The following is a 133,550-nucleotide window of genomic DNA, read 5'->3' as shown; positions in this document are numbered from 1 at the left end:
CAGGTTCTCTCTGCATACTAAATCCACAAATAAAAGAGGTTACACGGTTTTGTGATTCCCTGAAATCCTCTCAATTGCTATTTTTTGGGTTAGAAACAAACAAACGAACAGAGACGTTTAGCAGAAAGATAAAGCTTTGATTCTTTAAACACTTTGAAGTATCAAACACCACCACCAATTTCAGATTACTTACAGTAGGTAACACCTCGCTAACTCAGAAAATGGAAACACGTAGAATGATTCGTTTTTGTCTTTCGCATTGTTCTTTTTTTTTATCTGTAGATGTTCCCACAAAAGCAATAAACTTTTCATAACACATCAACCATGGCATTATTTTGATTTAAAAGTACAGTGTATGTCTTAGAATGCAAGACTTTTTTTTCTCACTTAAAATCCATTTTTTCCAAATCCAATGAATCATGAGATACAAAATCTGTCCTAGCACAGAGCTGAATGTTACCTCTCTTAAGCCTCAGGCCAATGTAATCTTCGGAAGAAATTTTACTTTTTTAGAAATAAGACACAAATACCATTCTGACAGGTTTTATTTTGTCCCATGACAGCTGTTTGGAGCAATACATGCTTTAGAAATATTAGAAGCATCACAGTAGTCTTACTGATGGGCAGGAGTCCTGATGAGATGAGAATGTTAAACATACAACATATATCATGCATACCACTGTCACTACTGAGTCACTGTCACAAAGGTGTCGTGTATGGTTATCTACATCTGTGTAGCTATGAATGTGACTGCATGTGGAGACAGACAAAGAAAAGCAAAACATGACAGTTCTGCAGTTGCCAGCAACCTAAAGTTGTTCCCCATTAAGCCCCCAATAGTACACTTTTACAATCTGAATTTGAAACTCCTACATCAGAAATCTTTCTCCTCTCATCCTAGATGACAGTCTCCCAGTGTAATAACCATACTGTGAGACTGACTTCTTGGGAAGTATCTGATGAATTCTCCTTTTTCTTTTATGTCCCATTCACCCTAGTTCATACTTAATACATTCCCTCAATACCTTCCGTATTGTCTCAGCATTTAAAGCCTTTGCATAGTTGCAGGCTATTGTTATCATCTCTCTGCGTCTCTTTCTCTCACTCACTTGTGCACTGCTGCACATCTATAATTAACCTAAAACATCTCAAGTGTGCTCTGAAATGACAGAGTAATGAGGTGGGCACTGGGAGTGGAAGATGTAGCTAAACCATCATGTTAGGAAGCAGAGAGAAGTAGGCACAGGCAACATCAATGGAGGTGAAAGGAATGTATGCTTGTGAGTTTGACCTTCCATAGTCATTATTTGCCACATGTCACTTGCAAAGAACAGCCAAGTCTCTCACTCCCATTAAATACCCTCTGCAGCAGAAAGAGGGCTCAAGGAGAGCCTAGCGACTCTACAGACGCAAGGCCAGCACAGGAGGAATTTCTCGCTTCCAGAAGTGCTGTTTTTCTCCCACAAGCCGCAGCATAGCAGGCATGACAGGGGTAGGATGCCAGATTCTTGTGCTGCAGAGGAAGGCTGCTTGGAAGTTAAATGCAGCTTAGGAAAGCTTCTACAGCATGGGCTCCTCAGGCTGTCATTGGCACTAAGGGACACAGAGCAGTTTAGGAGGACAGAAATATGTCTGGAACACTTCAGCAGTTTCCAGCATCTCTCTATCTTGGTTGCTGATCCTGCGTAGTGTCTCTGAGAGATTACCTGCCTTCCACAAGAATGCTGACAGGCAGTTTCTCTAGCAGGCTCCATGTCTCATTTCAGCTGTTTGGCTTTTTAGTTAGAAAAATATCAGACCTTAACACCAGGAAAGATGGGACATGAAGAACATCTGTGTGTCTGTTTGTTCAGTGTCACCCCATCATCATCAGTGAGTGTCTGGCTGTTAGCACAGCACCAACAAATAACAATTCCAAGGGCAATGGGTAATTGCTAGATGTATCAAAGCTGGTTTGAAGATCTTTTATAACAGGTATAATTTAAAAAATAAAAAAACAATGTTCAAGGCTATATTCTACCTAGATAATTTAATTATGTGGTTGTTTTCATTTAAACTACATTCCCTCGTCATATGTGACTAGAACCTCAAATTTGCAGAAAATCCAGCAAGCAGGTGTTTCACTTACAATATCAGTTATGTAGATTAATGCCTACATACTTAAAGAGGTCAGAGAAGATCAGTTAAAGACAGAAAAAGAGAGAAAGGAAGAAGAGAGAGACTCCAGAAATGGCAGCCAAGTACACTTCACTCTGATTTATGTCTTACTCCACCTTCAGTCTCCTCCACAAGTATACTGTGCTCTTGTTTCTTCGCCATAGATTCTGCACCTGTCCTGGTCTAAAGAAAGTCATCAGAACTTCATAGTCTATCTGTGTATTGCTTTTCAAATTTAGCATCACAACTGCTACCAGACCAGTGCCACGAGCAGAGGCAAATGACCCCTGATATCAATGAGCCCATCTGGTGGAATTTCTAGCACACTACTATTGCCTTTAAATATAATCTGTTTTTCTGCTGTGAGCCACTCGTGAGTCACAATCGCCTATAATGATTTGAGTCAGTCAGTTGTTAAGAACTACTCAGACTGTTGCATACTAGGAATTGGATCTTTTCCCTTCTTTATTGCTTCCCACATTCTCCTTCTTCACGTAGTTCCCTTATTTTACTTATGGTTTACATACATCTCATTTTCTATTTCATCACTCTCCTCATGCAATTCCCATTCTTGTGTACTATTTGTAAGTCTAATTCAAAAGAAACAGCCTTGTTTCCTTCCCCAGATAACATGTAGTTCTAAGAAGATAAAACCTAATGCATCTTTATTGTCTTCACTGGTATATCACCTAGGACTCTCCTTGTTTATAAGCCACCCCTTTTCTTTGATGTCACCAGTCTTCATGAGCTCTCATTTGAAATCCACTGCAGTGAGTTCAGTAACCTGAAAGAACCTGAATCTGCCAGCTGCTGCAAAGCCTCATGTGCTTTTCCAGATTGTTTCTCAGCTGACTTCTGTTTTTCGGAATCAGAGACAGATGTCTCAGAATTATAGGAAAAGGAGCAATTAAGCAGTCTATTCTAATTGCATTCTAGCAAAGAAATCAACTTTTAATGAATTTGTTCTCAAATATGAATACGTAGGTCTCTCTGAATCTGTTGTGTACACAGAAACACTTGGTCACAATATATCCTAAGAAGTATCATTTTACAAGACTGGCAGATTCTACTGTTTTTGGTAGGCATACTAAGATACTTGATGAATATGACAAAAATGTAATGAACCCAATCTACAGTTTTGCAAACTTGTAAAACAATTCATATAAAAACATGAATTATTCACAAAAGATAGCTGGACCATACTATGCAGAAAACACCACAGTAGTCAGGGAACTAAAAAGCAGGAGTGGAGTATGTGAGACTGGCTCAGAAGTATTTGGCAAAATTATTTTTCTCCATTAAAAAACAAACAAACAAACCAACCAACCGACCCAGATATTTCTTTTTAACACAGAAACATTTCACTCAGTTTTTTGAAGAATGTTTTTAAATCAGCTCATCCCATTTTCCTGTGGGCTAAAAGAAGCAGCAAGGAAGGAAAGAAAGAAGGAAGGAAGGAAGGAAAACTATATATTTAGTTTTCAGAAAAACTGTATCTGAATTATGAACAAAACATTTTAATTGACAGAAATGACACTTTTTTTCCCCAAACTCTTTGAGTACTTTTAGCAAAATTTATTAGAAAACTGTTTTTATCTAACCTTTTAAAGAATGAAGAAATTCCCTCACACATAGCAGTTTATTAATCAAAGCTAAAACCTTGTCATCAAAATGAAATTTCTCTGCAATCACGCTGGCCACTAGAATCCCTTGACTGTAAAGAGCTAGACAGAAGTTTGCAGGGGTGGAAAAAGAAACTATATATTTTTTTTTCGTCAACAAATCAGCTTTAAAACAGACTTTATGCAATATAAAACACACACGCAAGGGTAAACATATATATTTTGACTACATATCATGTTGCAGAAGTAAATTTTATCTACTTTTAACAATTTATTTCTTATGTCCAATTGGAATTGAGAGTGCGAAAGCTTCACTGAAAAATCTAGACTTCCCAGTGAAGACAACAGGTGCATATATTGATTAAATGTTCCAGATTTTCATCAGATATTGGACCAAACCCTGTAATGGTGCCTTCATAGTATAAATAACGTTTCTGTAAATGTAATGGCTGGGATAGTTTTCGTCTACAAGTTTTTGTGAATGGTTAGTTGTATTTATTTTGTGTTTATAAAGAACGTACAAATCTTTCCAGAAACAGTTTCCTACAACGTGTTAAATATCAGTAATATCTTCATTTCAGTCCAACACTCTCGCAATACATTCCCCACAGTTAAAAGGAGTTCATAACAGACTGACATTTGCCATTTTAGCAATAAAATATGTGACACAATTACAGTACTAGCATGTGCATAACATACTTTCCAGATCTCTGAGAGTGTTTACTGAGCTAGTTCTAATGCATACACACAAGGTAAAAAAAAATACCATACAGACAAAACAGAGTCGAACCAAAATGAAAATAACAAAAAAACATTTTGAACCATTCTGAAATGCCTGGTGATGGAAAACATTTGAAGGCTTTAGAAGGGAATTACTTCTAGAGTTTAATAGTTCTCCAAATAGTATTCTAGAGTAACATTGGAGAATATTATTTAATAGTATTATTTTAGCTACTGAAGAAAACAAAGCCAGGGTCTACTTTATTTATTTATTTGTTTGTAAAGAAGCTCTGTTTTGACAAGGCTAAGCACTTACCAAGGCATTACTAAGAAGTTTTCACTGTCTCTTACATACATTTCCTGTAAGCAATCAACATATTTCATTCTTTGCTTAACATGCTTCATTAAAATAACAGAAATATTTTGTAGCTGCATTTCTGGAATGCTTGATTTCAAGTCTATTAAAATACTTCATTTCAGTTACTGCCATCCTTAAGATAGGATGTTAATACATAGTAAATACTTATGCTTGATACCAGGGTGAGATCTGGGCTTATTTTGTCTTGCACTCAAGTCCCTTTAGCTTTTCATACTGTCTTACTTATAATAGAATGACAATTTTCCCTGCCATTCAGCTGACTTTGACAAAGATGCAGTGATGCCAATCAAAAATGTGGACTATGTTCTTTGTGTAACTTGTGAAACATATTCCTTCACAGAACATTTTGAGAGAAAATATTTGAAAGATGCTATAAAACAAGAGCACTGTGAGATATTACCAATGTGACAAGAGATACTGAAGAAGATACTGAAGAGATATTGAAACACTGAAACAATGAATCACATTTTCAAGTAATACTCTTGTATGCTTCTCCTGAACAAAATTTCTCAGCTAACATTTTTTTTCAATTTATTTACAGACTTATCCCAACTTACTTTTTTTCTGAATTTGACTAGAAAAACATTCAGTGGATCAGCAGGTCAGATTCGTAATTTTTCATACTAATTTCTTGATGTTGAAAACAAATTACACAGAATATTTGAATTTCTTCATCCTGACTAATTATACATTTTATTTTAGCATCACATTGTTTGTCTAGTAAATTATTCTTGAGCTATAAATAGACTAGGTAGTTGTTAAGATTGAGTAGGACCTGACATTCAATAAAAAGAAAATAATCCTAAATTGTTTAAAAGTCAAACATAAATTAGCATTTCATATAAAGATGCTCATTGTGTCCCAAAGATAAAATTGGAGTTGTAGATAGCAGCAACATGCTCTTGCATTTACCTTTCAGGCATAGCTATAATTTGTGTTTATTGCCATTCTTCCTATAAAGAATGTTCCCGACAGAAACTGTCCTGAATTTGGGAACAAAGATCAACTGTAGGTGTGCGGCCAAAATATTAAAAAACCTGAAAGGACTTCTAAAAAGGAAGGTTAGAATTAGAAAGTTAAATGCATATTTAAATGACAGGTCATCTACCTAAAATCTCAGCGATCCAACATCAGAGAAATTCCAGATGGCATCAGTGAAATTCTCATAAGCAAAATTTCACCATTTAAGTCAGTTGGGGAGAATGTTGCTGAAAATACAGTTTTAGTCTGTTGTCTGAGGCACAGTAGGTGTTCAGAAGAACAAGTTCATTATGGTGCTTAGGATGCTAACGTAACAGATGAAAAGAGCAGTGAACTTTTATAGAACATCTCAGGAGACTATTCAAGCCTCAGAATTGTAACAAAGGGGGGAAAACAGTTGTTTCCTCTCTACCTCCACCTCCTCTTCCTTATCCCGGTGCACCTAAAAAGACAATCCAACAGAAACAATAAGGAATAAGTCCTTTTTAGATTCTCAGGAGGAAATGATACAGATAATCTCTTCAAGAATTCCAGGTGCTGACTCCCAAATGAGCAGACTATAAATGCTAGCTGCACCAATTGATGCAAACTAGCTCCAGAAAAGAATGAGGTTTCAGACGTGTCCCAGGACTTAGTGCTAAAGGTCTAGTCATTACTTCAGCTTTTCTCTGGCATGTTCCAGTACTTAAATCATTTTATGTATTGATGACTGCTATAAGAATTACCTGCACTATTTACCTTACTGCTGTACCCAGCTTAGTGAAGTTTCTAAGTATCCAAACAGAGGAAAGATTGGCATTAACTATAGAAGTTCAGAAAGATTATTGAAAGAAAGAAAGAACTGAGAAGAAAACAAGTATACAAAGGTTACACAGTAACATTTGTAGTTGTTTTCAAAAAGCTTATTTCTATGCAGGAAAAAAAATACATGTCCATAGACAGATATGTCAGTGTTTTCAACAAAAATTTTGATTTTTATCTCAAGTTTATTTCAATACTTTTTGATTATGTGGAATGATAAAGAGAAAAAATATTCAAGCAATTCTGCTTGTGCTGAGTCAAACACAAAAGTATTCTTTTGTCCTACCACTTTGAAGGCTCCTGGAGTCCTACATATAGTTTTAGGGTTTGAGTTTGCATTTTTTTCTCCTTCACTCTCCATATTCAGAACACATATCATGGTCAGTCTGAATCACATATTTCCAGCTTTTACCTTAAAATGCACATTAGATGTTAAAACTAATTCATACATATCAGCTATGTATTGTGCCATAGCAGAACTCACAACTTTTGTATTCAATGATGATGCACAGCGGGAGTTAAATGTTTCAGAGAACAAAGTTAGGGGAAAAAAAAAAAAAAAAAAAAAAAAAAAATAAAAACTCCTTTAACAGCATTGTTTTTACTCTGATCTTGTCCTCTAACAAAAGAAGTTCTATATATCATCACCTAATTTAGCATAAGATGATGCTAGATATTTGAGGCCAATTGAGGACAAGGGTCTTTATGAAACACTATTCCTGTTCAAACCACAGGTCTTCTTGTTTACTAGCTAAGATTCATACCCTGAAACCATCTTCCAAGGGCTCAAGCCTCTTGCAATTCTGATTGAAAGAAACAAATAAAAAAGACTTCAGTTATTGCAAACTTTACAACGTCTTTTTTTTTCTTTTTCTTCTTTTTTTTTTCCTTTTTTTTTTTTTCCTTGCAGTAGCTTACTGGTAAACATTATATGTAATCCTCTTCTGTTCTGAAAATAGCAAAAGAAATTATCCATCATAATTACATGTCCCTACGTCAAATTGCAAATGTGTAAATAATGGAAAGATTGGAACTTCTCAACAAATCAGCTGTAATTACATACCCTTACAGCATACATTCCTTTTTTTCTGATTTCATTTTCAAAAATAGCTATATAATTTTGGGACTTTCCAAAATATCCAACCTCAGATATCTCAATTTACATTTTACATGAAAAGTCTCTGACCAAATGGTTACAGTTTTGGCAAAATTCTCTTTTACTGACAAGGCCACTTTCCAGATGCCACAGAAATCCATGTCATCAATCAAAACTCTTTAAGCTGCCTTCTAGGTTCTATCACCTTATAACACTTCTAGAAATACATAGAAAAATGTAAAAATCACTGTCACGCTGTCAGCTGGTCACTATAGTTTATATAATACCTTTTGAAGGAAGAAAGGATACTACCTATGATAAAAGGATAATAACTGGCAAAAAAGAAAAAAAAGAAAAGAATAAAGTAGGAGATGCTTCAGTAAGTGTGTTTACAGAATTTCTTTATTTATCTAATGTACTTGAAAATCAGTGCAGTGAACATAGATCAGCAAAGTTGTTCCACTGAAAAACTGCTGTTCACAGATTAATACAAAGTAAGATCATAGAACAAAAAATCACTAAGGTCTTTTTTAAAGGAAAGATAGTAAGAAAGAATGGAAACAGGTAAAAATGAAAAGATATATAGAGACACCAGAATTTCACATCTCTTACTATCGAATAATGTGCACTGTAGAATAAAATATTCACAAAAATAAATTTCCAGTTCAGAATCCATTCTTTTCAAATGTTATAGCCAGACCCATTAAGTGCCTTCCACCCCTTGGCAGTATTTTCAACCATTTAAGCAGGTTTTGACACTCAGCTCAAAACTTGCAATAGATACTTAGCCACCTTCTCCATGTGCAGTGCCATTACCCATCTTCAAAACAACAGCTGCAACTTGTATTGTAAATTCTCAGTGACAAACTTTTGAATTGTTAAAGTTTCCAGACATCCACAAGAGAAATATACATACTGAAAAACTTTAAAAAAATAATAAATTATTTAGAACTGCAAAAAATGTAAGATTCACAGAGTAAATTTTGAAATCTTGTAGCATACAGCTAAATGCTTGTTTTAGGCAGGGCTGTCTTCAGTGCTTAAAAGAGGGGCTTGCCATTACGCACATTCTGAGCACACTGCCTCCCCAGACATGCGCCCTTCAGTAGTACTTCACTTAATTCATCCAGTCCTATTAAAGTAGCAAGAGGAGAAAGGAATCCATGGAGGGCACACAAGGCTATGCTTATGGGCCAGCCAAGAAACAGCAGCACAATGAGCCAAAAGGATCCCCATATTATGCAATTGCAGTTCATCATCTGAAACCTAGTGACATAAAAAAAAAAATATATATATATATATATAAAAAAAAAAGGTAAACTTTGATTGATTGCAAATGTATATAAAAATATCTAGATAGAAATCAACTACTCTATTTTGTTCGGGAGATCTTATTTTGAGGGAGGAAAACAGATATTTCCAGCCATTTCTTACATTTAACAGAAGTGTAACATATCAAAAACCAGGTCATGTACACCTCCTGGGACACATCCTAATGAGGTAAGGAAAATATCAGATTCCTTTCAATAAGTAGTCTTCTATGTAAGAATGACTTGGATGCAAATAAATAGCTCTACAAGCTGCAATGTTTTTTTTTAATAGAAAATGTGGCTATCAATTAAAAAACTCAATTGAAGTTGAGAACATAATATATTAGATAATCATTAAGTCTAGAAAATGGCTAACCTATAAAGTTGTTGAACTTTGCAGGCTGTTGAAAGGCAACCAAGGGAGTACACTTCCTACTGCTAATTCTATGGCTTAATATGAAACAGGTTGCACACCAATGAAACCAGCTTAATTTTTTCATATCATCTGGTCCTGTTCATTTTTATTTGATAAGCTCTAAGACTATCTGTTTGGTTTTTTTTTTGTTTGTTTGTTTGTTTTTTTTTGTTTGTTTTTTTTGTTTGTTTGTTTTTTATTATTTTTTTAGTGGATTCATCAAACCTGTTATCCAACAAGATTATTAATAATTATCTCCCCCAACATCTGAGAAGTGTTGTGAGCTGTCAGAGCACTTTGTCTTTGCATTGTTCAGTTTTTCAGCTGTCTGGGAAAATACAGGTTTAGTTATACATTTAAAAATGCAGTGCAGTCCATAATACAACTTAGCATTTCCAGCTAGCCTTGTGAGATGTGAAGAAGCTGGATAAATCAAGAACAAAAAAAAAGGCAATGAAAAAGATAAATTGACTATAACTAAAACATTGGGCCATTTCTCCTGGTTTTACTTGTAATCATTTTTAAAAATATAAACTGTTTATATACTATGTAAAATCTTTTACAATAAGCATTTACTACCTGTGCTTATAAGAGGATTCCTAACCACCCATATATATGTAGGCGTTAAAGTGAATATAACCACAAGTTAGGGTAGTGAAAAGTGTTATTATCTGCCTAGTGAGCGATCACTCTGCAGGGGTAGAGTATTACTGAGTTGGAAAGCTTGCTCTAATTCAGATGCTTATAAAATAAATGAGTACAGCAACAAGCAGTGCTTTCAAACTGTGAAAGAGTAAGGAATGTCATGAGAAGTAACCAAAACAATTTACTTAGCAATGTTTTGTTTCAAAAACATTAAAATATAATCAGAAAGGATAAAATAGGACCAGAAATAATGTGCTCTTGAATAAGATAACCGTAGGTAGACAGAGCTGCTCATCGACTAATTTCATACTAATATTTCATGCTTACTGTGACAACAGCAAGACACAGGACAGGATGGCATATGTTTAGTTGCTGAATTTATGTTGCTTCATGATATTGTACTGAAAAGCATAGTATTAATTAACAGCAAAACCAGAAAAATACAGATAACAGCCTTACCTTTAAATCATAACTATGGTTCATTGAATGATCACATTTTCTCTTCCAGGCATTCACTAAAGCAGAAAATCAATACGAGCACATTGTTTGACAAAAGCCCTTTTCCCCGCTTGAACTTGACCAGCCTCTGGTAACTGACACGGCTTCGACCAGTGTCTTCTATCTTACATGGAATACAGTGGAGAACAATGCTAAAAATGAAAAAACATCTTCCACAAATTCAGGTACTCCTACCAATGTCCTTCCCTCTCACTTCTTACACTGCTTGCCACTTGGGTGAATTTGCTGTGCAAAACCCATAGAGGAGCAGGGCAGGTCCTCAGGGCTGCACATCAGCCACCTCCTCAAAGCAGACAATTCTGCTTCACCAAGGCCAACCCGGCTGCCTCCTCACCTGGTGTAGATCCTCTGCTCACAGAGATGGAAACGTGCACACTTTTTCTGCTTAGTCTCTTAACCTCTGCTCCCTTCAGCACCACCTGCTGCCAGCACCGCTATGACCGTTGGAAATGTAACTGAAAAAGGTTAAATATGTAACTGTACCAGTGCCCTGTAGTTCCCAGTTTTAACACGCAGGTAGGCCAGCTGAAGCTTTAAACAGCCAGAGAACTTAAACTGAAGAGCAAATTCAAGTAAAGAAATTGCCCAGGACATAGCCAAACACTAGTATTACCATCTTCAATCTCATCTTTGATACACAAGTGCTTAATTTTGCCGTAAAGCTTTATTTCTCTCCCAGTAGAAAACTTAACAGGCAAATCTTCACTGTGACCATGTAATCACTGAAATAATCTTGAGAATTAGTGCTCAATGTCCTATCATCTTTCATAAACCAACTAGGTAAACAGCTAATTAAAACTGTCTCCAGACATCTCAGGTGCTAATGTATCCAAGCCGTCCTAAATCTGGCTTCAAGCCAGACAAAGAAAGGAAAATACAGTCTGTGTTGTTCTATTGAATGACTTTCCTATTCTGAGCAGATTTTAGTATCTAAGTAGCCCACAAAATTTAATAGAAACACTATGAATATATTCAAGATTTTTCTTAGAGTTACCAAAAAATCATTCTAGTTGTTTATGTCTCCAAGATAGCTGATTTGAAAAGGGTGCTGCATCATACACTGCATTTTCTTAGTCTGTTCTTATCTATGCAGTGTAGAGCTGGACCTGGGGGGGAAGAAAAGAAAAAAAAAAAGGCTTTTGAGACTTTGCTCCCACCTAACCCTGTCAGGTTTTATGGAAGACGTTGATGTATGTGGCCTAAATTCAGAACTGGGCAGCAACAATAGGTTACCAGCAGCTTGGCAGTTTAGGCAGATTATCTTAATACGTATTTCTACTTACATGGACAGTGACTTTCATATTACATCTTTCACAGGCATACTGTATTGGGATGTGTCTTTCCCTTCAACTCTAAACAGCTAAAAGTTACTGAGTAGAAAGAAAAAGGTCCAGTGATCAGTAGGCTGTGATCATGTACTCATGCCAGATGATGAAGAGCAGAGGGAAGATTCCTGCTTAATACTTAACTGGCTGACTTGAGAAAGCCAGCTTTTTTCTTGAATGAGCATAAGAAGTTATGAGCAGTAGTTTGTTCTCTACCTTCTTATAGGAGAAAGCCTGAAGGGGAGACAGGTGCCACAAGGGAAGTTATTTGGTGAAAGCCTAAGGGTATCAATAACAAATGAATGCACTAATGGAGATCCCAGGATTCTTGCTGTGTTTTTAGCATTGAGTCCCTCCAGTACTCTCATGGAATTACTGTAGTCTTGTAATTCTTTTGAAGCAGATGAAATAGCTACAGACTGGACCCTGAAATCAGCATTTGAGACATCCCATACCCAGATAAAGTTATATTTGTATACAAATAACCTGAGCGCTTCTAGCTATGGCCTAGGAATAGTAATACGAAAATTCTTGACTCGGTTCCTCATGAGTTTGGATGCAACATGCTCTCCTCTAGTACTTACCTCTGTTGGTGGAATTCAGACAGGTTGCTCTCTTAAACCTTCTCCAACACTGTACAGGATCATCAACAATAACTTACATTGGCTTTTCATTCCATTATACTTATCTTGGAACACTGTAAGACATCATTACTAAATACAGTAAAACAAATCCAAATAGAGGTGGTTTTTTTTTTTTTTAATTTGAATTTTGAATTTGCAGGACAAACCTATACACAAGATCTCATGTGTATTCCACTGAATTCATCTGGAGCATTTAAACCCACGTTTGCTAAGTTCTTCTGTCCAGTTAATAAGGATATGTATTACAGCTTGGTATTGCAGGAGGCGACTGTGCATAGGATCAAGAACCAAGTAAAATGAGTCAGAACCAGCAGCAGTCCTTTGTGTCTCATTTCATTGCAGAGATCAAAATCATAAAGCTGGGAGGTGAACACCACAGGAGCAAGGAGCAATCCAGGACAACAGCCCCATCACTGAAGTATCTATGTATGTAGGAACAACATTTATTCATAGTATGTTAGAGATCAAGAGAGTTGAAAAACAGTCTATGAAAACAGAAGTAGAAAAGTCCTTGACTGTGTAAGCACTGCTTTCCAACAACTAAAATCACCGGTGTGTTATCACCACTCTTTTCAACACAGATACTTAACACAGCTTCATATGAACATCTAGAGAGAAAACTAACCCTATCCCAGCACAAGCCATGACAAACAGTAAGACAACTCCTCTACTCTTGGGCTTTTCTTTTTCCTAAGTCTTGTTTCAGTGCTCTCACATGAGCCCTCAAGCTAAAGAGGATTACTGGTAAGGCGCTTTCTCCCCTCTGACTCAGCATGCAAAATGCAGAATTTCTCATTTTAGAAAACATGGTATTTCCCAATTGAACATGATTGCTGCTGCCAAAAATCACTCCCAAAAATAGGGCAAGTCTGTACTGCTGTGGATTAAGGTCAGAAACGGAATCTTAGTGACTTTGTACTGAGCTTCTCTCAATCCGCTTCTGCTGCCCCTAGACTACTTCCTCTACAGTAGTTACAATACATTATGTCCCTAATGACTGTCCCATCTAAAAATAAGTGCTCTTGACATGCAAGAGATGTCAGACTAGCACAGCAGGATGCTGAAGCGTCTCTGGATGTGTAGCAGGGCTTCTCATACACTGGACTGTGGCAATTTAGGAATTCACAGTTGATAAATGCAATAAAGGCGGCTTCTTTTTATCTCTTACAAACAGAGCCAAGACTGATATATTCCTGACCCTTATTTGGATCACTAGCTTATTCTTTTATGGTATTCACTGGAATGGCAAAATTCTAATGTTTCATTAGGCAAACATACACTGTAGCTATATATATAGCCTATATATCTCTCTCTCTCTATATATATATATCTATGTATATGTATATACTTCTTCAGTGACATTACAGATGAACTATATAATTGACAACAGTCAGCTCAACGTTTTGCTTACATCTACATTTTCCTAAAAGTTAATTATACATGCATACAGAAGCATACTCTGTTTGTTCTGATACTGTTTTTCAAGCAAAGAGATAATGCCTGAACTCTGGAAAGTTTCTTACTCATAGCTAAAGTAACTCTTATTTACTTTTATCTTTTTTTTTTTTTCCAGACATTAACAGTAAAGCAATGGGCTTCTCTGCATTACATTGATGTTATTACTTGATTCAAAGATCCTTGTCATTTTTCTTTTTTCAAGGTGAATGAAAATCATGATGGAAGCTAAATTAAATGCAACTGTTTTTCTCAATAGCACTATATTACGTGACCTCTGATATGGGCTAGATTAAGCTGATTAAAGCCCTTCCAGAGCAAGGCCTGGAGAAATAATCTGCCCTTGTTATCTACTATGGGAGGGAGGAAAAGATCATTTTCTCATTCCAATACTGGCATTTAGTTTTCTGAAACAACTACTTACAGAGAGCACAAGTAGCATTACAGGTATTGATTCTTCCTCTTGCATCCATTTTAGGTAATGATTGTGTAGATACGTCTATGAGTAAGGAAGAATTTAATTTCTGAGAGCTGAGAATTGTACTTTTTCAGAATCTACATAAAATTAGGCAAATAAATGGATTTAACAGAGGATGCTGAGTTGAAATCATTTAAGTTATTTTTAAATTCACAATTTTAATAGCTTTATTTTAAAATGCATTAGTACTACAGCACAGAGATTTTCTTTTGTCAGGTACTTAACCAATCAATCCTGAGACTCTAAGAAAACTACACAGAAAAGCCATGTAACAGGAAACACATAAACAGCCTCTAAAACTCCCCTGAACTCCTCCTTTTCTATTGATTGATTCTGCAAGGCAGACTACCATGTTTGGCAAAGGAAACTACACTGCCATATGTCTTAATGGCATTCAAAGATTCTTGACTGCTGTGGGTCGTGATTCATTTGTTGGCTAAGACATTTACTTATGTCAGCTTGCTCTATGACTTTCCGAGTGTTATCTAATCCTTGTTTCAATAGAATTTTATGTCTTGTTTATCCAGTAAAGTGAACAACATCAACTGCATTTTTTTATTTTTTTTTTTTTAATGTCTGATCTCAAAGAATAAAATGACTCTTCCGTCAGCAAAATCATTCTGTCAGCAATCTTAACTTCTAGTCCTCATCAGGATACCTTCCTTGAGGACTGATATCCTTTTATGTCTGATGAAACAGCAAAGACCCTTTCTCAGGAGGTGAAGTGGCAGGATGCTTTTTTACCTTTTGGAAAAAGTTAGAACCTTATCCAACACATACTGCGGAATTAATGCAAATTCTGAACAGGCTAGGAGAAAAAAAATATATATTATTATTTTTTTTAAATGAAGTTTATGGATGTCACCATAGTGTAAACTGCTCGTGAAGACCTCTGGCTTGCATTGTCTTTCCCCCCTTGACAAACTTGTAGGTTTTTTAGGCTGTTTCACTTCTCCCACCAATTCTTTCTTGTAAAGAAGAGTCAATAAAACACCAAAACTAAACATATTTCAGTGTGAAAGACAATTCATCCTTTACCAAAAATTAAATGCAGAACATCTACAAATAAAAAAAAGCCACATCACTTTACCAATCTTGTATTCCACAAGTACAAATAACTTTCTAACCACTGCTACATGGTAAACACGACTTCCCACATTCGAAAACGCTTTCCATCACTGAAAAGTGTGAAGTTCAGTACATGGAAAGTAGCAGCAATGACCTGCTCAGCTTAAGTCAACTCAGCAAAACTTTCCATCTCTAGTATAGGCAATGCTTGGTCCTTCAGAAAAGTATGTATTAAAGCTGTAATGTTTTTGCAATTGCTTTTGATTTAGTTGCTTCTGCTTTCATGCTAGTCAGCAAAGAGCTCCTTTACAACACCGCTCACCATGTTAGGGCAACACATTTGATGACTAACTTGGCTGCTCTAAGAGGATCCCATGAGTCAGAAGGGAACAGATACATAGGCTTGCACATGGAACACAGTATTAAACAGGCTAGGTGTGCTCATACACCAGCAGAAAGATTACACTGCAAGCCATATACAAATCTACATCTTTACAGTCTCTTCTAGATTTGGTTGCTTTTTCCCTGTAGTATTGATGGAATCCCTGTCAATTAAACCATCCATTTTAGATTTAAAAAAAACCCTCCAGAATCCTTTACTAATTTTTTTCCCCAGAATTCTGAAGTATAATAAATGATTGCCTGGCTCAAATATTTGTAAAAATGGTTTGGAAAACAGAGATGACAGACATCAGCTGAGCTTGTTGCATGTTGCTTGAAGGCCCAGTATTATTCTGCCCTGCTTGAACACATGAATGTTACCACATAAAGCTTACCATCCTAATATTAAACACATTGCTGTTTGTTCTCCAATGGCAAAGAATTTACATCATCTTCCACTCAGAACAAGTAATGAAATAACACAGTTTCAGTCAAAAGAGTAGTTTTTCTTTTTTGTGTGAATAAGAAGTTAAAAAAAATATTCAAGATCCCTCTAGGTCTGCGCAACCTATTGTAGGGTATCTGCTTTAGCAGGGGAGTTACACTCAATCTTGAGATCCCTTTCAAACCCTGCAATTCTGAGATAAAGATCTTCAAACATGGTAATAAAAGCTTGTAAGCTAATGCATTTCTGATCAATTTAGTGAAGAAATTCTTCTGGAATCTTCAGAACTGCAACATTTGAAAACTAAGTATTTTCCCTTTGTCAGGAAAGATGTTCCTGTTTTGTTTGAAAATTAAATTTGGGAATTCATAAACCTTCCTGAACCACTGGATAATTTGCAGTTCACAGATATTCTTAATAAGCTAGGGAAAAAGCTTTCACTAATCAGTTTATGAAAGATGTATGTTTAGAAATCACTCCAGAAAACATACTCACCCATTACATCTCTAATACTGATATTACATGTTTCGTGAATCCTGCCTTCACCGAATTACTTTTATTTGCTTTCCTGATGGGACTTTATCCTGTTGCTCTCTTAAAAATGAAATAGATCTTATTTCAAGATTCTAACTTAAAAAAATAATGCTGTTTAGAAGTTGCATCCTTACTTCTTGTGTACGGGACAATCAAGTAGCAACAGCAGTGGCAGTCAACAATGGAACAGTTGCTACAAGTACCTGTACCTTATTCTGAGAGCTTGTTAAACTCCCAATTCAATAAAACTCTTTCAAAATTTCAAAGTGCCATGGTAATTCCCATTTCTCAAACTTGCAATTAAATAGCTTACTAAACTCGAGCCAAAACCTACAATATCATCTCAGTGTATATAAACACTGTTCCGTGTAAAAAATTCTCCACTGCAAAATATTAAAGAAACTACAGTGTCTGATCAATACTAAATATAGGTAATCAGTGAAGCTTAAAAGTTAACTCATTAACTGAATTAAAGGCATAAGAAAAAAATTCCAAATTTGTGTAAAAGTATCTTTACTAAAAAACTTATGTATATCATTTGAGTTGAATAAGCAAATTACATTACTGATACTGACAAGAACTCAGTGAAATGACTACCAATTATCTTTTTTGCCCAGAAAGCATTCAGTGAAAACAAGGAAACAAGGTTACATCACACATGGAATCATTTAAGAAAAGTCAATGTAAAAATAGCAATCATATTTCTAACTGCATTTTCCCATTTGTTTTCCAGAATAAGTAAGAGTACAAAGATCACTTGGATCACTTTTCATTCTCATCCTCAGGTTCACTGTCTTCACTATCACTGTCTCTTCCAGGGTGTTCTGGCATTGTTCGATGTTCATCCACTTCTGACACCTTCAATTCTTCCTTTACCATTTCTTCTTCTACCTTATTTTCTTCTGCATCTTCCTGAATACCCTGCACTTCAACTTCTGCTTCAGACTCTTGAGTTTGAGTAGTTTCAGGCTCTTCAATCATGGCAGGTGGGGGTAATAAACGCTGGATGATTAAAAAAAAAAAAAAGTTTTCAGATTTTACAACAAATATATCATTCTGGCATTTATTTCTATTTTAGCTCAAGCTGTTTGTTCACTTTAGATTTAGGGCTTTGCATCAGGTAAGTTTAAGAACTTAAAATTTAGAAGACTTAATCATTTGTAGGCATTTTTCTCCTATACACATAAAATGAACCATTTTGGCTCACACACGAGTCTTATTCTTTTTGCCTGAAAAGCAAGTGTTAAAACACAGTACTTTCAGTTGAAGGATATCAAACACATTTCATTATCCGAACAGCCACTCAAGTAATGGGACTACAGGGCTGCTGAAGCAACAAGCTCATTTCTACCATAACCTCACCTATTACCATTACAAACTCCTAGATTAGCTGGACTTATCTTTTTTATGAGTGTCTTTAATAACTTATTCCAGTAATTTCCCCTTGAAATATCTTATAAAGTCTTATATGTACATTATCTGTATTTATACAAGTTTCACCCACAGCTCTAAGTGTAGAAAAATGAGAACTCCAGTAATAGATTAGGTAATGCTTAGATATTTTTCACATAATACTTCTGTAGAAGTATTTTAGTGCAAAGTGCACAACCAAGAACCTGGTTTGCTAGCAGAAAGCATTACAAATAGCAGTGGCAACTACTTTAGACCTGGAAAAAAAAAACCCAACCAAGTATACAGTATGCAGAAGATTATGATGAAGCTATTCAACCTCAGACTGTATAGAAATGCTTATACTTCTGCCAGACATCATCTAATGACATGACAGATATTTCCTTAAAATATTTTAATGAAATAGAAGCTTGATAAATCTGCAAGGATGGTTGTTTAGTTACATTTTGCTTAAAGGCAACTTGGTTTCACTTGACAAATTAAGTGTTTAATTACAGTAAAGTCTTATCTTCAATTAGATGACATTAATATTACAAGTTTCTGACAAGCATTGGGCCAATCTATGCAAAAATTGTGACTACCAGCAAAGAAAAGCATTTTTTTCACAGACTTTGAAGTTATCACACTAATCTCCATAATCCATTTACTCATGGAAAAAAAGAATAATTAAAAGAGCTCTGATTTTGAAACAACAAATATATATATAAAGTATAGAAAAGTATAAAAAGTGAGAAAGTCATCTACCACCACCTCTTACATATATATACACCTCATATATAGGTGTGTATATATATATATATATATATATATATATATATATATATAACCTCAAAGTATGAGATTAACTCAGATTTTCTGTAATGCAGCTAGATTCATGCTGTGCTTTGTGACTACTGTTAAGACCAATGGAAAAAAAAATACAATGATGTAAAAATATCAGAAAGGAGAAGGAAAACTTCATTTTTTGCCTTCTGCTGCAGTAGTATGATTCATTGCCACAGCAGGGAACCAGTTTTTTTTCTTTTGTTTCTTTTTTTAAACTAATTTTAGCTAGCAACATAAGACTAGGATGCTAAAAAGAACAGCTGTTTATAAGCCGAAGGTTCAGGTGCACATTCAGTTAAGGAGTCAAATAAACCTTGCATTAGAGAACAGAAACTAGATCTCTCAGACAAGTGGAATCATGCTGATGCTCTCTGCACAATCAGATGGCATTACTTTTACATCAGTATTTTCCGCCTTGAGAAATTCTTCAGAAGAGTAAAAACCAACAAGGGAATAAATACTAAGTAAGAGTACATTATAAGTAACATGATATACCCAGACATTAAATGGAAGGTGTTCCAGTTCAGGAATAGCATTAAAGATCTCTCTGGTTATGCTAACTGTCAACTATCTCTAGCCATCTGCAGATCCAAATACACTGACTAAAAGCAGATCTCTATATACTACTTAAACTGTTCTAAAGCTCTGCTTACATACACAATAAGGACTCAAGATCCATAATGGGTTTTGAATTCTGCTCCAGGGATTAAGCAGTGATACAGTTAAGTATAAAAAGTGAGAAAGTCATCTACCACTACCTCTTACACTGTACTATTAAGTGACGTGCTAAACCAGTGCTGAAAAAAAATATTCTTCCAGACTTGCACACACAAGTACTACAGCTGCTAACCAGACTGAATAATGCAGTGAGCTAACTTGATTAAAATGGTTTGAAGGCAAGGAAACTCTAAAACTCTGCAGGCTGCAGCCATGTCAAGAAAGTATCTATTACAAAATACTATTCCACCAGGCAGCACTTACTGAAATGTAACGCACAAGTTTACTTCAATTAAACACTGGGCAAGCTAGTTCCCTGGCATTAACAAAGAACTTTTGCACCCAGACAGAATCACGTCTAGCATTTTTAACATCTATTTAGGGGGTCTTAAATTGCATCCTGAGTTACTTGCTACTGCAAGATTTTAGAGATTTCAATATTCTCCCTCTCAGCTTTAAAGCCTTCTTGAATTTTAAATGTAACAGTAACAGTCTCAAACCACAACAGCACTTCCTGTTACCAAAATAAGGCTTATTTTGTATGCATATCTTTGAATAGTTAGAAGGTCCTTACCTGTTGGTAGTGGCGTGTACTCTGTATCATGTGCATATACATGTTGTAAACAAAGTTAGCCATTTGAGGCATATTCTTGATAACATGTATTTGGTGAGTTGGTGGTTCCCCATTCTAAAGAAGTACAAAATGTAGAAATTCAGCAAGCAAACACAACCATTATTCAAAAAATTATTTTACTGTATTAGGAAACACACTGAAGAAATTTTAAAAAATGCTTTCTAAGAAAGAGCTAGCAAAATTCTTTCTAAATTCTTTCTAAAGGCAAGAAATACAGGTCTTGCACTTTTTGACAACTGTTATTTATGATCCTGAAGTCCAATGAAGAAATTCAATTTCAAAAGGACAGGCTGGGTTCCAACACTTAATCTGTAAAGTATATTTTGGATTCAAGGATGATTTAACTAAAACTTAACTAGTTTCAGCTCAGATTAGTGTCAATGACTACCAAAGCTCAGCTTCTCCTTGCCTACACTCACACTGTTCTTTGCTGTAGAATGCAGCAGTTTCAAACAAAGGGCTTTCTTCCAAACTTGTTAACAGCACTTTAGACCAGGTAAAGATTTCTAATGGAGTTTTGGATTCATGCAAGTACCCCTCTCCCAAACTCCAGGTAGCAAAGCAGGTATGCTCCGTCCATTTCTTGTTTGTTTAGCATCCTATTCATTGCGAGTCTTATGATTAAGTGCTAAAGATCTAGTGCAGTATTAAATTTTTTTTACTTAGGCATCTAGTTCAGCAACACTTCTGTTATACTGAATTGCTCAGCTGAATGCTATTTAACCTTTAATAAAAAGAAACTAGCTTTGTACTTTCTTTTTAAGAAATGACATTTTGTTCTATAATAAGAAAAAACACATAACACACTGCAAAACCTTACTTATTTATCCTGAAATAAAAATACAGCATCACTTTCACAGGCAGAACTTACAAATAAGTAGACAAAACTGACCAGTTACAGTGGTAAATTAGTTTTGTTGAAAAATCAGTTAAAAGCAGCTAGTGTAAAACGATCTAAGTCAACTCTAGGGATATAATTATCCAAGAAGCAGTGGTTTAAAAGCAAAGACACTGCAGTTCCATGTCTTGTAGCCCCACTCAAAAAAGACAGGCAAAAAGCACACCACTGACATTCATAGCAGTCATTCCTACCTGTCTTGCTGCTGGAAAACATTCTGTGGGAATTATATGGAGGTGAAGTGGTCTAGCTGTGAGTTGGCTGAAAGCTGGAGTTAGCTCAAAACAGTTCTGAAAGAGCGATACTCTAGCAAAGATATAAAGCCCAAGCCTGGCTCTTGACATGGCAACGACTAGTCGTCGGACATCTCTTAAAGAAAAAAGAAAAAAGAAAGAAAAAATTAAAAACAAAACAGCCAAATTAATCATACACTTTTTCACCGATTCCATTGTTTCAATAAAACATGAATTAAGACTTCAGCATGCTTCTTTTAAGAAAACATGAAGTAATCTTAAACACTCTTGTCTTAAATTTTTCTTCTACATACTGCTACAATAACTACTAAAATCCTAGAACCTTCATATAAAAAGGCTTACTATATTGTTAATTATATTAAAATTACCCTTTATCTCTGAAGCCCAGAAAAACAGTTATATTTTACATTGGGAACAAATCACAATAGCCTTTCTGTATCCCTGAATAAGAAAACATAGGTTCTGATATCACCTTACTACTCCTAAATAGACAAGTCTTACTCTACCTTACTCCAAAGCTGAAGTGCAAACATTTTAGACTACAAATAACACAACTTACAAAGTGTCCAAACACTTCTGATACAAAACAAATAAAGCTCACTTATAGAAAAGTTCATTTATAGAAAGTTTAAGCCTGCATTTATTCAACAAGCATTAATTACATTCCTCTTAATCTACTAAATTGAAATTCAAATTCAGGAGTAACTATCCAAGACTACCTATTCAATTACCTTCTATTCAAGACTACCTGCAATAACATAAACTTCTTATAGAGTACTAGTATAGTATGTAAAATATAGTATAGTAATATAGAGTAAAGGATAAAGTGGTTGCGAAGAGAGAAGCAGAGTGTTGTAAAAATAAACCAGGTTTAAACTTCCTCCAATGCACAGCATTAAACTTCAGTTCCGCTATGTACTGAAAGAGTTGAAACTTTGTGCAACATATCAAACATCTTTCTGATGTGGAAAACGTACACTTTAGCAGCTATGCAAGAGTTCTTTTCTACATACCTAAGGTGGCCTACAGCTTTGGTACGCACTAACGAAAGGAGAATATAATCATTTTGTTGACCTTGAAATCTGTCCACAGTTGTTACCTAGAGAACAAAAAACAAAACAAAAACCACCATAGGTTAAATCTTTGCCATTTTAACTACAGCCTGACATCAAAATTTTAGCACAAACTTCTGATTCAGATTGTAGTAAATGGGAAGACAGACGAAAATATTTGATTCTGATTTAATTCACCTTTAACTAAAAAAAAAAAAAAAAAAAAAAAAAAAAAAAAAAAAATCAACCTACTCTTCCTGGGAGAAGCTGGGACTCTACGTACCACTTCTTATTTTTACTTAATTCAGACATAACTCTGGCAAGATAATACCAAAAGTTTGTGGAAAACGATCAAATTCTGTAACACCATATTTTAACCTGTAGACACCAGACTTATGTAAATACATTTCTGTATGTTTTATAATATTCTTCATTATGCATTTTACCAAATCCAAACCATATCCACTCTAGGTGAATATATTTATTTTTTAAAAGGAGGACAAAATATATGACAAAGAAAAGAATTTTTCTGTCTCATATAGTCCATGACATATCAAACTTGACTGATTTCACAGTTTCTTTGTACGACTAGTTTCAAACACGCAAACAAGATGATATGACTCTGTGAAATAGAATGTATGTTGATAAATACATGCTATACGTATACATTAGTCAATGAATACTTGCATAAAAAGTAGGGAATGTATTTAATCACTTCTATAATATGATAATCATGAAAAAACAGAACCACTTCAATGCCCAATATATTTTTTAAGTCACCTTGTTTGGCCGTCCAATCAATGGATTATTTCCACAACGCTGGTTAATGACATCTCGGATCAGATGTTTCTGTCCGTTGTACGTTGTCAGGATACTTATCCTGTCTGCAGGATAACCAAGCAGGCACATATACATGAAAAGTGCCACAACATATTCTGCTTCACCAAGATTCTGAAAGGAAAGAGAAAAAGAAAGTTATTTACTTGTAAGTTTGATAGGCATTCACTGATGCTTTCTAGTATCTACAAGAAGTACTGTTTTACTTGTTAAAATCTAAATATTCATTAGCCATAAAATATAATAATATTTGTTTGCAAAATTTAAAATTTTCAGTGTCTGAAATATTCACACCTGAATGTATTTCTATACCTAGAGCTGTCTGCCCAAAGGAATGTCATCTTATTACAGCATTACAGAACTCAACAAGTGCCAATACACACAAAACCTCATCTCTTATGTAAAACTGTGGAACCATAATTTGTTAAGTATTAAAAATTGACAGAATAGAGATTAAAATTGAAGGATTTAAAAACAGAGAAATGAGAAATGAGCACTTGCTTAGCGCTAATTCAATAAGGCTCAAAAAAAAAAAAAGTTGCAATTAATCACTCTCCAGTATGCTAATAGCAAGAATTGAACTAAAATAATTAAAACTTCTTTCAACTCTTTTTTTTTTTTTTTTTTTTTTTTTCTTCTTCTTCTCTCTACAATTAAAATAATAGTCCCAGATCATTCTTCTGGCTGTTGGAAGGTTTCATTATTTTATGAATGCAGTTTTCTGCATTCTTATATACAGATTAAATCAAAACACTGACTCCTCAAACTCAAGTATGCACCACAGAGCAAACCTTGATATTCTATACAGTAGAATTCTACCATTTATTTCACTGTTATGACAATACAGCAGAACTAAACATCTTTGCCATAGGTCAAAATGTTTCATAATTAATTACATACCAAATCTCTCTCCCCCAATGACTTTGAGCAAATGGAGATAGCAAGAAGAATCATTCACTTGGAGCAAAAGGGCATAACAAATTATCATCCTTTTCAACATTCAAATTGATTACAAGGAGAAAAAAAAAATCATGTATATACAGAACCAAAAATCTGAGAACATAACTATCAGCTTACAGAATTTTGATTCATTGCAGATTCAAAAAAACATATCTAGATAAAATATACATTCAGTATTTCTCTTACCTGATAGAAATAAGGATTGGGTTCAGACTCTCCCACACCATTGAAGTCTTCTACATTTATAAGTTGGAAGTCGTATAAAAACCCAGCATTGGCTGTTCTGAACTCTGGCATAAGCTGCACGTGAGGTAGATTACCCAGATTTTTATAACGCCAGTTGTAGAGGTTACATAAACTGCCCGAAAAACACACAAGCAGTTAACATGGGTTTTTGAACTCAACACTCAACATTTTATTATTATTGCTATTACTATTTTAGTTTTTGATTTTTGTCTAGTTCGTAGAAAACTCAAAAAACTGCTGAAAGAACCACAGTATACTCCATTTTTCAAATTGAGAACAAAGACACGAACATTTTAATTGTAAAGCTTTCAGAAAGGATTTCGGCAGCGTTCTTCAAATGATGCAGCTACCACAAACTTTGTTTGTGTTAACTTGCCTCCTAGTCTAAGCTGAAATCAATGGCACAAAACAGCTAAATCTTCACTTTGCATAGACTCCTGTCTTAACAACCCAAAGTTTCCAATACTGTAAGTTTGCTTTTCCAATTCTTAACCTGGCACTAGACAGACAATGCAGTTTTATTTCACTCACCTTGCTCTTGCTCTTCCTTGTGCATCCAAATCAACAGTTGGCACTCCAACACGAACAAACCGTGTGAAGAGGGACTGCTCCATGTTGGAGTATTTTTGAAAAGCCATGTTCTTAATGACTGGTGGCAACTGGTGATGGTCACCAATCATAATCCACCGCTTCAAACGACTGAATCCATCCTGAGGGTTCTAAAATCAATTAAAACAACTGTAAGTACTACAATATAATCAAGGCATTCAATTAAAACACATGAACAGTCAAATGGTTGTCTCATAGGGCAAAGGCTATTTCAGCATTTGCTCTTAAACTACACTGAGTTGAAACTGTTTAAAGACAACTACTACATTCTTTCCAGTTTCTATTTCCTACTTTTCAAGTGTTTTTGAGTTTGCACGTTTCTCCAATTTACCTATGGAATCCTCTATCTTCTGAAAACTCTTCAATATGTTAAATATATCTTTCCCAGTTATTCTTGGTCCTTTGCACGCCTGTATTACGTACTGATAGAATGAATGAAGGATCATTTTAACCGATAAACATAAAATAAACAGGCATGTGGGAAGCACTACCCAAGAATTAGAATCCTGAAGATTTCTGCCTGCCAGCTCTACAGTTCATATCTAATACTTTCCCACAGGAGAACTACTTGAGAGAGCCTGAAGTTCTTGACACTTGAAGAGCTCTGAAGCCCTCTCTAACGAGGGTGCAAGAAAGGAAAACTGAACTCTGTCCACCTCATCACGACAAAAGATACCCTAGTAAGAAAGTAAAAGGATGAAAATTATTTTCAATTGCTGATAGAAACATTTTTATTTTTTTTTTTTGAGAAAAAGAAAAAAAAGTTACTGGTTTGGAGAAGTTCAAGTAACAGGAATAATTTGCTCTTATCAGTAGTTTCAAGCTCAGAGAGCAAAGAGCTCTCCAAATAATTTTGTGTCCTTCTATGATGGAGTGATGGCATTGATGGACAAAACGAATGCAACTGATGACACCTACTTGGACTTCTGCAAGGCCATTGACATGGTCCCCCACCACATTTTCATCTCTGGATGAAGACTGGAGAGATACGGATTTGAAGGGTGGACTATTAAGCGGATAAGGAATTGGTTATAAGGACACAGCCAGAGGGGTATGGTCAATGGTTTTATGTCCAGGTGGACGTCACTCATGAATACTGTCCCCCACAGGGGCCTGTTCTGGGACTAGTACTCTTTAACATGTTTATCAGTGACAAAGAACACGAGACATCAATCTGAGTGGTGCAGCAGATACAGCAGAAGGAAGGGATGTCATCTAGAGAGACCTTGATAAACTTGAAAGCTGGGCCCATGTGAACCTAACAAGGTTCAACAAAGCAAGCGCACTTTGGTTGCATTTGCTGAGATGCAATTAGTGGTCCTGGTAGATAAAAAACTTAACATGAGCCAGCAGCATGTGACTGCAGCCCAGAAAGCCAACTATATTCCAGTCTGCATCAGAAAAGGGATGGCCAGCTGGGTCAGGAAGGTGATATCCCCTCTCTGCCCTTGTAAGGCCCCATCTGTAGTACTGTAACCAGTTTTGAGGCCCCAACACAGGGAAGAGGGTTCAGATTAGGGCTACAAAGATGATTAGAGGCCTGGAGCACCCTTCTTACAAAGACAGCCTGAAGGAGCTTCTCAGCTACAGAAGAGAAGGCTACAAGGTGATCTCATTGCAGCATTCCAGTACCTAAAGCAAGCCTACAAACAGGAGGAGAATCAACTCATTACAAGAGTAGATAATGGCAGGACAAGAAGAAAAAGTTCTAAAGCTGAAGGAGGAAAGATTTAGGCTGGATATCAGGGGGAAGTTCTTTACCAAAGGTAAGTGAGGTGCTGGAATGGGAGGCTGTGGGTGCCCCATCCCTGGAGGTGTTCAAGGCCAAGTTGGATGGGGCCTTGGCCAGCCTGGTCTAGTGTTAGATATGGAGGTTGGCTGCCCTGCCTGTGGCAGGGGGGTTAGAGCTTGATGATCCTTGAGGTCCCTTCCAACATAAGCCACTTAATGATTCTATGATCTACAAAAACCACAGTAAGAGCCATGCAGGATTTAATAATTTGTTACACAGCACCTTAGCAGCATTCAATTCAGGACTGAGAAAAGGCAAAAACAACATCCTAGAGTAACTGTTACACTGGTCTTCAGACAGATTTAAGTAGCCTAAATATCTAAAGACCAGATTCCATTAGAAGTCACCTAAACTATAACTTATGCCTATATTCCCTTCAGGCAGTTAGAAGCACCTAAGCAAAAAAAAAAAAAAAAAAAAAAATCTCCTTGTATTTGCAAGAAGCCTCATTGAATTTGTTTTCTCTCCAGACACTCCCAAAATAACAGAAATCTATGATCCTGCTCAGAGTTCAGGCCATTTAAAATCTATGCGTTAATTAATTAGTTGCCTATTTGCTCTGAGTTATCAAAACGTGGTAGCCTTTACCACAACAAAAAGGTGATAAAATGCAACACTGATGTTTCCCAAACTGAAGATATCAACTGAGCTGGGAAAGCATGGGCTTTACCAGCAGCATGATTCTTGGACACGTACATTGTCTTGTGCACTAGGCGTATAATTAACTCTTTCTAACTGTATTTGATACTCTATTGTTAAGGAGCTATGTGAAAAATTATGAGCTGTAATTAAAATATAGAAATCTTTCATGGAGATTCTGTTAAAATTCTTTGGATATGGCTTTCTAGAAGAATTTAGATTGTTCCTTTTCAATGAAAACCACCACCTTCAAACAAAACTTCCAGAAAGGAAAGTCATTTTTAGAAAATGAGCAAACACAGACTCTGTATTTTTCAGAATCCACTAGAGTAAGAATCAAATGAACAACATAGGCTCTTAGTTTCACTAATTTCCCACCTATTATTTTCTGCTTAGCAGCTAAACAGCTCCGGAGAGAATCCACACTTTACTTCCAATGGTGAAATTTTATTTCATGACAATTTGAGATACAGAAAATACTAGAAAGCTGATTTAAAACTTGAAAGTCATTTAAGCCACAGATGTGCAAGAAGCACAGCTTTCTTTTTCCTGAAGGCCTACAGCTCTTAAAAGAAGGAAGTGATGCATCTCAAGCTGAGGTCACTAAAAGCAATCCCAGAACTGGACCAGCAATCTTCACCTGAGGCACAACAAATTCAAAGATAGGCTAACTAAACACAATGAGTTTGGAACAATCAGAGTAAATGCTTTTAGGAAAAGATACTTATTAATCAAAGAATACCCAGAGTTGTACAAAGGTCCCTTTCCAACTCCATTGCAACAAACAGGGACGTCCATAGCTAGGTCAGGTTGCCCAGAACCTGATCCAGCCTTGCCTTGAAAGTCTCCAGGAAACAAGCATCCACACATCTCTGGACACTCAACTGCAACTGTAGCAGCATTAGCTGTTCTATTACAACAATCCCTTACCATCACAAAGATAGGGGATAAGACTTTCATTCAACTGTATCACATGTACATTACTTTATCTACCAATTCTAGGTTTGAAAAATACAAGCTACAGATGATTCCAAGCTAGACATTTACCAATGCAGCCAGATAAAAGTCGCTTAATTATGGGTCAAAAGTAGACAAAAAAGAACCAGTTTCTATTCCTCCCCTCCCACCTGCGGCAGTGTTGTAACATCAGTTAAAATACGTAATTTCTACCAGGCTCTAGTATTCCTGAAAGCTGTAGGTAACAGACATCCACTTAATCTCTCAGTTTTAACTACAACTGGCCAAACAAAACTGGCAGATGAGATGATAGAGAGCAATTATATAGGCCTTATGCTCTTGGGAAGCAGTTAAAACAGTTATTTCACAATAACTGCCAATTTAAAAAACTGATAAAATTATTAAAGATTTAACAACAGCTATGAAATGGCAAAGAATAAAAGTAAAAGAATGACAAACCAAGGTACTAGTTCACTCACATTTCTTCACATTTTCAAAGTGAAACCCTGACAGTCACAGACACTCAGGGTAAAACACAGGATACACAACTAATGAAGAAAAACGTGAAAGTTCTTCGTGTTGGCAAAACAGGAAATACCAGTTCTATGTTACCTTCCACACAAGATACTTTCCTTTTAATATTCTATATTATTCAAGAACATGGACTTTCAATTTTCATTTTTTTGCAGCATGTTTTATAATATAAGTCTAACCTGTAACAGAAGAGGTATAAAGGTTTCTATTTCCAGAATCTGTGCAGACTCTTCCATTAAGATGTTGTCATACTGAGAAAGAAAAAGTATACAGAAGTCCATCAGTCAAATAATACAAGTTAACACTGTTATTCAATCTACCAAAAGGGAGCATCAGTTGCTTAATTGGGGAATTAAAAGTTCTGTTAGTTTGTTTGTTTTTCTTAAGTAGGACAGTTACACAGTAGGATTTTACTCTATAAGCAAAACGCCAATAGACTAAAATCAGTTTCAGGGGGTGAAATCTTATTACATCAACAGCAAACCTATCCATACCAATCAGTCCTCAGATCTAGAAACAACCTGCATCTGAACTACATTATACTCTTTCCATACGCCATAATTCATCCTCAAGGGAAAAGCTTTCTGCAGTGAGGCAAACCAACTTGGTGTGAAACCAACTTGCAGTGAAAAGTTGCACTTCTGTGATCCAGTGCATTATAGGAGAAAAACACTGAAAGAGATGAGGGCATCTGTCAATTTTTGTCAGAAATCTGCAGTAAAAATCTCAGTGCAGAGCAAAACCAGCGCTGTAACACAGCTCTTCTCAAACTGCTCCTTTGTAAAGTAAGCAATGCTGTAACAAAAGTGTCTGTCCCAGTTCATCCTTTCTTTTATTACCCAGTCATATAATGGCAGTTCACCTAATATGACAAAACTTTTTTTTTTTTTTTTTTTTTTTTTTTTAAATTTGTATGCACTTTCAAGCATTTCAATATGTGCAACTTAAAATGTTACCATCTTTAACTTCTGGTTCTGTTAGTAAGAGTTTTCTTCAAAAAATAACTATTAGAAACATACTGGTAAAAACACGCAACTCAAAATAATCCAGTCACTTAGATCTAGGACAGATGAAAGGTCTGAACAAGGTGGCCTAGGAGGGGGAAGGAGAGGAAGTGACAACATCATAAACAACAACAAAAATCTAAAAAACATGATTAGTGTTACTATTACAAATATAATTACTTTGAAGCCTAATTCAACCAGGTCGTGTCGTTTCAGAGCGGCATGGGTACAAGTCATAGCAATAATTTTTGCCTCTTTCACCAACAGGTATTTGGATCTATCCAGGCCACTGCGGAGAAGTTCAAATGCTCTGAATTCCTGTGATAGAAAAAATAACAGAATTGAGAGAAAATTTATATACAAACTTATAAAATGCACATAAAATGGGTGCTTCCTAAGCTCAAAATAAAACAGATTAGACTCTTGTCCCTATTGCAAAGTATGTCTAAATTACTTGAAGGGAGAAATGCTCACCAGGATGCCTTTCAAGATAAAGAAGTTGCCTAGAGGTATATACTACTTCTAGGATTTAGGACAAATAAGAATTTTAGAACTCTGTGAAGTTTCTTTAGGATTTACCAGAGTTATTAACCTTTAACAGATACAGGTCTTACCTCAAGCTGAGTGAAGATTTTCTTTAGATGTCTAAAACACCCTTCAGCAATCTCCATATCTTCTTCATAGGATCTGCCTCTGAAAATTGGTTGAGGAGCATTTGCAAAATACTTATGAAAGGGAAAGAAACTGGACACATCTGTAACATCTGGTAATTTTCCACCTTTAACTTTCACTTTGCTGATATATTCTTCCCAACGAGACATTACCTATGGCAAACAAAAGTATCACACAGATGTGTTTTTATATAATGAAGTCATTGAATATGTGTCATCTTGTATACATAAGTTAAAATGGTTATTTTTATTAAATCAATTCTCTTAAATAACTTTTAACCACAAAACACATGTCTAAACTAGCACTTAATCTTAACACAAAGTAGGATGTTCGAGGCTTTACTCTTTCATTCCCAGCTAGTTTACCTCCTCCACACTCCTCATAAAGAACTGTTCCAGTATACGTCCTTCCCACAGAGTACAGTCCTTCAGAAAAAGACTTCTTGCCAGGAGCCTACTCCATCATAGACTCTCTATAGGCTCCAGCTTCCCTGAAGACACATCCACTTGCTGCAGAATGTGCTTCTCCACAGGGTGCAGTGTGGAGATCTGCTCTACTGTAGTCCTCCATAGGTTGTTAAGATAAAAACTGCTTCACCATGGTCCTCTTCTCCAGAGCTCCAGAGGAACTTCCGCTTTGGCACCTGGAATCTCTTCTCCTTTCCCTCTTTATTCACTGATCTTGGTGTCCATGAGGCTGTTTCTCTCACATTATCTTCCATCTTCATATTTTCCTAATTAACTCTACTTAAAATACTTTTGTTTAAATACTAAAATGGATTCCTTCAGGAGGAAATTAAAACAGAAGATGAACTTGATCAGTGCTTCTATCCTAGTACACACCAACTCCTTTAATGTTTGGAACCATTGGAACCATGCTACTGTTAACCAAGGTAACTTCTCTCACAACATATATGGTGTGGAGATTTGTTCCTAAGTACCACTCTACAAGTCTGCCTAAGCCACATTACTTGCTTAAGATGACTCTGTGTCTATATCAAACAGAAATGAGGGGTAAACAATATACAGAAAAATCATTGTTCTGTAGACTATGCATCTGATTTCAAACACAAAAGCTTTCTTTAGGAGCAGTAAGTAGCAGCTGTAATATTTGTCCAAAATACAAAGCACTCCACAGATTTTCATAATTGAAAGGAAAACTCCAGGTTTGAAATCTTGCCAGTAGTAATAAAGCGTGTTAGTCTTTTAATTGAGTCAGGAATTAAAACAATATTAAATTAAAACAATAGCAATCTAAATAAATAATAAAGAGGCCTTTAGACATATTATATTTTGAACCACTAAAGAAAATGGGTTTTTTTGAGACCTGATTCTGAAAAATTCTCTAATTTTCATAGTGTGTTTCATAACTCACTGAGGTCATACAGTCTCTGTAAAGTATTTCAGTCCTTACTTGGTATAAGAAAAAGTGGCCAGCTGTTTCACAAGTGTAAGAAACATCTCCTGGAACACCAAGGCTCTCTTGCAATCGCCCAACTTCTCGCAGGAGTTCAAGTCTTCGAGCCAGAACATAATTCACTCTTCCATACCTACAAAAATGAATTAAGGTTTTACCTATTTTGTATACAGACTTATTTAGTTCCAAACTGGTTTATGTAAGCATCAAAAAGAGAGATCACAAACACTTCTCCCAAAACCACAACTATGAAGGCTGCTCCAAAAGCAATGCTTCCTATTTTATTATAATAGACTACAACATCAGCAGAGGATGCTGGTGGTGTGGTATGCTGTATGTTGTAAAACTTGCGTGTGTGAATATATGGATAATCACAAGTGAAACCAAACTGATAACCCAAGCTTTTGTGTAAGTCTAACTTCTTTTGGCAATATACAAAGTTCCTTGCAATAATGCTCAGCCTACCATAACAGACAGGTCTGCATCCATACATAGGAGGACACCGTTCTACTCAATGCTGCTCAGGAAAAACCTTGTATTACCGATGACATGGCATCTTACTCCATACAATCTGTTTTTTCTTACCTAATTCATTCCCATTTTTTCCCCTTTACAGATCCCTTTCCCTAATCTATGCACTTTTCTCCTAAGAGAAGCAGCACAAGAACAAACAACAACAACAACAACAAAATGTATCACACTCATCACATTTTATTAGTAAGATACCAGATGTTAAAAACTGTTGTTTGGCTGTTAAAAAACTGTTGTTGGGCTCTATCAAAAGAGGGGTGGCCAGCAGGGACGGGGAGGTAATTGTCCCCCTCTACTCTGCTCTTGTGAGGCCCCATCTGGAATACTGCATCTAAGTGTGGAGCCCGCAGTACAAAAAAGGACAGCAAGCTGTTGGAGAGGGTCCAGAGGAGGGCCACGAAAATGATCGGGGGACTAGAGCACCTCCCCTATGAAAACAGGCTGAGGGAGCTGGGCTTGTTCAGCCTGGAGAAAAGAAGGCTGCGGGGTGACCTCATTGCAGCCTTTCAATACCTGAAGGGAGTCTACAAACAGGAGGGGAGTCCTCCATCTGAAAGGGTTGATAACTGCAGGACAAGGGGAAATGGTTTTAAGTTGAGGGAGGGGAGATTTAGGTTGGATGCCAGGGGGAAATTCTTTACAGAGAGAGTGGTGAGGTGCTGGAACAGGCACTCCAGAGAAGCTGTGAATGCCCCATCCCTAGAGGTATTCAAGGCCAGGTTGGATGGGGCCCTGGGCAGCCTGGTCTAGTATTAAATGGGGAAGTTGGTGGCCCTGCATGTGGCAGGGGGGTTGGAGATTCATGATCCTTGAGGTCCCTTCCAACCCTGGCCATTCTGTGATTCTGTTGTAATAAGAAAAATAAAAGGAAATCCCTGGGATCTCAGTGAGTTCTACTGTCTTATTTACAACAGTTTAAAAAGTTAAAACTGGTGATTTCAATTTAGAAAGACACTGAATGCAGTATTGTTCACAACCAAAAAACCAACTTTCTCAGGAACTGTGACAGTCAAAAGCCTTATACTATTAGATCTTTTTTTCCTTCAGCAAAACTAATCCATCATTATTACAAGTTACTGTAATCAGTTTTTTTTCCATGCTTCCAGATGTGCTATTGTTTTTCATAATTTAATAAGAACTCCCTGCTTCATTCATTCATTAATATAGGTATTTTCTTTAGCTGAGATCTTCTTTATTCTTAAGTACCAGCTTAAACAGTTCCTCACCACCTTATGTTGTTAAAACTCCCAATATTTCTGTGTCTGCAGAGGGAGCAAAAAGTGAACAAGAAACTTGCAAGTAGTCAAAATTCTTAAAGCAGTACCATGCTCTCTAGAGCAGCCTGACACAGGAAAAAAAAACAACCACTCTGAAGCAACATTAGAAGAAAACAAACAACAAAAGGTATATGGGAAATAAACTTCTCCCTGTAGTACATTCCTCACCACAACTCTCCTTCTCAAACTGCCAGAACCCACAGAAATTTGCAGTACTGACCTGTAGGCCTACAATTACTCTGAAAGCAAATGAGAATAGATAATAATAGAAAATTTAATTGTGAGCATTACACTTCCAGGAAAGTGGAAACCATAGATTTTACTAAAATACATATCTACCATGATATCATTTCACTAAGATTTTGGATACCAAATTTCTGGAAAAAAAAAAGATGTTCAATCAATCAAATCTGAAAAAAATCCCGAGGATTTCTTTTGCTAAATGAATCTCAATAACATGTACATGATTAACTTCTCGTGACTAAATAAAATTTTTACTGCATCTTTTGGAAGTCTAGGTATTGCTATAAAATCAAGTACTAGACAATCCAGTTATTTCCATTGCATGACCCTTATATCTCCTGCTTGCATTTATGAATGCTTGTAATCCCACTGACGTCAATTGGACTGGCATGTAACGTAAAGCATAGAAGCATTTACAAGAACAGGTTCTTAATTCTTTGTACTGATGCACACTTGATAGCTTGCCTTACAGATGCATTCTTCAAAATATATTACCAATAAAATAAGTAATTTTAGTACTATTTAATATTCTGAAAAACTGGAAGCACAAAGTTTTATTTCTACTTTATGTGCATATAATATTCAGGAACAAGTAGAGGTGATATATTTGCACAAAAATTTCTAACTGCAAAAACTTTATTAAACTTTTCCCATAAAACAGATTAACTTTATAAAATACATACATGCCAAGAACATCGTAAGCTACTCTCATTGAAGCAGCTGAATTTGTGAACAAGCAACTGCCAGATCTGCCTTTGGATTCTCGAGGGAATACTTCTGCTACTGAATAAGAATCAAAATTACTTAATTCTATTCTGAAAGCAAAACTGCATTATTGGGATTCGATACTATGAAAAACTTGCCAAGCAGCTCCTTGCACATTTACAACACACACCTTAGCTATAATACTTACATAAACTATCTTTAGTACCTTCTTTCTTACCTGCTGAAATCTTTCTCTGTCTCCAATTCCTCTTCTCCGTGACCCAGGCGCAGGAGGTGGCGCTCATCAATGTCTAGAGCCATGATTTTTTCAAACAGCTGGTTCAAGGCCTAAAGATTGACAAGAACAGGAGAAAAGGTAGTTTTTAGAAGCTGTTGTAGAGAAAACCAGAGAATGACTGATAAACCAGCTAAGAAATAACGTATATTATGGTACAATGAAAGCCAAAGAAAACATGAAGTTTATGCTTAAGTTTGATTGTGTTAATCTTGACACTGGCAAGAGACATCAGTCTACTAAAACTCCTCTTCATATGCTTCACAGATTTTCATTTATTATTCTGATTAAATCACTTAGTTAAAAAAGAAAAAAACCACTAGTTGATAAAGCGATCAGTTTACAATATTTTCTTAAAGAATTACATTTTGCAAACATAGGGTTGGGTTGGTTTTTTTTGGTTGTTGTTTTTTTTTTTTTTTTTTTTTAGATTACTTTGAACTAATTTTGTCATTTAATTTTTACTATAAATTAGAATTAGAGTGCAATCTGGTACTGATTGGCAGGAACCATGACTATTCCATACAGATAAATGAATTTTGCTAAACTTCAGGGTGAGCTATGACTGCTGCCTTAAACTCTTCAGCTCTCTAAAGCTTAGTATTAACTGTACCAAGTTTTAAGTACAGGGTTATCAAAGTATGAAACTAAGAATGAAGTACAAGTGGAGCCTGCTCATGTTTATTTCAACTGGAAATCATGCAAACACATTAAAGTATGGTACTAAAATGCAACTCGTTATCTAAAGTCAATTCTAGCATGCATATGTTTGTGACTGTAAAACTCTGCATAAGCTTTTTTCCTCTTGAAAAACACTTCCTGATTTCAAATCTCTTAAACAGTTAAATACCCTGAAAATCTCTGCTAAATATCTTAGAGTTACCTGAAATTCAAAAATTTCATCTACCATTTTAGAATTCGCAAAACTGCTCACAAGTCATCATAAGTTTACACTTCTAAGAGACAACTGAGGCTTCAAACCTACTGATCTCAACATATGCTGCTCTTCTTGATTTTAACCACGGGAAAATTTCATGCATTACTATCACCTTACCTGATTAGAGTGGGTAACTATAAGAGTTCGTTGTTCTGGGAAATTATGATAGAGATTGGATATTATCTGGACTGCAACGTCAGTTTTCCCTGTACCAGGTGGACCTACTACCTAAAAACAAAACAAAAAAAATAAAGAAGTGAAATACAAAAAACCCACTCAATTTAACACAGTATTCCACAGGACAGAAATTTAGCCTGCCAGGAAGAACAGAGCAAGCTCACAAGACCTCCTAAGAGAAAAAAAAACAAAAAACAATTCGGCCTCAAGACAGGCTACACATACAGGAAACAGGAAAACATAACTAAAAAATAATAAGGTAAGGGAAAGAATAGAAAACAGACTTCACTCTTTTCACTTACTCAGAACAATTTATAACTAATGATACAATACCATTAATTAATGTTTTCATAGGCTCAATTAGACTATCAACTTTAAGAAATTTTATACATAAGACATTTTAGGTATTATAAACTACTTCAAAATATTTTTTTTTTCAGTAGAAGAAAGAATAGCAGATGTCACACATGTATACATAAAATTTATAAACTGCAAAAAAAATCATGCTTGTTTTATTCAGACAGAGCATCTCATTAATTGTTAGACTTTAAAACAAGTAGGATTGTATTTCTCAATCATATCTGACAGAAACAAGTGACAGAAAGAAAAAATAAAGCACAGGTTTATACTGTTTAACTGTTGCCTGCTTCTACTCTTCACAAAATATCACAGATGTTTTAAACAAAAAAAGAAAAACCAAAACACTTATAGAAACAAAAATGGCTTTGTCATTGTTTTTCCCCTTTAGACCACCAGACTCCGCCCTGTGACTCCTTTTGAAAGAAATTAACAAATGATTTTTTAGCTGTAAACTTAGAATTCTCTAAAAACCATCTTCTCAAAGATTTATGCTAGGTGATACACTATTAGGTGTAATACATTATCATTTCAAAACCCCCTCAAACATGACACATGATAGATTATGATGCATTATACAGTTGCATTAGAAAGTCATTTATAGTCAACTAATACTAAGTGAGAATAATAAACAGTATGCAATGCTATTTAAAATACAATCAAAAAAGACACTAGGTGATGGAAATTTAATCTTCCCCTTGGTCCTGGTATTTTGTGTTAATTAGTCAATAATGGTAGTAAAGACTGTAACTTCTGTCTTCTTTCTGTTGACAGTACAATAATGAAATAGAACTATTAAAACACTCCTATTCATTCTTGTGCATTCTTAAACAAATACTCAAAAAAAAACACCCCACCCTGTAACACTGTTAAAAAAATCAAATTTAAAATTTATCACTGTGGCATTTTTACAGCATTCAAAAAAGAGACTTTTTATTTATGAATAAACCTAAAATCAGTACCCTATCAGGAAACAGATAGTTCTGCTGTGCTGTAATAGAGAACATACCACACTCAAAAACACTGTGAACTCAGGAACTTTTATGTACAGTTCAAGACAACACTAGTTTCAGCACATCTAGTCAGGCAGTGACAAAAGGCGTACAACAATTCTACTGAAATTTGGTTTTTCCTTTGAGCTGCATTTTTTGTGCTAGCTATGCAGTGTCTAGAGAGTGGTAAAAACATGAGAATATGGAGGAGGAAAAATATATACAAATGAATACTACTACTACTACTACTACTACTACTACTACAAAACAAACAAACAAATAAAAAAACCCCTAAGAACTAGCATTAATGCCAATGTAGTCCAAGAAGAGATTAACGGCATTGAGCAGAGAAGTCACATGAGTACTCCACTGAGAAATCACTGCCAGGATAATCTGTACTTCACTGGAATACAGGCACTTGTAGTCAGGTAAGCCTTGGAGACCGCTGCAGAATTTCACTGATCAAAAATTACTTTCCCAACAAATCTGCAACACTGATTTTTCTTTATTTTTTTTTTATTTTTATTTTTTTTTTTTAAAAACAGCTCCTTATATCTATAAGTCAGCAGGATATAAAGGATAGTACATTAAATTTCACAGGACAGTAGAAAAAAAAACTCCATAGGGATAACTCAATAACTTTCATTTAACGAAGCTGTATCAGTTTTATTTTGATCTAAGTAATTTAAAGTGGTTTAAAAATGGCAGACATGACAAAAGCTGGAAGTCTAAAATTATCAATCCAACCAATGAAAAAAAAAAATTCAGTTGTTGAGTAAAGTCTTCAGTCATTAAGAGCAGATTCAGCCAAATACAGAGATCAAATATGAAATATTTATATATTATTTTCTCTTGTTCTAAGTTATTAATAAGTAAGAACTCTCACAAAGGCTACAGAAAAAGGCATTATGGGTGTTTCATTTAATGTACCTAGAAGCTAGAATCAAACAAACAAGAGCAGTTTAAAATATTCTTACCATAGTTAGTCCAGGTTGCATTCCTGCACGTATAGCTTCAATCTGGGTATGGGTAAATTGAATAGTATTGCTGTAACAAAGCAAGATAAAAGATCAAAAAAACCCACAGGTTTTGCCAACAGTTTCAGTAATACTTTAAAAACAAATCTGCTTTAACTTAATTGGCTACACATTTCTCCAGAACTTCACGCCTCTAAACAAGACACTAAATTATATTGGCCAAATCACTACAAAATCACCCAGCTAAACCAAAGTCTTTAGTTACTATCTACTGAAAGTACTGTAAAATTATTTAGCTATATTTCTCCTTTTTAATTCTTGAATAATACAGTGACGTGTTGAAATACCAAGTTGAATGACATTATTAGATTACCTGGATATAGAGAAAACTGAACTACTTTTTTCTCCCTTCAGTAAGGAATCTGACACAGGCCTGTCAAAAATTCACTTCCAGGACTACCACAAGCAAGAAGAGTTTTACTAAGGCTGTCTCTACTCTGCATGCTTTAAGTGCATGCCAGTATTTCTCATAATACTTTTTTTTTTTTTTTTTTTTTTTAAATAGAGATGATAAAAACACCAATGAAATACTCCTATATTCAACTCTTTTGGTAATGAAATCACAATTACATTTTTTTTTTAAAAAAAGTATGTTTAGTTATGAAAATGAACTGCTAGCACTTTTAACCAAATTCACATACATCTATTACCGTTTTGGTTGATTATATGGATATGGTCCCCTGTTTGGAATGATGTGAGGCTCTACAATCAATGTTTTCACTTCTTCAGATTTTTCTTCATTCCCATCCTCTTTTCTTTTCTTTCCTTTACCTCCTGTTATTGGGAAAGTTATCCTGTAACATATAATTCAAATCTAAGCTTCAAAACATGCACCAGACTGTCTTACAAGTTCATACAGAAAGATTTCTTTTGTCACTGTTGAGCTAAACAATCATAATATAGATTCAGACAAAGTATAGATGAGGACAAGAGAAAGGACTCTTAAGCAGACCAGGAGAGTATATTTGACAAGTACATCAAAAGTACATCAAAAGTGTACTTTACATAGCTTGAAAAGACAGGAGCAGTGCTTTAAGACAAGTGAAAGAATGCTGATAGCAAAGAGTTCAAAAACAAAACTGGAAGGGACAGGAGTCAAGATAGAACAGAAAGCCACTGGCACTGTCTGGTCAGCTGTAATAACCTGATTTTGTTCTAGAACTGATGGACACCTTAAAATGTGTCAATGTTCTAAACAGTTTAAATGCAAGGACTTTCATCCTCCCACTTCAGCTTTACTTTTATAGTAAATGTTGTCAAGCATCTATACTTTAATTCAGCAACAAATTACAGAGGAGGAATTCCAGTAACAATCCAATCATCATGATACAATAAAGGAGACATTTATAGCATCAATAATGTTTTAGTCTCTTTATAAGACAAATACAGCAATACCTCTTCATATAGAAAAAAAATGTGAAAGTTAACAATAGTTCACCACAGGAAATTGCATGTGGTATGTATATGCAACTTCTTCAAACTACTGTCATAGAAATGACATACTGTTATGGCCTTCTCCACATGTACTCTACATGCAATGTTTGAAAAAAAGCTGAAAAAGCTACATACACTGAGAAATTCAGTTGCACAAGTATAAAGAAGCCAACAATGAAGAACATCACTTTCAAAACCAAAAATTAATCACTAATGTTTTGGGCTGGACAACGACACCACTGAAACAAAATATGTAAACCTCATTTAGTGTTCAGAAAGGTAGGCATCTTCTTTCAGAAATAATTCCTAAAATAAAGCAAGCATACTAGCACATCAAACCTGATTATTTGTTTTTACTGAACAGTATTTCCACAAGCTCAAACTTTTATGGATTATGAAACTGCTGTACTGTTTTTTGCTTTAATGTGACCTAAAAATAATTTAACTTAAAAACTACTAGGTTGAACTTGGAGAGACCGGATACCAATAGAGGAGTGAATACTACATGCCTTTATTCTATTTTACACTGTTCCTTTCCCCATAAATGCAATAGTGTAATTTACAAGCAATGCTGTACCATATATATCATAGTATATACTAACTATATGTATACTGCTATACAAGTAATTCTCGATATTAACATATGAATATATTTTCCTAAAAGAAAGAGCACCTCCCTTCAACCAATGAACTCAACTCCATCTGACAATGCACTGCATCAAGAATAACAGACCACGAGTATTTGAAATCTTGAGATCACCTGAAGGGAGGCACTTGTAGTTCCGGATTGTCAACAGTCACTTTAATATTGTACCCAGGAAAGCTAGCTTTTAAGTGATCAATAGACAGGAAGGTGTCATTAAAATCTAGAGATGCAATCTGATTTGGCATTTTTGAATAGTGTGCACTACTTGGGTCTCCATATCCAAGAATGATGTCATGTAGCCAGTCAGGAACCACACAATCTGTGTTCATTAGATTTCTAATAGTTTCCAGAACAGCCTGAAAATGGGAAAAAACAGGGAAAAAGAAGATTGGAGAATGACTTTTTAACTAAGTAAATATAACACACTAAAGACTAATCAAGTTATTCTAAGATACTAATATCTATCAGTCATCCACTTATGGGTATTTGGTTAATTACGGTCTATATCTGTACATCGCATATATTAAAAAAAAAAAAAAAAAGAAAATACAAACACCCATGTCAAACTACAAAAATCCTAAACTGTTCTCTTAGTGAAGAGCTAAAAGAGTACCATAATTACCAGTAAAGTTTTCATTCTAGAACACTCAGACAAGGAGAACAACGAAAGCATAATCCAAATATCTTGAAAGAAAATAGTGTCTGATATGATCCTGCAGTTCTATTTATACAATAAGTTACCAGATCACATCAATAGCTACAGATATTTCTGCTCTGTATTCCTCTCCAGGATTCTCAGACCATCCTGTCTGTATTAGAAGTTCTGGATGTCTATAGAATAGGAACATAAGCAAGGCTTATATTCCACATATTCCCCTGCCTCTAAAAGCCAAATATAACTACATTGTAGGCCACCTGGTGAAAGAAAAAAATTATAAACTAATGTTTCATTTTCTTATTATTACTTGAGTTAGTTTCTGATTTTCAGTTACTCTATTACTTAGCTGTAAGCAGGAAATTATCACTTGCTGAACCGATCCAACTCCGCTTGAAAAGCCCACCACATGCAACTAAAATGAATAAGTTTCAGTAATCTTTAGGATAACAGTTCACCTGTATGGCTTAAGTGTTGATGAGTGGTACCTTACCTTGAAATTGTTTTCTTTTGGTTTTCTTCTCATTATTATATTAAAAGTCTCATATACATCTTCTGCTCCATTTTGGATCGTATTGGTCATGTCTTGTTGATACTGGTTTGGGTCCAGAAATACTCTGTATGTTCTGCAGTCGCCTTTAAGTCTTGGTTTGGGTTCAGGTCCTGCTCATAATGAAGCAGTAAAAGAATTTAATATAGCACAAAAGCAGATTAGTACTCAAATAAGCCATCCATTATCTTTCTTAAAGCAGATTTTAGACACATTCATATAATGAAATTACTTTACGGATGGTATTGTTTCATGTTTTTCATTGCATTTCTATGAGAGTTTCAGAATATACCCTAAATCCTAAAGTGTGCTAAATACCATTTCATTATATCAACTTGTATAAGAGGTAAACAAATAACCTCTCAAGGACTGCTCATCAACTTAATTTGTCTGTTTTTCAATTAAATAATAACTCATTGAGTACCACTCAAAAGAGAAGCAAGTGAATTTAAGCTGTTAGCAAAAGCCAATCAATCAAAACAAAACAAAAACAAACAAACAAAAAAAAACATATTTCAAAGAAGATTGGTGTATCATACCCTCTTCAATAACACGTCCCTTCTCATCCAACATGCCCTGGATTTCACAGCCTCTAACATATACCAGGCCAGTTTGCTCAACAAAAGGTCGTCTTCGGTCAAACTTAGTGCCATAAGGTTGTGTGGGACGTACCGTCACCAAAAAACAGACATCATGTTTCCGTAGACCTGATTCCAAAAAGGAACATTCGGTAAATTGATAAAATGCCATTTTCAACTCCCATTCTTTAAAAATACACACAGTAAAATATCTGACTTTTTAAATTTAAAAAACATGCTTATTTAGACCATAATGTACTCAATTTCAAAATATGCCTTTAACTCTGAAGATACAAAACCATAGGAAATGTTTTTTTCTTTTCCACTACTCTTACACACTAGAATCTGCTACAATCTCATGTACAAAGAGAAGAAACAATTTTTTTTTCATAACAACAAGCTTTTGCATATCTAAACCTATATTCTTCCCAATTGTTTTCTAAAAATGTAAGTGTGTGCCTTGAACTAGGCACAAAATTCCAAAGTCAGTTATTTAGTAGGGTAGAAGGCCACTTACTCATGTTATTTGCTATATTACAGTTTATAAATCCCAGTATGACCTGATAAAGTGTTTTTCCCTCAGTAGTAGCATATTGAACTCAAACTCTTTTCCTCATGCACAGCTACTGCCTAATAAATTATTTTCAAAATGCAGCAAATTTTCTTGCTTAAGCTTAGTATTTTCTACTCAACTCTCTTAAATTACACTCTGCTTTTAAAAGGTCAGTTCTCCAATTCATTGTCATTTTGAACATCAGTCCTTTCTTCCAGTATATCTACCCAATTCACACATTTTTGAGAAGCTTCCAAAATTTAATGAATATACACAGTACTCCTCTATATCATTAACAGAAACCTCAAACAGAGTTGAGAAAAAAATCCTTCAGACCTAAATGGATCATCATCTTCTGAGGCAGATACTTCTCTTGTTGTTCACTGAATACTGTTATCCCTCTTAAGTTTAATAGAATCATGGAATTGCTCAGGTTGGAAAAGACCTTCAAGGTCATCAAGTCCAACCTTAACCTAACTATACTACCCTAACTCTAACAACTCACCATTAAATCATGTCCCTGAGCACCACATCCAGACAGCTTTTAAACACATTCAGGGATGGTGACAGAACCATCTCCCTGGGGAGCCAATTCCAATGCTTAACAACCCTTTGTGTATAAAAGCTTTTCCTGATATCCAACCTAAACCTCCCCGGCGCAACTTGAGGCCATTTCCCCTTATCCTGTCACCAGGGAGAATAGACCAGCCTCGCTCTCACTGCAATCAGCTTTCAGGTACTTGAAGAAGGTATACGAAGGTATTTGAATAAGGTCATCAAGACCATCAAGACAATTATTTATCCACTCTTCACCTCAGTGTCGATTCAGCAGTAATTTAAAAAATTTACCTTAAAGCAATACTGCTTTCAAACTTAATATAATATAATATAGATAATATCTATCTATATCTACTTACACTGGTAAAAAAGAGCCATAGAAAAGATATTAGCTACTGGAATATTTCTATTATCTAACAATATTTAGGACAGAATATGTTACTGAATAGCGGAGTTTTACTATCATCAATTAAATACTTATTTTACTATATTTATCTCTATTTTTCATGTATAACTGGAAAACACTGGAGAAATGAAACTACACTGGAGGCAAAAACTAGCTTTTTGGAATATGCAGACACAAAATTCCTTGGTGCTAACCCTATTAACAGGATTAATAATTGAATAGAAAAATGTATCAGAGTCATTTAAACACACAACCTAATCTTAAAGTGCTTGGAAGTATATAAAATTATTTTGACACAATAGCAGGCTAAGAAATTACATTACAAGTTTACTGACAAATATGGACCTAACAGATAAAGAGATGAATGGTAAAGGAGCGTTAGCGACTTACTATAAACCTTATCAAAGCATATGAGAAGATTGTGTTTTCAAAATAATTATAAATTAGTAACTATAATTTCTATCATTCTTATAATGGAAAACACAAAGATAGTAAGTATAGAAATAATAGGTTACTATCAGAGAATGCTGTTTACACTGAAGGTTTCCATGAAGAAACAGACCAAATGGAAGGGATGCCATCCAATGGGACCTGGACAAACTTGAAAAGTGAGCCCACAAGAACTTAGTAAGATATCAAGGCCAAGTTAAAGGTGTTGCACTTGGGTTCATGGCAATCTCACATATGCAAACATGCTGGGAAAAGATCCCATTGAGAGCAGCCTTACAGAGAGGGATGAAAAGTGGTGGATGAAAAGCTTGTGTAAGCTAACAGTATGCAAGTATAAGCCCAAAAGGCCAACATAATCCCAGGTTGCATCAAAAGAAGGGTGGCCAGCAAGTGAGGGAGCTGATTTCCCCCCCTCAGACCTTGTGAGGCCCCATCTGGAGTAGTGTGTTCAAGTCTGGGTCACCCAGCAAAACAGAGGCATGGAGCTGTTGAACAGGCCCAGATGAGGGCCACAAAGATAATCAGAGGAGTGGAGCTGCTCTCCAGATGAAGAAAGGTTGAGGGAGCTGGGCTTATTCAGCTTAGACAACAGAAGGCTCCAGGAAGATGTCACTGAGGCACTCTAGAACTTAAACAGGAGAGATACTGACTGTTTACACAGTTTGATAGCGTTAGAATAAGGCAGAATGGTTTTAAACTAAAAGAGGGGAGATTTACTTTAGAATTTAGGAGGAAATTCTTTACTCAACGGGTGGTGCGGCACAGGAGCGGGTTACCCAGCGAAGCTGGAGAGAGCCAACCCCTGGAGGCATTCATAGCCAAGTTGGACGGGGTCCTGGGCAGTCTTATCTAGTAAGTGGCAACTCCACACACAGCACAGGGATTGGAACTGGATCACCTTTAAAGTCTCTTTCACACCAAGGCATTCTATGATTCAGATAACATATCAAAATATAGGAAAATGTTGAGAATGAAACTGCAGAATAGCTATTTCAAAACACTGCAAATTCTGGGGACTTGCCCCAAGTTCCATACAAATTCTTTAAGTGCTCTGCCAACATATGTAAGAAGCTGGATGTCTGATTATCTTAAGGCTGAAGATCACTTTGTTGCCACTGATTACTCTGATAAAACCTGGAAATTTTTAAAACCTGCCATTAACTGCCTTCAGGATAGCAAAGTCTGCTTCCATCCTCCATGTGACAACAATAATCCTAACATTACTAGTAAGAAAATATTTTGTATCTGTTTGTTTATTACATGCTCCAGCTTTAGCATTTGTGCTATGTGACCTGACCACATTGTACCACAATGTGTACTACATTGCGTAGCTCCAGCACATTTCACCGATGTATCTCTACAAAAGAAGAGGAACTGACATTTACTGATAATCCAAGTACAGGTACATGCTAGCATGCCACTTGCCAACACAGTCAAGTAAAGTTCAATTCCTCAAGGAAAAAAGCATTGCTTGCAGATAAAAACACTACTTGAAAAAACATTACTTGGTAGAGTCAGCACTTCCTAAACACATTCAAATATACTGAATATTACTAACATGTACTCACTTAATGAAATAAAAATCTTCATCTTTCACAGAATGCTTGAGGTTGGAAGGGGCCTCTGCAAAAGTTACCTGATCCAACTATCCTGATCAAGTAGGGCCACCCAGAGCAGGTTGCCCAGGACCACGTCCAGGTAGCTTCTGAAGACCTCTATAGAGGAGACTTCACAAGCAACCTAGGCAAATGGTGACAGTGCTCTGCAATCTGTACAGTGAATAAGTGCTTACTGTGTTTTTAGTAGAGAGATTTCACATTCTCGGCCACTTCTACAATAAGACATGCTTAGCACGCAAGTTAATTTCAAATGCTAAATTATCTTTCCATTCTGCCTCTCTGGTGTAGAATTTCACAGTTACCAACTGAATAACATAACAGTAAAATGGTAAATATTCTGCCCCCAGCGTAAGTGTAAATATTTCAATAATCTTAATTCTGCATTCAGAAAAGGCTAAATTTCTTAGAATTGGAATTTGAATAACATACTTTTGAAGCATACTAAGATAGACAAGTCTACCTCAGACAAAATCTTTCTTACAGATAAAATCAAGGCAAAGGACATTTTGATGAGCAGTTATTTTGAGCACCTTATTTTACAGAACATGACAAGTACCTTCCCATTCATCTTTGATGCTATCTCTAACATTCAAATTAATTGTGACATCTGCTCGTACTCGCATGGGCCAGTTTTCACCAATATTGGGCTTTGCAACCTCCACCACTGTGAAAGACACAATGGGCTGTGCCATCCTGGCCCATCCACCAAAGACCACACCTCCATATTCTGACAGCCTGAAAAAACAAACAAGATATAAGAAATCAGTTTTGTTAGTTGTTATCCAATAACAGATTTGGTTTTTAAAGCGTGAAAAAATTCACCTCAAAGTCAACTAAAAAAAAAGTTAATTTTACATGTTCATGTAATCCCATATTTTTTTCAAACTGTATAACATGAACTGATTTTTTTTTAAAATGTATTTCAAGACATGAGGGCAACATATGCCAACGTGATTAATGAAACTGAAGGCAGACAGAGAAAAAAGGTAACAAAAAGCAAATACTGAGTATAAGAGATGCCACACCAAATGATCCCCTTGAAATCTAAACAGGATCAAAATACGGCAGATTCAAGAATAGGCCATAAAACACTTTATATAATGGAAGAACTAGAGGTAGTGTTTCTGTACTTCATAAAGTCAGACAATGTTCAGTACTTTTTGAAAACCACCACATAATTGATAATATCACAAACATTGTTAGCATCCAATATCTAGCATTAAGTCTTTCAAGTTAAGACTACAGGTATACTTACCAACTCATTCTTGCAACATCATCCCACAGAACAGAAACACCTTGCGTAAGAGGTTAGTACAAAACACAGCATCTTACAATTTAAAATGCATTACTAGGCATTTAGTACACACACAACATTAGTAAATCATTCTCAAATGCTCTTTGTTTACAGTTCAAGCTGAGTTGACTGGTTCAGGTCATTTAACAAATATTACCATGGTTTCATCCTACTGACGCTATCTTCAATATCCTGTCTGATCTCATAAGTCGACTCCAAGCGAAAGAGATTGAAGTTCCTTAGCAAGTAATCGTGAAGAGTCAGAAACTGTAGATTCAGTTTGGGAAGTGCAAGACAGCCTAAGGAAGGGCAGGAAAAGTGTTATTTGATGAATAAAAATTAAAAAAAAAAAAAAAAAGAAAAAGAAAATGAATATTTTGATTCCACATAATTACAAGTACGTAAACACATAATATAACTGCTATAACCGCTGGAGTTCTTATTATAGGAGCTCCCAAGGATTTCTCTTTTTGTAGATATACTTTACTAACAAATGCACATTTCCATCCTTTCCTCCCCTAAATTTTCAAGTTCTCTCTAGATGAACCCGCACAAGATTAAAACAATTTTCATCCTTTGGACAGAAGAATTTAGCTGTCTTAAAGAACACAGAAAAGAAATATAATGCTGGAGAATACATTGAGTTTAAAAAGGGAAAGAGTTCTCAAGAACTCTCAAGAGTTCTACCAACACACAGATAGCACAATGTTTCAAACAATCTCTGTTTCTTGCCAAAATTACATTTTGCATTACATTTCACATTAATAAAAATTCTATAAAGGATTATTTAAAATTTACAAAACACCACAGAAACAGGTGTAATGAGATGTTCCACTCCCTTTCTTCCTTCAAAACCAGTAATACATAGTGATTAGTGTACATTTATATACTTTTTTTTTTTAATACACTTATATATATTTATTTTTTATATTGTATATATTTGTGTGTGTGTAAACCTGTGATTAGTATACACATACACAGCAGCTATATCCAGGTGACTCCTGCACTGGTACTGCTGAGAATGTCATACCTGTTACAGACTATAAGTAAAGAAGTGGCTTTGCATAAACACAAACCTTCAGATTTTTATTTAAGTACTCTATTCATTAAAAAACGCCTTATAATTGCATGAACTCTGAAGACAGAACGAGCACAGGCTCCCTTTTTGGGCACTTACTGCTCCTTTCAGCCTTCAATAAATTGCTAATCATACCTTCTCCAGAATAATATTCAGTTGGGACTATATTTTCATCCCAAATAATCTTCTCTGTGGGATAAAGAGGCATCTGATTGAGCTGCTGAATTTGAGATATTCGTCTCTCATGACGGGAAACCTAAAGGACGCATTTGAAATTTCTGTAAATCAAAACACGAAAATAAAGCTATCTTTAAAACATATGCATTAATCCAGAAGAATGCTGGTGGTCACTTGCCATGTCCTCTGTTTTAATAACCTCTTTGTTCTTTTTTCCTCCAGTCAAACACAACTAAATTCACATAATGATACTGAAAGATGAGTAAGCATATATTCCAACTATCAGTCATTCAAAGTATCATCTGTTTTCTCAACTGATGAAAAATGTTTGCTTGTTTGTTTTTGTTTGGTTTGATTTGTTTTGTTCTACACTGCACACATTTTCAGTAGCTGACTAGTCATCCAGTAATAGCTAATCTTCATTTCCCCTTTCGGAGAAAAAAATCCACCCAATACTACTACAGAGTAAACTGGACAAATATGTGTTTATGGTATCAATAAGCATCATAGTAGTACCACCTAAATCTTATAAAATCATGCAAACAATTTTTGAAGAAGGAACCACAAAAAATTTATGAAAGATATAAAAAGATTAGATGCCTAAAATAAGCGTTATAATTGAATAAATTGAATAATAATAATAATAAAAAAAACCATCTTGTGCAATAACTGGAATTACAAATAGGCTTGAGGAACCAAACAGACACTGAACTTTTTTTTTTTTTTTTTTTAAAGAAAAAAAAAAACCAACAACTAACAAAACAGGTAATTGAATAAACAACAGTTTTCCCCAAAGAGCTCAAAACTGTTGCTGAGACTCTCCTTATTATGCCAAATATACATATACTAGTTTCTTAGGAAAGATTTTCCAACATTTCAAGATTTTCAAATACTTAATTTGTATCTTTTTGAGCTCCAGCTTATTATCCAAATTATTGTTATAATGCTGCTGTGGTTCCCACATGGTTTACCAAGGTCCTAAACAGCTATTTTAGGACAGTGTAGGTGCTAAATTACATGAATGATGGTTTTACCAGCAGCTCTAGCAGAAACTCCTTCTCATAGCTGGTATCCTTTCCTTCTGGAAGGGAAGGCAGCAAGCAGAGGTATGATGCCACCTGGTGGAGTACATTTGAGCTGCAACAGTACAAAATAAAAAAAAATTCCATTTTTAATTAATAATTACATTAAAGTCTGTGAGAGAGATTACAGTTAGTTTTGGGTTTTTGTTTTTTTTTTTAATTAAAGAAGTTCAAATGTGAAGTTTCACTAAAGTACTAGAATTTAAAAATCACCGTAGCAGTAATTAACTTACAGTAATTAAAGTCTAATTTTTAAAAGCAGCTATTTTCCAGAAGTCTACTGCTTTTCATGCTCATTAGCAAAATAAAACAATTTTTCCAATGCTGGAACTCCAATAATTCACTACTAGTCCGTACCATTCTACTGTACTAATGGGCCCAAACTCTAAATGTCTCTGTATTTTCAACAGATACAAAAGCACAAAAAAAAAAAAAAAAAAAAAAAAGAAAACCCACATACCCTAATTTCACTGACATGAGAAATCAGAGAAAAATGGCTAGATTTTTGTTAAATTAAAACTGAGAACACTGAGAACAAAGAATATCAATTTTATGTTAAATGTAATCCTGATTATTTACCTGAGTGGTCCAAATAACTTCACCAGTGCATCACGAGTATCTACTGCAGCTACATTTGAGAGTGCAAAGTCATACAACTCCGGGAAGTGTGCAAATGCTGCTCTCTATAAAAGATCCACCCCAAAAGAAATGGAACTTAAGCACATTAATGGAACAGTTTAATCACAATCTAAGCATTTACACAAACTACAGTCTTTTTGTATTTCTAGTACCCTGCAGGCAACTCCAGGATAGAAATAAAAACAGGTACAATCACCATTTTTCTTAGCACCACCTATTTAGTATTCCTGTGTTTCTGATGTACTGTTTTTCTGATAGAGCTCATATTAGTACTTGTTCTACCATTAAAACAAAAACGTAAAAAGACAGACGTAGACTTTTAGTCAACTCGGAAGAGGTTTATTTTCACCATGCTTCCTTGATTTTTTTGTTAAATCTCATGTGAAAAATCCTGACGAGTATAACTATCTCTATATAGAACAGATGACGAGAACTTCATTTTTTATCTCTTATGTACAAAGGACTACTATTATCATGCATGTACTGGTCTTGATGAAATGGTGCCACCTACTGCATAACAGAATTAAATTCCCTTCTAAATCTTACACGAGCAGTTCACCTTAATCTCAAAAGTTGCGTTGTTTTACTAGAGTGCATTATTTTGCTGCAGCCACATCCATAAATCAAAACCTTCCAAATGACATAAAGAGTCAAGTTACAACTACTCCTGATAATGAAAATGAATAATAAACAGCATGCTTTGGGAAATACTCTAATTTGTATACACAACAGTTTTAACAGCAAAACCACATCCCTTCCCTCCTGCAAGCACTTCACCTGTAAAGAAGTAATTCTGTCATAGTGAATTGTTGTCATCTCATTCTCTGTCAAAGCATTTCCAGTTTGATCATTGATTTCAAAGCCAGTGTAGAATTTAAGCATATCTAAAAGCTGAGACAACACACATATAATTAAGTTAATTAACAATACCTCTACTGCAGATGTAAACACTATTTAACACAACAAATCCATGCACAAACAGTAGTTTGTCAAAGTACTTAAATAAATGAATCAGGGAGTAACATCCAAGTTTGGCTGATGCATGAAATAGTGTTGAAATACAGCCACAGAAATTACAGCACAGCCAACAATCATCACCATTTTTTTTTTTAATACATCAATTCTAGAAATTAAGTATATTGCATTGACCTAGGAAGAGGTTCAGTGAGATGCCAAATCCAATTTATGGCTTTCTGCTATCAAAAGACAAAGTCTTGCTCACTCCATCCCTCTCTGATGCCCACCCTAGAATTCTTCGCACTTTTCAATGACGGGATGCAGCTTAAAAGAAGAAAATTAAACCAATGAGCTTCAGGCTTTCTGTTCCAACAACAAAGACCCTAGGAGAGACTGAAAAAACACTAGAAATAGGAGACAGTAAGCAGCAAAAAAACGCAGATAAAAAGAAGAGATCTTCAGATCCTGCTGTAAACAACTAACTGTCTGTGGCTAAGTAAATTGAAGGAGATTATTGATAAATAGCACCATTGTAGAACTGTCTGAGGTTAAAATAAAGGAGAGAATGCACTGGTAACATCTTCTGTTACACCTGGGATAAAGCAACCCACAAACAGCACCACTTTCTAGGTTCTACTTTTCAAAAATGCACAAAAGTCAGAAACATGAAAGCAGGCACATATAGGTATAGACAAGAAAAGACTACTGCCTGAAAGACTTTGATAAACATGTAGTTTGCATTCATCAGAAATATTCATAAAAATCTGTCTTAACAACCAAATGTGAAATAAAACAACTGCAATATTTAGAATTGCAGAATGAAAAAAAAAACTTCTTATTTCACCTGGCAAAAGAGATGACCCTCCTTCTCTCTTTTGGCAAGACTTGACAAGTAACAGTGAACAACAAGATGGGAGTCATCCAACACTGTATTAAACCAGCGTCGTGTGGGAAGCAAAGCCTGTGGTAAATAATGTCATATTAGTACAAACAATTCTTCAAAATTAAAGAAATCTTGGTTTCTCAATTTCTCTCCATTACATGAAGGCAGACAATGATAGATTGCTGCAGTTATTAACTTATCTAAAACCCTAATAGAGGTCCTCATACTAAGGCAGCATTTGTGTGCTAAGACCAGGTTTTATGCAGGAAGGGTGCTATGAACTTCTACTAGTCTGGCAATGAGGCATAAACTCATCATGAGTGAGATTACACCCTGTTAGCAATAAAAGTAAATTAAATAAAACAACTGTTCCACCAGTAGTGTCTACATAATCCTTGTGTGCCACACATGATAACATCAAACTGCTGCAATACTGTTTTAAATGTGCATGTTCTACACTCATTTCAGTCACCTTGTTTTGTATTAAGCTTGAGCTTCTCAGAACTGAGAACTCCCTTTTTTTCTATCTACAGTACTCTATCTTCCATTATTCATAAGGTATGTACAGTAGTTCTAATATTTTTTCAGTTTTATTACTAATTTCAAGCTTACAAAAGCTGAGACCACATTTTCGATGAAAATTGTTCAAGCTGCTTTACAAATGAATTTAAGCTGTTTAAAAATGAGTTGTTCCCAGTGGAACGTACAGATGAATTTAGAAAGTCAAAAGACATCAACGTGACATTTAGAACTGAGATAAAGATAATAAAAATTTTTACGGTAGAATGTTAATTGTCATCTACAATCACCACCAAAATAAGCAAACTCAATCAACAAAAGAACTTTCTAAGAAACTGTTCCTTCTGACTTATCAAAACACTAAGTTTCTATTTTAGAGTACAAACTTTAATAGAAATAGATACCTCAGTATAGCTAAAAAAAAAAAAAAAAAAACACATTAAAACAATACATGCCACAGAGGCAAACAGACTTGAATTTACAGCTAATTTCTCATATGCTTGTTTTTGTCATTTAGGCTTCATAAACTTTCCGAATTCCAACCTTCCTTTAACACTTAATGACAACATTAAATGTACTGCCTCTAAGTGGTTTGGCCAGAAACAAGGTTTAAGCTTAACACCAAATATATCAATCCGTTACAAAAATGTATTACGTCCATAGGACAACAACCCCTAATTTAAATGTGCTTAACATTTCAGCAAATTGTCCTATTCCAGAATGTCTTTTCAAGCTGAAATTACTTTAAGTCGTTACTCATGTGAGAAGGTATCAATTAATGTCTTATGTTTCATCCTGGTACTGCAAAGCTTTAAACTGTCCCATCTTCTCAGTATCTGCAGATAAATTTCAGAGAACCTCACTTCGCCTCCTACTATTATTCTGAACCAAACTCAGATCACCAGAACTGTTCCTTGTAAATAATGAATTCTAGTCAAATAAAAAAACATTGCATTTCAGAACTACACATGCCTTCTGGGATTATAATCTTCAACACAAAAGATACTTTACGTAGCCCATGGTGCTTTGAAAGGAAGCTTCCTAGATTAATCCTAATGGATTAAAGCTTCACACATTTTCTTCAATTGCTGAAATTACTGCTGCTCTCATTAGGAGTCTTCACAGAGCAACCTAGGATCTTAGACTTCTCTAATCATTTATAAATCAGATAAATGCTCCATCAAGTCCCAGTGTAGCTGCACTGCTCCAACCTCTCATTTACAGCTGGAAAACCACTATTAAGCAACCTTATGCACAGCTGTGACTTAACTACTTGTTAACTGTAATAAGTCTAAAATGACAACTTTATGATAAAAAGAGGTAGAAAGCACATCCAGAAACAGGCTGAAACAAAACAATTTACCTCAAGATCGATCATGAGTTCAATGAATCTCTCACAATAATGAACTTTGTCCATAGAAACAGGACCTAGATAGGAATAAAATATTTATAATTGATCCACACCACAATATATTTTTAAACATACTAAAATGTTGCTAGTACACCAGTATCAGCTTCTAACAAGGTTAGAAAACTAACCAGGACATTCTTTTTCTCTTTTTCCTCAAACAATCCTTTCCTTCACTGTGAACCAGAACATAGTTGGATATAAGAAATAAAAGAAACTAGAATTCTAGAAGTCAATTTTTCCACTGAAAAACACAAACAATATGCCATACAAAAACGCTCACTTTCACATAACACCAGGCCTGCTACATTTCTTAAAAACTTTTCATGTCAAGTCCTAAAAATAAATAAAAGAAAAAAATATATAGATAGATAGACTTTTAAAACTGCAGTCAACTCAGCAAAAGGCTGTCACAAAATTCAAAGGTACTGAATGCTGCATTAAATCAACCTATTTGTTTTGCATCCTAAATGGTCAAATAGTCTAACAGTGTATATACTCAGGTAAAGTGTAGTATCTTTCAAACATGTTAGGCCCACGAAGATCTATTTCCACATCTCACCCCATTCCCATGAATGTCTTTTCAGCCAAAATATTTTTAGTATGTATGTGGCACGTGTGGTCAACTGGCTGAAAGTCCATAGTGACTGTCCAACTGCCTGTTATATTCCCTTGGAAACACTCAAGTCTAACTGGACAAGGTCTGGAGCAACCTCCTCTAACTAACTGTGCTTTGATCAAGGGGTTGGACTACATAACACTGAAGGGTCCCTTCCAATCTCAACTACCCTGCAACCCTATGAAAACATTTAAACGAAGCGCTCTTAAAAAAAAAAAAATACATAAAGAAAGAGAAATGAGATTGGTGTGAAGATTTTCTTCAAATGAAGATCTAAAAAGCATGAAAAAAAAAAAATAAATGACCTAAGAACCAGTACTTTCAACAGTACTGGACCCACTGAAACATTACAAAATGTATCATCAAGGGCTTCGCTACAATGCTGAAAGCAGCGTATAGTTTAAGTGGACTGCTGAGAAACTAAGAGGATCAAGTCAGAACACAATACGAAATCCGCTTTAATGAATGTCTATTTCCAAAAGCCTTCATCATACTGTTAAAGCAAGTCTTTGGAAACCAGTCTTTGCACAGCTGGGAAGCGGGATGAGTTAGGTACCTTTTTTGAAAAAGCCTTGATACGCAGAAATTCTCCGTAAAGCTCACAAACTCTTTGCAAGTTTTAGCTCTCAAGAACAAAAGCAGAATTCTAGCAAGTGATGTTACCTAAACTGTGCTGGATTATAAGCAGTTTATTTATTTGTCAAAATGCTACTAACCTTCTGTAGAAACACTTTTTCTGTTCTCAATCAGGCAAGCATATAATTTTTTCTTGTCAGTGTGACTTCTCATAAATCATGAGTAGTCAAATTTCACAGCATTTAACTTCACTCACATTTCTGCTCTCATCATAAATCAACATTACTGACAGAATATGATATTACTGACAGCTTCATGATATGCATTTATAACAACCCATATAGGCATGCTTTAAGATGTTTTAATATTGTATGGAAGATGTAAGTACACAATTAAGAGTACCACTATCCAGAAAATATTTTTAAGACCACATTGAACCTAAATAAAACATGTTTAAAGTAACTTTCCGCTATTTCATTTTTAAAGCATAAATACAAATACTAACTTTGACATGAAATCCATGCAGACAGGCTTATTACCAAAACCCCGTATAGATAAAGTCTCCGACCTCAGGCTGGTATCCTAAGTAGTTATGCTTCAATACAAGAAAAGAATTTAAGACACATTAACAGACAGCAAAATAACACAAGAACCAGGAGTTACCTGAAACAGGTATTGATTTTAGCACAGAAATGAATTTCTGAATGAGCTGCGAAAGAAATCTTCTCTCTCGATACGCTCTAAAATCAAATAGAGGACAAAAGAATTAATATTCCTGAAATGAAGACTAGAAATATCTTTCACAAGTACGAAGTCAGCTGCTTTCAGACATACATAATGATAACAACTTGTTTTGAGCCATTCCTAAGTTCTTTAGATGATAAACTTTCTTCCACTCAGGCAAAAAGATTAGCAGAATCTGTTCTTAACTTATAGAAAAAAAAAATGGATTAACATCCCATACTTCTACTAAGTAAAAGAGAAGTATGATACTACATACACTTTATCACATTATAATACAAAAATTATTTGAACATTTAACTTCTGTAAGATACACACAAGTTTACTTAAGCACTTTAATTCATGTGAGAGTGAAGACCTTGCCATAAAAAAAAAATACATGAGCAACTATACAATACAATACTGTTATATAGCCCTTATCCACTGGCTTTAAAATTTGTAATCATAAACTCACTGATCAAATACAATGTTAGCTTCTGTAACATTAATTTACATGAAGATTACTGGAAAACAAAATAGTTTCCAAGAGAGAAAACACAATCGATCCTTATGTGCGAGCTTTACGTTGTTGTTGATTGGTTGTCTGGCTTTTGCTGTTGTTTTTTAACTATGAATATTATTATTACAGCAACTCCACTTAGTTGAATTACAATGGCCAATACATCAGCCATCGGATTTAAATAGAAAAAAAATCTGTTGTAACATACTGCACTCTTGCCTCCTCATGCATTTTCTCATCATTTTTCTTAATTAGATTCCAGAATTTTCTTAGTTTTGGTGTCTTTTTCAGCTCTTGCTCCAGTCGTTTCTGAAAAGGTAAGAAAGTCTTTCTTACAAGAAAAGCAAATAATGAAACTCAGTAATACCAAGTAGTAATTCAGAAAAACATCTACAGAAGTCACTGACACACATCTGCATCATCCATCTATTTAAAAGTTATTCCCTCAGTAGTACCACATACACCCTTCTCAGTTGGCTTTTTGGTATTCTTTGCTTTCCTATTTCACTGCTTCCCATTTCCATAGCAAGTCAATTTCCCAGTCCTATAGCATTTTCATGTCCTAGCCTACAAACAATACTTCAAAAAAGCAATGATCAGTAAAGCTTAGATTTGTGGAGAGAAAAAAAAATACAATTGCAAATGAACATAGCAATTTGCAACAAACAGGAAAGAGTTTACCAAGCACACAAAAATACAGATCCACTGTAATGCAGACTGTTTCAAATACTGGACAGTCACTATACAACTCACATTGTAGAACTTGCATTTTGCCTAGAAGGTTACATTATTATGCTTACAGGTTGTAGAGCCATCCACATCGGTAAGGAAATGAGCTGCTGCACCTGACCTCTTATCAAATCCACTTCCTGTCAGAAAGTTAGAGATATAGAAAGCATTTTTAAGGACATTTATACTTTCTGATGTGCCTGTCTTGCAAGTATAATCTTGCAAAATAATCAATGGACGTTGCGATCTGCATGTACGCTGCTGTATTAGATTTCACAACTTCCGAACAGGAAACTACACAACATCACTCCCCAGTAACTCTTAGAACTGTTCACTGCTTGTGTAAACCTTGGTTTTGACTAATACATCTTGTGTCCAATATATACACTGACAAGAGAGTTAACGGAGACATATTTCATATAAGATGCAAGTTGTTTTTCTTTTCCTCTCTACACTTGCAAATTAGAATCTACAACTGTATCCAGCTTCTACTATATATTAAGAATATTTTGGTCATATGGTTCCTTAGGACTAACATATGAAAAGTGAAGACAAGTTTAACCCAAATTCTCTTTTCAAAGGTGAAAAAACTATAATCTCTCTTAATAATAAAAATAATAACATGCAGCAATATGTTAATAAAAATAGTTCTATGCAATTTTGCAACCAAACTACAAGAGACCTGTAGTAACAAATTCTTTAAGGGTAAAACGTATTTTTTAGTAAAAACATTTTTAAGCACCATTTGAAATGTAACTGAATATATGTCTCTAAATTCATTACTTCAAATCTTGAGTCTCTTGCATCTTTGTGTGTAGAGAGAAACCAAGCCTCAAAAAGAAGGGTAAACACCATCCAACATCACCATCATCTATAAATGAAAATTCTGTCTCCTAAAGAATTGCTAAAACTGAACTGCTGCTAAGAGGGCAGAACTACACAGTAATTATTGTAAAAGTTACACTTAACATACCAAACTATTGAAGCAATGATCAAGGAAAAGTAGGAGAACTGTCTGTTCATGTAGAGAGAATTCATTATCATCCTCAACCAGTGATGCTTCCAGAATGCATTTGAAAAAGAAGGGAAAGTGCTCTGACTTCTTTTTGAATGTCTAGGAACAGAAAAGGAAGTTAATCTTGAGTCAAGGTGATACAAATTTCAAACTTCAATCACACAGCATAACTTGAGATCTCCAGATTCATTCAAATGCATAAAAGGAAGAATTTTCCTTTCTGACATTTATTCTTACTAGGCAATACAAACACAGTCTTAATGATATCCTCCTGATCAGGGATTCCCCAGTATGTGGGAGAACTCTTAAAGGGACTACTGCATTATATTTTGCCCTCTAGGACACAGAATAGGTCCACCACCACTAGGTCCACATGAAAAGTAGACCATTTGTAGAAACGCAAAAACATTTCTAAAGCTACTACTAAACAAAACAATACACAGAAGTAGCAATAAGAGATTCAGTTTAAAATTTCATGCAATATAGCCACAAAAGCATTACTCACAGGTTTCAAGGAAAATAATATTAGATAAAATGTCAGATTTTCAGTAGTGCCTTCTCATATGCACAGATATAAAAGTTCTTTTTCCTATTACTATCAGAGAAATAACTTCTCTGCATGTGCCAGCCCTTTTCAAGCGCAAAAAAAGTGAAGTGCCACTGATAACGAGGCAGCAGAACAAAAGACTCATGCACAGAAAAAAAATAATCAGGTGATCTTTCATCCATGTACTGCTTTCTCTAACTCACACTATATAATATGAAATATTCCAGCTGAAGTACCATTTACTTTAAACACCACAAGCTTTGCTACTTTCCATCAGTATAAGAGAACACGCTGCAAAAACTGCAATTTCTATATAAAAGTCAATTCTAGCTGTAATTGTAATTGGTTACCTCCCACGCAGGGACATTCTCTCTGAACTTCTCGTTCACCATACAGCAGATTGACATTAAGTATGCCTTACTGGACACCTCTGGAGAATAATTCATCCATAGGTAATTTTCAAGGTACTGGCTTTGAAAAGACAAAGAATGTGTCATTAGTTGCTGCCACCCACATAATCTGTCACTCACACAAAAAAGCAATTATTCACAGGCGAGGTTGGTTTGTCATCTTTAAAGTTACTGAGCAGTTCCTGTAGCTAACTCTCAATCAGGTCACTTCAGCAATGTTGGTAATGGCAGATTCACGTAACTGCTACAAGAGACAGATGATTTTCTTATCAGGATGACAAACTGATAAGAGAGGTTTAAAAATGCCCTAAGTAGCCACAGCTCAACATATAATCAGAAAAAGAATTCATACTGATTATCCAGAAGGAAAAGAAATTCACTTAACTACAGAATGTCACATGCAGCACTTCCTAGCATAAGATGCAAAGGACAACTACCATGTAACACTATCTGAGTAATTACATAACTGTTACCTTATTAAGTGAATTCAAGAAAACTGAAAAAATTACTGGACCCTGGGAAATAGCAGCTACACAGCAACAAGCACTGCTTCTTCATTAAGATGGTACCTTTCTCACAGAAGAATCTCTTAAAACTAGCTTAGAGATAAGAAGCAATTTGAACACAGCGCTGCCTCCCTCTTCTAGCTACCCCTTGAAACTATGCAGGATAGCTATTCCTTAGGAGAAAAATCTCTAAATCCATTATTTTCAATAGCATATTTGCACCTTATGCCTCCAGAAATTCTTGTTTGTTTCTAATTCAGCTGCTTACTCGTTCTCATCTTAATGCTGGCTCTAACATTCTTTTTGCCCTTCTACGAGCCTGTTTTACTTATTTACTTTTCCAATAATTTGGGTAAGACAAGTACCAGGAACAGTGAGGAAAAAAAAAAAAAAGGAAACAAAACAGCAAGGGTTTGTACATATATATATAACCAGGAGCAGAAGTCTCAATAAGAGTCAGATAAGGATTTATACTTCCTGGTGGCTTATTCCCCAGATGACGTGTAGCATCAGATAAAGAAAATGAGAACTTCAGACATACAATATGGGATGTATACGGCTTCCAAGGAGAAGGAAATTCCTCCATCCTCCCGCAAATCAAGAGGGAGTTCCACACTTCATTCCATCCAAGAACTCCAATAAACTTCCAATACATTTTAATAAAAATATTTTTATGTTCCCAAATCTATAGGATTATATAGGATAAATCTATGTAAATATGAATGGAAAAATCTCATGTGTGTGAAGGCAAGAGAGCCTGAGGGACTGACAGAGGAAAGGAAAAAACAGAGAACATGACTTAAAGGTTAAATGGTAGCAGATGTGGATATACAACAAAAAGTACTTAAATCACATTACAAACTTATAATATTATGAATTTTCACAAAAATGACTGAAACAGTAACTCCATGGTATTGCTCTATCAAACCCAAAATGACAGCTTATTTTTTTCCCTTGCGCCTTTTCTAACAAGGAAGCAGGAAACAATAAATAATAAATAAATAAAAGTTTATCCCATTTTTCTAGCTAGTGCTACTACTTACATATTTCAGCCTCTTCAAGCAAAATCTATCTAATTCTGCCTGCTCATAAGACTCGAGACAGAAACAAAGCAAGTATATAAACTTCAAGCAGATTAACTGCTCTGCATCTGTTTCTCCACCTTTATGAATTTCTACAGAAAATAGACTTAAAATTTTACTCCATTTAGCTTACCTGAATTCAAGAAGCATTATCTTTCTAATTGCAAACCTAAAAATGAAGAAAAGTAATCAATTAGCATAGCAAAAAAAAGCTTTCTGTGCACAGCTGCACAAAAAAAATGGTTATTTCCCCCCCTTGTTTTGTTGCATGCAGTGAGTCCATCCAGATCTTCCAGTACGGGGACACCATTTTCTTACAGTCCTGAAGACATAAATTGGTAGAAGCTAACAGCATGTTCTGGAAAACTATGACTATATGCTAATTCAGTTTGTAACAGCGTTGATTCTGAGTTAATGAAAATGCAAGTTTGCTCTGATTCTGCACAGCAGTTTTAGATTACTTTCATAAAGCAATTATAAACAATATTGCCTTCAAAATTCAAATTTTTCCTGAATAGCTTCCAACTCCTATTGCTACCACCTATTTCTATACACACAGACGTAAAAATAAGAACTCTTCTTTTTCCTTGTCTACCTCATTCATTGAAATTCAATGAAATAAGATTCTTGCTTTAAATCTGGTTACAAAAACTAGGGAAAAAAGAAAATAAACAAACAAATAAATAAAAAGCAAAAAGCCAGATGCACTACAACTAGCAATAAAGAGATCAGCCTTCTATAATCATCACAACACAAAACAAACAAATCACAATACAGTGCCAGACCAAACAAGAGCTGTCCAACACTCATATACAAGGAGTATGAGTTTATGAACTTCCTTTTTGTCACATTTGAACTTTGAAATAACATAATTATTATTATTACAACTATACTGCAATGCATTTATATCATTCCCGTGTGCTTTCAATATACGAATGTATTTTAAAGCACTCTGAAGCATCAGAAATAACTGCAATACACATAATGTTGAAATGGGTGTCTTTAACAGAAAGTGACCAGTGTACTTACTTTGATTTGACAATTTCTTTTGCATATACATCTTCAATAACCTATGGGTAAGAACCATTTAAAAATTATACGTCATAAAATTATTGAAAATGCATTCATATATTTTATGCATTCCAAGTTACTGTGCATAGTTACTCTCTGATTAACTATATTTGGTTAAATATATCATACCAAACACATCTCAGTTCTGGTCAGACCAAAGGCTTCAGAGATAAAGAAGAAATTACCTAAGTCTCACTCAGAGTTTTATATAAAAGTCAAAATGATATGCAAGTCTTTTTCACCACTAATCTTTGTCTTACTGTTGAATTTAAAATAGTCCTGAAGAGCCTGCATCAACCTGGTCATCAATTGTTGCTGTGTTTTTTAAACAGCATCAAACCAAAACCAGCCATTCTTACCCAGCTTTTCCACCAGGAATAGAAGAATCTGTTCTACCTGATGCAATATGCACACTTCGATACTGCATCATAAAGACTTCTAATTCAACTGCTTATCTTCATCCTAGTTCTATCAATCACATACAAATCCTATCACCAACATACTACAAAGATCAAGCAGAGGCTGAAAAGGGAGATTAAGCCAAATAACAAGGGAAAAAAACATTAGAGGATCCTACACTACAGGATGCCAACATAGAACCAAACATATACAGTTAAACTTCAAGCGTTAAAAACAAAGATATCAATCACAACAGTAATAAAGCTTTCCAATCTAAACCCTCAAAAGAAACTTTTAATAAGCATTATCATTCATTTATACTTATCCTTCACCCTTCATGAATTTCTAAGAGTATCCCCATCCCCAAGATCCTTTTGCTCATAAATTCTTGGCTAAAATAAACCAAACAGGATGCAAAAGAACTGCACTATTGCAGCACATTTTCATGACAGTGTCTCTATTTCAATACTAAACAAAAATACTAAACAAAAAAAAAACAAAAAAAAACCCTCTAACTATAGTGTGGTAAATGATGACCTTTCAAGCAGCTTTCCACACCCTTTTATGATACAGGCACCATCAGAGGTTAGTGTGTCATAAAAGGGTTGGTCAGCATCCCACTACAATTCAAATGGAAGTATTTACCTTTGAATCAAAAGACAGTTTTTTCTTCGCATGGGGAGCCCAATATTTATTTGCTAACTGTATGGAGAGACAAACAAACATGGTAAGCATATACACTTTTTAGTAATGACATGATAGCTCTACAACAGACCCAAAGCCCACGTTTTATTACACTAGTTTCTAAGTAACTACAATGTTTGTACAATAGTGCTTCTCACTGCTAAAGTTTCTACACCTACACGTTTTCGAACTGAAGTGCAATTTTCTGTATTAGTTTTAGATGCAGAGGCTGCTATATAACACTTTTAATTGCTGCTGTTCTTAAGCTCCCTCTAGCAAATCCCTCAAAGCTACAACACATCCTTTCAGGGGATGCAAAGTCCCCTTGAGACACCTGACAAGACGCAAAGACAGCTCACCAAGACCTGCTACTTTGTGGCTGCGCGCTGCAGCCTTAAGGCCCACGCCTCAGATTCCCGAGGACGGGAAGGCCCCGCCTCGGCACGACCAGCCCACCTGGGTGACGAACTCCGCGTTAATCTGCGACACGGTGGGTGCCACGATCTTCTTCGGCGGCGTCGCGGAGGTCGCCGGCGCCGCCATCACGCCTCGAGCTCCCGGCAGCCTGAGCGGCCCGTGCTGCAGCGCGGGGCCCGCTGCGTGCCGGCGCTGAAGGGAACGGAAAAGCGCCGCGCCGTGAAGCGGTTCCGGGTTGCGGGGCGGGCACTGACGTGGCCTCCATGGAGGCGGTGGCGCCACCTGCCGTACCCTCCCCACCCTGCAGGCAAGGCTGGAGCAAGAGAAGCCTAAACGTTAACGTTTTGTTGTCCAGAGCGCATGCTGCGGTCCAGGTGTTGTGGACCCCTGCTCTTGCTGATACCGCACTGGCAGCACCAAGCACAGCTGTAGCCTGCCTGCTAGATACCGCCAACCCATGGAGCAGAGGAGAAGCAAAGGTAAAAGGCAAAATTCAGTGCTTACAGAAGTCGGCAACTTGGCCGTTATTTAGACCAGTTAGCTTACTGAATTCGGCAAACACATTAATTAAGGAGGAAATTATCAGAACCCCTAGAGAATTTCCAGCGCTTTGTGTCTGTGCTCATTATCCAGCAGCTGCCAGTTTAAACACTTTAAACTTCCAGGCAGACACCACTGAAGTCTGTTTGAATGTGACCTCCTTTGTTTTGATAACAAGGTGATCACCATTTCATTTCTTCAAGCAGAGGCTAAACTAAACATTCTTTTTGAAGTTGAATTAGAATGTTCAAGGGGAATGAGAGAAAAGTAATGACAGTACCTTGAATAGGATCAGAGGATGGCTGTATTCAGATAAATATGCTTCCTTCGTGCCTTCACTTTGAAAGTTCCAGAAAAGCTAAGTTTTCTATATAGAAACTAGTAAAACAAAGAAGTTAAAAAAGTACTGGTAACAAGTTCTCTGAACAATGAGGGCTGAGCACCGCCTTGACTGATGACTGAAGCCTTTAGAGAGACCTGCAATTAATGACAACGCGTAAACGCAAAGCAATTAAAATACACTTACACCATTGTACCCTGACACTTAAATGGTGATAAAAGTAAGCAAAATAAGGTACAAGGGTTGCTCCAAAAATAATGCCTCTTATTTTACCAAGTTGGTCCACAATGCCAGAGGCAGATGTTGATGGTGTGGCAGCAGAGGTTGAACTTTCCCTCCAATACTCCATTACATTTTGTTGCTGTATGACAGTTGGCAGCAGAGGAGCAGTCTGACAAATTGGCATCTGACCTGGAAATGAGTATGAAGCAAAGGTATGTCACTGAATTCCTCCGTGTGAGAAAAAATGGCACCTCTTGGCATTCATTGACACTTGCTGAATGTTTATGGAGACCAAACAATGGATATGAGCACAGTGAAGCAGTGAGCGGTGTGTTTCAGCAGTGGTTACAACAACGTTAAAGACAAACCACATTTCAGGGGGCCGTGCAGATTTTTATAAGCATGGCATGCAGAGTTTTGTTCATCAAGATTGGACATAAGTTTTGCTTTCAAGCCTTAAGAGCTGCTGAACCTTTAAAGAGGAATTGTGAGACCAGGCATGATACCCACAGTATTATGTATGTACCCATCTGTAACTCTCACTCCTGCTCACAGCTGTGTTAACGCTCATCTTTTGAATGTTATGCTTACTTTTCTCCAGAGTGGAGGCACTTCTATCACTTTCCACCCCAAACTGCTTTGTTGTTAAGGGAAAAATAGTACCCCGTACCCCATCTTCCACAAAGCCTTCTGTGAAGTTACCCACCTTTCTGTACTCGCTGACTTAATGTATCTAGAACATCAAATATTCTTTCTTAAAAAAAATAAATAAATCTGTGAGTTCATTTATGAAGAAGCCATGCGTTTGAGTAGATGCTTAAAATGATTTCAAAATGTTATGTATTTTTAGGCTGCATATAGTCCTGGTCAATTGATAATCAGTGCTGCTTTGATGCTTACATAGCTCTTCTTGCTTTAGACCCTTACCCTTCCATATTATTGCAGCCAAAAAAGAAAAAGAAAAAGCTTTTCTTCTTTATTTGTGAAGTATACAAGCCAATGTCATAAATAAGCTGTCCAATTACTTATTTATTTATTACATCAATGATATTCTCCCAGATACAGTGTGGTTCAGGAAGTATCTAGTGATAATCAGCATGGATTCAGTTTATGTTCTATCTTGTATTTTAGATTTTTTGGGTTCTACTTAGAGACACATAAATAATTAATTTGTAGTGCTGAAACTTCAAAAAACTCATTATCACAGAAGGAAATAATGGCACTGTACACTTTGCCTATAAAAGAGAAGAAGGAATATAGTTACTGACATAATATTATATAGTGATTTAAGAGTGACTTAACAAGATTCAAGATAGCTGGGTACACTTGATTACTTACTGCATAAATGGTAGGGTTAAACAAACAAACAGGAGACCCTCCCATTGAGTCACCAGGTTCAGAGTGGACCCCCTTACTTTCTAACCTTGAACCAGGGAGGTAAGGAGCCTAGGTGCATCTGGATCCACTCCTAGTCCCTAGACTTAGCCAACAGCTTGTGTCTAAGGGATTTTATGTACACAATCAAAGATTTAATCTTAGCAAAATTGACAAAGCATATGATCACATATGATCTTAGTGAGTCTATCAAAGCCTAAACCAAACTATTAGTCACTTACCAAGGATCTGTACTGGCAAGGTGTCTTGTCATCAACGTGTAAGGGATCTCTGTGCAGGTGTAGCCTTGAGAGACATCCCCACTCAAGGAGGGTCCCATTATGCATTCAGCTACCACATAGGCAAACTCATAGGATTCTTGAGCTGCTCTCTATTTATGGGATGATTGACTCATAGTCATACTTGTTTTGTTGTTTTTTTTTGTTTTGTTTTTTTTTTTTTTTTTTTTTGAAAAAGGCACATGCTCGAATAGCCCTCAGCTGTTGAGCCAGGTGTCTGTTATCAGTTCATTCAGCCCACTCAGTTTGAGACAGATTTGTGGTTGTTACTCTGTTTTTATGAATGCTGTCAACATTGTTACTCATTGTTTGCCGTGCAAGGCAAGACCAGAGTAGGGAGTTGGGAGAAAGAAGGGGGGTAGAGGGGAGCACATGATGACATTCATCCCTAAATGTTTATAGTATTGTGTCTTTAAAATTGTTATGCTAGGGTCTATAGTGAGATGTGACTTAATTCACAGGAAACTGCTGATGTTTTGATTCTTTAAAACAATTCAGCAGTTCGATGACAATTCTGTAATAAATTTGTGGGCTTGTATCTTAGCTATGAGGCTAATTTGGTATACGTATATTATTTAACCTCTAATTAGCAATGCAAGAACATTATAAAATTGCAAAGTGCTTTGAATTTCATATGTATTATGTAAGGAGTAAATATCATTCTTAATTCATTTTCAGTGGGAAAGAATCTCAGTAATATACACACATTATGTCATGTTTGAATTACAGTCTGTTTTTACTCTAAGTCATACTAATATACTAGTCTAGAGAGAATCCATGCCTGTGGAATTTTCCTAACTGGAAACATATATGGGTAAGAATCCACGACCATGACCATCCTACTTGTGAAGATGCAGTACATATACGGACTAGAATTTCTTCACCAGTTAAACTAGATGCAGCAGCTACATATTCTAGTCTAAAAGTTGTTTCAGTCTTTGTGAAACAAAGAGTTGTTACTCTTTCAAACAAATACAGGAATTAAACCTTTTAATCTTTTCTTTCAGTTCTTTGAAATAAAAAACTCTGCATGGAGGAATACAGATTATGTATGGGTAACACGTATCTACCAGTGGGAACGCTTTGTTCCAAAGAATATAATAAACATCAGCACTTCCCTCAGGTTGCAGTCATTACTCTACCCTTCAGAAAGGAGTTGGATTCGGTGATCATTATGGGTCCCTTCCAACTCAGAATATTCTGTGATTCTCTGAAGACCGGAAACCTCCTGTGTCCCTTAGTTGTTGAAGTAATAGGAAAAAAATATATTCATTATATTTGCTTTCAGATATTAAAAAGTAAGTAAATCAGAAAAGCCTCTCAAAATAGATCACAGGAATCTTTCAGCTCCTAAGAAGTTGAGGCACAATATCGGGTTATTCATTTCATTAATCTTTCACAGTAGAGAATATTCACATAGACTGAATATTCAGTCTGTTCATTATAATTTTAATTCAATCATATTATATTGCCTTTATAATTTTAAGTGTATTCTTGTAATCCAAGAGTTTGTCACTATGTTCATCACAGTAAATATGTGTACTTCCAAGTATGTGTACTTTCACAAAGTAAATATGGGTACTTTCAGAAATGATGCCTCAGTTTAGTAACAGATGCTTCTTAAAATATTTAGAATTCTAAAGTGCAAAGCAGCCGTCAGTAGCATTCTGATTTGTGTATAAATATTTATTTATCACACGTTCTGGCCAATGTACTGCCCTTGATTTTTGTGCAAAACTTACAGTAACTTCAATGGAAAATCTGAGCTCACGACTAGAAAAAAATATGGCAAATTCAGCAGCCCAGCTGCTTTTATATTCCAGAACAGTAAGCAGTGCCTCTAATGAAGGAGATGGATAAGTATGGGAATTTATGTCACTTTTAGCTTTCTGTTGCTGGGCAAACAGCTCATATTAGAGCAGATTATGGGCTAGCACAATTCTCTTCAGATACTTTTACCTGGATTCCTACCAATTGGAACAGAATAGTTATATAAACATAAGAAACCAGTGGCCAGTACTTAATGCTTTAGAAACAGTTGCTAGAAATCCTGTGAGACTGGTATATGATAACATCTCTATGAGGAAGTGTCCCTCTTAAATCTGTAGTGCAGCTTAATCTCTTTAAATGTCGTTTCTAGCATTTCAAAAATGTCTACTCATTTTTATCATTTTCTTATGGTTCTCTATGTGTCTCAGAAACCAGATACGAGTAACAGAAATGCTGCATCTAGTAGAAATTCCCTACTAGTGAAAAACAGGAAAAAAAAAAAAGAAAAAGAAAAAGAAAAAAAAAAAAGGTAGACAACCCCCGTAGGAAGATTTGGACAACTGTGAAATATGAGATGAAAAAACTCTTAGTTATTACAGTATCATAAAAAGCATAAAAATTCAACAAAATTGCAGATGGTCCTTTCAAAATATGACAGACTGCTTGTAACAAAGTTTCTACACCAATATCTAGAATTCTATTACTAGTTACTACTAAAGATGTTCAGGATATGCTTTTCTCCACAGCTGTGTATACTATCAAGCCTTTTATTTTGCTTTTTCCTGATTACTCAACTCTATGCTATTAATCATAAAAAAGTTCACTGTAGCATAGGATGGCATTTTGACTAGAGCAAAGAGTAAACAGTCTTTACAATACAGACTCAATATTTCTAACCAGTGAAGTTAATGTTACTGAGTGCATGTACTATATACATACTCAGTAAACAACTCAGATCCTTTTTTTCCTAGTAGTCTAATCAAAGAAGTTCTAAGACACCTTAGATTTAAAAATAATAACAATGAAAAAGAAGTATATACATATGCCTTGATGTGTTTTCAGAAGCAATGCTATCAGTTCAGCATTGCAAGTGATATTCTGTCCAACCTACAAATCCTACAGCACCAACTCTTTTTTATGAAAAAAATTAATGAGAAATAAATCTGCTTGATGGAAGAACACAAGAACTTTATCACTGAAATGAGATTCTAAAAGCAAATTGTTTCCTTTCTGCTAGTACTAGCATGAAAAATGTTATGAAAAGTTAATCCTACTTGGAGAATCATTGGGAACATAGACCTTCAATCATATATCCTTTCTCACAATATAGAAAAAACATACTGCAGAGAAAACTGAAGCCTGTCTCATATGTAACATAACAGTTAATCAGTAGAGAACCACTGTAAGATGCTGAGAGCTATCTCCAGTTGTCGTTGAGTTTTCTGTAGGATATATTCCTAGAACTTTTCATCTTTGCCTTTATATTTTTTAGGTTTTTGGTAGACATTTTCAGTAACGCAACAGGATTTTAAGAAAGGATAAAATGAGAGTAAAACATAATACTGAAAACAGAAGCCATTTTGGTGCAATACTGAAAAATCAAATAATAATAACAACTCTTGCTGGAAAATACTGTAATATAAACAGCAATTTACATAACAAAAAAAATGGAGCTTATTGTCAAACAGATTATTCCTCTGCAAATTGCACTGGCATCAGACACACTGTGAAATGCCTGAGGAAATTCTTATGATGCTATTTTCAGTACCTAAGGACTGCTAATATTGAGACGTACAGGATAAAATACAATATAGAATTAGCTATGGCAAACAAAGCTGACAGGATACTACTTCAAAGTTGATCTCAATGTCATGAAAAAAAAATCCTAACATCAGTCTTAAAAACTATCCTCAAATTGACAGACACCTGAGGTGTATAGAAGGCTTAGCAGATTTTTACTCAGTTTAATAGGATTTCATTTTCACAAACTGGATCCTATTCAAAAATGAAATAAAAACTGAGGATATCAGCTGAGTTTCTGGAGCTCAGCAAACAATGTTTTCAAACAAATACAAAGCATTAAACTGTATATTGTTTAAAGAAAAAAAAAGCACAGATAACACAAATTTGCACACCAAGAAAGTAGTGTTTCCCTTGAATTCAGTAGAAATTTAATTAGTCCAATGCATTAGCAGTATACATGGGAGACAACATGGGCATAGACTTTTTTTTTTTTTTCCACATTGGTGACCAAATAACGTTCTGCATTCCTCACATTCTAGTGCCACATCAAGTGAAGCAGCAAGAGGCAAAGCTCAGTAGCCACCATTTCCATATGCTCTTAACTACCCTAATTACGCAAACCACTTGCAGTGAAGGACACGCTCCACTGTTTACATCATGGCTGGTCATCTTCTTGTGTGCTCATGCAGTGCTTCTTATACCACTCCTTCAAGTGTGTGGCCCCAAACTCACCAGTTCCTCAGACCCATACATGGGCCCTCAGACTGCTTTCACATAACATTCTTGTTAAGACACACTTTCCCCCTACAAACTCTTCCAATGCAAAAGCTTCAATCACCTTCTGCATACCATATTCTTCTTCATTACTCATGCATCTCATGTACAGCCCCAAAATTTATTTTCTTCATAGTCCGCCATAGCTAGACAATCAGAGAATTATGGAGTTTTTTGGGACATGTACACAAGGCACCATTCTGCATACCATGGAGGCACATATATGACAAACAACTCGGTGATTCTGAGGTCACTATGAGGTTTCACAGATCCATAAAAATTAGGATCAGTTATACTGAAAGAATTCCAGTGAAGAGGAAGGATTTTAGCTGCACATACAAATTTTATCAGGTACATACAAGAATAAAGTCATACATCACCAGATCCCGGAAGAAGACAGGAATTCAGATAGTGAAGTGTACAAATGTAGAACAGAATTTAAAAACTTGTGATGGTTTGTGGCAGAAAATGTTCACGTTAGAACAACAGTTTTTGAACAAGGAAATGATCGATTCTACTTGTAATTTTGTTGATACAGGGGTGATTAACACATTAATGGACTTTGAAGATTCACTTTTTAAATGGATGCTAAAAAAGATGCTGTGTAAAGCTGCTTGACAGACTTATATGTAAAGGCACAATTAGAATGCTCAACCTGGAGAACATATGTATATGTACATAGGTGTATAAGAGTGAAGTCACTTCTGTAATTTCCATTTTCCTTGTAACTGCCTCTCAGCCATCAGACCATAAAAGCTGGGCTATTAAGTTCAGACTTGCATTCAAAAAATCCACAAAACCTTGTGCTAGGAACATGAACCATGACCTCTTTAGTTATTTAGGACACCTAGACATTTGGAACATTATTACCAGGGGCCTTTAGAAAAACCAAACCTGTAGCCTATTTGATATAAGAGTCATCCAACTGTACGTTATTCAAGTGAGGTTCTGTTGTCAGAAACCAACCAAAAAAACTAAGCATTAAATCCAGCATCACAGTTCACATCACAATCACAAGCCTAAAACTCTTATTACCTTCAATTAAGTTTCTTTTGTATCTGTTTCCCATTTGCCTCGTGAACTTTTCTTGTTGGCTATAGGAATAATAGCAAGAGATCAAAGACAAGCGAAAAGTGAGAGGTAGCTAGAAAAGCTTAGTGAGAGGTAGCTAGAAAAATGAAAAAAAAAGGTTTTCTTTTTTTCTAGATAATTTTTTTTCCCTGTACATAAAGTTGTGACTTTCTAAGAGCATTGCAAGGATAGCATGACAACCACGTAAAATCATTAATGTTTTAAAATTAACCATAGCTGTTTTCCTAGACAGAAAATGGACTGTGATCAGGTAGTACTGCAGTTCCTATGAATTTAGTATTGCATACTTTATTTGCCTTAGAAAAAAATCCCTTTAACCTTCTTCTGTTTATCTGTCCCTTCTTCTAAATCACATAGAACTTCCTCACAGCTGAATCCATGCATTTTATAAGCTCTCCTGAAAGAAGTCTGTTAGTATCATAGGGGGACCTTCCATTTTCCTCTTTACAATATGCTTTAGTTTTGTGCATAATCTTAAAACAAACAAGACAAAAAAACCCACTATGTTTCTATGGGGTTATTACTGCTATCTATCAGCTCATTCCAACTAAATTAATTACTGGCAATGTTTATGCCACCAAATATACTTGAGATCAATGGCTTGAACTTGCCTGGAAGCATGACGGAAAATGACTAATCTAATAATAAATGACATGAACTATTATTCCTAACACTTGGAAAAATTACTCTAGCTCAAATACTCAAAAGAACTTGGAGAATTTTAATGACAGTTTCAACCTTAGATTTTTTTCCCCGGACTTGCAGAAACCTTTTTACTTATGTCTAGCAGGTTAAAGCTATAATTCCCCTACAACTGTGAATTTATCCAGCACTAAACTTTTGATAAAAATAATAGAGCCAGATAAGCAAAATGACCATTATTGCCCTTCTAAAAATCCCATGGAGCCCACATATTACCTTAGATTCCCAATTAATCAGACATTAATACTCTTTCTTCTACTTATCTCTCAAATTTAGCTTTCTGTATTCATCTTTCTCCCATTTCACTAAAATCAGTATTTTTGAAAACACTCGGTTTATTTTTCTCCAAATATTATGCTTAAAAATATATTTTTCAAATGACTGACTTCTTAAAAAAAAACAAACCAATTTCTCTCTTTTAAAATGTTTAACTTTATTTATATAGCAAAAAATTCTGAAAGAAAACCTCTCTGTTCTAACATGCAAAGTGTTATATTCTAATATCTAGTCTAACTTCTCCGCACACTGAATGTTACATAGTTTCAACATTATTTTGTTTGCGCAAAAAGTATACAATAAAAGTGCAATATAAATAAAATAGTTTATTACAAATATTTTTAAGAGCTCTACAATACACTTTCAAAATATTTTATGAAGCATTCTCTTTCAATACAAAACAACTCACATGGGAAGAAAAACAATCTCGGTATGTAACCACAGTTGTTCTTAAGATTCTCAACTAGCCTGTCATATAAAAATCGTAATATTTCATTTGCTCTGAAAGTGGAGATACACACACTCAAAAATATGGTAAGAACTCTCTTCATCCTTCACTTCATTTATATCAAGTACTACAAAGGCTATTCCACAGCAAGACCTAGAGAAATAACTTCAAGACAAAAAAAAAAAGTTTACCTACAGAACTTACAATTCTGTTAATTTAGATGTAGGATTAAAAACTTCAGGATTAAAATGTTCAGAAGTTGCATAACAAAGCAAAATGTACCAAAAGTTTAGGTTAGATGTTAGGAAGAAATTCTTTACATGGAAGGTGGTGAGGCACTGGAGCAGGTTGCCCAGAGAAGCTGTGGATGCCCCATCTCAGGTGTTCAAGGTCAGGTTGGATGGGGACCTGGGCAGCCTGAGCTGGTAGATGGCATCTCTGCCCATGGCAGGGTGATGGAACTGGATGATCTTTAAGTCCCTTCCAACCTAAGTCTGTGATTCTACAATGATTCTTCAGAGGAAAAAAGAAAAAAAAAAAAAAAAAAAAAAGAGAAACTTCATTTTTTTTTTCCTTGATGATTACAGCTCCACTGCACTTACATTTTTTGTCAGACCCACATGAACAACAGATAAAGCTCTCTACTTACCAGAAGTATAACCACAGATTTTATTCACAAAACCAAAATTACTTAATTTGAGCGAAAAATTATTTTTAGTCTCTTATATTTAATGTAACAAGAACATGATTTCCCAACAAAACTACTTGCCTGGTTTATAACACCCAGGAGAACATTTTTTTATAATGGTGCAATATGCACAACAGAAGGAATAAATAACTGCACATGTATTATCCTTGATAATTTTTTTGCTTTCTTTGCTTGCAGAAAAATAATTCACTATTGCATGAAAAAAAAAAAAAATACAAAAAAGGGATTCTGCAAGAAGTGCAAATAATGAAGTGTTAAAAGGGATTGATTAAAAACCCTGCTACTTTAGCACTACCTATTCATTTTACCACTAATAAGGAAAGGATGTAATTTCTCACCCATAGATCTCCAAGCACATTACAAATATGGAGTTAGGTTATTTTTCCTCTATTAACTGTTTTATAATTCTAGTCAACAGTTTTTCCTCATTAAATATTATTTTCCACTTTTTCAGCTTGTTCTTTTTTTCCTGCATCTTGTTCATCCAAAATTAACTATTAGTCTTTCTTGAATAAAACATGGACTAAATACAGCAAATGTGCACATTTTAATGCTTGCAACGTACAGAGAGCCAGAAGAAAGCAGCAGGACCATTTTTCCTGTATTCCACAAGTTGCCTTCACTTTTTGATCATTCTCATTGAACAGCTACAGAACACTGCGGATTGCCATGACACCATCAATACAGTAAAAATGTGTATTTAAAAATACATTTGTGAAGAAAACAAATGTGAAGTAGCTTTCTTATTGCTTTGTTTTGTTTTTACCATCTTCTCACAGTTACCAGATATTACAATCAAGCGGGCAGTTCTGAAAAGAGCAAATAAAGTCATTAGGTCATCTTCACAACGTAAAGAGATAATCCTGTTCAGTTGGTTGTTCAGTTTAACATAATCCTTTTAATAATCATGTAATCAAAAATATTAATGTATAACTTCAGGGGACAGTATCCAGGTTGAGAGAAAACAATGTTTCTGACTGTTGCTGACTGGAACTCAACTTTAACCTCTCCTTAAAGTGAGTAAGGTGATGTCTTTTCAAATGTGGAGACTGTCGGAAACTTTTACCACAAATTGAACATTCAAATGGCTTCTGTCCAGCATGCATGAAGTAATGTCTTTCAAGCTTAGAAAATGATTTAAACGTCTTAAAACAGAGACTGCACTGGTATAGTTTTCTTCTTTCAACACTTTCAGAAAAATCAGGCCAGTAACTACAACAGCTTTGCTCCGTTTCCATCAATTTACTACACAAATAAGGCTCTGTGTTTCTACTGCCAGCGTCAAGAACAAAGGCTTCTGATTCAATTTCAACTTTGATTTTAGCTGCTTGATTTGACTGAGTCAGCTCAAATTCTTGAAAGCCAGGTGCCTCTGAAGGTGCTTGAGAATAATCTGAATAACTCTCAGGCTGAGAAGACTCAAATTCAATGTGATCTTCCCGATGACTGAAGAATTTGTGCAGATTTTCAAATTCTACATAGCAAACAGGGCTTTTATAGTTATTTTCAGTATGGGTGAGCTGATGTCTTTTTAAGTGAGCTGACTGTCTAAATGTCTTCCCACAAACACTACAGCCAAAGGGCTTCTGTCCTGTGTGTATAAGGTAATGTCTTTGAAGTTTGGATGAAGATGGAAATATTTTTTCACATCTGTCACATTTACACACTTTGTGTCTGTTATGTATATTTTTAGGAGCTGAAAAAGCATAGTGAAATATTTCTGAATTTTCAAGGAAGCTATTACCTGATGAACCATAAAAAGCATCATCCCTATTATGCACTCCATTACTGATGCTTAACATGCTTTCACCAGTAAGCACACCTTCTAAATTAATTCCTACCTTGAGAGGTTCTAGATGCTCTTGCCAGTGTAATGGCACAGCAAACCTTCTTTTCATCCAATTGACAGCCTCGCACAGGTCAAGCTTGCTACAGCAGTCCTTGAAAGATTTAGTGGAAACATTTTTATCAGTTTGCTGCTCTCTAACTGCAACCAGGTCAGGACTCCTACAGTGACCTGATTTCATTTTTTCTCTGCCAGTCAAAGAAAAATCTGATAGCTTTCCTCCAGTGTGCTTCAGCTTCATCTGGATCTTACTTTTCATGCTGACTGTGCGACTGCATGCTGTTGTGCAACTTGAGCTTTTCTCATCTCTTAGATAACATTTATGCAAATTTAGGACTTCCTCTGTGTCAAAACACTGCTCACACACTGGACACTGAAATGGTACGACATAAATCAAATAAACATCATGTGGGTCATTCTCATGCAATTTGAATGTGTCAGCATTCTCAAAACTATCCATCTTTCCTTCTGACAGTTTCTGTAGTCTGAGATGTTTAGTTTTTCCTTTGTATATGATATTGGAGACAGCCTTATTTCTGGCATGGAGTTGTTTGTGCTTCATGAGTTTGCTCCGTATTTTAAATCCCTTCTGACAAAAGCAGCACTGAAAAGGCCTTTCTTCAGTATGCATGAGCTGATGGATTTTCAAATGTGTTGACTGCCTGAAAGATTTGCCACACGAAGAACACTTAAAAGGTTTCTGGCCAGTGTGAATAAGGAAGTGTCGTTCCAGCTTAGATCTCGATGGAAATGTCTTGTTACACAATTCACAAGGGTGAGTTTTCTTTCTCCTTCTTGTACCATGTAGACAATCTGCCTTCTGACACTGATGCAGCATCCACTTCTCTTCAGTTGTAAAAGACTTCCAGCACACAGAACATCGAAATATGCCACAAGTGACCCCATCCTGCTCAGAACTCACAGATTTTTCTTCTTGCTTGATACAATTCTGATAGTTTTCATTATGAAGCTGCTGATGCTTCAACAAAGTAATTACATTTTTGAAGTTTCTATGACAAAAATTACACTCAAAAGGCAAATTATGGGTCAACTGATGCCTCTCCAGATGGACCAACTGCCTAAACGTTTTATAGCACACATGACATTCAAATGGCTTTTGACCAGTATGTATCAGATAATGTCTTGCCAATTTTGATGGAGTTTCAAACTGCTTATAGCAAATGTCACATATATATGGCTTTTTCTTGGGTATCCTGTTAGCTGTTACACAATGCTGAATTCTTAACATTGTTAAAAAGCAGTTATACCTTGCCTACTGTTAATTTCTTCAGGTGAGTATTTCAAGCGAAATCATCAATTGTGCACTAAAGCAGCAGGCTGTACAAGCTGTCAGTTTTCTTAACAGAGATACCACAGGTCCCTAAAGTAAGAGAAAAAGAACAGTATTTTAGCCTATACTAATACAAGATTGTTTGCCCTCTTCCCTTTTCTTCCTCCTCCTCCCCCCCCAATAGGACATCAAAAACATCCAGATAACAATATTTGTGATTTAGTTTAGTTTAAAATGCTTTCCTGATTACAGAGTATTCGCTTGTTATTTTACATAATATTGAAATCTTTTCTACTTTTCAGAAGAAGCAAGCTTAAGTAACCAATGCTTTAAAACAGATATTATTTAATCTTGCCTGTTACTTTTAAATTATGTGTAGTTCAGCTACATTATACTATTTAGATTATTTACAAATAAAGAATATACTTTCCAAAAAAAAAAAAAAAAAAAAAAAAAAAAATCAACAAAACTTACTACAATAAATTTCTTCCCTACAACAGGAATTCTAAATCCCACATATGGAATTCACAATGATAAAAAGAGGTAAGAGCTAGGGATTCTTGGCCTTAGAACATCAAAAGTAAGGGAATGCAATGTTTGTAGGATGTGAAAATAAACAATACATTGAAACAAAGCACAGAGTTACAATTTACATTTGTATGTTTTCTCAACTTCATACAGAACAAACAGTAATCACTTTTGCTCAGAATGGCACACACAAGAGCCAGCCACAAAGCACAGCAGAATGTAACTGTTAACTACCATCAGAACAAGGATGGAACACAGACTGTTTACTATACCACAACCAAGCTAGCACATCTGAGTTGTGATACTTAACCATGCATATGCTCTTATGTCATTGTAAACATAAACATTACCTTAAATCATTGTAGTGAATGATTTAGAATAAATTGAAGTCATGAACCAGTCTGTTTTATTCTCCTGGAATTTTCAAGTCAGAGCACACTTCAGCAGTATGCTGCGTCTCTGCTAAAGCACAGTGACTTGAAAATAAGAAACTTCTCATGCTCTCAATTATTGGTATTCTTAATAAAATATTCATAGGAACATCTCAAGCAACTATTTAGCCCAAGCCCTCCATTCATATCAGACAACTTCCAAAGAGATTTAAAGCACTTCCACTTCGCACCAAGCTCTCCTTGTGCTCAGCTGACCCTCTCTTTACTACGAAGTTTGTTCCTTTGTCCTTCATTCAGTGAACATGGAAAACAATTAAAAGTTGTTTCCTGATACTACTCTGTGTATTATTTTTTTTTCTGGTAATAGAAAAGTCCTTCCCTCCCCTCCAAAAAAAAAAAAAAAAAAAAAAAAAAAAGTGTTTCTTTTAGGTTCACTTTAAAAAAAAAAAAACAAAAAAAAACTGATAGGTGTTTTTAGTCATCACTGGACTACCTCTTCAATTAACTCTTAAATTGCAGCATCTGAGACAGTAGAAGTACTCCAGACCACAAAAGTCAGAATAACAGCATGAAAATACTTCTGCAGAATTATCTATATCCCCTTATATAAATGGAGAAAGGATGTAAGGAACAAACTTCAAAACAACAGCTTAAGAAGGCATGTAACGACTTTATGGTATACATTTTCACCAACTATAATTCGTGGTATTTTGACACTATAAATGATACTACTCACAAGTTGTTTATTCTTTCTTACATGCCACCAGAACTAATTTATTCAACGTTTCTAAAGCTTTTACAAGTTTCAGCGTTTCTAAAGCTCTGCCTCCTCCCAAGGAGACAATGTCCTTCATTTTTAAGAATTCAGAAATACCTGAAAAGTTCATTTAAAGTAGTTCCAAAGAATAAAAGCCTTCTGCAATGTAAAGCAAATTAAGATGAGATTTTAAACATATGCACAATAAAATACTTGATAAACCAAGGTTTTTCTTATGTTCAACAGAAAGAAACCTGTTCATCTTGTAAGATCTTTCCATCTCTCATAGGCATCATACTTAATGGAAATAATGTTTGCATGTGTGCCTTAGATGCAGGTGTTACTGTACCAAGGAGTTATCTAATCTTGGTTGTTCAAGATAAGATTTAACACTATGGAGCAAATGAAAAAGTCAACTTTTCCTTTCCTATTTGCTTCCTATATAATTTTAACAGCTACTCAGTTTCAGCCTTTTGAAGATGCAAAACAATGCTCTTAGGAGACTCCCTTTTCCTCCTACTTGTCACATCAGATGAATGCAAAGAGTTTAGAGTAAATGTCTGACACCAAATGCTTTCTAGTTTGTGCTTCAGTGAATGCAGAGACAGGTAGGCTGAGAAAAGTAGCATGCTTCTCAGCTGTGCTGGAACTTCCTGTACAGTTATGGTTCAAGGCAGCCTCCATTAGAACTGAAGGAAAGCCTCCTGAGAAAGAACTGTAAAGACTGACAAATTTTAGCTAACATGCTGTCATACAGATCTAATTTACACATGAGGAAAGGACTCAAACAGTACAGTGACATGCAAAGAAAAAAGTCAAAGCGAAAGACAGCTGTGGCATATTACACAAGGGATTTTGTATTTAGCTTATAAATGTATTAAAGATTCTATCTGATGAATGAGGAAAGTGTTCTGTAGTAAAAGGTGTCAAAAGCACAGTAGAGCTGGTCATTTGCCACTGAAAAACTTTAGGCTCAAATGAGGCAGTGCAGAAGGAGAAAAATGATAAGAGCAGCTTTGTGTGGCCAAAATACATTTTCAAGTTGTATTTATTAAGGATAGATTTCTCCATATCAATTTCATCACGAACTGTGCCTTCCAAATCTAAAGAATAAACACACTGCTGCTAAAGATCAAAGAACAAAAGACTAGTTTGGAATATTCTTTTCTGCAAGCCCTGGAAATACACAGGCTTGTCCTAATTAGAAGTAGTACTTCCCTATGCAATACAAATTTAGTTTACAGATTTCATTTGTAGACTAGGCCCAGTTAATATTAAATTGGCACTACTTTTCATCTTGGCTGCAAGGTCATGCAGAAAAATAAAATAAAGATGCAAGCCATTGAAGGTCCACAGAGTACTCTCCTGTGTCTAAATATTATTTAAATACATATTATTATTTATTTTTCAGATGACAGCAAGCTGATAATCAGAGAAGGTCTAAGGGGAAAAAAACCCAAAAAACTGGACTCACACTTCAGTAAGAAGAAAGACAAGATTTTCTGGAAAATGAACACCTTACTAGGCAACAGTTACACAGATGAGACCTGGGGGCAGTTAGAACAGACGCTGAATATGCCAACACCATACTGTTATGCCAGGATATATAAGCAGAAACAGAACTTGAATGGCACACAAATCTCCCATGCTACTGCTTAGAATTCAACAGCTGGAATACTCTATCCCGTTTTGGACAATGCCCTTCAAATTTAATCAAGTATATGAACTTAATGGAGTGAGACTAGATGAGAGGATCAATAAAGATCAGAGCTTATATGCATAATATATTGAAAAATATTAAAATAATTGGGAATGTATGTTTTAAAGGAGAGCAGACCTGATTAAAAAAAAAAAAGACAAACATGCTAAAAAAAAAGTCTGCTGAAAAGAAAAATTGTTCCTCAAGCCATATAAAGCTGTGACTACAAATGGATTCAAATTACAGGAGAGGATTCAAGTACATTTTCCTTACAGTTATACAGTCTTTCTCAATAACTAAGTTGTTGGAGGTAGAACAGTCTCCCAACACACCAGTAACGTCTTCAAGAAGAAGCTGCACAAAGGCATCTCAGATTCCCTCACTCTGGTTTGATGCATGCGAATAAACACAAAACGAATGTTCTAGCCTGTTTTCCTATGACTCATTAATTCAGCTCTCAAAACTTAAGAGCTGAAAATTCAGTGTTTCCAAATTTGCCGCTAACAGATTATTATGCCTTGTTAGCTTATCCTCAGGCCTCAAGAAACACGAATATATATACTTCTCCAGATAGGTGCAAAAAGAGTAATGCCAATAAACACATTAAGCAAGATAAAGTGTTTCTTATATCATTACCTGCAAAACAGACAATTGAAAATCTAGCTGCTTATCTATGAAACACAGGATCAAAAAGAAGCACAACTCTGCCTACATTAACAAACACATTCCATCTGTTTTCCTCACCTGTCCTTCCTCGGGGACAAGGTTGGTATGCTGCACTAAGGGAAAAGCTTACCAGAAACGTGATCTTTAACAGAGAAATCAGCATCAAGCTCCGCGAAGCTAGTGCATCTCATCTGCCTCTGTTTTCCATCTATTTTTTAAAGCATTATCTGAAACAAAAGCACGTAGATGAGGAGTAGCAGCACTAGTTTAACCACACAACGAAGTTTTGCTGAAGAGACTGGTGACCTGAAACTGACCTACCCCAAACGTTGCTACAATTTCGCTCCTTCCTTTAAACAAAACCCTCTTAAAAACAGTTAAAGCAACTAACGAAGCGGCTCCAACTGACGGTAGATCGGCACACAACCGCAGGCAGCTTTTCCACATCGGCAAGCGGGGTCCCTGCAGGGCCGCGGCGGCTCGGCTCAGCGCTACCCGCGGCCGCCCGAGCGGGCATCGCCCGAGCCCAGCACCGGCAGTGCCCGGGGACTGCGCCGCGCCGCATCGCGCCGTGCTGCCGGTAGCGGGCGAGGGCAGATGAGGAAAAGCCGGAAAAACCTTACAGAAACATCCACCACAAGCACATCACCTCCAGCCCACTCGTGGCTGCCGTCGCGTAAACGCTTCCGCCCGGATGGCGCTCGGACGCCGGGAAGCCCGGAAACGTGGGCAGGAGCTTTAAGTTCCCATGCTCGATGCGGTCTCGCCGCCTGCTGCGGACACCGGGGAGCGGCTGGCCTGACCGAAACGTGGGTACCTCAGTTCGCGAGGGTACCCTCATCCTGCGTCTGAAACCTTCGCTGATGTGACACCTCTGATGGGTTGGAACTAAATCTCCAAGGTCCCTTTCTGAGTGAAACCATTCTATGATTCTCTGGAATTACACTGTCACACAACCAAGTGGACAAACATGCCAAAGCTTGTAGCCCAGGAGGTTGGGAGGTAACACTGTCTAGAAAGATCTCCAATAGCTTGTGCACACACCAGTAATAATTTTTTTTTTTTTTCAGAGCCTCTCTTCTGCAAGAGAGGGGCCATGGAAATAGAGTAGCTCATGGGCAGAAGAAGGTGGCTGGAAATGCCAGGGACAATGGCAGGGCCATCAGCTGCTGCCTGGCTGTGGCTGTCCTCAGGTCTTCCAGGCAAAGGCCAAAAATTGCCAGAAAAAGGCAAAAACTATTTCAGAAAGGAACATGCAGATGGTGTAGCAGAGAATAAGAGATTTGCCACAGAAGTCTGTTAATAATTAATAGAATGCAAGGATATGGATGAGGCTGATGGTGTGCTCAGACTGCTGATTATTATGCTGATGGGCACTGTTCTGCTCTACTTCCCTCTATCTGCCTGCCTTCTCCATCCTTCTGCCTAAACTGTATGTAACCTCTTTGGGACAGACATTCCAAAATACAGACACATATTTACCTTCATAGCAAATATGGGTGGGGGCCACATTTCCACTTACGTTGTTCCCACATATGTAGCGCCAAGGGTGACTGCACAACATCTCTTTGCAAAAGAGAGAATGGACGTTTTTGTACAGTGCATAGTATAAGAGGGTCCTGGGCTATGGCAGAGTTTTAAAATAATGGAATAATGATAAAAGGGCATCCAGAATGGTTCTGATATGGTGTGACAAAAGGTTCCACACGGTGAGCATTTGTCTTTGCAGGATTCAAGAAATAACTGGATATTTATCTAGAAAGCAGCAATATCCAGCAGATAAATAAGTAAAAAATCAAGTAAATGAGGCAGATTGGAAATGACATAAAGATTCATGTTTCAGAACAAAAAATAAAAATAAAAAATAAAAATCCACTCAGACTAATGGCATTGTGAAGAGTCTTTCCATCTGGACCAGTGACTTCACATGTGATTTTCAGTTTCTTTAGCCAAACTGTAGGTAAAAGAATACAAGGTGTTGGAAATGTAATCTAGTAGAGACAGACCATTTATCTTACGTGCTGTGACATTTCAGTCCTGGTAATATTTACTCTTCTCAAGTTTAACAACCAGAGGACTTCCCCCTTCTCCAGTGTGGTAAAGGCATGGTCAACAAAAGCACATACCAGACAAGCTTGCATCCATAGAGGGTCATGGCCCCTAGCACTGACTTTTTTGTGAACAGCAGCCATGTATTTCTTTTCCCAGTCTCAGAATTGGGCTGTATACAAAACCTATGTATATACATAAATATTTGTCAATGAAAATAACACCATTCGGACCTTGGAGCATACAGCTTAAATAGTACAAACCACTGCAGTTTACTGCCATATGAGTAAATGATATTAAAACACAGAATTTGATTATTATTCCCTCTTTGGGTAGAAGACATGCCTAATCACCTCTACCTCCTTGTTGCTGAAAACAGATGTCTTGTTGCTAAAAAATATATAATAATAATACTAGTTGGCTACTCATGGATTCTATATACAGTAATGAAAAAGAAGATGACAGCATTTACAGGCTTAAGCATAAAGTACTTTTGCAGGCTCCAGTGTTTGATAAATAAATAAAGCAGGGACATACTGAAGTAGTCTGTGTGATTGCTATCTAATTTGGCATTTGAGAATTTAAGTAAATCTGACTCTGGTGATAACTATAGTGTCACATGAAAGATTTTTCTATTACTCTTCTATTTTCCCAAGGAAAATATAATAAAAAAACCAACCAACCAAACAAACAAAAAACTTTCTAAACTGGTAAAACTGGACAATGCTATAGTTTTGCTATCTAGAACTGAATTTGAGATCTTGGATGCTGAATTATCTCTTCCTTTCTGAATGAAAGCTACCCCTTAGTTGCAACAGCAAAATAAGCTATGTAATCCTTTTATCTTACCATAAATCCATATTTCTTCATTTCTTATAGAATGTACAATGTTTAGGAAAGGAATTAGCATCTCGGATTGAATTACTGTTAGTAAAAAATGATTGATTGCTTCCTCTGTTGATGTACACTACAGTATATTGATATGAAAATAATTTTCAATTCTTTTTAAGTTTTAGGAATTATAAGATTTTACCTTAAAGTATTGTAAAGATGCCTCTGCAAACTGACAGTTGGTAATTCAATTATGTGAGTTGCAGGGACAGTCTGTGAGTTAACTGTGACACATTACCATTAATATTTTGTCTGCTTTTTAGAGGTGTTCCGTACATTAAACATGTGCTGTATATGCAATGTGTTACAGTTATTTCCCTGGTGTTATTTTCATTGAATTTTAGATTAAATAGGCACATAACACGGTAAATAATTTGCTAATGTGTCAATTAATGCCACCTCAGGGCTGAAATAAATTGCAAAGACTTTTAAAACTGTGACTACACATTTTGTGCTAGTCTTAGCTTTCTTCCTTCCTCTGTTTTCCTATTTCCTGCTTTTTTTTTTTTTCCTTCCCCCGCCCTCCCTCTATCCCCCCAACCAAATAGTCCATCTTAGAGTCCTCTAGTGCATAACAATGAATTGCCTTGAGGGGAAATAGTTGTTTAATGAATCTGGAAATATGTATTCAACACGTGCAAGTATCGTATTGTATTTGATTAAGCAGTGTGTATGGCAAAAGCTCTAAAAATTCTTTGTACTCCAAAAAAGGCAAATTTTAATAACATTTTCAAGAAAAGTAAACTTTATTCATCCAGACTTGTAAGCAGCTAGATCAACATATTCAAAATATCAGTTTTAAAAGAATATGATGAATTTTTTAAAAAACAACAATTTAGTTCTGTAACATGTAAACGTAATTCTATAAGATATAATTTTGTCTAAATACAGTCACTTCTATCAGCTTTTTTTCCTTGTCTAAAAATATATTTTACTTTAGCAGTATATTTCAATTCAGATTTCATATCTACTATGTTATATTTAAAACCAATACAAAACTGTTAATTTTGACTGTCATTTGTTGGGTAAAACCTCCCAGTTTGGTAGCTTACATCCGTTATCTCTAGGATTCCTTAAGCATCACTGCCTTGAAATGAATTGTAGGCTCTATCAATTATATCTGTTTAGATGGACAAATTTAATTACTACAAAAGAGCAATTGATTTTCAAATTACCACTGATTGCATAGTAGATATCTCAGTGGGAAGACAGGTACATACAGACTCTCAAATGGAATCAATGTATTAATTAATCTACAGATTGACATACTCCATAGAATGTTTCCTTTCTCTTCACTTCCTTCCTGTAGGTATGTTTGTTTCCATTTAAAAGGAATCTCTTGATGATCTAGAAGTGAAAAAATAAGATATAAAGTTGCATGTGCTGTGTATAATATCTAAATTTTTTATTCTGACTTAGCTTAATCACTTGCTAAGAAAGCTAAAAATATTTATATTATACCTTCCTGGGGTCTGTTTGGTAACTTCATTCAAAGTCTTGTCTCTGTAAGTCAAAATCTGAAACCATGTTATCAGAAAGGGTCAGGCTTTGGTCCTGCAAAATCACAAAATAATTTTCTGGTCCACTGATGAAGTCCAAATCTACATGTGGCATTTGTTATAAAACCATTCTCTTTTCTTTAGTAACAAATCAATAATTTCAGAAAACTAATCAGAGTTTATTAACTGTACAGGTACAGACAATGAACAGACAGAGCAGACAATCCAAACAACTGCAAGTCATCTGGCAAGAGACCAATGCAATGCACAGAAAGATTAGAAACCAAAGCATCAATCCAAAAGAAGACTGACAGGTAAATAGTTCATTTTATCCCGTTACTTTTCTTAGTACTTTTTGAGAACCTAATAACCACAAATAAATGTTTCTGGTTTAAGAGTTAGAGACAAAGCACACACACAGTAGCAGAAAATATCTAATTTTTGAGAGGAATGAATGATTAACTTAGAACATACCACCATAGCTACCTACTAATCAGTGATAGTCAGAGATGTTGGCCAATTTACAAGATTTACTGCTGTTCACTGCAGTCCTGCAGTCCCTATGTTGCTTTCTGAGAAGACTATAGTGTTTCTCTCAGTTCTGCTCAATGTGCGCTGAGCCGTGTCTTCATTTATGTTTTTAGCGTCTTTGCTTTACAATCACAATACAACTTCAGAAACTTTTTCAGCATTTATATTAATCACAGTAAAGAACAGCAGGTCTTTAAAATTTTCTTTATGTCATCTACAAGCATTTTGAAAATGACACTGTTTAAGAAAGTTAAAAAAAAAATAAATAAAGATGAGATGAGATGATTATGGTTGTTGCGGTTTTTCAACAGGCTCATTGCAAGAACTGAGAGACGTGAGAGAAAATGTGTACTGCCACATAACTTGCCTGACTACTTCAGCATCATAGTTGGCAACTTTTATAAACACTGGGATCTTCATATTTTAATCTTAATGTTTATGAAATACATACAGCAAACAGCATCAGTTAATCCTGGTTTACTTTACTTGCATGCGTTGTTAACTACTTTCCTGTAGTACTACCAGCATGTGACAAGAGAGTTAATGGATGAGATTCAGTTGTTTCTAAATTCAGTCGCACCCTTTGCACTTGAAGCATGAGAGTTGTGTCAGCTCTTCCATTATAAGCTCTTGTTTGCCAGGGTTTATTTCACAACAAAAAAAAAGCACTTCTGCCATAGTCTTGCTACCCAAGATAAGTCTAAGGAATACTAGTCTAGGAAAACTAGTCTAAGGAATAGTCGAATTATGCATAATTAGAATTATGTATTTCCATACATTGCAACAAGGTTAATAAATTCTGAAACATAGTAGACAAATCAAGGGTTCCTTAGTATTCCTTCCTTTATGACCAATTCTCTTTTTCTTCTACCTCTCTTTCACACTTAGTGGGCAGAACTTTTCAGATATTATTATCTCCAAGAAGATCTACTTACTTGATGAAAAGAATAATCAGGTAAAAAGAAACATTACCTGTTACTAACTATTCCCAGGCATAGAATCATAGATTCCTTTAAAATATGAAGAGCTTATGTAATTCATATTGCATTAGTTTGCATGCTATAAAATTATGATTATAACTATCAGGAAAACTTTTAGTGTATTTCAAGTTCATAATATAAAGCCCTTATTCTTCATTTTCTTATATGTTAGGAAGTTATCAAAACTAATGAAAAGGTCAGTCACATTAGGGGAAGAAGTCATGGACTGCTTAAGGAAATCAGCTTTTTAGCAGGAAATTCTGGTTCACTAAAATTGTGTTTTTGTGAGCTATCTCCTGTCAAAGTAAACCCCCACCATAACCTGAACAAATAAATAGCTTAGGCACTGATAGGAAATGTGGAAAATCTCAGTTCACATCTGTGCTTTTATTCTGGTGAAACTTTAGTTTAAATCCTTGTGTACCTGTGTGTGTAGGTGTAGCTGTCTCCATAGAATAAATTAGCCAGCCCACACTCACCTTAGGAAAATGAATAAAAATAAATGGTAGTCTGAATTCAGTTTATCAATTTTGATCAGAAATACAAGTGGGAGAAAAGTGATGGATTTGCACTGTATGTTTGAGCTTCAGGATAGATCCTTTAGAAAAGAAAAAGCTAAACTTTCCCTCTGCCTAAAATATAGTTGTCTCATGCTTAGATTTCAGTTAAAGTGGCTTAAGCACATCATGTCTTTAGACAAGTTCACCTTCAAATATGGATAGTATGATGAAAACAGCAACCTGAGATTTTGAAAACCTCTTGCTTCAGTTACTGATGATGATACAGTGAGAAATACAGAGAACTTAGGAAATCACTTGGGATTAATATTTCAGTAGGGAACATGAAAGATTAGTTTGAAATTAAAGGCACTTTCCATATCTCTAATATAATTGAAGCAAGGAAAACAGTTGGTGAACGTCACTCACTTTTTAGACATGTCACAGCTGTCCACATGCTTGCCACATCTGCCTATTCAATTTTTAGAGTTTTTCATATGAATATCAATCCTCCTTTTCATAAATGTAACCTATAAATGCCAGGAATCCCTTAGGAGTTTTCTCAGACTTTATTTAATGCCCCACAAGAAGAGATGTAAAAGAGGCCTTTCTTTTATAAAGTGATCTTATAATTCTGTTCAATATCCATCATTTTCAAGGCCAAGTAATCATATTTAATGGATCCTAAATTACTTTCTGTCAGGCAAGTGTTCCCTTGATAATGTTAACCAGTTCAGAGGACTGGCACTTAGAGGGTTGAAACTATGAGGATGTTGGTTTTTTGTTTGTTTTGCATTTTTTTTTTATTTTTATTTTTTAATTGCAAGCAGCTTACAGATACTTTGACTGGGGTGGCATACACTAGCATTTCAATAGGTAAGGGTCAATGTTCCCATTTTTAACTGTATTTTCATGGGTTTTAGCCTGGCAATAAATATTCCAGTTGTTTTCCATCAAAAAGAAGTGCCTAAGGTGACTCGCAAAAGACTTCTATCCTTTTCTGTTTGTCTTCTATTTTTTCTCTCATTTGTATGTGTATTAAGCCTAGATTTCTTAACACAGAAACAAGTTTTTGGGAAGCAGTAGAATCAGAATCCTCTGTCAGGTCGGGTAGCAAGAGCCAAGGCGACCCAAGGTAAATGTTTAACCTCAACAGCACTGACAAAGGGGCAGTCCCACAGTACCCAAAGAAGAGCAGAGCAAGTCTGGTGATTGTTATGAGGGCCAGCCCTCAGTTCAGGGATTGACAGACAAATCTGTGGTGATGAGACAGGTCCAAATCCTAGCTGGGCTTGTCCAAGTCAAGTCAGTGGGTTGCGACAAATTTGAATAAATGATACACTGTCAGGCATGGGATCCTTGACAGGGATACTGATCCAAGAGCAAGGACACTGGTTTGAACACAGCTTCTGACAAGGAGGAAACCACTCCCCTTCTTCCAGCTATTTCTCATACTACTCTGCTCTCAGTAGCTTGAATCCAGCTTGTGCAGCTGCACTGTATTCTGTGCTAACTAAAGCATAGACAGTCAAATCCCTTGCAGCCAAATCCCATGGGGCTGCACTCGGTACTGATAAATGTCTACAGTTTTTTCCTACCTCTACCTTTGTTACTTTTTTCACATTAATCAGTTTTTTATGTTGAAACATCTTAAGAGTCAAGATGAGGAGAGTGGCATCTAGTCTTTCATTTTAATTTAAGGTTTGTGTAGAAGAAAGTTGTTGAGCTGTGGGAGAGCTGGCTGGATTGTGCCCTAAGTAGTGTCTAGAATCTTATGCAGAGAGGTTTCACTAATCAAAAGTTACAGCATTGATATTTTAACAATGACAATCTTTTTCCAATTATTCAGTGGACATTTAAGTTGAACAAATATTTAATAAAAGCCAATTTAAACCCTCAGACAACCATTATCAAAATTCTTTCCATCTTACTTGTTTATCTTTCAGGAGGAGATGAGATGGAGATTTCAGGTTTTGAAAACATGGACTACAAAGGCTTTGAATAATACATATATGATTTGCTGTGGAGTGAAATGGGAAATCATTTGTTATAACTACTGTACAATTGACACCAGTAGTAATGAGGAACAGATCTGCTCTGCAATGCTGGAATTTAGCAGCAAAAATAGGCTATACTGAAAACCTAGTGTTACCAATATACTTTTTAAAGAGTGTCTTATGGGCTCTAAAGATCTAAAGATTTGGGTAATGTTTCTCAGTTTGTTGGCACAAAAAATTCTATTTTTACTATGGATCAATCATTTAAAAACCAATCTTGTTCCATTATTTACTCCCAAGAGTGAGGTAAATGCCTTTCAATCTGATAGAAATCATCTTCCACACAGAAATGGAATAGTACAAAGGAAAATATGACTTTCAGACTTCCCCTGTACTTTGGTTACTTTTTGAAACATGGAGAAAGCGAATCTTCCCCTGATCAAAATAAGCTTTAAAATAAAATTAGTTATTACTTCTCAAGTGTTGAAACGCTGGTGACATCCAGTGGCACACAATGTCTGTAAATGAATATTCCTGCTATCCAGAGAAAGCGCTTCTGTTGTTTCTCCTGGAGTCACATTCTGCAGGTGTAGCTAAGAGTGGAAGAAATCAATTTAATGTGAACAATTTTTCAATATTTTTGCATTCGTATAAATTAAATAACAAGCAAAACATCCAATAAAGAAAAAGCAATTTGAGCCACAAACAGCAAAGATTTCCTTGGAGACAGGAGAAACAAGGCAGTGAGCAAAAATTTGTGTAAGAAATAACTCAAAAATCTTCTCTTAAGAAAATGTGCTTAGTCACATTCTTTCCATGAAAATTTACAAGTCTTCTGCAAGTGATGATTTAGTGTATAGGCCTTGGATGGGAAAGGCACTCATTTCTGTTTTGTCTGATTTGGAAAGATTAAAATTCAATAAATTAAGTAGGAAAAAGGTTATTTTTACTTTCATATATTAGACTAGTACCCTCACTAGCAGGAGAATGACTTCCCAAATGAAAAGGAGAACAAGTGAAAAAATTGCTACAGAAAGGGGAATAATTCTTACATATGCAGCTATGTTCTGCTGTACTTTCTTCTGCTCTGCGTTTTCCAGTTTTTGGTACTTGAAGTTCAGTCCATTTCATACACATTTTCTAGAATAAAATCAATATGCAACTCTAATCTGAGCTATAACTAGCTGTTACACTGAGCAAAAAAAAAAAAAATTGTACACTGAACTACTTAACTAAATAAATGATTTAGTTAAGTAAGTCAATGATGCTGAAAAGTAAGTCTTCATTAATAGACATCACTGAAAGAGCAAAGAAAGCAGAATGAATCATCAGTCCATTGCCTTTAATAATAAAGTTAAAGAAAAAAGTACTGAATTATTAAGAACATTGTGAACGGGAAAGAAAAAGAGCAAACATCATCAAGAGTGCCAGTATGCAGAATGATGAGCAACTGGATACTTTGGCTGCTCTGGAGGGTTTCGTTTTTCTTTTCATTTTTTTAACTCTGAGAACTGACAATCATTTAGTCCTTGATTCTCCACCTAGAAAAATCACAGACATCTTCCCTCATTTTCAAATAAATCAATGATTCATGTGATTTACATATAAAAGTAGATTTGTGACTGAATCTGGAGGAGGCCCCTGAAGTAGTATTAAAATCAAGTCCCGTTCCTGCTGAGGTTAATAGCAAGAATCAGACAGACTCTAATGAGGACAGAAAGAACCTCCAGGATTTTGATGTTAGGACAAGAGAGTGACTTTTATATATATTGTTCCCTACACATAATCTTACACTGTACTTAAATGGGAAAGTTTTCTTTTATGCTGGACTGGATTTTCTCATACAAATGATCAGATTCAGCTCTCTGGGTATAGAATCCCTAAGAAATTATACATTTGGATTTAAATTTGCAGCTCTTCAAAAGAAAGGAGAGCTAAGGTAAGTAATTACTCATGATAACTGTACATAAAGATTTTTTCAGAATCAACTGGTCATCTATGTGCTTTTTACATGCCATTAAAACATAATGAGTAGGTATGCTGTGGATTCTATTTTAATTTGATAAGTTGTTAACTTTTATTTTGTTTGAATTGGACATTCTAATAGTAAGAATAACTTTACTGTCTGTATTACAGTCTTTGATTATTATTATTACTAAATTCTAAGACATAAAAATCTTAATTTTCTGGCTCAGCGAAGAAAGTTTTCCTAATTCTGTGTTCTAAGATACCTAAACACCTGCTTTGGGTGTTTTAGGGAGCATCCAGTCCCCAGTAACATGCCCTGTACAAAGATGTCCGATGCACTTAAATCCACAAATCAAAAATTTGGTTTCACCCAAATCAGGTGAGGAAACTGAAAACTATAGTAAACAGAATAATCAGAACCTCATTTACTTATGTTGTGGCATCTCTGTTTCCCCTCTAAAAACACTTTTGACAAAGGGCCTTTACAAGCAATGTATTATTGGGCATGCATAATATTCTAACTAAATAAATTGTAATGAAAGATGGTAGAATTCATGCACTTGGAGGACATTTTACTTCATCTAATAAAAACATGACTTCAGGGGTAACATTACAGAATTTTTTCTTTTTCTGTTTTTCTTTTGGCAAATCCTTCTGTTATGGGAATAATCATCTGTCTAGAGATGTGGCTCCTAACTGAAAGGCATCAGGACTTCTCCCTGTGACTATGATAGTCACTAAATCAATGCTTTAGGAGAAGCTTTCCAGCTTTTCTAGTAATTCTGAAAGTGGAAAATGTTTTGAACTTTCTCTAATAGCCTGCTGTGGACTGTAGGGAGTGATGATAATGATGAGTCAATAGTTAACTCAGGTAGTAGAGGTTGTAGCTGATCATCACTGAAGATAGTAGTCAGCTATCTTCAAGATATTATTGAAAGAAATCATCTTGATCCTAATAGTAAGTTGATGCTTTGTAGAAAGCCAAGAAAAATGTCTAAGGGAAGTTGTATGTCCAGCGATAGACCTGCTCAGTCTCTGATCTTTCGAAGTCTTCAATTATCTTGTGGGCTGTGAGACCAAGTGAAAGTTATCTGAATAGTAGCCTGGTCTAGTGTGGTTGGTGACCTTGCCCACAGCAGGGGAGTTGAAATTAGATGATCTTTGAGGTCCTTTTCAATCTAGGCCATTCCATGGTTCTATTTGTTCAACGTTCGTATGAACAAATAGCAGATTCAACTTTCAGAATTAATATGCTTTAGGGGTAATTTATACACACCAGACACCACATTACATGAAAGGTAATTTTTATGGGGAGATAATAGAGGGGCTACAGCATCTTCTCTGCCACCTCAGAGCCAGCTGATTCAAGATTAAAACTGCGTGCTTATCAGACTTATCATTTAACCCAAAAGAAAGCTGACAGCTTCATCTAATAAGTCCTAATAATTCATCTAATAAAAGATGAGCATTCTCCTCCTGGAGCCAGACACATGGCTTTTGGCAGTTACAACTGAATCAAAACTTGGGCACTCAGGAGTCTCTATCAGCTCTTCTCACTAAGTGTTTCATTATTTGCAAAAGTGTGAGCTTCCCAGGGCCTGTGCTCAATGGTATTGTTTCTTCTATAACATTTGATTTAAAAAACAAACAAACAAACCAGAACAACCATATTTGCTAAAACTTACCACAATTACTTGATCTAGTTGGCTCTGCACTGTAGTGTTTTTCACTTACAGTCTGTATACAGTGATAATAATGAACCGCGGTATCATATGGATTCAGTTTTTTTCATTTTAATTAGGTGTCCACCAAATGCAGGCAAAGCATAACAGATATCCATGACAAAAAGGCAATAATCTAAGACTTTGAAGTGTTTTCGCAATTCCAAATGCTCTCTAGAAAACAGGTATGCATAATTGAGGCTTGATTTATCACCTCTGTAGTACTGTCAGGGAAAAAACATTCTAGAAAACAGCTAGCAAGGCTGTGAATGTGTGTGTGTGCGCGCGCATGTTGAAGCTATGTGTTGTAAAAAGCCCTCTGATTCCTCTAAGGGAAAGTTGATGTATAGCAAACCATATGCAGACAGACAAAAATTGAACAACAGACATTAGACTGTTATTGGACAAATTCCTATACTGTTGTTAGTCTTGCAATCCATGACTTAATTTCTATACTATGTTTTCTTAAATCAAGATTTTTCAAGACCAGTAGTAGCTTGAGATGTGAATAAACTTCTAGTTAGGAATACAAAAGCTATCCACTGTCATACTAGTGGCTGTGCTGCCTGTGACCCTTCCTGTCATTCTCACTGCAGACTTGAAATTAATGCTGTACTTTAAATATATGAGATTGCTTAAATCACATCAAACCCTCCTCAGGAGAAAGTTAAACAAACAGAGAACCTGTTAACATAACATTTATCAGCACACACACTGGCAGAAACAGTCTCAGAGATTTTAAATAAATCACAGAACTGTTTCCAACTTCTCATATTTCAGAAGATGAAGTATATGGACAGATGACTTGATTAAGTGATAAGAGGCAAGATACTATAAATGTCAGGTTAATAACAAGACATACATGCTCCAGTAAAAATCTACAATGTGATCAGTTTGGCATTCATTATTCATAAATATTTTATAGTATTTACATTTAGTCACTATGTAAAACAACAGTAGCTAAGCCATGCCTGTTCCAGACAAAGCTGAAAGAGTTTGGAGCTATTCCACCAGCCAGTATCACAGTAATTTCCATCTTTTCAATCTGTCTCAAATGGAATAAAACTGTCCAGTCACGCTGTGCAACAATATTTTCCCAAACGCGTATCAACTCTTTTGGAGACCTTTTAATTTGTATTCCACATATTAAAGTGTTTTTCCAGAGGGAGGATGTTGGAAGGAGCTAAAGGGGAAGGAAAAGAATCTTGTCCAAATATTTTACAATTGACTCAACATCCAGTTAAATGCCGAGTCCCTGACAGTTTCTGTGGCTGTATTTCAAGCCCTGATTCCAAAATGTATGCTGCTACAATCCCTGCAGAAGTCCCCACTGGTTGGTAACTCTTACTCCACCTTTGATCAAGTCTCATGTGTTCACTCCAAGCTGTCAGGCAGCCTTGAACCCATGCAGATCAGGCCTGGTGGACCCAGGCTGCAATGGAGAAATAACAATTTTTATTTCTTTCTTTTTATTTTTTATTTTTTGCACAGTATGGTATACTAATTTAAATCTCTCACCCGTCACAACTTTGCTCTTTGTAAGACAGCTTCATTTATGTCTCCACTTCAGCCACTGGGATTACAGGCTATACAATTTCTCAAAAAAAATACTGTTAAGGAACAACATATAGTCTGCCAAAACGTGATTTGTGAAGCTCCCTTCAATTTTGTTAAAATGACATTCCAAGCCCCCTAATGATTTATGCGTTGTTGAGGAAGTAAAAAGCCCCAGCAATCCACAAGTGTTCTAGAACTGTGTGAAGCTCTGAGTAAATAATAGAAAGTAGCTATTTTGTTATGTCTTCTGGGGCTATATGCCAACCCTACCTAGAGTTCAGGGTACAATTCTGTCCTTCTAGTAGTTGAACTAGTTGACAGGAGTTGAACTTTATGATCCTTGTGGATCCCTACAAACTACAAATATTTTGTTCCATTCCTGAAATCGGATCTCACTGATCTGCAAGGCTAACCTGTAATTGTCTTCAAATGCTTCAGGATAATTTAAATTGCAGTTCTACAGAGAAAGGAAGATGGAAGTGTGAAATAAAGAGTCCATGAGCCTGATTCGTGAAAAAGCTACAGACTGTTTACATAGGAAAGAAATGCAAGAAAATCCTTTACAGCGTGCCTATGTGATTTATTAAATTCCTTTTTCCTGTGCAAGTGGTTAAATGCACTTGAAAGGTGTTGAATCCAGAGATGAGACAAAAAAGGCAAAAATAAATGAGGTAGAGCATTGTAGCTTGCTCAAGATTTGTGCTTAGCAGGCAAACAAAAAAGCAACTGTGGTAAATACACAAAAGATTCTTGAGGTTCAATAGACTGCTTTTGAAATGGTCATTGAGGATGAGTGCATGTGTGCTTGGAGTACTCCTATACTGGAGCAAGAAGTACAGCTACATTGGAACATGAAAAATGATGATATGCCACAGTTCTTTGTTTGCTTGCTAGTTTTTAAAGTAATAGGAGTTATTTTTAGAGTAACATAAGTATATTTAAAACCTTGAAATAGCAAAATTGCAGCGCTGAGCTTCATAGTCAAAGATTCACAAAGGCTAAAGATGCAATATGACTAAAATATTCTCTCCATTTGTTCTTTTGTCTGACTGTTCTTTGTCTTATGTTAGATGGTTTCACTGAAGGTAGAGATTTTCCCCTCTTGATGCTCCTTTAGCAATGACCTGTAGAAAGACAGTGGGAGCTCTTACTTATTTTGCTCTGCCCCTCCACTCTAACCGAGACGATATAACCCTTCACTGCAGCCCTCCAAAATGCTTGGTGACTGTGCCTATGTTAAATGTTAGCGTTCAAGATCAGAGACCAACATCTCTCAGGAGGGATTGTTTCATTTTTTGATGTAGAGGAAACATCCGAACAACAACTTCTAGGCGGAGTTTTCTCTAAACAAAAACATATAATAACAGATTGAAGAGTGGGACCAGGAAAATGTTCTGAATATGCAAAGTTGGACCTGGCAGCTAAATATGACTTGCTAACATTTAAACTAGGAATTTCCTTACACACATTAAGGCCAAAATTGTTCTTCATAATAGGTAAGACATTCTTACTAACACATGGTAGGCTCCAAGAACAGGTTTGGAAGGACAATATCAGACTTCCTCAAACTATACGTGTACTAGAATTTCTAGAAAATATTCACGGGTGAAAGAAAGTTCAGTTGGCTAAGAAAAACGCAGATGAATGGCTAAACAAAGTGTAGAAGAGAAGGGAAAAGTTAAGGAGAGAATAAGAATTTTTAAATTTGATAAATAGATAACAGAGTATGCAGTTTGAAGGATTGCTTTAATTTGAAGACAGGAAGCTTTTGCAGGAAAGCAGGAAGTCATTGGAGAAGGAGAGAGAAAGAATGAAAAAAAAAAATCTCTTAGCATCTCTTAAAATATTGCTGAAATCTAAAATTCTATGAGCTGGCAAGGCACAATACAGAAAAATGTATAGAGAAGAACAAAGAACCTGTACCAGCACATATAAACACGGGTTGTGCTGGAGATCAAATAAAGAATCCAAGCTGAATAGACACTGGGTGGGCCTGAAGGTTATACAGGACATGAAGACAATAAAATCAGGATGTGTCCCAGGACATGTTGTAGAGATTGAATACGTATAAAAAATATGAGAAAATGAACTAAGCTATGTAGGATGATCTGGCATGGAAGTGGAATGAATTTCTGCATGTATCAATCAAATGGTTTCGTTGTATTTATGATTTACATGATGGAAAAGGGAGCTTTTTTTTTTTCTCCCTTATTTTGCTTAGCAACAGCAACAAAAAGAAGTACTCAGCTAGGACTGTCAGTTGCTCAGCTCATTAAAATATTGAGGGAAAGCATTTTAGCAGAGCTCTGAACCTGCAAAGCTGCCAAAATTATCTCCCTAATACCCATAGAAAGACTACTGAGAGCTCTTCGCTTTTTTCTTTTTCATTTCACCTGTTACTGCCACCAGTCTTGGAACAGGCTGCTTCCCATAGTTAGTATTTACTAGCTACCATTCCTATGTCTGAATTAAAGGTGCCCAGGGCACCCTGTTCCAGGGCCCTGAAGTGGCACATTTTAGGAGAACGTTTCCTGCTCTAGCTGTGGTGGCTATGTGTCACAACGCTCAATCAGAATGAAGTGGTACAATGTTACAATCAAAAAGGTCAGCGCAGTGAAAAGCTAATAGAGCAGCGTAAAAGCTAAGCAACTAACACAGATGAGGTTGTGTTACAACAGAAAAATGCTTACCCACCTCTGAGGATCCAGGCTCACAGAAAAGACTCCACAAAGGAGGGACCTCCAACCAGAGACCTTTCCTTAAAGGCAGTCAGCCCTTAAATGTGGTCTAAGAGAGGTGCAGCTAGGTTCCACCCCTTCCAGTTGCACAGGAGAATTGCCTTCACCTGTGCTCCCAAGGCTGACTGGGTTCTTTCTGCAGGTGCTCAATCAGCAGTTCAGGTTGTGACTCAACAGTTACCATATGTACAGCAAGGAGAAATACCAAGGTGACAATCTGAGATGCTGCTTTTGTTTTCAGCCCTTTTGATTTTCAGAATGAGGTGTAATGGCCTACAACTGATAAGCAGCAGAAATGGATGGCAAAACAAGATTCACAGTAATATAACCTGTTTCAGACTCTTTCTAGGTTGTTTGTGTGCTGGGCACTGCAAAATTCTGTCAGCTCCCAAATCAAGGAGCTTAATGCAGGAGATAAGAGAGGCAGGGCAAATCTAGTCAGTCTCTGCTGCTTGCACTTCTTGGGACTGTAATTCTCCAGCAGAAAGGGAGGTCTTGAATTAAATGTCTGCAATGGGCTTCTGTTGTACCCCGTTGATGCTATTTTGACTATGTGTTCAAGCCTGGAGATTCCATGGGCACCTCCTCTGGCTTCTCGGTGACCTACAATACACTACCATGGCTTGCATGCCTGCAAGATCCCCCTAGAAATTTTCCTACTGCAAATCCCAATGCTCCTTAGTGTACACAGCTGCACATACTCCAGACCTAGGCCTTCAGTGCAGTGTTGGTGCAAGACATTTCTGGCAGCCTCCTTCTTTCAGATGCTTCATAAGTGCCAAGTCAGAATACGCTCATTCTGCAGAAAGAAAACAGCTGTTTATTTTATCTTATTTGAATGGTGGTGTGGATCTTAATTCAGCAAAGTCATAAAGTATGTTGGTAAATTGTGAGTGTGTGTAGGTGGGTGTGTTGGTGGGTGTAGGGAGCATATGGAAGAGAGCGCAGCATGGGAAGGAAACCAGCAGAATGTTTAAGAATAAATAAAACAAAGCAGACTTCTCTCTTAGTGCATTTTAGCTCTTTGGACAATGCTTCAGCCCTTCTGCTAACTGTAAACTGCCCTAACGGTTATTTACGTTGTACTTGGACCTCTATATATGCTACAGATGTAATTCTTGTATTTCTGTCTCTAGGTCACAAAAGGTAACAAAAACCACAAAGATGCAATCTGTAATACAAAATTAGCACACACACACACACACACACACAAAAAATGCTTGCAATTTGGAAAAAGAGGTAAAGACTCTTCAGTACACATTCCACTTCGTGTGGATCGCGATGCTCAGCGCAGCATCAGGAAAGCAAAATGCAGAAACTTCGAGGTTGACCCCTGCGCTCATAGGGTTCATTCCTCCGCCGTGCTCAAAGAGCGTTCGCACAGCCAACGAGGCCGGTGGCGACGTCCCGCTTCGCGGCCTCACTTCCATCTCCGCCCTGGAGGCAAGGAAGCAGCCCTGCGCCTCGCTGCCAGCAGGGGGCAGCATTGCCCGACACATCTTGCGCGGCCGCCGAGAGGGGATGGGCGGAAAGGAGGCGGGTAACTCGCCGCGTTGTGCAGCGCGCTGCTCGGCCGCCTGCAGCAGCCGTCTTGGCTTGGGGTTGATCGAGGTAGGCTGCCGGCCGCGCAGCGCTCCCAGGGAAGCAGCGCGTTTCGCCTGACCTGGGAGCCATCTGACAGGCCGTGCTGGGCTCCAGTGTGCTGCCCGAGCAGCCTGGAGCTGTGTGCTGCACCTTCACAAGTATACAGACAAGAAGTTGCAAGGAGTTGTGTTTCTCTCCTTTCCCTTTTCTTTTCCCTTTCCTTCTCCTTTTCTCCTATCTTTCCTTTTATCTGCTTTACTTTTCTCCCCTTTACTCTCTTTACTCTCCTTATCTTTTCTCTCATCTTCCTTTCCCCCCCCCCCCTTTTTTTTTCTTCTTCCTCTTTTTTATCTTTTCCTGTATGTTGATCTTACAGTTTATTTACAAGGTCTGTTTTGTTAAATTTTGGTAATCTCTATTCAAGCTACTGAGTCGTGAAATGTTTCCATCCCAACAAGCACTATGTCAAAGGCGCTTACATGACTGGGGAGTGTACACTCAACTTCAGATCAAAAAGAGAATGGTGTTCCCAGCCATGTGGGTGTGTTGAAACGTGTAAGCAGAATGCTTGGGCTCCTTAAAGGCAGTGGATAATCTTTCACTGCTGTGTCTCCTTGCTGAGAGATGTGCAGAAACTATATAAAAGTGTGATCCAGGAATCTCCCTGATGGTTGCAGTGTGTATTTATAAATACATATATATATACTGGTCCCCAGGGGGGCTCAGCGTGACGTTGTGTGTCAGCTGTCCTATCCCTGTGCTTTTCATCCTGGCGCACATGTTACAGTCCTTAGAAATGGCCACAAAGATACTGTATGGAACTTTCCTCTTTCTGGACATACACTGAACAGCACATCAAGACTGGGGGAAAAGAGGAGAAAAGAACACCAAAAGGAAGAAATGGGAATACAGAGAGGACAGAAAGGGGAGAAAAGAGCCCCATGGTGGTAGAAGAGTTGTCTAAAGACCAAAGGGGAACATCCAGTGTTAGTAGAGAATAAGTAATTTTCTCACTTCTCCTGCACTGTTTTTGTACTTTCTACTAACCCCAAACCTCCCCCTTTCTGTAAAGCAATTATTTGAAAAAATCAGTAATATCCAAAACAGAGTTTTCTGCTTTTTGAAGATCCAAATAAAAACAAGAAAATGTGCCCCAAAAGTCAAAGAGTATGCATACGCTACCTATTGCTGCATAGTGCAGGGACACAGAAGTCCAGATATGTAAAGGAGGGTAGCTCGTCTGCTTCTGCGCAGGCAGCACCTGGCTGTGCTGTGCTTCACACTTCTCCATCACTCAGTGCAGCCAAGAGCATCTCCCTTTCATTTTGAGGTCTTCTACAAAGAGGAAAAATTAAAAAAAGAAAGCAAGTAAAGACTATCACAGTATACTGTTTTAAGAAGTCTGTGTTCCTCACAGCTAAGTAAGGACTTATCAGCCTTATCAACTGAGAGCTTAATGAGCACTCAACGTGTTCTCCTTTCTGCTAACATGTGTGCCTGCAGCACACCTTACTGTACACCTCGCACTGCTTACCAGAAAACCCTCGCAGGATTACAACCCATTTCTTACTTTACAGAGAGGAAAAGATCATAAATAAATAACTTACAACCATTGCAAAGTTCAGTGTCAGCACTGCATTTTAGCAAGTCACGCCTTAGCTCACACCAATTGGCTCTACTTACATTACAGAGATAAGGCCTTTTTACTGAATTGGAAAAAAGACATCTCAAAGAATAAGAAAAAGAAAAATCTTTTAAATAGAATGTGGGTTCTTTTAAGAGACATAAATTACAACAAAATGAGCAACAGAAAAGTTTCCAAGACCAAGGCTATCTGTGACTTCTGATAATAAGAGAATCTGAACCGAAAATCTGAGCTTCTCAGCAAAGAAGTATTTTGACATAATTCCGTTATGCAAAAACCTCCTGCAATAAACCCCTCAAAATAACATACACACATCCCAAACAACAATAAAAGCAAACATGAAAGATTTTTGTTTTCATTCAAATAGTTGTAGGGTGGAGTTGGAAGCCTGCGGCCAGCTCTTTTTGTGTCTTGAAATCACTTTGTGACACACATGAAAAAGTTTGGCCACCCCTGATATATGTGCATATTAGAGTGTGCACTCAGGGTTTGAAATACAGTGAATGAAATTGCTCACAGCACATTAAGAATGCTCAGCAACATGCAATTTTAGGGTCGCACTTTATGCTGTAAGACACATTGTGCTGTTAGCAATATTTTTTCTTTCACTAAGCACACATTATTTGAGTTTTCTAGTTGAGCATACACCTAAAAGAATCTTTACCTTTTTAAAAGAGGACCATAAATTATTATCAAAGACTAGGGTATGAAATCAGCTGTTATTTGAACACACTGTTTCTGCTGTAAGTCCTATATCATCCTTGCATCAATATTCTTAACAGCAAAGCATGAATTCAGAGGATATAAAACCTGTAAGTCCAATTAAAGAGACATTACATACAAGTCAGACAGTGACAGTGTTATTTTTAAAACAAAATTCTTCACATGTTTTTTTGTATGACCTTCTTTCATTTCCGTAGTTTATTTTCCTTTTCAAAGACTCAAAGCTGACTGCTTTTCATCCATTTCTTTTTGCAATATAAAACAATGGTATCTTCTTCCCCTCCACTGCACTCCCTCTCACTTCCACTGCAGGGGGTTGATCCACCTGTCCTCTAAGAGGGGGAAGAACCAGCTTTGGGGAGCGCTTGTCAGATAAGAAATTGAGCAGTGATGTGGCTGTGTGTGCATGAGATAATAAATAAATAAATAAATAAATAAATAAATCAAGATACAGAGCTGAAAAAATAATTCACTGTATGTAGCATAGAAGAAAAATCATAATGAAGTCCTAAGTTAACTCACGTAATGCTTTCAGGAATCAGAAAAGTGACACTGTCAAAACACAACATTAGTTTTCAGAAGCCTCCAGGCAAAATTTTATTTATTTAAAGTTAGCTCCTATTTTAATAACAAAAAAAGTGGCAGTGTATTCTACATCAAAGAAAAAACTTTTCCTAATGTTTTCATTCCCCTCGTGAAGTACTTGAGCTGAAGAAATGGAGCTGTCTCTCTCTAAATAATTATGTGAGTGGCAGGATCTCAACCTGAGAAAGCTTTGTCTGCACTGGGGATTGCAGCATAAAGAGAATCACATTTGCCTTGCCTAATCTATGTGGCAATATGAGATATTCTGAATTTTGGTATTTAAATAGTTTTAAACTACATCCATAGCAGCGGAAAGCAAATCCTCAGTCAGAATCTTGGTGCCCTGTGTTGCCTTGGTGGAGGAGGCATACAAATGAGAAGTGCACCCAGGGGCTCTGGGTCTCAAACTGGACCATGTTCCATGTGGTCACTCCAGGCACCTGGAGAAGTGACCCCTAACAGCACCATGGCACATGGGGTGTGGTTCCTCTTGCATGCTCCTCCACTTGGGGCATCTTGGCATTCAGAAGCCAGAACAAAGCACTCTCTTAGAGCAATCAGATGTTTACCTTGAGTATACCTTATTGAAAGAATTAGAGCTACATTTAAAAGTATACTTCTGGATCTCTTTCCTAGAAACTCTGTTTATTCCTCTTCATTTGTCAAGCACTGCTTATAGCTAGTAGCAGTGATTAGGCAGCCCAGAGTCGTCTTCTTCAAAGACATCCTATAAATAAAGAATAATCCCACTAGGTCTTTAGACCTTTTGTTTGCCTTTTAGCTTCTCTTCCCTACTGGTTCCTAAAAACACCACTCTTTTTACACTGACTCTTGTCTGCATTTCCTTTCTATTATTTTGTATCACTTAACACCTCCTGCTTTGAACCTGCACAAACAGTGCTATGTGAATTTAGTTCAGTTACAAAAAGCCTCTCTGCATTTGCATGTATCTGGGTCTCACTGCAGTGCATGGATCAGCGTGGGAGAAGGGTTGAACTTTGCAAAGAGAGGGAGAGAGAACTCTTACAGCTGAGAAATGTATTTCTTCCTTCTGAACTCATATTCTTCTATAAGCAACAAAATAAAGCCAAGGCAGCAACAATTAAAACATGAGAAGCACAGAAGCTGAAGTTGTGCTTGCATGAGCTTGCACCCCTAATGCGACATCATGATTTCTGTGTCAGAGGAACAATATCTTCCTTGTAAAGTGGGGATATGGCAGTAAAAGGATGTACTGGAGAAGTTACGATTGTTTAGAATTGGCAAAAGTTGTCCATAGCAGGAACCCACCAGAGAGCTTTTTTTCCCTTCTGCGTTGGCAAAATCTGAAGTGGAACAAATCTCGCAAGCAACAGAAAGCAAGACTAACTACCTGGTGACTTTGAAGCCTGAATCTCTGTTACAACTGTGCTCCTGCCAAAACAAACATCCCTGCCCAGAAGATGGCAGGGAGCAGCAGAATTCCCCTTCGAGCAGCAAACCCCAACATGTCCACCCTGAGGGGAAGCCTGCTTATAGCCCAACATGCCGGCGCTGTGAGGAGAGGCCTGCAGTACATGGCTGCTCCCTTGATGGCCCACACAAACAGTGGGTCGTGGGCTTGTATGACATGTTGAGACCACCAGAGGAATCATGCTGTGAAATGTATCGTTAGTGTTACAGGGTGGATTACATACTGCTCCTGCGATCTGAGAGTGCTGCAGGCGGTGTGCTAGGAGAAAAGCTTTCCAGATTGCGCTCATGCAAATTGGTATCTGTGATCACATTCATTATGGCTCCCACTACAACATTATTTTCACACTCTGGTGTGCTGTTCACTCAGTCTAAACTTTTTTGTTACTGCAGGTTGTATGACTACAACTTAGCATCTCTTTGCCAACACCTTTACAAGAGTGAGAAAACATTATTTCAAAGATACAAATATGGTAACAGAGGCACATGAAAAGTAATGGGAGTGCTTAAAGTTAACCAGAAGAGGGGTGGCATGACCCTAACTTACATTTCCTGACTCTAGTCCCCTAACAGGTTACTGAATCAAAGTGTCCGTCAATTTGTTCAGGGCATTTAGTTCAGCTTAGTTTTTTGTTCTCAAAAAATGTTTTCTTCTGAATGGGAGATCTGTGTAATTTAGAGAAGAGCTGGAATTGCTGTAAGATGGGAGAAGTAGGAGTGAGATATGACCACATTATTTAGCACGTATTGTTTTTACTGGACAGTAGGTCTTTTCAGATTGAGTAAACTGTAAAATTATTTGAAAATGACTTAGGATTAAAAATACAATCACGAAACAGCAATATAACAGGAAATTCACAATGAGCAGGCATATCCAAGAGATGCTTTTCAAACATTCTGCATGAAATCGGGAGTGAAAGGAATAACGAGACAGTGCTGCCAGGTCTTAACCTTTGAGAAGATCCTCAGGACAACCTAACTAACTGCTTGGAAGTAAAAGGAAAAAGCAGACAGTGCTTTAAAAAATGAGAAAGGCAAAACCTAGCCATGAATTAATCCAACAAAAGTCAAAGCCAAGAAATTGTGAGCAGTGAGTCATCAGTAAAAGGGCACTTGCGTGTAACATACGGGTTCAGTTCACAGGTACCCAATCTGTTTTTTAAAATTAAAATTTAAAATATGTCAAAAATATTCAGCGTTCAGATGAAAGTTGAAAAAAAGACTTTCAAGATTTCAAGTCTGAATTTTGAATGTTTGGCTAATACATCAACACAGGCTGGCTTGCCAAAAATATTAAAATACAACTAAGGAGATCATAAATTAGTAAATTGTCAAGTATTCTTAATACGTGTTCCTAATGCCAGACATTTATAATACTAAAAGAAGGTTACTTAAATAATAAGTGTCAAACACTATTCAGAGAGCTCAGGATAGTTTAATGCATAGGATAAACTTTGCTTCAGCAAAGCCGTTTGGAAAGAAGTAACAATGCTTTAACTTGGAAACATGAGAAGTGTCTATATTTTAGGATTTCAGTATTCACTTAGAGAACTATTATACCGTGCAGTACAAACTTTTTATTAAATCACTGCATTCATTTATATGAAATAAAAGTTTTATTCAATCACTGTATTTTGATAGACTAGACTACTGCATGTAGACAGGAGGTAATGGATTGAGCATAACGTCCTTGAAGGTGAGTAGCTGCTTCAGCTCACCTCTTTAATACTCAGGAGATATCCTGCTTCTATTGCCCATTGGACTTTGGAGAGCCAAGGGGAAAGATGCACCAGTGCTGTCTGGTGTAACAAATCAGCTCCCGAATCACCTAACTATAAAACTTGCAGAGAAAAAATTACATGATCTCTGCTTAAAATATCTCAATGTCATTTTTAAATCTCTTTAGGAAGATCAGCCCTGGTGACTTTATAGCAGCTTAGCCATGTGCATTGTAAAGGCTCACTGGTACTGTAGACATCATTGGGTTTTGAAATGAGTAACACACGAAGTTATTAAATCAGTTTTGGTCTTGCAGTCTCATTTGACCACTTCATTTTAGTATTAAATATTAAACAATTAAAGAATTCAATACACAGATTTCTAAAAGAGGCAGGAGACAGAACTTCACTGGCACAGAGATCTGTAAGAGGGCATGGATTGCTTTTTGGGGAAAAAAAAAAGTGATTACCATACTTTTAACACTCGTTACATCAGAGAAAGAAGAAATTAAATTCATGGGTTACTTTTTAAAAACATCTTCCCAGAAATTATTTAGCTTTTTTGAGTTCTGAGTTCTCGAATGATCAGCAAACCTTTTTTGTGTCATAATACTCGCAGAACATATTTTCCTGCAAGCCCAAATGTTAGAATCTGTGTGCTTATATATAACCCTCAAAACTAGTGTCATGGAGGAATATATATAGTCAAAATTAACATCTGCTGATGTAAACACTCACCAAAGCTTATCCTTCAAACGAATAAAGCAAACAAACAAAAAAGTAAACAAACAAAACCCAAAGAAAAACAAAAACCAAAACAATTGCATCTATAAATTTTAAGTATCTGTTGTCTTTTCTTTTTTTCATGAAAACTAACATTTGTGTAGTTATGTGCCCATGTGCCTGTCTCCTATCCGTCTATTTTCAGCTAGCACATGTGTTACAAAGAAGCTGAAGAAGACCTGTGAAACAACTTATTCACAGTAGGACCCAGTAATTATGATGCATCTGCAGCATAAAGCAGATAAAATGGCGTTAAGACATTTCTTTCTATTATAAAAGTCTTAGGTTCCTATATGGAACAGCATTTTACCCACTTACCTTGCAAATCAGTGTTGAAGAAATTGCCTTGTTCACCTTGTTCACTCTTAAAGCTCAGTAGACTCATCTTATAGTTTTAGTTACTCAGACACTTAGAAGATGTATGAAGCATTTCAAGGAGAAAGTCTTCAGATAGTTCTTTTTTACCTGTTCACAAAATAAACCCATTAAACCCACTGAAGATTTTCTAGCCTCGAAAACAAACAAACAAACCAAAATCAACAACCTTTCTGTTGAAGAAGAAAATATTATACCGTTTTATAAACCAATGCATTATGTTTTCATTTCTCAGTATTAGAAAAAAAGGATAGTTTGAATCACGAATCTTTAAGGAAAACTTACAGGAAAAGGGAGATTCTGAGACCCTGGGCTGTGGACATACTGCAGTGAAAGAAAATACTGATATTTCCAGGGAGAAGAAAGAAAATGATTTAGTCTTATAAAAGTATAGAATTCAAATAAAACTGGCACATCCAGGTATTAGCAAGATCTTTTTTGACTGTGGGGAAGAGCAAAGATCAAATGCGTTTTAGTGTAGCCTAAAAATGATGCTGAATGCAAACAAACCAATATGTTGTTAACAGATTCTTCTTTTTCCTGCTATTAAATTTAATTTAATGCATCCATGTATTCAAACACTGTAGTATAAAAAGCTTTCTGCCTTCTCTCTTCTAAAAATATTTGAATAAGTATGACAAATATAATTGTTACAAAAGAGGATGGCAGTTCTACTGTATTTCTTGATGTAATGGTAAAGCAAAATGGCATTTAACAGTCTATTTTCAGGTAATAATCAACATAATATGCTGGACATGCAGGATATCTGACAGTGCAAAATTCTCTTATCTTTAGACACTGGTTTTGTATCAGCTCCAAGTGCCTATCTGGTACTGGGGAAGAAAGTGTGGCTGCAGTGTTACCCTATATAAACATCCTGCCCTTCATCTGACTTTGGTGGAGTTACCTCAGATACGTGCTGGCATAGAAAAAGGGTAAATGTCATACTGGTCATGTAGCTCCATTACTCACACTTGAGAAAAGAAGCAATGAAAATAGATGTAGAACACTGGCAAAAGTTTCTTTCTTGAAGGCTTAATTGTATAGCTTTTGCCTTAAAATAAGATTTCTCTACAGTTGTACTGCCTCAAGCTATATCCAAAAGGCTTCCCCTCCTATACCAATCCTACGTCATAAGTACAGTATCAATGCAAGGAGATCAATAGGAGCCTCACCTATGAGTCTGAGACTGTTTTAATAAAAGCAGAGGTAAAACTCCTGTTGATTTTCCAGGGAAGAATGAAGCCCTGGGGAATATTGGTAGCTCTTCATTAAGAGCTGTCTCCAGGATATACAGCATGAAGGCACTATCACCTCAGATACAGGGATGGCAAATCCTACAGTTTAACCATCACCTCCATCACATATTTTGGTAAAATATTTGTCCTGAATATCCTTGTGAATAATACTTCCTCAGTCCAGAAAAGGGTTAATAACCGGCCACAAATAACTTATTTGTGAGTTCACTTGAAGTCAGTAAATTCAACATAAAATTGAAAGGGAACAAAGTCTTTAAAACAGTATTGGATCTAAGGTTCTGAAGTTATAATCAGTTCATGGTAACCAGGCCTCAATATATCAAACTAAAGAACTGATGTGATCAGAGCAACTGTCATTTCCCAAGATCCACCTGTTACTGCCAGAATGTATCTAAAAATAAGTTAAAAAAAAGCACAATATTTTGAAAAGAAACCTTTATTGTTCATACAAAGCTGACTCTGTCACATATCATGGGGCATCATTAACAAGCTAAATATGACTTCGCTTAAATCAAACAACATTTCTTAAGGAAAGTATCCAACACAGTCATGATCAATTCTTTGTTCTTTCTTGGATGAATGTGTGTTTTGATATCAGCTCATTTCTTTTAAGCTGCTAGCTTAGCCAGCATGTTATATGAATAACTTCTTTGCCAGGTAAATCCACCACAGGTACTAAAATCAGAGCTGGGGTCTTCTTGCCCAAGCACTTTTCAAGGTTTTCTTGTAGCCCTAAAACAGAAAAAAACAATTCATGAATCTCCTGTGTTATTTACTATTGTGTGTCATCTCTTAAAAATCATCCAATCAAAAATAAAATATATTGAAAACTATCACGAAGTAAAAATTAACAAAAGTGATATGCAACACTGAATTTTCAATTTATACAGGAGGAAGAATCACCATCTCCAACCTCCAAGTCAACTAATTTGAGATCAACTGTACATGATTCTATTTAAGGCCAGGATTCAGCAAAATAACTAAAAGCATGACCAGCTTTGAGTGCTCTGTCAGTGACACATACAGCAAGCCCAAATGAAGTGCAGGCAGTAAAAATAACAGAAGACCAGCTGAAATATAGTTCTTTGTAATTTCTGATAATTGGATGATGAATGCGTGGTTGTCTCTAAGTGAATTTCTGCTCTCAAGTCTCACCCTGTTGCGTCAATTTATGAATGTAGAATGGGCCATTTTAAGTAACGTGAATATGATTTCTGTTTGAAATCAATGGAAGCATTTTGTGTTGAAGACAAAGGAAGTGTAGGGACGACAGCATACATATCTGCAGCTACTAAAAATACCCAGCTACAAAAAGCTTGGTTAAGACTGTTTTGTGACAGAAATCTGTAAATTCCATGTCCACTAGGGGAATGATGATAGAGATAAACTAATCAGGAGAATAAAGGAAGAAAACTAAAGAATAGAAAATTAAAAGGCAGTACTAAGACATTTCTGGACATGCTGCAACCTCAATGGACATGGTAGGAATCCAGCCACACAGAGCCTGTAAAGCAGACTACAGAAACCCTTCCAAACAGCCCTGCAAAAGATAGTTTCTGAATGACATGGTATGACCTGCATAGTTTTTGGTTTTGTTATTTCTGTCTGTAGCTTCTGTGATTACTGCAGTTCTTTACAACACTAAGCATTCTTGGCTAGAGAGAGTGTAAAGAGGGCAGAACTTGAAGACTGTCAAACTGTGGTGGTTGGTTTTTTTTTTTTTGGCATGACTTCCTGTGTAACTGTGAATAGGCAGTTCAGTCAAAGTGTTACCTCATATAGGATAAAACAGGAATTTTGCCATTGTATTCATGGGTGCCAAAGCTGTTCTAGCTTGTTACCTGGCAGCAGTATAATAAATTAATGTAATAAAAGCAACACTGCCTATGAAATACTGCAAAGACAATACCAGCCTTCTGAATTCTGCTGGCTTTCCTGTATTAACAACATTGACATTAAAGACAAAAACAGATGGGGTGAGTCAAAGATCAGCAGTCACCTCAAAGGCCAAAGGACTTCATGTTATGTGTAAAGAGTGGCTCTGTTTATGTATCTCAGATGTTCAGTGACTTGCTAATTAAGCATCAGCTAATATTCTCATTCCAAAATTCAATTTCAGTAAACTTTATAGCTATGTTAGCTCAGAAGGCATTAAATGGAAATAGGTAAAGGAAATTAGCTTCAAAAATCACCAATTCTGCACTGCTAAAGTAGCATTTCCTCTTTTTCTTCAATTAATATTGTGAAAATATAATTTTATTCTTCTACTTTTTACAGCCTTAAAAGTTGTGTAACAGTGCTAAGAGCTACCATAACAAAACCAGGTATTACTTTCAAAGGAAGAATTTGAAATTTAACTGCATCCTTTTGCTTTTTGAGGCAGCCAAAATAGTTGTAAATATTTACATTTAAATATAACCTAATGAACTTGCTCAGCAATCAGAAGGAGACACCTTCCTCACTTTTCTATTGCAGGTGCAAACTACTGCAGCAGAGCCTACACATATAACTGAAATGTAGCTGGAAAACTGGGACACGTCTCTAAATGTTTTATTATAGTTCTAAATCAAACGGTATGATGTGAAAATATTCTGCCTTAGACGTACAACATTTTACGTTTGAAAACTGTAAGTAGAAGTCTGCTTATGCAAATTTCCCCTGGAAAAAGGATATGAGGTCTTCCAAAAAAGTAAAATTTTATTGTAAGGTCCCCACAAAAGATAACGCACAGTAAATAAATCTGTGTCAGACTGTGTAATGATGGCTGACACAGTACAAAAACGGATAGCTGTACATTTAACCTCCTATAAATACTACATACAAATAAATCTTCCAATACTAATTGTATATTTTAATGTGACACAATGCTTTATTAAAACTTGCAAATTATGCTTTTAGATAAATAAGAATCTCAGTCAACAGTGTGAGCACTTTCTGATACTTCTGACGCATTCAAACTCTTTGTTCAAATGCACATTGGAGTTCAAAAATTTCTTTGCTTTATGTTCAAAGAAATGTTTTCTTAGGGAAATGTTTCCTTAGTTGCATGCTGAACTTGTAAAAGGTGATCTTGAAAGTGAAGATGTGTAAAGGGCAGAGGATTATAGTGTGTTTACTGGAGCTCTAACAGGAATTATGTGGCATAATCATCTTAAATTTACTTAGTCTGCCCTTATGCAGAATGTTTATTAACACAAAAACAAAAGCAGCTGGTTAGTGAGCAGCAATCATGTGGTATATAATGTGCATGTTTTCATTTTCTGTTACAGAATTCAATATTATTACTACATGGCATTTTCCTAAAGCAGGTGAGCTTCCTCCTGTAAAGTGAATTGCCCTCTATTTCCAACTAAACAGCAAAAGTCAACGGAACAACTTCCATACCAAGTTTCTTTTCATCCACTATGCACTTTTCTATTGACCTAGGCACATCTGAAGGATATGGATATAACCATAAGCTAAATCATGTGAAAATATTTAAAAATTCTTTCCTCTCTCAACTGAAATTCTAGCATTATCTATTTCAGCCATTCTTCTGTATGAACAGCATATTGAGATAAATAGTGATCTTTATAATGATGATTTCAAGCTGGCTTAGCATCCCTTTCATGTAACATGGCATATAACATCATAAGCTATTGTTTTGTAAGGTGCTTTTCACACCAAGTACATAAAACAATGTTCTGGGAGTCCCTACAAGGTTAATTCCAAATGACCAGGAAGACTGTTTTCACATCTGTGCTGTCATTGGCTTCAGTAGGATTTGAACTAGTATGAGGTTAGATGACAGACTCCACTTAGGTGCTTACAGAACCAGGTCCCTATTATTGGTGACATATGCGTGTTTCAACAGATATTTGCAGGTGAGGAGCCACCTGATAGCTCAAATTGAAAAGGAAAACGGTAACAAAAAGGAAGATCACATTTAACCCAGTACACAAAAAAAAAAAATCACTTTCATATTAGAACTACTATCTTTCCTTCACATTTTAACCAAAAGATATTCTTATGCTTAGAGCAGGTTTTTAAATCCCTGAGCTAATAAAGCTCAGTTGCTTCAGCTGCACAGGTCTGACATGAAGCACGTACTTTGAAAAGATGCGTCACAGGGGATCAGGTTCCTAACAGTTGACTAAGAGTTCCAGTCCCAAAAGATGTGTCCCTGGTGTGCAGAACACTTAACCCTTCGACCAGTACCAACATGACTATTCACAAATTATTGATGTCCCTAAATCCCTGGCAGATTGCAGACAGTTCTTGTCTCCCTTGAAGTCAAAGCATATGGTCACTAATGAGATGGATTAAAAAATACATGTACACATCCAAGGCTTTGCCACATGCATGTAAAGACACAGAAATGGAAGAAGGTGATTGAACTGGACTGAACACTGTTAAATCCATTATTAGCCTCTTGTTATGGATCATTTCCATTGATCTATATACAGTTTCACAGCACAGTTTAATTAAAGCTGTCTGGAACAAGCCTCTGCCTTAAATGATCAGGCAGAGCAATGAAAGGGTGAAACACAAGGAACCACTCTCATCACTCCCCTCCTCCCTGCTCCCCCCCTTACTGTCCTTAAGCATTCAGCTGCCTGTCTTTCTGGGTTACAACAATAGCAAGGGAAGAAAATTTGTTTTTTAAAAAAATATTCTGTATGTACTGCTTTTCATGAGGCTTTAGTGTCACAGAAATCAGTTCAGGATTTTTCTCACAGTTTTACTTAAAAATAATATAGAATATAAAATTATGTACTTGAATGTAAGATTTTAAAACCAGTGCAATTGGCTTGCTTGATTTTCCTTGTCCAAACTAAAATCTAGTCTAGCAAATAAAATCATTGTTGGAATATAATAGTGAATTGCTCTGCAAAATATGATTTTGTACTATTTTTTTTGTTGTTGTTGCAACTGTGAAGATTGCTCTGCTCACAGCAAAAATTGAGGTGACATGTTGTAAATACTTGTGATTACATTTTGACAACTAAGCTTGTGAACTTGATCTACCAGGAGCCTATCAGTTCCAAGGAAAACTGGCCAAAGATACATTATTCTGTGCTTTTATAAACACCTTCCAAAATTACTGAATTTAAAGTCTGTGGGAAACACTCACATGAAGAAAAAGAGGAAAAGTATGCATTTACCATATAACATAAGAAGCTCGTTCATCGCATTTTGATTTTGAAAAGAGAGAAGTCTAGACACAGCATAACAAATATTCACAACACAAACTGGATATTGAATGTTATGTAGCAGAGAACACAAATTCCGTTAGTTTGCTTTACATAGTTTCATAGACTGGCTCAGGTAATCAGTTAAGTCAGTTTCAAAGCCTGACTGAAATTCAGACTGGTCATCTGTGTTATACATCATGACAACAGACTTCCTCTGCAACTTGAAGCATCTGTTTAATTATTATTCAGAAATACATTCCAGGCCAGAGTGTTTAAAGTGCATCATCAGTATTGCATTAAGGAGCTTATAGTGTCTCTAGAACTGCTCCTAATCTGGTCTGCCAATATGTGTCACAGAACTCTGCTGTGTTTACCAGCGCTTAACAAACCTCAGTTATACCCTGATCATCATTACAAGTATGGAAATCATCATAATCCTGATGTTATAAATATGTGAAGACAGACTGTAACTCATGCAAAACCAGAAGGACAAAGGAAAATAATATAATAGCCAGGACAAATAACCAAGACTGGTTTGCTTCCAAAGCAAGTTTCATTTCCACTCTCCTAACTTTAATTATTGGGAAAGGCTGTGAAACTTACTTAATAATATCTGTTTAAAAAAAAAAATACAAAGTAGCCGACCTAATTTGAATATTTAAGAAAAACAAATGCATTGTTTTAGGCTTATTTCTAGATAAGCCTAAAAAGTTATCTTTAGTACTTGTTTGACTATGGGCCTATTTCTTTATTTACTCCAGAAGAAAAATAAATGAAATTACAGAGGCAGTTGCAGGACTGCATTTGGAACTCAGGAATCCAAATATACATGTCAGGATGTTAAAACAGCCACTCAGGCTTGCATAATCTGCATTTGCAAATATTTTCTTTCATAAAAATGCAACTTCAAGGATTTTTCCCACTTTTATGGACACTTCTTGCTATGAGAAGCCTATTGGTTTCTTGCTTCTCTCATCAAATTAGTTTTAGTTGTAAAAATTAAAATGCCTTTTCCACATAATCACAGAACTGATGAAAATAGATTTGAAACACCAAATACAGCATTCAGCTGGTTCATAATAACGAAGAATCCTCATAGATAGCAACCCTGTTTGTTAAGGATATGTTTGTTAGCACCCATACTGATAGGACTCAGTGCCTTTTTTGGTCATAAAGTACCATGTGTTGTAGGCAGAAATACTTACAAAACAGGGTAGCACTCCACACAGCACACAACTCACTGAATGTGACCTCACAAAAAAATCCTCTATAAAGGGAAGACTACCTTTTTTTTTTTTTCTTTTTAATAATTGACAGCTAGTGCTGTTTGTGCAGTGTATTTCTTAATCCATTGAAATCTATCCCAAACCTGAAAAAAAAAACAACCAAAAAAACCCCCCACCCAGTTCTAATGTCTTTACATGGGCAATGGTGAAACTAGAATGCAAACTGATGTAGATTTAGATAGATACCTGCATCAGAGCCCAAGTAGCACTTCCTGAATCAGAGGAAGAGGAGGAAAATGAGCTACTTTCCTTCATGCCTCATCAAGAACTTGTGCTCTCTGAATCTGTGTGGGGAAAAGTTGCAAGTATGCAGGCAGCAGTTTGGCTGACTCAAGACGGGCAAGCAACTGATTTATTTTGGCCCAAACTAGTCGGCACTGAAGATGTCTGTGCTCCACACTACCAGTGCAAAGTGAAGAGGAACAGACAGCTCCATACAGCCAGCTCTATAGGAATCCAACCACTGCCTGCTCCATCTCAGTCTCACTGAACTCTCTGCTGTTCCTCAGTGCCTAGATGGAAATGTGTGGGAAGAAAGAGGGCTCACTCATCTTCACAGAGTGTGTTATCATTTACAGAAATCTTAATTTTCTAGAGCAGAGTCATTAGGCTGAATAACTGTGGAAGTTTTTTTAGGCTGTAGCTAATGTATTTTTGTAGCATCCTGAAAGAAAATTAGTAGACAAAAAAGTTATCTTTAGTGCTTGTTTGATTATGGACCTTGGCAATGTATCTCTTTTATCAAGTTGCCACAATATCTTGTTTTGTTTTCAAGGCAAACTTTGATTAAGGACCAATTTCAGAAAACTTACTCTGGGTGCTAATTAGTGCTTCCTGGACTCCGAAAGATTTAGCTTATGATCCTTTCTGCTTACTAAACCTTGCAGTTCTAGTTACATGAAAATGGGAATGAATCAACCCCTTTCTACACTTCTGAAAGCTTCTGTTTAACTCAGCTAGGAACAAACCTCTGTTCTCTGCTTCCCTAATATGATTCTATTTTCTGTCCTTGCCTAAATGAGATCAAAAATAATACTTCACAACTATGAAGAGCTTTCAAACTAATGAACTTGAGACACATCCTCGGAGCTTCAATGTGGAGTTGGAAGCCTTTGCTTCTAAATGACCTCTTCAGTGTTGCCTGAGTCTTAGGAAAACCAGGTAAACAATCTATTTCTTCTGGGTGTGGAGTCATTCTTTAAGAGAAGGGCCCTGGCACCCCACTTCCTACTCTGACAATCCTTTTGCCTTTCTGCTGATGTCACACTAAGCAAAAGACCAGCCCCTAGCTCAACAATGTTAAAAAAGTAGTTGGGGGATACCAGGTAGCAGACTAAAGCTGAGTTTATAACATGATATTGTTAAAACAAGGAACTACGTAATAAAATAAAGGAAATGAAAATGCCATCAAATTACTACACAGAAACAACCAGACAAAAAGCCCAGCCCAAACAAACCTGATATATAACCTACAAAGGAGGGTACTTGGCTAGACTGTATATTCAAAACCAGACTAGACAAAATATGAAACTACATACTAGAGAGAATAATCCCATGAAGGAAAAATTACCTAAAATGATCCATCTATGTTTTCTAGCAGACAGCCTCTAAAGGAGAAGAACTGAAGGTGGAGATGAGACGTTTAAACTGAGTTCACGAATACTACCACTGTAAACTATCCTTGGACAGTTTCCCCCAAACTTCCTTCCAAATTTCTAAACTTCAGCTTAGTTTGAAGGCTGGCATGAGCTTTTCCTAAAGCTCTATGGTGTGACAGATGTACCACAAATGCCAAGGAGTTAAGCAAATCCAGAAAACATAATCATCAAATGCATATTTATACTGATATTTCTAACAATTGCAATTTCATATCAAGTGCAGCCCTTTAGTTAATTATATGCCACTTAACTGTCTCCAGATATATAGATTTACCTTCCAAAGTACACTGTACCAATCAAATTATGTATGTTATCATGCACATCAATAGCAAGCCAGAGAAAGAAATGTGACTCTTTTAAAGATAAACAAATGTTGCTGAGCTCTTCTGTGCATTAGTTATGGCTATTTCTCAGTAAAAAGAATAAAGATCTAGCTTCCATAATAATTCTTTCAAGCTGCAGGCTACAGTTTAGAAAACAGCAGAGTGTGAAAACTCATTGCTTTGTGTTTTCCAGTATTCTGTTTTTAGCAATGCCCTATATGCAGGTTGAGAATCAGCCTATACAAGGTTATAAATGTGGGTTTTTGTTTAAAATGTCATTAACCTTCAGCACTAAATAAACACTTAAACACGCCTTTCCAGTACCCACAGTGAGGTCTAAATATAATTTCAAAAAGAACAGAGGACTGAACTTTCCAAGTGCAATCACTAAGGGAAGAACTTCTGTTTTTTTCTAGAATCATGACAGAGTGCAAAGATCACAAGCCTGTTTTTTTTCTGTGTGCTATCTTTCAACCCTGTAAGAACCCAATCTCTTTAAGGGGTGGATGGTTATTGAACTTGTATGCTAGCTGTATTCAGAATCTCTAGGGAGGATAGGCTATAATGACACCAAGTAGGGATGAGTTATGACTGGAGACAGATTATTACAAACATATAAATCTGTAAGGACTCATTTTTCAAGCGGCATCTCAGAATGCACTTCACAGTATGTGGAAGCATTTGTTTGCTCAGATAGTAATCTCAATGTGCCTATGTGATCATATAAAACTGCAGGATTCACTAGAGGCTCATGTACACTATTTTTCCAATGCAAAATCAGAAAAATGTGCACTTTTTTTTTTTTTTTTTTTTTTTTTTTTCTGATTAATTGAAAACTTGGTGTGAAAATGATCAACTGCAACAGCACCTGTGCAGTAATTATGAAATTTGCTTTTTCACCTTTAGGTCACATTTCAGCTACTGCCTTCTGCCCCATAGTTCAAGAGCATGATATAGCACAGATTTGCAAGCTGTAGGACAGTTGGTGGCTGTGCCCTCCAGGTGAGGCTGGGAACACGGTGGGGCAGTGTGTGTAGGAAGCTCAGCTATGCCTGCTGGGAATTCAAGAACTTTTAACTCCAGGGCCTGTCAATCTGGCACCTTTCACAAGTGTAAATTCACTGAAGTATACTTTTTAAGAAGCTGTCATGGGACATACTGAAGCAAATATGTCCCTCAGTGGTTACACATGGACTCAGTTGTAACAGTGTTTGTTAAGGGGTTTGACATCCCTGAATGATATACTTGGTACAGCTTCCACATTTGATAGCTTATTCAAGTCCACTAGTCTCTAAAACTGGTGGGTTTAAGAAATATCTGACTACACATGGTATATATAAGTTGCCCCACCACAAAGAGATGCTTATGTAATGGCTGGGCATTACATACATCTACTGGTGGGGGAGATACACTCTATAAATAACAAAAAACATTTCTAAAACATTCTAAAATCTGTAGATTGGGTACAAAGAAGATAATATGGTACTTATTTTATGATAAATTATGCCATGATCATTTAAAATAAAATTGTTGGAATAAGCATTTTCTGTTTCTAGGCCAGATTCTTAACTCTTGTACATTGTAGCTGTGCTAATATACACCTGCCAAGGAGCGTGCACAGTAGATCGCATATTTATATATAGTATCACATGCAGACTAATGAGATTATTTCTAGATGTTTATTGTTGGAGAGAGCTCTGAAACTTTAAATCAATCTGCCACATTAACGCAAACAACTTGTTGTAACAAAACTAGATAAAAGTGCACAGAACATGTTAAATACATTATTAGGTCGATGAAGATCATTCTTATTGATCCAGGTCTGGCTTCACAGCACAGTTTAATCAAAGCTGCCTGAAAGAGGTAACAAAGAGTGGTCATGGCATTCACCGTCTTTCATCCCAAGGTCACTGATTTAATCTTAGAGTCTAGAAATAACTAAAAATTCATTACTGTTGCATCTGACAACTTATGTGATATCGACTGGAGCAAGCTAAAAAGAAGGGTATGCTAAAGCTAAAAAAGAAGGAGCAAAATCTGGTAGCCATTCCAGCCAGGATATCCTGCTGCTGGAAGTTGCTGTTGGCCCATCCAGCAGTTTGCAGGCTCCTGATGGTCACCCAGACACCTCCCCTGGATCTGGCAGATTTATATTAATTGGATTTTTATCCCATATGGCAGAGCCCCAAGATATTTGTACCTTCTTATTCCCTACAGTCAAGAAAGAAAATGAGAGAGATGAAAGTCTTTTGTTCCTCTCCATGGCCTCCAAAGATGACAAATAAATCTCACTGTTAGTGCTTCCAGTGTAATATGAGCTCATAGTTTGTTTACAGATTTGGGAACAGGAGACTAGGAGAGTCATGCAGTTGTGTCAACTGGTAGCAAAATGAAAGAAAAAAGTCTGAAATTTGGCCAGATAGCAATGTGAGCTGTGAGTAATTTTTGTTCTAACTCAAAGTTATTAACATTATTATTTATAAAAGCCTTCCTTATGACTTATGTGCCATTTTATCTGGCACTGAATGAACACTAAATAACAGAAAAGGTCTACCACAAAGTGTTTAGTACTATCATAAGAAAACAAAAAACAAAAACAAAAATAGAGCTTAAAATGGAAAGTGCAGAGGGTAGGAATCTGAGGCATAGAAAAATGTGCCAAAAATACACATTATTTGTTAATGCAATTTTTGGAAAAATAAACAGTTGACCCCAAACTCTGACCCCCTGCACTCTTCTTCTTCCTCTTGAGAGCACAGCACAGCCAGCACATTTAGTAGCAGCAATAATACAAAGGCCAGGAACTGTGGGGTTTGCTGCTGGATCTCTGAAAGATAAAACTGCACCCCAGTACAGCACTACTGTCTATACATGTTTCACCTGCTTTGGAGTTTTAACACTTTTCACTTTTTAGAAGCCTCTCTCATTATTTCACCAACAGTATCCACTGGAGTTGTTCACAGAATATCTGGAAGTTACGTAAGGTCTTGATGCCAAAGTAGTCTATCATGTTACAAACTTGACTGACTTATGAATGCTTCATAAATATTATACAAAATGCACTGCCTCTATATAGCCATGTGGGTGATGGGTAAAGTACATAGCATAGTCTCTCAGTGAATGGAAAAGCTGTACAGGTCTGGCTTACAGCTGAAGGGTTCCTTGTTCCTTGGGCTGAGCAGTCTATCAGCAGTGCTGAACAGCTCTTCTGTCTGCACACTGGTTTCTACAAAAGCAATTTTAGGTTCTGGAGCTGTAAGCCACATCTCTACCAAAAGCAAGGTCAGCTCAGTCAGATTAATTAAATTGGAAATTCTCAGAAGAAAAACGGATGCAATGTTTTAATCACTCATAAGAAACACAAAGTGTGAGTGATGGAAAGGTGACCTTTATCTTTCCCATGGAAAGGAGGCCAACCCATAAGGCACAGGGAAACATACTCTTGTTTTATCCTTGTGCCTGCTGCTGTTTTAAAAATGTGATCTGTGGTAGATGATCTGGTTTTAACAATGTTGCTGTACTGCCAGAAGGAAATAAATTGTTCAAGAAAAGATGTCAGTTTTAAAGTAAAGCAAAGATGCCCACATCGCCCTCCCTTTGGTCAACACTGATACTTTATGCCACGGGCCTTAACTTGTCAGGGGACATCTTGCCTTCTGCACTACAGAACATGGTAGTGAGAAAGACAGACTACAGAAAGCCATCAAAATCTGCTCACAGAGGGCTGATATTCTCCCAGAAAGAATATAATCACTGTAAAGGTCTTATTGGTATATTCTACATTACATTAGGTAAACAAATTATGCAATTACCAGAAAGATCAAATAGAATGAGGCACATCTTTTTTTTCCTTCTGTTGCCGACAACAGAATGCGTATGTGGGTAGACAAGGAAGACAACAGAACATTGTTGGCCAACTGAAATTTTGCCAGACCACCTTATGGGGCAAAGCAAACTCACCTACAAGCTGCCACAAGAAGCCATCATTAGGTTCATTAGAGTCATACAGATCATGGTAAGACAAGGTGAAACATGAAGATGCTAAAGGCTTGTTATGATGATGATTAACAATAATTGATTAGATTTCATTTTTGACTTACCAAGAGCAATGAGGAAAACTGGATCTTATCATATACAGTCAGAACTCTATATAACCACATTTGTGTCCTGTTTACATTTTCAGCAACCAATTGAGGCAAATGTTTGAAATGCTACCTGTATTAATGTAATCAGATCCAAAGTTCTAATGAAAAATAACATGAAGTATTTAAGCCATAACCTACTTGCTCAAAACATAAAACTTGGTTATTTATTCCTCCAGAATCCTAGCTTTTTCTCAGGGGAAATTTGGAAGTTTTAAGTTCATTGATCCTCAGCTTTGCCGCTCTTCTCTCCTCTGACCTTTTAGGTATTTTCTGGCTACTGTTGCATTTTTGTTCTGACTAGTTTGTAAATTATAAATCTTATTATACCTTATTTTTTTTTTCAAACCACTTGCTACAATCCTTACAGTTTCATTTTTGAGACCAAATGAAGATTTACTGCATGCAGAACTGGGTAAAAATTCTGTTGTGATCAGCACAATATATTTTATACTCCATCATGATCATTTTTCTGGCTCCATGTCAGTATAACTTTTTCTGCTTTTTACAATGGTTTACAACTTAAATAATTTAATACAACAGTTGTTATATTTTTATTGCAAGCTTATAAAACTTGTACCATAAGTCTCTTTCATGCAATATATTAAAAAAAAAAAAAAAAGACAGAAGAGAAAGGGAACTGCTGATTACTAAAACTATAATTCAGTCTTGAAATTCTAAATGTATAATAAAGTGCTTCTGATTCACTTGCATACAGTAGATCTTGTCAGAATTTCTCAGATGAACTACCTCTTCATATTTAGTACTCCTCACCTGTTGTTTTAATCTTGATATATGAAAAACAATGATTTCACATTTCAGACAGTATGTTGATGGTCCAGGGCATAGCATAAATTATCCAGGGAGGGGAATGCCATTGCCAACTCTGCCTCTGAGTAACTGGAAGTCCTTAGGTAAGTTCTTTTGGTCTCAACGATGCATATAGAGCTACTCTTTACTGAATTTTGCAAAGGCTGCCAGTGGTGTAAAGACAGGCAGTTATCTCCTTAGGCCTTAGATGGGACTTTTGTGTCTGTATTTTGAGTTTAAGGTTCCTAAACTCAATCGCTAAATTTTAGAATTTCATTTTTTAGACTAGAAATAGCACCTTATGAATCACAGAATCATAGAATTGTAAGGGTTGGAAAGGACCATGGGATCATCTAGTCCAACTCCACAACCTGTCTAAACAGCTTATTCCACTGCTCTGTTACCCTCAAAGTAATTAAGTTTTTTCTCATGTTTATAAGGAACTTCCTGTGTTCCATTTTGTGCCCTCTGCCCCCCCTTCCATGTTGCTGGGACCACAGGAAAAAGCCTGGCTGCATCCTTTTTACACCCTCCCTTCAGATATTTACAAGCATTGATAGATCTACTCTCTTTTTTCTCCAGTCCCAGGTCTCTCAGCCTTTTCTCATAAAGGAGATTCTCCAGGCATCTAATCATCTTTAAGGTCCTCTGTTAAATTCTGTTAAATTCTTTAACTAGGGATCCCAGAATTGGACACAGTATTCCAGATGTGGCATCATGACATAGAGTAGAAGGGGAGCACAACCTCCCTTGACCTGCTTTTAATTCATCCCAGGATACCATTAGCCTTCTTGGCCACAAGGGCATGCTTCTGGCTCATAGCCAACCTGCTGTCCACCAGGAAACCCAAGTCCTCCTCTGCAGAGCCTCTCTTCAGCAGGTCAGCTGCTAAATAAGCACGTGTTTATTCTTCCCCAAGTGCAGGACTCTGCACTTCACAGAATCATAGAATGGCCTGGGTTGGAAGGCACCTCAAGCATCATCAAGTTCCAAATCCCCTGTCTCAGGTGTATTAATATCAGTAAGTTTACTTCTGACAGTATAAATTTGTCAGAAGTAAATCTTACTGACTTGAAAATTACACATGTATCCCTATTTCCAGAGTAATTATTCATATTTTTGAAACTTAGGATAAAAACTATGAGATATAGTATAGATTCTTCACAATCCAGTGCAGTAAACCATTTCTGCACAAAATGGATTATTATTGGATGCCTTATTTCTTTTACCTCATGAAAGTCAAATATTTCAATTTCTAGGGCTAGGCTTAATAATCTCCAGAACATATTTCTAATGGCTTGGCAAAAATAAACTAGATAATTCCTGTAAATCACTTAACTGCATGACCTTAATACTACTAATACAAAGGCTTTTTACTTTGCCTAAATGATTAAGATTTTATAGTAGAAATCAGCTTGAGATTTCTAAGAGATCAACATAACAAGCTGAGAAATAAACTACTATTTGTCCAAAAGCTTGACAGAAGAACAGACATATCAAAATTAGTTTCAGAATTGTGTTGTAATGATTTCCTCTCTACTTACAAGGATCACTCACTTTGTAGAATGAAATGAAAGATCACAGAGGTCTTCTTTTTTTTTCAAGACTCCAATCATGCAATGCCAAAATGATTAATAAATGAGTAATAAAAACAGTGTTGGACACCAAGATTAAGCTGCAAGATATTTTTTAAAATAAAATATACAGTAAAAACAAAACAAAAAAACAACTTGGAAGACAATTTGTGTTTATGTACTTGAGAAACTCCAAGAATATTATCTAGAGGACAGCAACTCTATTCTGACATCTACCTTTTTTCTTCTCATTACATATCTTAGATATTATGTTTACCTCTGTAATTTTATAGTTACGCAGATAACTAGACGGAGACATCTCTATATATAATGGATTTCAAGAAATATGTTAATCTCCTCCACTCTAGAGGTAGTTGCACACGTGATCATTCAAACAACATTTAGTAACTGATCACAAATGCCCTGCATGTACTGTTAAAATTTCTACTAACTGCCCACTTACCAGTCAGAATCCCCTTTCCAACAGAATGATACAATCTGTGGATTTGCTTCTCTAATGCTTTACTCTCAAAGTTCCAGGGTTCAGTAAGGTTGGATCTATTAGTAAGAAACTCCACAATACCAGTCAGAAAAGTCAAGATCATGAAACATCTGAAGAATGAGCTAGCTGCCATATGGAAATGTCTAAATGTCATCCATTACTATTGTCGCTTTTCCATATAGCAGATACTGAAATCAGTACGCTGTAGTGGTTCAGTAAATTTTTCTCTTAACAAGTTAATAAAACAGTGATCCCCACATAGTCTTTCCATCAAAATTTCATAGCAAAAAATGAGAATATTAAATGCACTAAGATAGGGAAGATCTGCTCCATTTGCTCTGTAATGATAATCTTTTACAAAAGAGGATTTTTATTATTAATTCTTCGCCTTCTAGGGATATTCTAATTTCCTGGAATGTAAAAATGCCTTAAGCACAGCAATTTGCTCAACTAGACTGAATTTCAGGATGTTTCAAATGAGCTGATAAACAGTGATATAATTAGCAATTATTAGATCAAGACTGTACAGAACAGATAGACAAGTGAACCGGCCAATTGACAAGCAAGTTGTGGATATTGTTTTTAAAACTGTAAGATGCCATTATGCTTTGATGTGCATCATAACTTTTCTTTTAGAGAATTAAATACCATGCTGCTTATTCTTTCTTTAGAAATGCAGATTATTCTATCAACAAAATCCTTGGGGTCATAATCACTGAACACATCCTTCTGTGTATGAATAATGAGGAATTTACAGGCTGAATATAACTTATGCACTAAAAGTCATTAGACTGATTTTTTTTTTTCAATTAAATAGTTACAAATCAATTGCATAAGCATGCTAAAATGAAGACTTGGTGTATTGCTTAAGCACTCAGCTTTGCAGCTCCTGAATGAAATATATTAGTTTACCTCAGAAAATAAAGAATGCAATCAGATACACTACAGAAAAACTGAAGTACAAGAATAATGTATTTTATACTATCACTGTATTTTCACCTGGATATCACTATATATCTTTCACTACATATCACCTGGATATTTGTTATTTATACATAATTTTGTCAAACTGTCAGATAGTGGCTGGGAAGTGTGGCAGCTAGATGACAGAGACAAGGCTAAGGGGCTGTTTGAGATGCAGAATGAAGTTACTAGCTGAGATTTTCCTCTGAAAGAGTCAGACACAGAACAGTCAATAGGCTGTTATCTATAGAGACAGGTTCAGATTTCAACACTGTCCTGCCAGAATGGATAGCCATTGAAATGAATGTCTTAATTATTATTTTAATTCTGACTTGATCACATTCAGGAGGAATACTTCACAAGAATACATATTGATTCACCGATATTAGTCATGAGTCTTATGATTTTTAAAATATGAAAGTTCAAACTAAAAAATACTTGCTGTGGGCCAAGAACATATTCTTTTATAAACTTAGGATGGAGCTATTTGCATGTAACTTAACAGTTTAAGAGCTAGATGTCTAAAGCAAAACAGCTCTCTGTTCCAAAAGATTATTAATCCCACTGCAAAATAGGATGAATGGTTCTTGAAGGTGTCTGTCTCCCAGCACAAAGAACCAAGACCATGAGGTTAAACAAAACAGTCAACTTCTAGGCAGTTAGAAAAAAATAATCTTACCCTAGGTGTCCAGGCAACTGTGAATTGCATCACACTCAGTTTTAACAGCAACAATGAATTTAAATGGGTGTCTGGTTAATTGAGTTATTATTGCAGACAACTGCACTGCATAGTCCCTCACATTAAATGATCAGCTAACCCTTGCTATTCAAAGTTATTCCTGAATGGCTTTCCAGTCTTAACAAACCAGCTTCAAGTGGAAATACAATCAGTGTTCATGCAGAACAATGTAACGCTTTTAATTTCAGAATGATTTAGGCACACTTTATTCAGATACAGTGCTGTGTATTTGTCTAGTAAACTTTAGGCACACTTTGTGGAGAGATATAGTGCTATCTGTTTGTCTGGTAAGCTTTTCCTTATCACTTCTATTGCTCAGAAGAATTTAGTTTTAAAAATATGCAGAATAGAGAAGTTTGCAATTCAGTATTTCTAGCCTAAGGGAAATTTTAAAGCAAATAGATCAGCTGCTTAAAAGCAGTTATAATTAGAAAAGAAACTATATAAACTGGAAGCGTCTTACCCAGATCTACTACTTTGCAGTCTTCTTTTCCAGTTTACCTTTGCAACTGCAAGAAAGTGAATTGTCTTTGCATTTATTGTTGCTGTAGGGCTAAATTTAGACTTCAGACCAAGCTTAATTTTAAGTGTTAAAAACAAAGAAGCTTTTCTTTGACATTTGACTTTGACTTTGAAGCTTTTCTTTAATTAAAATAAAGGAAGCTATTTAAATCTGCCCAAAGACATGCACAGCAGAGGTTGTCTTAGTGGCAACACTTGCAGCAACATGTACATAAGGAAGTCAAATAGATGAATCATATACTCAGCTGTGCTTCAAGCACATCACATCCAAGCTATATGCACATGCTTATACTCCTGAAGAATCAAATTCACCTTAGACTAACAAAAACAAACAAACAAACAAAAACCCCAAACTGAACAAGGAAACAAAGCAATCACACACACAAAAAACCTCAAAACTACCAACAACAAACAAGCAAACAAACAAATGTCAAAGAACCTTCAAACTCAAATAGTTTAGAACAGAATTAAAGAAAATAATTCTGACTCCACTCTAAATTTGGAAAATTTGGAAAATTTTCAGGCACTACACTCATCAACATTGTCAACTTTACCTACAGTTACATAACAATATTAACTGAACACATTCCCCTATTTTAATAAACTGAATCAATGCCAGCCAGTTGGCAGTTTTTGCTTTAATTTCTGATTTCACTGAAGACTGATTAACTATCAATTAATAACAGGTCTTTCAATCCTGACAGTTTTCTGTCACCTTTGAATCAATCAAATGTCTTCTAGATTAAGTCAGCCAGGCAGAACAGAGCTAAGTTATGCTGTTTCAAAATAACTCAAGGAAAGGAATCACTACTTTTAAAGGAAATCCATGTAGGGTCCAATATGAACACCTTATTTGTTATAAGCATCATGAAAATAAATTTAAATTATATAAAATAAAATTAAACATAAAATAATGTTAAACATAAAATTATGTTTTTATCCAGGACACAAAAGATGCCTCAATACTGAATATTATGTGACTTCTAAATAATTGGATATTATCATATGGTGGGAATTAAATGGTTTTATGAAGAACTATTTTGAGATTGAGTACTCTTCAATTTTTCTTGGAGTACTAGTCAAATTTGCATGCTATCTTCACCTAATGCCAATGAATCAGTGCCAAAACCCTACGCAACGATTAGCTTTAGTCTATCATATTATGAAAAAAAAAAAACACAGATAAAATATTCTGAGAGAAAGACACAGTTTGGCATATGTTTATACTACACTACATCTGACATGTCTGTACTTGAAAAGATTATAGGAATATGACTTTGATATTAGTTCTGATAATAAGAAATAAGTGTATGCAACTAACTCTTGATAATACTCCATTGGTATGTTAATGCTATTATGAATTCTATTCTTAATTTTGTTCTAGAATTATGAATTCTACACCCTATATGATTGCAAAATTAGTCTTAAATATACCATGTTTGAAAAGTCTGGCCTAAAGCTATGGCATTCTTCATTCTTAGTCTTTGATCTGTATCACAATCATAGAAACCATTTTAACTGACAAGGCTTAATTCTTTCATGCTAAGAGTAGAGTATATTCCTTTATTTATATATCTGTTCATTGACTTACATGGAACTGAAGTTCCAGTTATCCAGGCCAGTATCTACCACTTCAAAGATTGTTTTACACATATGTTGTAAGCCAAGATTTTTTGTTGCTCAACAGCATGTCAGCTCAGTGGAATAAAATATTTTCTAAATCAAACACATTGTTAGGAAATAAACCAAAAGACTGAAACCAAACAGTCAAAAGAAAATGACATATATGCCCTGCCTTATCTATGGCACCACAAATAAAAAAGCAATAGTAATTTCACCTTTGCAGGATGAGTAGATGTGTTTCATTTTTGTATCAGTTATGTTTTTATGTTTACTGTTCTATTCCTAGTACTACTGAGGCATATTTTTAGAGGTGATATGATGGAAAGTGATTTGGTGCCGATATAATTCATTAATGCTTTTAATTTCTTCACTTTCAAAACAGAAGGCAAGATAGAACAAAATTAAAACTACTTAAAATTTGACATTATATATTAGATTTTTCTATTCTTAATTTATCTTTTAAATTTTATGCCATGTTCATTGGAATTTTTAAACTTTCATAAGCATATTTTGTCTTAAATCCTGCACATAACTTCTCCCCAGAGCAAAATATCCTGTGAGGAATAAGCATAGAATCATAGAGGGGTCTGGTTTGGAAGGAGCCTCAAGGATCATCAACTTCTAAAGCCCTGCCACAGGCAGGGTTACCAGCCACTATATCAAGTACTGACTTAGATTGCCCAGGGCTCCAGCCACCCTGGTGTTAAACATCTCCAGGTATGGGGGATCCAAAACCTCTCCAGGCAACCTTTTCCAGCACTACACCACTCTCTCAGTAAAAAACTTCCCTGACATCTAACCAAAATCTCCCCTCCTTTAGTTTAAAAGCATTGCCCCTTTTCCTATCACTATCTACCCATGTAAAAAATTTATTTCCCTCACATTTGTAACTTTCAATACTGGAAGGCCACAATGGGGTCTCACAGCCTTCTCTTTTCCAGGCTTCCTTCCGTCTATCTTGGACACAGTAATCCAGCTGGGGCCTCATGAAGGCAAAGCAGAGAGGGACAATCACCTCCCTGTCCCTGCTGGCCAACCCTCTTCTGATGCAGCCCAGGATAAGATTGGCTCTCCAGGCTGCAAGTACACACTGCTGGCTTATGTTAGGTTTTCCATTAACCAGGGCCCCTGAGTTCTTCTCAGCAGGGCTACTCCTTTCAAGGATTTCTTCTCTCAGTTTGTATACATATTGAATACATCTTTTGAGTTGATAAACTTGAATAATAACTTGTATTCTTTTTGAAACCATTGAAGTTAAATCAAGTACAACTCAGAATTCTCTGAAGATGATAAGCAGATGAAATAGAATGGAGGAATACAGTCCTCCAAAAAATAATTTGTTCAAGAAAGCAGTTGTTCTCTCCATTGATTTTATGAGAACCGGTGTCAATATGTTGTGTAAGAGACTATTTTGTGACTGTATGACACTTCCCAATCTGGATTTTACTACTTACAGTGGTTCCATCATTTACAACCATTATAGAGAAAAAAAAAAAAACAAACAATTCAAACCACGAAACAAACAAAAAAACCTTTCTTTCTCAGGCTCTTTTAAAAGCATTGATTATGTTTGTTGTTTTTTTTTTTCCATTTTGCCACCAAGTCTCTTTCTTGTTTTCTATGTCTCAGTGAACTCTAATCTTTCACTGCCATAACAGTATTTAGGAGAAAAATAGGAGGAAATAGGAGGAAAACACTCACTGTATTCAGGAAGAAAATTAAAGAAATAAAATCAGAGAAGAAACAGAAAGTAACCAGAGCAAATATCACAAATTTAACTATCAGGAGCAAACCATGTTTTTTATCTAAAATTCTGATTGCTAATCTGCAAACTATCACTAAATATCCTACTTAACAAAATGAACTCACACTAACCTTAAAAGCTGTCCATAATTTTAATGGCAAACAAGAAGGTTCTAAGTTTAAAACATACTAATTTCAATTTTAAAAATCTATCCTTACCCTAACTATTACTCTGTGGTCGCAATGTAAATGACTGTGTGTTTCACTGAGGTGTAATTAATAGTTATCAAAAGATAAAATACTACTTATATAATGAGAATGGAAGAGTAGCAACCCCAACAAAAAAAGAGAAATGTCAGAATAATGGTGACAAAGCCAACCTTATTCCTCTTCAGATCAGTGTGTTTTTCATAAAAGGAATTAAAAGAAAAAAGACCTAGGAGTGTAAAAAAGGTCTGACCTGAAGAAAATCCTGACTCCACTAAAGTCAAAGGGCTTTTTACCACTGAATTAAGTAAAACCACAATTTCATGAACTGTGTATGTTTAATTTAAATCTGTATACATCATCTTCCTATTATGCCTTTTTTCACTTTGGAAAAGTGCCTGTGCAGGAGAGTAGGCTGCAGAAAATATTTGGCAAGAATTCAGTAGACAAAAGTTCAATTTCTGTTACAGGCTTACTAAGAAAACCTGAATTAGTCACTACTTTTGTCTCCTGTCTCTAGGCTCTTTCTACAAAACACAGTTGGACAGTGCTAAACTCTTTTCTCAGGTACCCTGCAATTAAAAGATACAATTGTGCTACATCTAGATATATCTTTTTATTGTACTAAAAACATTGTCTACTAAATTCCATGATAGACCAATGTAATATCCTTGAAGGCACAAGAAAAAAAAAAATGTAATGAGAATACATAAGAAAGAAAAATCAGCTGATAATGGTTTGATGATAATAGTGGCAGCTATTAAAAAGATTTATCTTTAAACAAATAACAAGAAAATAGTTGAGAAACAGAAGGTCAAAATACAATTCATATGCTTAATAAGAAAAAGCCAGAACAGTGGAATTTCTACTTCCAGGTAATTCTTTGCTACAGTAAATTTCACGTTATTTTGGAAATGTCACTAATGCTGCATTTAATGAAATTTCAACAAGCTCTGCATGGACAGAACACTGAGCAAGATGACAGCCTTTCTGTAATCACTAACAGTTTGAACTTACTCCAGGAGTTATAATTTTTTTTGGTCCACAGCCTACAGAATGGCTGTAAACTATCTGGACTTTCATTTCAGCTTCAATCTTGCAATACAGTCTGTGTGAAATGTTCCCTATGGCTACAAGTTTGACTCACTTCAGCAGAAGGTCATGATTATGCTTTTAGGGACAACAAAAGGTTTTCGTAAATTTTAGATAAATTCTATTTCTTTACTTTATTCATTATTTGACTTTTTATGAGATTTATGAGATATAAAATCTGTGATCCATAAAGAAGGCAAGCAACAGCAATCACAGTCAAACAGCTTTACTCAACCTAGTGAACTAGTCAACTCCAGTTCACAGCTACAGGATGAAGCTCAGGGGTTGATCAAGAAAGTTACCTCAAACACCAGATTAAGACACCCTCAGGAGCTTTAAGATCGCGAAACAGATTAATGAAGCTGATGCAATTAGTTCCAAACATGCAGAAATATTTAGCCTGTAGGAGGAGATAAAGATTCATATCTGGTCAAAGAACATTTTTCAAATGAGATAATATGGAACTGTCACTTTGCAAACAGAACACTACTAGTCAATCAAGAAACTATGGCTGCAGGAACACCAGCAGCTGTTTGGCAAAATAATGCCTAATGATTACAGTGTACCAGCAAATCTGTTTTTTTTTTCAGTGAAGGTGATCAGTGTGGGGAAGTGCTGTTCCATGAGGATTTTATTAAGATTTCTAAAGTTGTAAAAAGATGTAAAGTTGTAAAGTTTTTCGAAAGAGTTCTAAATGATCAGAAAGTACTTGTTACAAATTGGTACAAATTGATACAAATTACCAGACTTGCAGTTTATCTTGCAATTATATGAAAATTATGCACAGTTATTTCATTCTGGTGTAACTCAGCCTTTGCAAGAAAAATTATGCATCTCTTGTGAGAGTCCTCTAAGATTAACAGACTTCAGAACAATGGAGGAGAAGCAGTTTGTCAAATACAAGATCCAAGAGCATAGGGCCAACATTTGCTTTCCGTTACTTTAAATAGTGCAAGTAGAATATTAGAAAATGAACTTGCAGAATCCTGAGCAGAGACTGTCAATGCCAGTGTCTATTTTAAGAAGAGAAAGACACTTCAAATGCTAGACACTGCAAAGTAAGAAGAAGCCAAGATGAGTTTGCTAAGCTGCAATCAGATGCGTTTTGCTTGAAAACTGAATGACATAAAACATGTTCAAGACAGACTTCATAACACTGAAAACTTAAAATGAACTCCAAAAACCAGTGAGCTTGAATCCCAGCTTAGGAGAAAATATTTGAAATTTCTTAAAAATTCAGAATGAAAGTGTCAACAGCCTGCTTAGACAAATAATGTACACATGAAAAACACAAAAAACGTGAAACAGTTCAGCAAGAAAAAGGTAAAAAGAAAACTCTAAACTACCTATAAACCATAGTTAAAACAGTACGGTCTGAAATGTAAAGAAAGCAGACTGTGTTGCTCTACTGATATGATTTTGTGTTTCTGTGGTCTTTTTATGTTGTCAGATTGTTATTGGAACTATGTGAATGATGCAGAAAAATTTCAACAGAAATCAGCAACAGAAGCCATAAATATTAGAAAGAGTAGGGACAATGGCAAAGAAATTCCAGAGAGCGAGGACTCTGATATACAACTTTCATTTCTAAACTTACATCGCCTATTTTAATCCAGTGAACATTGGGAGTGAGAAGAAACAACTGTCACCTAAGTGTTTTCTTAAACATATAAATATTAAAATCTCACAGGACCTGAATGACATCCTCCTCTGTGTAATCATGTAATTATGACAGAATCATGCAAGCAAACTCAGAAGTAAGCAGAGGAATTAAATTGAAAGGGGCCAGAATCATCCTTCATTCCTTTCTAGCAACAGTCAGCAGCCACAATGACAGGAAAAATGGCCAAAAATTAGAGGTGGCTGAGATGGTATGATCAGGCTCCCATTTAATTATCTGCTTGCCCCTACCGACCTTTCCACCCATCGCATTCCCTCAACATCCTCTCTTAATTTTCTTCAGTCTTGACTATGACCATCTATTTTCAGGAAACAAAGTTTTTCCTTTCCAAATACTGTAGGAATTAAATATATGAGTGGGGAAAGGAAAAGAATTCTGTGGTTTAAAATTTTTAAACGCTTTCTGTATTCTAAGATAATATTAGGATCAATTGACTGACAAGTGGAAAATTTTCTTGGCAGAGATGGGAGCCAGAGGAAATTAATGTTCACCTGTATATACAATGGTGCATACATACGTACTTTAACTGTAAAATGTTCCTACCCTTTCACATCTAGTCTAATATTCCAAGCAGGGATAAATAAAACTGACTTGTAAAACGATAAGGAGAGGAAACACAATTTTATATAAGATTTTTTGCATTTAAAAAATATCCATTTTTACATCAATTTTTCCAGTAGTTATTAAAAATGAAAATTTTATTGGTAAAAATAACAGAAATGTATTAGTGCATATTTTACCTTTATTAATAACCATACATTGGAATTGTATATTTTAGTTTTGTAAATGTTATTTTACTGTAATGTACTAAAGAATCTACAGTATGTGACAAGCTTTCATTAGAAAAACCAGACAAGTGAAAGTGAAGAATTCGCTGTAGAATATCTTAAGTTTCTAAAAGGAAGAAAATGATAAATCAAGTCTAAATTAAGTCTCTCCTGAGGATCTACACTCACTGTACTTTATCTCTGCATCCTGTTGGATGCCTAAGCATCAGCTTTCATTTTATTTGTATGGAAAAGTTTGAAATATCTTTATTTACATTTTGGAAGTAAAATTTCAACTGTTTAGGAGAATAACAAGAAAAAAAAAAAAGAAAATATGAATATTTATAAAAACACATTGTAAAGACATAAACAGTACAGAAAAATGAATAAGCTATTGTGCTTTTAAGCACAGAAAGTATCTAAGGCATGGTAGATAACCTTTTTTTAATACTATTAATTGGTTGTTCAAAATGCATTCATTTTGCAAGAAGTGTTTCTAAGGCTAAGTTGCATGTTTAAATTGTGTTTATGGAGGCAATGAAAAAAATTTCAGTTTTCAATTAATTTTCTAATTTCCACTTATGCCTTAAGGTATTTGTCACAATCCTCTAGCTACTAGATACTTAGTTTTTCAGGCATGTTAAAATTCTGCTGCAGGATTCTTATTGTTTCAATTGTCTTTATATGGGGCCACTTTTAGAAAGGTAATTTTAGACAAGCTTCAGTTCAGAAAAGTGCACACAGATTTAATTACTTTATGGATGGATGAGATATGTACATACATACTCACCTAGTGCCATGATTACTAGATCAATTTTCTTAAACACACTGATTTATAACTCTTTAAAATAACTGTTTCAAATCTGTCAATTTGCAATGTGTGCGCATATACATGTGAAGAATTTATAATCACAGAACTGTAGGGGTTGGAAGGGACCTCCAGAGATCATCGAGTCCAACC

General features: G+C 36.0%; 3 protein-coding genes and 1 long non-coding RNA gene across 15 annotated transcripts in view; all 4 read right to left on the bottom strand.

Moving 5' to 3' along the window:
* Window positions 1–14,688: 14,688 nt before the first annotated feature.
* Window positions 14,689–63,914, bottom strand: AQR (aquarius intron-binding spliceosomal factor). The gene is made up of 35 exons (XM_042863877.1): window positions 63,803–63,914; window positions 63,308–63,364; window positions 62,222–62,262; window positions 61,326–61,361; window positions 59,545–59,665; window positions 58,606–58,746; window positions 57,704–57,772; window positions 57,112–57,212; window positions 56,327–56,403; window positions 54,424–54,488; window positions 52,503–52,619; window positions 51,479–51,592; window positions 50,642–50,745; window positions 50,015–50,117; window positions 48,939–49,059; window positions 47,883–48,024; window positions 46,988–47,166; window positions 42,807–42,974; window positions 42,211–42,380; window positions 41,177–41,418; window positions 39,633–39,776; window positions 38,923–38,992; window positions 36,537–36,647; window positions 35,426–35,535; window positions 32,429–32,564; window positions 30,958–31,167; window positions 30,524–30,661; window positions 29,519–29,590; window positions 25,340–25,527; window positions 24,749–24,920; window positions 23,546–23,716; window positions 22,727–22,812; window positions 21,654–21,828; window positions 20,502–20,615; window positions 14,689–17,977 (listed from the first exon to the last, which is right to left on the bottom strand). Exons 1-35 carry the CDS (start codon window positions 63,887–63,889, stop codon window positions 17,738–17,740), a joined length of 4,392 nt encoding a protein of 1,463 aa, XP_042719811.1. The 5' UTR covers window positions 63,890–63,914; the 3' UTR covers window positions 14,689–17,737.
* A 9,951-nt stretch (window positions 63,915–73,865) lies between these two features.
* Window positions 73,866–81,731, bottom strand: ZNF770 (zinc finger protein 770). Of its 3 annotated transcripts, none has more exons than XM_042870284.1 (3): window positions 81,549–81,731; window positions 81,310–81,458; window positions 73,866–77,279 (listed from the first exon to the last, which is right to left on the bottom strand). In XM_042870284.1, exon 3 carries the CDS (start codon window positions 77,145–77,147, stop codon window positions 74,988–74,990), a length of 2,160 nt encoding a protein of 719 aa, XP_042726218.1. In that variant the 5' UTR covers window positions 77,148–77,279; window positions 81,310–81,458; window positions 81,549–81,731; the 3' UTR covers window positions 73,866–74,987. The 3 variants fall into 3 exon arrangements, with proteins under 3 accessions (XP_042726218.1, XP_042726202.1, XP_042726211.1); XM_042870268.1 differs by having other exon boundaries at window positions 81,362–81,458; XM_042870277.1 differs by having other exon boundaries at window positions 81,362–81,458; window positions 81,553–81,731.
* Window positions 81,732–85,026: 3,295 nt separating this feature from the next.
* LOC122180929 lies at window positions 85,027–97,637 on the bottom strand. 3 transcript variants are annotated; one of them, XR_006179264.1, is made up of 4 exons: window positions 97,616–97,637; window positions 90,149–90,815; window positions 85,633–85,772; window positions 85,027–85,518 (listed from the first exon to the last, which is right to left on the bottom strand). It is a non-coding gene; the product is annotated as an uncharacterized LOC122180929 (long non-coding RNA). The 3 variants fall into 3 exon arrangements; XR_006179261.1 differs by lacking the exon at window positions 97,616–97,637 and having other exon boundaries at window positions 90,149–90,952; XR_006179262.1 differs by lacking the exon at window positions 97,616–97,637 and having other exon boundaries at window positions 85,633–85,725; window positions 90,149–90,952.
* A 10,566-nt stretch (window positions 97,638–108,203) lies between these two features.
* The window catches only part of DPH6 (diphthamine biosynthesis 6), a 179,219-nt gene continuing 153,872 nt past the window's right edge, over window positions 108,204–133,550 (bottom strand). For all 8 annotated transcript variants that reach the window (XM_042863530.1, XM_042863538.1, XM_042863549.1 and 5 more), the window contains one exon: window positions 108,204–108,515. In XM_042863530.1, coding sequence (XP_042719464.1) covers window positions 108,400–108,515 — 116 coding nt within the window. In that variant the 3' untranslated portion in view covers window positions 108,204–108,399. The remainder of the gene's footprint in view (window positions 108,516–133,550) is intronic.

This window comes from Lagopus leucura, unplaced genomic scaffold, assembly GCF_019238085.1.
Source record: "Lagopus leucura isolate 7727_CA_CO unplaced genomic scaffold, USGS_WTPT01 Super-Scaffold_1, whole genome shotgun sequence".
Classification (NCBI taxonomy): Eukaryota; Metazoa; Chordata; class Aves; order Galliformes; family Phasianidae; genus Lagopus; species Lagopus leucura.
This window is presented reverse-complemented; position numbering and strand designations above follow the sequence as displayed.

Bases quoted from the DNA above. Each gene is read 5' to 3' on its own strand.
- AQR (XM_042863877.1), bottom strand. From the start codon at position 63,889: ATGGCGGCGCCGGCGACCTCCGCGACGCCGCCGAAGAAGATCGTGGCA. The intron at 35,536-36,536 runs GTAAGGTGATAG...GTCAATCTTTAG, and splicing joins TAGTTACCCACTCTAATCAG to GCCTTGAACCAGCTGTTTGA. The intron at 24,921-25,339 runs GTGAGTGAAATA...TTTTTCGGGCAG, and splicing joins CAAGGAAGAGCAAGAGCAAG to TTTATGTAACCTCTACAACT.
- ZNF770 (XM_042870284.1), bottom strand. From the start codon at position 77,147: ATGTTAAGAATTCAGCATTGTGTAACAGCTAACAGGATACCCAAGAAA.